This window comes from Orcinus orca, chromosome 14 (assembly GCF_937001465.1).
Source record: "Orcinus orca chromosome 14, mOrcOrc1.1, whole genome shotgun sequence".
NCBI classification, from domain to species: domain Eukaryota; kingdom Metazoa; phylum Chordata; class Mammalia; order Artiodactyla; family Delphinidae; genus Orcinus; species Orcinus orca.
Genome location: NC_064572.1, coordinates 72,197,443 through 72,341,621, shown reverse-complemented (window position 1 = coordinate 72,341,621; position 144,179 = coordinate 72,197,443). Strand labels below are relative to the sequence as shown.

Below are 144,179 nucleotides of genomic sequence, written 5' to 3'. Positions count from 1 at the left end.
ACTCTTTTTTAAAAAACAGTTTTATTGAGAAATAATTCAGATACCATACAATTCACCTATTTAAAGGGTACAATTTGATGGTTTTCGGTATACTCACAGATTTGTACAAGTATCACCTCAGTTAATTTTAGAAAATTGTTATCACGTCAAAAGGAAACACTGTACTCTTTAAATACCACCCCCAATCTAAGCAACAACTAATCTAACTCTATAGATTTCTCAATTCTAGACTTTCCTATGAATTGAATCATATAATATATGGACTTTTGTGACTGGTTTCTTTCACTTAGCATGTTTTGAAGGTTCATTCAAGTTGTAGCATACATCAGTACTTCATTCCCTTTCATTACTGAATAATGTTCCATTATATGGATATTCCACATTTTTTTTATCCATTGGTAGATATTTGAATTGTTTTCACCTTTGGCTATAATGAATAATGCTGCTGTAAACATTCGTGTACAAGTTTTTTTGTGGACATAGGTTTTCATTTCTCTTGGGCATATAACTAGGAGTCGAATCAGTGGGTCCTATGGTCACTATGCATTTAATTATTCAAGGGATCGCTATACTGTTTTCCAAAGCCACTGCCTTATCTTACGTTGCCAGAAGGTTTACTCTTTTTTTTTTTTTTTTGCGGTATGCGGGCCTCTCACTGTGGCCTCTCCCATCGCGGAGCACAGGCCCCGGACGCGCAGGCTCAGCGGCCATGGCCCACGGGCCCAGCTGCTCCGCGGCATGTGGGATCTTCCCGGACCGGGGCACGAACCCGTGTCCCCTGCATCGGCAGGTGGACTCTCAACCACTGCGCCACCAGGGAAGCCCCAGAAGGTTTACTCTTAAAAAGATCTCAGAAGGCATCTTTCTTTCAAAACCTATAAAAAACATATAACCTATAATGTAGCCGAAATATGCTCTGCAACTTAGAATCAGCCAATCCCTGTTTAAATGTTATACCTATGAGGAAAGATAAGTAAGCTGAGACTCAAAGGGTTGAAAACACGGACTTCTGGAATACAACCTGTCTTTAAGAGGACTCCCCGTCTGTGAGTGACTTTTCTAAAAATACCGTCTGAGGAAAGCACTCATGGCTGAAATTAGCTCAGAATATTCCAGAACAAATGAATTTTAGGACATGAACTCCCCATTTCATATGGGCCTTGTGGTGGAGGGTGGGAAGCTAACATCTTTCTCAGAGAAATAAACTTTCAATATGAACTGGGGAAACTTTGGGCAAAATGTTGGCCCCATGCTAAGGTTCCACATCTGCTCAACGTTTTTTGAAGTGTGCTTTGGAAGCATTATTTCTTTTGTGTGTAAAGGAAGTAGTTAAATTTAAAAAGTGTGCAGTGAAAAGAGGGTCTGATACAGAACTGTTCCAGTAGGAGGGAACATTATAGCTCAAACTGAGGCTACAACCCTTTCAAGAATCTATGTTCATTATGTTTGACTGGGATGAGGGTAGTGTCTTACCTTTTCAAGGCACAAAAAAGGGAAGGTTTTGAGATGAGAGGTATTTGTATTGTGCTTGTTTCTCTTTCTATACTTTTTTTTAAAATCACAATAATTTGTTCTAGTATATTTTCAGGTGCTACAAGAAGATAAATTAATTATTCTGTTTTCTTCTGTAAATCACCATCTCCCATGATAAGAAAATTGGTTTCCTTCCTGTTTCATGTTTGGGTTAGAGAAGTAAATGTAATAAATTATTCTAGTCTTTTTTTTTTCTTTTGTGTGAAGAGTCAATTATGCTCCCGATAAATGTCTCTTCACTCTTACTTAAGACTGATTAGAAGTGAAATGCTGCAGGGGAGAGATTTACTCTCATTGCTGTATTAAGTATAATTTCACTATTCTCTAAAGCAATTGTTTCTGTCATATTTCTTCAAGAAGCAAGTTGAAAAATGATGCTGTAAAAAGGATGGAAGCCTTTTCCTATGTCAGAATTTGGATTTCTTCTACCTCGTCTAAAAAGATACATTTTAAAGGGTATATTTTCTTATCGTCTAACACCCTCAAGTCATCCAGTGCAGAAATCTGCATTTTCAGACAATGCTGTACTAAGTCTAAACTCTTTTTTTTTCTTTTTTAATTAAAATATTCAAACCCTGTGGTGCTATGACCAGTGTCCCTGGAGGGGAAGAGGAGTTGATACTGAATTGTCCTTATGCTGCGCTGAGTCAGCAGGATGATTTTAACAGCCGGCATATGAAAACCAGCTGGCGTGCTCTCAGACTTCCCAGGTAGCTGTAAAGCGTTCATTGTTAAACTCACAAACCAGAGGGCAGATTCTGGCTGGTGAGGAAGAAACCAGAATACTTTCACTTTTTCCTACTAACACATACCTTGTAAAAGGGGACTTGCTCAGAAAAGAGCTCTTCTTTCATCCCCATGTGATATTTCTTTTTAAATTTTTTTAAAAATTTATTTACATATTCAATAAATTAATTTGCCTAAGCAGTGAAAAACTAAAGGAATTTGAAGATGACCATTCTCCCTCCCCAGCTCCCATGAACACTCATCCTAGGCTCTGTATTAAGTAGTGCCTGAAGCATATCAAACAACAGGGCTTCTGGCTAAAAGAGTTTATCCCTCATTATATCTTTAGGGACCTTTATAAAATTATACATCAGTGATAATAGTAATTGCTACAATTTGTTTAATTTGTGGTGTCAGTTAAACTCTGTTTATAATCTTATTGAATTCTTAAAGTAGCTCTAAAATATCAATTCTTTATTTCCCCCAATTTCTAGATTATGAAACAGATGATTAGAAAGGTTAGAGTACTGTTCAAAGTAACACAGCAGTGAATTACAGCATAAGAATCCTGGATTATCTGACTCTGGAATGCATGATCTCCGTGATTCTAAAATACTATTGTTAGACAGGTAGCTACCAAAGAAACAAATAGTCCAGCTCCTTTATTCTGTCACTAAGTCCAGAGATGTAGTCCAGACTAGAGTCCAGAGATGGCAAGGTTACACAGCTAGTGGGGGGTGGAATTCAGTCCAGAATCAGGTGTTCTGATCCCAAGACTCATGCCCTTCCCGCCCCCAAATCACTTCCTTATCTTTATCCTTTGCTTGGAGGTGCTTGATGTTGATGCTCTCGTTTTAAATCTATAATTAGTGTGGAGAAAACCATGCCAAAACTTTGGGGACCCTTTCTTGTTGAGCAGTCAACTCTTTATTTTTAAAAATTCTCATTGGGTTTAATCAGTGGGATGGTGGTAAATTGATTTCAAGGCCTCCTCAGTACAGTTCTGGGGCAAGTTGAGCCAGCTCATTCCCAGCATGGACACCAAGGTCTGATGATTACTCTCTTCAGGAATCAGAAGGACTGGGACTTCCCTGGTGGCGCAGTGGTTAAGAATCCACCTGCCAATGCAGAGGACTCGGATTCGAGCCCTGGTTGGGAAGATCCCACATGCCACGAAGCAACTAAGCCCGTGCGCCATAACTACTGAGCCCGCATGCCACAACTACTGAAGCCCGTGTGCCTAGAGCCCGTGCTCCGCAACAAGAGAAGCCACCGCAGTGAGAAGCCTGTGCACAACAACGAAGGGTAGGCCCTGCTCGCCGCAACTAGAGGAAGCCTGTGCGCAGCACCGAAGACCCAACACAGACAAAGATAAATAAATAAATAAATTTAAAGAATCAGAAGGACTGTGGCCTCTTCACCCAGATTTCATAATGAAGCAAAAGCCAAGGCAGAGCTGAGTGGCCATAGTTGTTCAAGCCAGAGTTTTCTCAGAATGTAGTGTGAGCATGGGAAACTTGGCTTGAAATAAAAGATTGCATGTGATTCCCCTACAGTCTTTAGACTTCTTAAAACCAGTGCATCTCACCTTTATTAGGGTCACCCTGGTTTTCACAAAGGGCAGTGGAGGAGTTTATGATGTATTAATTAGGAACCTCTCAACTGCACGTGGTGGAAAATGCAATATAAACTCATTTATGCAAAAAGAAATTTGAGGGCCCATTTAGGAGACGCCTTCGAGGATAGGGCTTATTATAGGGCATGACTTGGCAAGTGGCTCATATCATGAGTTTCTTTCTTTCTGCCTTTTTCCTTTACCTTTTGCTGTGTTAATTCCATTCTCAGGGGAAATCTTCACTTGTAACAGTAAGATGATAGTAGCAGCTCAAGTTGAAAAACAATGGGAAAAAGGGGTGTGCTTCCCCAAAAGCAAAAACAAAATCCTGGAATTGAGTCTCATGTGCTTATAATCTGAACCAAATTTCACCATCTGGTCCAGATAGTGAAATGCAGTGAGGAAATAGAGCATTTACTGGAAGGCAACCAGAGTCCTGGACTGGAGTTACTTGATAGTTTTACCATTGTGTGGCCTTGGGTCAGTTAACTTGTCTTTCTAGGCCTAAACTTTGCTCCCTGTAAAATGGGGGACTAAATCACATCTAAGAGATGTTCCAGTTCTCATATGCAATACTTTTGATTTGTGGAAATTCTGTCATTTGGGAGTTAAAGAGAGCCAATTATATAATCCACAAAATAATCTAAGAAGGGTATTAGGTAGAAGTTGCATGTTTTGACCATGGGACCAAAAAGAGGGAAGGGGAGGTGGCAGCTTGACCATACCCAAAGGAACTTTAAATTAGGGAAAGCTATCTGACCAAATTAGAGACTGTGAACAGAAGTTTAGTGAATGAATCCTGGACAGCTTAACAATAGTAAATATTCACTTAAAAAAAAAAAATCAGAGGCCAGTATGCACTAGTGACCATGATTAAAATTGGTATCACACTATTATACATTGTTGTAAAGGAACTGGATTTCCAAAACATTGGGACTTAATGTCATTATTTAACATAAAGTTTCCTTCGGTTAACGGAACAATGATTTTTCATCAAGAATTAACTCATACCCTACCTCTTCTGGGAAGAAAATACTTCTCTTCAACTTTTTTTTTTTTTTTTTTTTTTTTTTTGCAGTACGCGGGCCTCTCACCGCTGTGGCCTCTCCCATTGTGGAGCACAGGCTCCGGACACGCAGGCTCAATGGCCATGGCTCACAGGCCCAGCTGCTCCGCAGCATGTGGGATCCTCCCGGACCGGGGCACAAACCCGTGTCCCCCACATCGGCAGGCGGACTCCCAACCACTGTGCCACTAGGGAAGCCCTTCTCTTCAACTTTTAACTGAATAGCGTTCTGCATTTTTGTCCCTATAGGCACTGCCTATAGTGTCTGATCCTCCTCAAATCATTTCCCCAAAGGCTAGATGTATTTATTTATCAGATTTCTCTACTTGGATCTTTGGTCACCAGTTCATACTCCAAATATCCAAAATTAAATTAATGAATTCTCCCCAAATCGTTGTAACCACACCAACCTGGTTATCTTCATGCAGGCTTTCCTATCTAAGTAAATGCCATCATCACCCAGTCGCCCAAGTGGAAAATCTGGAAGTCATTCTTACTGTTTCTTCCTCTATTACGTCCAATGAGTCAGCAAGTTGTGCGAATTCCACTTCCTGTATTTCTCTTAAAGTTGTGCTTGTCTGCATTCCTACTACCAATATGCGAATCCAAAGCCACCATCTTCTCTCTCCTGTAGCTCTTCAGGAACCTACCCACTTGTTAGCATTCCTCCACGTTAGCACTCCTTCCTATCCCCAACTCCCTCAACTATTCTCTTTCCTGCTTCCAGAAAGAGCTTTCACAAATGCAGGAAGGAAAGTAGACTCTGTCTTGCCCCTGCTTAAAAATGATCAATGACTGCCCATTGTTGTTACTATGAAAAAAATATTCTTAAAATAATCTTGCGTGGTTTCTTTCCCGTCCTCCTCTCTGGCATCATTCACAACACTTTCCTGCTTTCTCTCCAAGCTCTGGTTATCCCAGATATGGGGATCATTTTATAAGAATTGGAAATGCCAAAACAAGCCGGCAGCCAATTTAAACACACCAAAGGAGTTGAGGAAATATTTTTCAATTTTGATCGAAGTTCATAGCACATTTAAAAACCATACTTTAATCAAATTTTATTAAACTATAGCATTTTAAGAGCTATTTTCCTCAAGCCATGATATTATGGCAAGTTACCCTTTTTGACTTGACAATGATTCTCAAAATCTAAGATATGAAAGAATCAACCAGAAAGTTCTTAAAAATAAAAATAAACACAACCCCTAGTATCCAGCCCTATAGATTCTTATTCAGTAGGTCTTAGGTAGGACCTAGGATTATGCATTTTATTAAGCACCCAAAGAAACTCTGATACAGGAGGTGCAAAGATCACAGTCTGAGACAGTTTCAAGAGAACCAATATCGTCCTGCTGCATGCAGGTGGGTGCCCGCTTCCTGACAGTGCAGGGGGTCACTGAAAAAAGACCCCAACAACTTGTGCTTTAAGCTTCTTTTTATCTAACCCTGTCATGTGTGTTTTAACCGATTTTCTCAACCAGGAGTAAATTTTTTACAAGCCTAGCTCTATTCTTGTCTCTTGTTCCAGCGTGATGTTCAGTCAGTACTGGCTGCCCCTGTAAACTGTGGGCTCATACCCTTCACTTGTTTTCTCTTCTCAGGATGAGGGGGGTTTTATAAAATGTATTTATATATGCATATAAAATGCATTACATACATATAATTTGTAATATATTAAATTTTCAAATCACATTCTCAGCATTTTTTGAAATGGGCTTCTCCTCTGTCCTTCCCACTATCTCTTTCCCCCAGTCATTCATTTAGCAACTATTTAACAAGGGACTGCCTCTACTGCTCGCAGCTCTGTGCTGAGCACAGGTAGATCTGACAGTGAATAAGTCAAACTCTGCCCCAGTTTCCACAGAGCTTCTACTCCACTGGCAGAGGAAAGAACAGCATTTCACAACAAATCCTATAATTACAGTTACGGAAGTGCTAGTGAAGAAAAAAATACTGTATTCAATAACAGAAGATGCCAAGGGGCTCCTGCACACAGAAACACACCCACATTCCGCTAGAAGCATCTTCTTCTTCAGTTTCCGTAGCCCTGTAGGGAAAACAGGATCTCTTTGACCTAAACACTGGATGATGTTAGATTTGGCGGTTGATAAGGAATATTGTTAGCTGCATGGGGTTGTCCTGGGTCCTGGATTATCTTTCAGTGTTTAGGGAGAAGTTGAAAATGGTGCTTTTTTTAAAAAATTTTTTATTGAGGTATAGTTGATTTACAATGTTGTGTTAGTTTCAGGTATAAAGCAAGGTGAATCTGTTATACATATAAACACTTTTTTAGATTCTTTTCCCATATAGGCCATTACAGAGTATTGAATAGAGTTCCCTGTGCTATGTAGAGTTCCCTGTTCTTATTAGTTATCTATTTTATATATAGTAGTGTATATGTGTCAATCCCAATCTTCTAATTTATTCTTCCCCCCTTACCCCCCAGTAACCATAAGTTTCTACCTCTGTAACTCTATTTCTGTTTTGTAGATAACTTCATTTGTAGCCTTTTTTTTAGATTCCACATATAAGCGATATCATATGATAGTTTTCTTTCTCTGACTTACTTCACTCAGTATGACAGTCTCGAAGGTCCATCCATGTTGCTGCAAATGGCATTATTTCGTTCTTTTTTATGGCTAATAGAAAATGGTGCTATTTTTTTCACATTCAATTTGAAAGAAATAATGCCCAGTAAAACAACTTCACTGTTAGAAAATTCTGTAAGACTTAAACCCATGTAGGTATGTGTGCCACTTCCTCAGCCTAGAAAAGAACGTTTGTTATCTGCTATGTAATCTACCTCTTCACAGTGTAGAGTTAGAAAAATGACTCAAAACGGTTGATGGAGTGAACGTGTTACACATTTGGGGGGGCGCTGTGGATGGGTGTGATGCTTTTATTCCTTTCGGGTGTCTCAGTTTTCAGGCTTCATGATTCATGATGAGCTCTCCTGGAGCTGACCCTCCTTCCTCTACTCCCCTGGGGGGGGGGAAGTTCTATTTTGGGGGTGGGCGACTTAATAATGTTTGAACCTTTGCAGCCGTACAATAATAATAATGGTGATGATGATAAGGAAAATGCCATCTATTGTGCCTGAGTACTTCTTTTTCTTTTTGGAAGGAGTTTCAGTAATATTTAATGAAAAAAATTTTATTGGAGTATAATTCCTTTACAATGTGTTAGTTTCTGCTGTACAACAAAGTGAATCAGCTATATGTATACATATATCCCCCCTCTCTTGGACCTCCCTCCAACCCCCCTTCCCATCCCACCCATCTAAGTCTTTTCATGAACATTTTTTACTTTGCTGAAGCCTCTGTGCATTCCGTACAGATGTGCTTCCCACTGAGCAATACGGTTCCAGCTGGGGCTGCAGAGAGAGGGCATATCAGCCCCTGTGCTTATGGCCTTGTCCAGACCAATGGCTCTTTCTTGTCAGCTGTCTGGCTGCCAGACTCAACCAGAGGGCGTGCTGATTCCCCAATACAATGCTTTGCTGGGGATGGAATCAAAGCTGTCAGTAGTAAAGAGCTCTTTCATCTTTCTTTTATCTCTTCTTATACATTTAGTGGGGATTCAGCAATGAAAACAGGACCAACAAAAGCCAGAAGCCCTGTACCAGTCTCTACAACTCAGAAAGATGGCTTTCAGGTCTTAATTGTCTGAAAATGGCATGCATTATTGAGTTAAATGTTCGTTTTAGGGCTGCAAATTAGTTACAGTAACATTCTTACCTATCTGTTGAGTCTACTGTTTTCTCCCTCTTCAGGATTACAAGTTCTTAGCTGAAAGACTTGTTTGGGACACAAGAGGAATCCCTGATTTTTCTGTGAAATGTATGAGTAGTTTCTAGAAGTTATGAGTCAGTTGTAACAGTGAGTTATAAAATGCAAAAGCTTTATAAAAAATTAAGCCAGCAGCATTTTGTTGGTCAGGAATCTGTTGGTTGAAAGTGATAGCAGGGATACACAGTTTTCAAGGGCAGGAGCTCACTGTGTCCCCCTCTGCCTGGCAAAACAATAAAGCTATCCTTTTCTATTTCATCCCCCCACCAAAAAAAAAAAAAAAAAAAAAAAAAAAAAAAAGTGATAGCAAGCCAACTAATGTGGCCTAAACCAAGAGATACATTTATTGGAACATGCAGAAGTTGAACTTTCCATCAGGAATGGCTGGATCCAGGAGTCCAGATCACACAATCAGGGCTTAGTCCTTCTTCTCCCATATCTCCACTTGTCTTTGTTCACTGATTTTTTTCATTACTGGACATGTTGTGATTCTAGAAGCTCAGGTCTGCAGATCCTTACAGCTGACAAACGGCAGCTGTAGCTTTCCTGGGCCCTAGGGTTCACTCTGATTAGACTAACTTAGGTGGCATCACCAAACTCTGAACCAATCACTGTGGTCAAGCAGGTGGAATACGCTCATTCTCCAGGCCTGGATCACATGACCACCCTTGAAAATGAATGTGGCTATGAGGTTAGCTGATCACAGCCACCCAAATCACAGAGCCATAGGGTTCAGGAGGGATTATTTCTCAAAGGAAAACAAGGTGGTCATTTTCAAAAGATAGAAAAATGGACCCAGGGCAGACAAAAACAGCCAATGTGCATTGCTTGTATCATAAAACATCCAACGACCCTTCCTTATAGAGCACCCGTCCCGCCCTTGCCCTTGCCAGCTAGGCTTGAGCCACTGTGCCTTCTCGGAGGGACCTTTAATGTGCTAAGCTTCATCTCACCTGAGGTTCTCCTCACTTACACTGCATCGGGCAACACCGTGTTTCCTGAACAAGCGCTCATGTTCACATCTCCAAACTCATACTCTGCTCTTTCCTCTTTCTCGTCCACCTTGGTTGTCATTCTCTTCATCTTTCAAGGCCCAGATCAGTAGTCAACCTCGCTTCCCCCTGCCCCAAACGTGCATACCTCAGTGTTCCCGCCTCTACTTTCTCACAGGCCAATTGGAATTATGGTCAAGTTGTATTCTAGTTAGGTATTTATGCATTGGTTTCCCCAGCTAGTCTGCATGCTCTTTGAGAGTCTGAGCTGTGTCCTGTGCATCTTTATATAATTAACTGGTAAAATCATATCAAAATAGCACTTTGAGAGGTTTTCTTAGGGAGGTAACTATTTTCAATATTACCTTAATAAGCCCACTTGGAATGGGTAAATGGGTGTAGTGTTTTACATACATTATTTCACTTATGCCTCACAAAATCCTCTAAGGCAGGATTTATTATTATACCACCCTACAGAAGAGGAAACTAAGGCTCATAGAAGTTGCGACACTTGCCCATAGTTAACCAGATAATAAGTGGTAAAGCTGGAATTTTAATCCAGATCTGCTTGATTCCAAAGTCTGAGCTATTTACCACTGTGCAAACTGTCTCTTAGCCTTAAACTGTGTTTTCAAATAGGTGACTGCTCAGATATCAATGAATGCCCCCAGAGAGATGCCACTTTCCGCCTCTGTCCCACACCATCCTGTCCCCACTGGCAATAAACTCTGCTTTTGGGATATGGAATTCTCCACAGCAGTAGATTAAGTCTTGAGGTATCTTCTGTGCCAGTTTTTTTAAGCATCTTTATTTCCTACTTTGCAATTGATTCATCCATGAGCACCCTGTCCTAATGGAATGGAATGTCCTTTCTTTAATAAAAGTGTGCACTGTAGTTGACGATATTTTTCAAAATGCATGCCATTAGTGGAGATCATGTTTGCTCTTTCTTATGTAAACAAGGCAGTCTGACTTGTATCCAGCAGGTGTCACTAGACTTTCCTCTCCTGGCTAGGGCTGAAATTGACTATGGAGTTGCTCTCTTACTAAGCAGCTGCTGAGAGGGACTTAGGAGTTGCTGCATTGCTTCCTAAAAGCTAACTCATCCTGGAAGGAGCAGGGTTCTTCCTCAACTTACACTCACCTTTCTCAGTGCCATGGTCATATAGATCAAATACCAGTACTTGGGTGCACAAGAGGAATGTGCCACCAGTACGGCAGTTTCCATAGACCACTCCCCCAGCTGCTGGTTCTCTGGCACTGTGAGTTGCTTAGAGCTGATGATGGGGAGGTGAAGCTGCAAGTGCATTTCAAGACAGTAGGAGGACAAATACCTCAGCCTCAGAAAATTCTGGATTGGAGAGGTAAGCTGTGCTGGGAAATGTTTTTCTCTGCATAGCAAGGGCAGCAGAATGCTTTGATTAGAGACAGTATCTAGCCATTCAACCACCATTTCCTAAATCTCTTCGAAGAACCTGAATGATTGTAGAAACTAAACAGGGTATAAATGTGGAAACAGCATGGTTCCTATATTCCAGGAGTTTAGCAGCCACTAATACCCACTGATTCAGCCAGTACTGATTGGGCACTTCTGAGGAACTGTGAATAGAGTTCTAGACTACGCAGGTGTGATTCCTGCCGTGATGGAGCCTACAGCCTAGGAAAGAATACAGACATTATACAAGGAATGACACAGCACTAGCATGTACTAGTATAAGAGTAAATTAACACACGTTATGGGAACATATAGCAAGGAAGTCTGGGGGATAGTGTGTCAGGCAAGGCCTCCTAGGTGAGATTATTTCAAGGTGGGGGGAAATCCAAAAGTGAGTTGGAGTTAAATGGGAAGAATGGAGAAACGGAAGAAGGAAGAGAATCATGTGAGACAGAGGGAAGACTCTATATGAAGGTCCAAAGGCAGGATGGATGAAGTTCCTTCAAAGACCTGAAAGACAATCTTTCAGGGGCTGGAGCTAAGGAGAAAAGTGGCAGAAGATAGAGCTGAGAAGATTGATGGGCAGGGCCAGATGACCCGGGACCTTGTGTAACACTTTAAGGAATTTTAAATGTATTCAAGAGCCATGGGAGCCACTGATGGATTTTTAAGAGTGTTATGATATGTGTGCATTCGTTTATTCAGCAATATTTGTTGCAACCTATATATGCCAGTGTTCCAGGTGCTGGAAACTAATAGAGATATAAACCACAATGAAAAATAAAAAATTCTGGTTCAGGAAAGGAGATGGGAAAGTCATCTCAGAATGAACAAATCTATTCTTGAAACAAAAAGTTATTGGGCACCCTGGCCTGTCTTAAGATCTGTTCTAAGCCCTGGAGGTTCGATAGTGAATCAGACTCAGTCATCATCATAAGGAATATTCATAATGTGCATTGAAGGTCAGGGCAGAGGATATAGCAAATCAGAGACGAGAAAAAAAATCTGCAGTCAACGGAAAGACACGTTCCAGTAGACACTGAGAGTATGCCATAGTAGAAGCAAATATCAACAAGGATCCATGGACTTTCATGCTTACAGTTTTACATTCATGATCCCATTTTGTGAAAACTGACTGTACTCCATTAAAAGGAACCAGAACTCCATGGAAGAATGGCCAATACCAGGTCTGAGGCAAGAAGGGTACAAGATGAGCCTGGGCCATTTTTTTCATACCTGATAGCAAAGAAGCAATCCAATACTAATGGAGCCACAACAAAAGGTCATAGGAACCAGCTTAAAGGGTCTCTTGCTGACCAAAGATGAAACAATTTGAACATCAAACAAACTTCTGTTGATAAAAACCCAAGTAAATTTACAAAAATCTACAGGTTTGTAATAATAGTTTTAAAAATGTATAGCCCTTCCCCACCAAAAAATCCAAAAAGCCTCATTAGTCAACTTTGAAGTAACTCCTCATTCTGAAAATCGGCAAATAAGGGGAAATAATTAAGCTTTTATTCTGCTTTCCTGGATAAGCAGTATTTCAGTGTCATCAAGTAGCCCTAGTTGAACAAGATAAGTACTTCTTTATAGAAGAATTCCAGCTAATAAATGTGGAAGGTTTGAAGAAATGACAGAATTAAGAAATGAACATTTTAAAAGTTCTAATGAAATGATTGATTTACATAAAGATTATCAGTAAGTAAAAACATTGTTTAAGCTATATAGGGGATTTTGCGACGGAGGGATCAGGCTTTTGCCACCGGAACCCATGATCAATATGAGCATTACTCCTAGTGGCAAAACAAGAAATTTTTACCACCTGAGGCAAGATGAAATACATAGCACTACCCATGAGTTATTAGTAGAAATAAAAGGTCAAACCTGAATATAATTGAACCCTTATAGCCTAATTTTTGTTTACAAAAATATGGGGTTTAGAGAAACAAATTAAATGCCACCACAAAGAAACAGGCAGAAAAATTGACAATGTGAAATTTCCTAAATCATTTTCTTCAGTAACACAACAGAATTAAAAAATAAAATGATGGCGGGGCACTGCTCTGGATTAAAAGATTCTGAGAGACATAACCAAATGCAATGTGGAGATCTTACTCAGCTATTGTTTCGAACAATTCAACGTCAAAAGACATTTTTGATATAATCATGAAATATGAATACAATGGATGATAAAAGAAGTCAAAGAATTCTTGTTAATTTTGTTAGGACTGTTAATGGCATTGAAGTTATATAAGAAAATGTCTATATTTTTAGAAACGCATATTGAAGTGTAAAGGGGTGAAATGACATGAGCTCTGAGATTTGCTTTTAAAAAAGGAGCTAAAAAAGGAGGGCTTGGTATATAAAGCTAGGGTGGCAAAATCTAAGAAATTGTTGAATCTGGGTGTAGTTTATGGGTGTTTGATACACTGTTGTCTCTCTTATATACGTCTGAAATTATTCACGAAAAAACACGACCGTGGCCTTGTCAGGTAGGTAAGACAGATCCTCAACACCCAGATGACAGAATTCAAGTATTGGTTTGAGGTCATGTAGCTAATAAGGAACAGAGCTATAATTAGAACGCTAACTCCAAATCTAATGTTCTTTCCGTAATATCTCCCACTGTGTTTTTCTAGAATCTGTTCAAAGGCCACTGACTTTGGTTGAGGAATTTACTCTAGTGTTGGAAGCAAACAGCCACCATGTGGTTTATGAATCTTGCCTATTTCCTTAGAACTGGGAAAGAAAGCTGTGGTTTAACAGTTGATACCTGGAGGGAGATGGTTTCCAAATGCTGAGTGAATGAATGATCAGGCATTATTAGTAAGGGATTTGGCTAAAAGTATACAAGGCACTGGTTTCTGGCCTTCCTCAAGCCACAGCCAAATCTCAGAGATGCTCATCAGATGCAAAGATGTTTCTAGCTGCTCTCAGTTCTGCTCTGAACAACAGCTACCCTGTCTCCAGTGTGAGAATATGAAATTCTTTAATGTGGGTTACGAGAAACTCACCTAATCAGTCACGTATGAGCAAATCTGTGGGGAAAAATTCACCTTTAGATGGTGTCTGTAATTTTCTTTCCCTGCATAATTTGGAGCGGTTTCCTCTGGATCGGCAAAGAGGTGGGCATGCTAACACCGCTGAAACATAACTAGCTCTATTTTCAGTAAAAATGACACTAACTGGCATTACTGCCTACTGCATGGCAGGCACCGTGTGAGTGGCTTTCCAAAAGGTAACTCACTCAATTTAACCTAAGTTTTAGTGAAAAACAAAGCAGTCAGTCTGGAGAAATGATTTTAGAAAATTCAAGGCCTAAGAGAACATTGAAAGTCTACCGTTTACTTTTTCTTCTCCAGAAACTCCAGGAGAACGGCTGTAGAAACACCATGTACTTGTGATTCTGTAACAATACATTAAATTCCTGGGCTGGCATCCATGGAGTTTGAATGTTACAGAGGAGACATAGGGAGAAATTTCTGTCTGTACTGGATAAAGGTGTCTTTGCATAACTTGTGAGGAAATTTGTTACGATGTAGTTTTATAGGCAGTGGATGACCAAGAAGAAAATATGTTCACAGGATGAGTTAGTTGAAGATGTTAAGAAATTATCACTGTACTGTAAGCTCCATGAGAAACCACGTCTAGCTTGCTTATCATTGTATTACGAGCACCTAACACAGTTTCTGGCCCAGAGTAGATACTCAGCAAGTATTGATTGAATGCATGAATGAGTGAATGAAAGAAAATTTTTCTCTCCTTCAAATGTGGCCAAAACACTTGTTTATTCCTTGCCAAGTAGACCACAGTCAGGCAAGCAGTGATATGGAATTTTGTTGTTTATAAATCATAAATCATAGAAAAACATAGATTCTTCCATTGCTATAAATGCATTGGTCTTTCCCAAATCTCGGCAAAGTCATTTGTGTGTCATTTTTGAGCCAAAGCTTAAGCTACAAAAAGCCTCGGGCATGATCATAATTGGTTTAAAAACAGAATGCTCAATATTAGAAATATCTGATGACTTTAATTTTTCAGACAGCCTTTTACTTTTGTTTCACAAGGACTCAGAGAGACCTGACACTTCTGTAATTCATAGAAAGGCTATCCTACCAGAGCAGCAATTGAGTCCAGTGATTTGAGGAACCAACTATGGCGTTAGACTTGGTTTCAGATCATGGCTCGTGACTTTGAGTACATTATTCAGTGTCTTTGAAATTGGATTTTCTTATCTGAAAGTGGGAATAATAATGCCTAACTCATTGGACTGTTATGAGAATTGAATAAGAGACATGGTATAAAGTGTCTGGCATGATGCTCAGTACGTAAGACATAATATAAATTGGGTGATGTAAAAAAAGTCAACATTTATTGAGAATTTACTGTGTAATCAACACTCTGCTAATCTCCTTACTTACATTATCTAATTTCATTCTTATAGTATATCCCTATGAGGTAAGGTAAGGTATATGTTATATTCTTATAGTATATCCGTATTAATTCCATTTTACAGGATAGATTTGAGCCCAGTATTGTTTACCACTCTATTGTGCTACCTCTCAACTGCACATTGCAGTAAAGTCCTAGAGGACTGCGTGATGTTTGGACTCCATGTGAGGGGAAATATCTGCACTTGTTATTGATCAAATATTCTTTCCACGCCTTTCTCTCTCCTCTCCTCTGGGTCTCCCTATTATGTATAAGGTGGTACACTTGATGGTGTCCTGGAGATCTCTGAGGCTCTGTTAAATTTTTTAAAACATTCCCTTTTTATTTTTCAGACTGGATAATCTCAAGGGACCTATCTTCAAGTTTGCCAAATTTTAATCATGGCTGCTCAAATTTGCTGTTGAATCTGTCCAGCAGTTGTTAAATTTCAGTTGTTATACTTTTCAACTCCAGAATTTCTGTTTGATTTTCTTCTTATAATTTCTATCACTTTACTTGTGGTAGGCAGAATGCCTCCTCCCGCCAAAGATGTCCATGTCCTAATATATGTTGCTTTATATGGCAAAAGAGACTTTGCAGGTGTGATGGAGGATTTTGCAATAGGGAGACTATCCTGGATTATCCAAGTGGGCCCAATGTAATCACAGAGTCCTTATCAGGAGGAGGTAGGAGGTCATAGTCAGAGATGGAGATGTGACAGTAGAAAGAAAGGTCAGCTGATAGATACAGGGCCACGAGCCAAAGAATGGGGGCGGCCTTTAGAAGCTGGAAAAGACAAGGATTCTCCCCTACAGGCTTCAGAAGTTCTGTTGACCAGTTTTAGATTTCTGACTTCCAGAGCTATAAGCTAATAAGCTTGTCTTGTTTTAAGCCACTAAGTTTATGGTAATTTGTTACAGAAGCAGTGGGAAACAAATACATTATTGATATTCTCTATTTGGTTAGACATCATTCTTATACTTTTCTTTGATTCGTAGATACGTCTTCCTTTTGTGCTATGAACATATTTACAATAGGTGATTTAAAGTCTCTGTTTTGTAAGTACAACATCTGGTCTTCCTTAAGGGTAGTTTCCATTGACTGCTTTTGTCCTTGTGTCGGGCCATACTTTTCTTTGCATATCTCATAATAATTTTGTTGAAAACTTGGCATTTTAAATAATATAATGTGCAACCCTAGAAATTATATTTTCCCCCATCTCGTTGTTGTTGTTCCTGCTGATGTTTGTTTGTTTGCTTGTTTAGTAACATCCTTGGACTAATTCTGTGAAGTCTATTTTCCTTATCATGTGTGGCCACTGAAGTCTCTGCTTGGTTAGTTTAGGGGCCAGCTAATGACTGGACAGAGACTTCCTTAAAAGCCTTTAACCAAAAAGTCTGCCATCTGCCACCCTCTTTTGAGAAGTTGTATGTCTGTGTGTTGAGATGTGTCTTCACCACTCTGGCAGCTTACAACTCTTCCTTAGCCTTTACTTCTGCTTACATAGGGACTCAAGGTCAGCCAGAAGTGAGAGAGTACATCTTTCTCAGGTCTTCCCTGGGCATGCACACAGCCCTGTCCATGTGCGTGGCCTTCAAGATCCCTAGGAATACGTCAGAGCTTTTCAAATCCCCCTTAGGGACATCTCATTCCCCAGATATTCCTTTTAAGTTTTTTCATCACCTCTTGTTTACCCCAAGCTGATATTCCGCCTCAGGGAGATTCAGTGGTAAACAGTTGAGGCTGATCGTTTCTGACACCCTGAGACTAAAAGGCTTTCCTCACTAAGTGACCTCTGAGTCAAGTCAAATAAAAATTAGCCCAGGGCAATGGGACTTTCCTGAGAAGCTGCCAGACAGGTCAAATAGTGACAATGCTGTGAGGATGGGACTTTCTGAGGGGCCCTAACCTGATCTGTCCCCTCCTATGGTTACAAGGCCGTTGGTTTTCAAGAATAAAAAGGAACTGGGGAGAGAGAGGTGGAAATAGGGTAAGGCAAAATGTCACAAAGCTCACTGTTCTTAATGAGATCCAGTCATTTTTCTTGTATAAACATTCCCTGTCTTTTGGAAAATCCTTTAATTTCCAGAGTTCTGAAAAATTTGATTTTGATCACTTTTGCCAGTGTTCTTATTGCTTTATAAAAGAGCAGATTTTTGGAGTTCTTTACTCTACCATTCCAAAAGTGCTCTAAACATATGTAGTTTTATATATCTAATGAGGCAGTTCTTGCAATGAAATTAAAGGGCCTGGATAAAGGAAGCCCTCCCCACTGATGAGAGTTGAATCCAAGCCCTTTATTCATTAGAAGAAATGCCTCATTAGATATATAAAACTGCATATGTTTAGGGATAATCTATTCCCCATCCAAGTCAAATTTTTTTATTCTCTGCAGAAGAGTGCTGTATGTGTTTGATCACCAAAGGGAGGTGATTTGAAGAAACCACAGATGACGTTCCATCCCCAAAAGCAGTCTATCACTGGGACCTGAAATTCTGTTCGCACTTAATTTATTTTGGTTAAGCATTGTTGAATCTTGCCCTCAATCTAATATAGAAGTAAAAATCTCCCTGAAAAAGAGACCATATTTAAAACAACAGATTTGTGGGAATGATCCCTGAGCTGTAAGAAGATACAAATTGGAACTGCAGATGAACAAAGTGGTTGGAAGAACTTAACAGAGGCTGAAGGAACAGAGATCAATGTACTTACTTCACAAATTTGCTTGGGTACCCACTTTGCAATTTTATCTGGGACCACAGATCTAATAGAAAATAGGGTTTAGATCCACTTTTTTTCTCTCCTCTGTTTCCATTTCAGTTCAAGGCCTGATTCTCTCTCTTTTGGGCAACTCAACTTAAGTTTTAATAAAAAACAAAATGGTCTGTAGCACTACTTTTAGAAAACTCAAGGTCTAAAGGGCATTGAAAGTCTACCACTCACTTTTCCTTACTCAGAAACCTGCATTTTTCTCAGAAATTCAGAGAAAATGATTATAGAAATGCCAGGTACTTCAGATTCTTTAACTGTTGATGAAACCCCAGGCTGATACCTTTAGAGTTTCCTATTATCTCTCATTTTCCTCCCTGCCCTCCCAAACCCTCATCCAGCTTCCCCACCTCCATTTAACAACTCAATCAACACACAGCTGTTATCGTAGGCTTCATAAAGAGCAGTGCCAACTGTGCAGTCCTCTGCTCCAAAGTCTTCAGTGACTCTTCATTCATTACACCTTGGGCTATAAACTCCTCCCATTCATGGCTTCAATGATCTGGCGCCACCATATCCTTCTCACCATATTTTTTCTTCTTACCTAATAAACACTTACCTAATAAACACTGCTTTTTTACTTAGTATATCACTGGTTTCCAGACACACTCGCCTACTTCCAGAATGCTATTCTTCTTCCTCTCTGCCTATTTAATTGCTACATATCCTTCACGACCCTCCTCTTTTAGGAAGCTTCCCCCAGGCTGCCCAAGCCCAGAGGAATCTCAGTTACCTCCAAATTGCCTCGTGCTTGTTAACGATATCTCTTTCTTTGCAAATCCATGTATCCATTATAAGTGGCAATTAACTGAGGTATTGATTTGTATGGTCATTTAACTGATAACGTTCTTAAATCCTTTATATCCAAGTTAATGGAGTCTGAGACATTGTCTTACAGTACCATATCCATCACAGACTTGTGTACATGGAGGGGGCTTAATAAGATTAACAGATAAAAAGTGACTTCTGGGTTGTTGATCACAATTCATGAACAGTGGGAAGGCCCTTGTGAAAACTGCCATCAGTATGTCATTCAACTCCAGGTCTAGACCAAGTCACGCAGGATAGAAGCTTCCCAGACTGCCACAACTTATGAATATCTTGGACCTGTGGACCAAATAGGCATGATGGACTCCAGTCTCTCTTCTATTATTTTCCCCCTCACTCCCTCTGTTCCAGGCACACTCACCATCATAAATAATCAAACATTCTTAACTCTTCATATAAAACTGCTTCTGGGATGTTGCTATTCCTTCTGCCCGGAATGCTCTTCCCCACTTCCTTCAAGTCTTTGATCAAATTTCACCTTCCCCGTGGGGCCCTCCCTGACTGTCCAATTAAAATGGTAAGCCTTTGTCTTCCCCTTACCAGCATTCCCAAGCTCTATTTTTGGTCCTCCCAGCTCTATTTTTTTCCTATCACTTTTATTAACTTCTAACATATTATATAATTTATATATTTAATATATTTGTTTTCTTTCTTGCCCCACTAGAGTGTAAACAGCAGCCGCACAAGCATTTTGTTTAACAGTTTTATTCACTGACGTAGCCTCCATAATTAAACTGTGCTTGCCACGTAGTAGGTACTCGGTCAGTTTCCGTTGCATGAAGAAATATATGACTGAGGACTCTGTGATGGTTAATTTTGTGTCAACTTGACTGACCCACAAGGTATCAGGACATTTGCTGAAACATTATTCTGGTTGTACCCTTGAGAGTGTTTCTGGATGAGGTTCACGTTTGAATCAGTAGAATGAGTAGACTTCCCTCCCTAATGTGAGTCAGCCCCATCCAATCAGCTGAAGGCCTACGTAGCCCAAATGGACTAAGACATTCCTTAATTTCCTTTTGTCTCAAATTCCTCATCTGTAAAATGGAGACAATGAAATTATAGCACCAACTTTTAGGATGTTGTGAAGATCAGAGTTACTGTAGTATTAAATGATGTATTATTATATGTGGAATGTTTAGAGTAGGACCAGGAACATAAGAAGCCCCTCATTTTAGCTTTTACTGTTCCTGTCTCAGAGCCTCAGTTTCCTGGACCCTGCAACGGGGAGGTGGCACTAGATGAGCTCTGGGTATCCCTCCCACCTTGAACGCTCTAGGATTCAAAGGGTCCATTTTTCCTTGGTACATCTCCCATGGAATTGGGTGGTACGTGGAGCATGGGCTTCAGTAGTCACGTGGCCTCGTCTCCCTAGAAAGCTGTCTGTCTACACCCAGGCAGGCATCCTTTCGAGCCCTCTGCTCTCACTTGCTTCTCCTTCCCAGGTGCTGACTCACTGCATTAATTAAACAGTCTGCCACAGCTCAGTCCTTCCCTAGGACTGGATGTCCTAGTGGAAGGCATCCACGTACCTTTGTTCTCTTGGGCTACAAGCTCCCCTTTCTCTCTTTTCCCCGAGAGAGATTTTAATATAAAGTATAATGTGTGTTGTTTATGCTTTCATTGATGCATGCATTTATTCCAAGACGATGCTTCCTTTGGTTAACTGTTAAAGAAACGTGATTTTATAGGAGGTTATTTTTTGACTGTGCCTACTTAAAGGAACAGAAAAGCAACTCTCTATAATTACTTTCAAATTCAGAAGACAAGTCTACCTTATGAGAAGCTGAAAGAAGTGAGTGCCTTTATTTATGTCCACCTGGCTTTGAATGGGCTTCTTAAAAATTGTATTGGTTCATGCTCAGAACCAGTAGAGGGACATGAAAAAAAAAAAAAAGGAACAGAATGGTTCCTCGTAGGCTTCCTATTTCTCTCTCACTGTTCTTTGGGGTTTTTTTTTTGTTTTTTTTTTTTAAGAACATGAAATACAGTTCTGCCTTTGGATATACTCCCTTTGTTCAGCATTATTGCCTTTGCCACCTGCCTTGAAATGGCCCTTCAAGGGTTTTGATAAATCAGTTGCAAAGGTGTCTGATTTCACTGTAACATCTATAAGTGCCTTTTCTGAAAGGCTCTTTTTATGCCACCTAGAGAAATTCACCTCAGTGAATCTTAGGAGAGCCCTAGAATCAGCTATAACATATCAGAATGGGAGAGGGAATGATTTTTCTCTCCTATCTATACTTCGGAAAGACACTGAGGGCATTTCAGAGGAAGGAAAGCAAGTAATGAAAGGAAAATGATCCTTTTGAAAGAGACTTCTGCAAATGCCTTTTTCTTTTTTGCTTTCTTTTGATAACATGATGCTAAGGCATTTAAATGTGACCTTGGGGACCTCACCCAGCATTCTTCATCAGTCATTCACCTCTGCTGAGGCGCTTTCCCTTTTCACTTCAGCCAGGTGAGTGAGTAGATGCTGCAGGGACTTACAGACACTGATCCCCCAAACCCATCAACTGATGCTGGCATTTCTCCCTGTGTGAGCTCACCTCTAGGAACACAGGACAGAGCTGCAGGATAGAAGGCCCCTGGCAAGGCTGAAAGGAGTGAGGGGCACCATCTTATTCTCCAGGGTTCTTGGGGCATAATGGTATGTATATGCCCACAGATCATTCAGATCAGCTTACAGATCACTGGTGTACAGCAGAGATCCACAGAGCTTTAACCAAGGGACTGGTTTACACCAAATTATCTAGACATTGAGAAATCAACCAATCCTGGCTGGTCTGTGATTTTCCAATTGATGAGTCTGTGAGGGTAACACTGTCCAAATAGGTGGAGATGGAATTTTCCCGTGAAGGAAATAGAGATCAACTATACTAAAAAGGTAGTAATTTGGGGCCAGGGAATTAGGTAATCCATAGGACTGGAAGATGGAGAGACTTTCTTCTTTCTCAGACCAGGCTTCTGAGGTGGGAGAAAGCTTGGCCGCAGAGGCACGCCACAGCCTTCTTGCTCTTAGTAAAGCTAGGCGGCACCTCAGCACTAAGCTTGGTGGCCATTTCAGAGTAAAATCACCAAAAAAAAAAAAAAAAAAAAAACCACACAAAAATGCATGTCACTAAATAGATCGCAAAAAAGGCACTTGTTTACAGTTTAAGAGCTAAAGCATGACAAAGAGCATCATTATGTTTGACCTCAGCTAGGGACGGATGCGTCAGATGACTCAAACATCTCGCCACTCCCTACATGTCTATGAGCTACCATGAAAGTGCCGTGAGTGTTGATTTGGGGGTTACAACTAAATTTTCCTGAGTAGACAGACTTTCAAATAGTCACTCTATGCATAATGCGGATCAGCTCTACCTCATCCTGTATTTCAAAGGCTCCAATAACAAGCTCACTTGTTCTCTCTCCAGTATTGTATCCCATTATGTCCCTATACTTCACTCCTGCTGAAGTACTTAATCTTTCTGATTTCACTTCCTGTTTTCTTCCTGATTTCACTTCCTGTTTTCTTCCTTCCATATCTCTCCCTGTTAGTTTTATCAATTAAGAATCCTTTGGATGCAAGCAATATAAACGGACTTGGACTGACTTAAGAAAAATAAAGGGGGAGTAGAGGGTAAGAAAAATAAAGGGGGAGTAGAGGGTAAGAAAAATAAAGGGGGAGTAGAGGGTATTGCCTGGAAGGGTAGCTCACAGACTCAAAGAAAGAACTTGACAGCCAAGAATTGGGAAGGCTGTGAACCAAGGCAGCTCAAAGATCCAAGCAAAAGGAGCCCATGAACCTTCTAAAAGGCTGTCTTTAAGATGACTCCACACCAATGTACCGCCATAACCCTCTCTATCTTATGTCTCCAAGTTTCTAATTCTTACGAGAGACATTCTGATTGGCCTAGCTTGAATAAGATGTCCCTTACCCACAAGGTGTCTTAATCCCAGTGGCTAAAGTAAGGTAGAATAATAACTGGCCTCACCTGACTCATTTGCCTACCACTTGAACCAATGTGGCAGAGTCTGTTACCAATGTAAGACTGGTATTGACGCTGCCCAGATAAAGACAATAATTGCTACATTTATTTTTCTTCCCCGTCTCCATAGCCTGTAACTCTATTCATCCTTCAGTTCTCATCTAAACATCATCCCTTCTATAGGGTCTTTACTGATTCACCCAGCTGAATGTGGTTTTCCTTTTCCCCGCTTTGAACCCAGATAGAACTTGGCATTCATCTTCTGGCTTTCATATTCAGCCCTATCTTATGGCTATATGTGAGCCTATCTTATCATTCGTTTACTTATTGTTCAGTGAGTAATTCAGGCATTAGGTACTTACTGTGTACAAGGATTATGCTAAGCGTACTCTGGGCCTGTAGTGGGCAGGGACCACGGCCTGCTCATGTTTGAAGTACCTGTAAAGACTAATAATGGGCCCAACAGATTCCACATGGAAATCACCCACACCTAAGGAGGCTGAGTTTATCCAGGAATGAGTCCTCTCATGAGGGCCATCTAGCTTGGTGTAGTTGACTTCGTGGCCAACATTATAATCAATGCTATGAATAAATTTATTGATGTTAATTTACCCAGAAAAACCCTGCTAGAAGGATTAGATACAACACACTAGATAGCAGAATAAAAATTTACACACAAACACACATGTATACATAATTTTTAATGACACCAAAAGAAAAATTCTCATAGACCTTCATAAAACATAGCACAAAAGAGAGCATAGGATTCAATTCTCCACTTGTGTTAGGTTCCATTCATGAATTAGTCAAAAGCTAATCTATTTGTCAGGAATTAGCACACAGCAGCAATGAAGTAAAGGAATAAAATGGTTATACACACAAACATATCTATCAGATTATAATCTGAAAAAATAAATACTTAATCTCAATTTTAACAGTAAATAATTCTAATGAAAAGAGGGAATAGATATAACCTAGCCCTTGAGTTAAAGCCACAAACACAAATTAGAACACAATGGATAAGAACGTATAAAAAGGCAAAACTATAGATATACTATGTAGGTTTGACTTAATTGTGATAGGAGTTGTAAAATCAGGCGAACATCACCAGGAAATGCTCTCCCCCAATAGAACGTCACACTCTCCTTTACATCTGCCCACACTCTGCATTTCTTCACGGGCCAGGGGATCAAAATTGGGACTCACCACAGAGAATATGTTCAAGTTCTTGAGAATAATCAAAGCTCTTGTCCAAGAAAAAGATATAATCTTTGTCCAGCAAGTCTGCGCTGAAATAAGTTGGTCTCTGGACAAGACAACAATTCCGCAGCTTAACCTCCTACCCCAGTGGGCCGGCTCAGCCTCTTTCACGACTGGCCATTCAGAGCACATTTCGGCTAATAGTCTTGACTGTCTGCATTCCCTGAGGTTTGTACTTTCCCAAATGGACTGCACGTCAGTGCCTACCAACAGCTTGCTTGAAGCAGCTGTAATTTGCTAGAAAGGGTCTAATGGACATAAGAAATGTCTTCTTTCTTCTAGGTCCTTTAAGTGACTACCTTATCATAAAGCAAAGTACACGGACCACAATACCTCAAGCTTCCTACAAAAATGACTTTGTGGATTTATACAACTCTTAACTTTTATAGACAGCTGGCCCAAGAAACATTTTTAAAACTGCATTTCTATCTTTCCTTCAAAATTTTTATCGAATGCCTTGTCCATTCGATAACCAATGTCCCTTATACAAATGTCTACAGGATAAAGTCTTCTTTCAGTGGAGAAGTTTGTCTCTATAGAGTGATTAGGATATTTTCTTGTTATCAGACAATAAGCATCATGCAACCCACCATTTCCCTTCTTTCCTCAGTTTCCAGAAAATTCAGGGGCAGAATTCAGTCATTGAGTTTATCTGTTGTAAAGTCATTTCCTTCTGAGGGATAAAGAGATTTGTATCCTCTTTTCCCCTCCCTTTATTGCCTTATTTTGTGCAGTATTTAATTTTTGAAGTGGTCTCAAATGGCTTTGTACTAGGTGGAGGATGAACTTTAAACCAACGCAGATCTAATTTCTGATCCTTCTTGCATTAATTCAAACTCCTGTAAAGATACAAAGTCAGGAACGATATCTCCTTGAGTGCTTATTCACTCACTATTCAGCGTTGGGAAAAAGAAAAAAGATAAACTGTGTTTTACTTTCTTAGAGATGCAGCCAGTAAGACCATTTGTCTGAGCATCAATAATAATTAGATCTTAATGGTAAGGATACGCTCCAAGAAACATTCTGCTCCCAGAGGAGCAGGTTTGGGTAATCTGAGCCTCAGATTCATTTTGTCGTTTGCCATGAAAGTCATGCTGAAGTGAATACGAATGTTCAAAGTGATGTGGTAAAGGTACAGATCCTGAACTTGCGTCAAACCTTTGAGGGCTCTTCTCATTAATTAAAACCAGACCTATAGAACAGAAACGTTATGTGCTTCCTGTTTTATTGTATTTATTGTATTGTCATTACACATAATTATGTGTAATCCATAATTATACAATAATAATTTTGTAAATAAGGCTAGTCAGTAACTCACACAATTTCAGACCCTTTGCTAGCCTCTCTTGGCACTGAGAATAAAGTCTGAACTCCCTATCATGGCCAATAAGCCCGGCGTGATCTAACCCCTGCCTAGCTCTCCAATCTCATTTCTTCCCACTACCTCTGACCCACACTGCTCATTCATACCGCAGTCCTTTTCTACTCCTTTAACTTCATGATGTCTTTCCCATCGCAGGTCCTTATGTGTTTACTGTTCCCTAGCCTTTCCCTTTTTCTCATATCTGTCTCTTCCAATCTCAGCTAAAACAACATTGCTGCTTCTAAAAAGATGCCTGACCATCATCTATCATCACTCTGTCTTACTTCCTTCCCAGCTCTCACTGCATCTGTTATTTATCATCTCTCACCCCCAGTAGAGAGAAAGCTCCAGGAAGGCAGTGCCTTATACACACTTATATCCTTGCACCAAGCTCAGACCTTGTTCTTCTCCTTTGATTATTTTGTGGATTGATACAATTTGATCTCCACAACTCTCGAAGACAGAACAAGCCACAAATCAGAAGTCACTGCATATTAGAACTGGAACATCACTTAGAGGTAATCAGGTCCCTCATTTCACAAGGAGAGAAATTTAGGCCTCGGGAGGTGAAGTCACAATGGTGAAACTAGACCAGGGCTCTACTTACATTTCAGTAACTGATCTGTTTCCTCACTACGTGTCACCATTGGTCTCTCAACAGATGAAACTTGGCCCACTTAGGGTGATCCACTTGTGCCAGTTGCCCAGGACTTTCCTGGTTTTAGCTCTGAAAGCCCCATGTCTCAGGAAACCCCACAGTCCTGGACAAATAACATGGTTGGCCACCCTAAACAGGCCAGGGTGTGTGTTGATACATCCTCTGTCCACCCAGTGTATGTGTTACTATAAGTAATAAAGAGCAGGGGCCAGCCACACATGCTCAAATTGACTGAGATGGTATATCCTCAGAAGCTATCACTAGCAACTGATTATTGACAGAAAATCAACATGCCCAATGTCAGAAGGCAAGCTTTGAATTCAAAAACATTCCCTTTCTTATCAGAAATCTGGTTTCCAACAGTACATTCTCCTAGGACAAGTATGTCTTAGTCTGCTTAGGCTTCCGTAACAAAATATCATAGACTGTGTGACTTAACAGAAATTAATCTCCTACAGTTTTGGAGGCCAAAAGTCCAAGATCAAGGTTCAGTGTGGTCAGGTTCCGGTGAGGACTCTATTCCTGGCTTGAAGACAGCTGCCTTCTCACTGAGTCCTCACATGCCTTACCTCAGTGCACATGTGTAGAGAGATCCATCTCTCTCTTCCTCTTCTTATAAGGCCGCCAATCCTATCGGTTTAGGACCCCACCCCTATGACTTCATTTAACCTTAATTACCTCCTTAAAGATCCTATCTCCAAATACAGTTACAGGGGGGTTAGGGCTTCAACATATGAATTAGCGGGGGTGGGGGTGGGGGACAATTTAGTCCATAGCAAAATGCTACCATATTTCGAAGTGTTGATCATATCAAGTCTGCAACTTATGAATTTACTTGGCTGTGTTAGCTTGTGGCTTCAGGTTCCCCAGCACTGAGAATGGTCCCCCAATAGCAGTGACAACTTGTTTGATATTGGGTTTTAAACACAGGCTGGGTGCAGCAACAGGTTGGCACCCACCTCTTGCAGGCAAGTGAAGCCTGAAGAAGAGGGTTGGAAGGGAGAACAGAGAACTCCATGGAGCCTGCCCCAGTTAGCTGCCCAGAGTGGTATATTTCTGACAACAGCAGCAGTGGCAGCCCAGGGAACCCTTGCCTCCTACAGTCTAGATGCACTATTTACAACTTCAGTGGGTACGTCTGCTGTTGCTAGTGAAGGCTGGCCTGGTGAGGGGTGGGTCTGTGACAACCTCACACCTGTTTCCGTTTCCGTTCTCTGTATCCTTTCCCCTTGGCTTTGTTATTCATGAGGGAAATGAAGGCCTCAAGTGTAGGCTCAAGCCCTGGCAGAATGTTTTAGCCCCCTTTCAACATCCACCTGGCTGAGCAAAGCTTTTTGTGAAGTGCATCTCAAAATTCCATGGGCATGGAAACTACTTGGGGGTCTTGTTGAAATGCAGCTTCTGATGCTGTGGATCTGGAGGTCTGCCTTTCTGATGAGCTCCCGGGTTTGCCGATGCTGCTGGTCTGAGACCCCACTGTGACTCGCAAGGCTTCCAAAGATGTGAACACACTGCCTCAGAAACTCTCCTTAGATTGGTTTCTGGAGATGGAAGTAGCTCAGTAATTGCTCATGTAGATCTCTCTTCACTAGAGCTGCAAGCCTTGCTGCTGTTCTCTCCTTTGCTTCCTCTTGAGATAACCTCTACCTGCAAACCCAACTTCTCTTCCCCAGATAGCCCGTGATCCTTGTCCTTTCTCCCCCTCCCTCCCTGATTCTCCAGGGAAAAGCATATTTGGAGTTCAATTGTGACTCACAGGACTTGGGCAGGACTCTGGGAAAAATGTGAAACAGTTAATCCCAAGCAGATCCTAAATTGCTGCTCAGACTCCAGGAGGACCCAAGGGCATTGCCAACTGCAGAATATCAATTTACTTCTTAAAACTGTTTTACCCAAAAGCAATCACACAGCAGCTCGCAAGATCCCAACCTGGAATGGCATACCTGAGCACTTTGGGCTTATTTGAACTTCATTTTAACTTCTTCAATAAAACAATACACTCATAATTATACCAACACAGAATTCTTGTTCCCCAGTGAGTCAAGGGCTTCAAGGAAATGCATCCAAATTAGACTGTTGTAATAATTTCCTAAGCACAATGGTCTAGAGAAAGAGACATATCCAAAAAATAGCTTGCTGAGCAGCTTCCATATATGGTATTGGATATTTTCTGAAAAATCAGATTTAAAGAGGAAAAAAATCTTTCACCAAGACTTCAGCCAGCAAAGTCTGAAAACTTGGAAAATGTTATCTTCAGTTCCCTCAGCTCCCTCCCCCTGCCATACACCTCTTCGGAATGCTTTCTTTGACGAATACCCAGTTTCCTCATTCTGTTTTCCTCCCCACTGCTTACAACTTGCTCTCAAGAAAATCATGTATATCTGCATGTGGATTTGAACTATTGCTCCTTTTTTCTCCCACGGGTGTGTGTTTAAGCCTCACCTCTGACTATAGAAACAATCTGGTTGCTTTAGTAAATAATTTCAGGGAGGTAAGTAGGTAGCTCATAGCGTGTAACGTCTTGCCCCTGTCTTTGAAAGCAGCAATAAGCATTGATTCTTATTGGACGTATTGTGCTGGTACCTTGGATTAGTGTTCTAGGGCTGCTATAACAAAATACCACAGACCAGCCGGCTTGAACACAGAAACTTATTTTCTCACAATTCTGGAGGCTGAAAGTCCCAGACCAAGGTGTGGGCAGGTTTGTTTCTCCCGAGGCATCCCTCCTTGGCTTGCAGATGGCCGCCTTCTTACTGTGTCCTCACATGGCCTTTTTTCTGTGTACAGGCATCCCAGGTACCTCTTCCTCTTCTTATAAAAACACCAGACATTCTGGATTAGGCCCCTACATTTATGAACTCTCATGGGGCGTTAGGGTCTCAACATGTAAATGCTGGGAGACACAACTCAGCCATGATATGCCTCTAGTTTTGCCCTCATCACTTATGACTGGTTAGTGTTTCCTTTTGGAAAATACCTGCGTCTAATGCCTGTTGTGTCCCGTACTTCTGAACTTGTTGGCTGATGGATTCCTGGATGAGCTGGCTGGTAATTCCACCCCAGTAAAGTCATCAAATGATAAGTGCCAGCTTGTTTCTACTGCCTTGGCTCAAATCTCTTCTTCTCTTTAGGACAAACAGAAGGAACCCTAAAAACATCAGTGTGAAGTTATCACTCGCCTTAGAGAGTCTGCCTCCCAGTTGCCTCTGTTTGTTAGGACCTGCTGAGGTGGCAGTCACAAAGCCAAAGAAGTTGGTAAAACCAAGATAATTGTGTAGGTCAGTGCCCATCTGCCCTCAAATCCATTCTCTGTCCTTCATCTGCTCTGCTCTGTGTTTTGGAGAACACTATTTCCCAGGATCCCTTGCTCTCTGGCTCCTAGGTAGGTCTAGTCAATGGGATGCACTGGTGGAAGGCTGGATGGTGGGAGCTGGAGAGATGCCAAAGTATCCTCTCACTTCTCTCTCTCCACTTCCTGTCGGGTCTCTGGAAGTAGCAGCATCTCTTCCAGAGCTCCAGCTTCATAGGGCAGGCTTCCTCTCAGAGGGCCCGACTTTTGAACTCAGGGACACCACCTCTTCCTTGTGCCTTCAGCCCATAGAGTAGAAGCTTCCTGCTGTCGCTAATTTTTGAGTTGCCTCACTGGCCCCTTTTTACTTTCTCAGCTCTCCCACTCTGATACAACCAATTTCCCCAAACTTCTTATGCTCAAAGTCTTAAAGTGGTTCCTGTTTCCTAGCTGATACAATAATCATTGTACCTACTTTGCACTGTAAGAATCAAATGAGAGAGAGAGAGAGCTCAGCATATAATAAGTGCTTAAAACATAGAAACTGCTAAAAGAAATTGCAGAGCCGTTAATGAATTTTGTCATTTTACAGTAATTTTAAAAAGAATGAATTTCATCTATAAAATATTATTCAGAAATGGAATATAATTATAAAAAATATAATATATAATTAAATATAATTCTATGTATAATTCACCAATAATTTAAACCACCTCTGAAACCCAGTTTCACAGTTCTGACTTTGGTCTTTCCTAGAAAGAGAAGGATGTAGTAGAAAAGGCCCTGGACTTGGAGTCTGAAGGTGTGGCTTTCCACCAGCTACCTGTGTGATCTTGAGTTTCTCATTTTCCTTAATGGGCCTCGGTCTTTACATCCGTAAACTCAGGTGGTTCAGTGTGACAATTTTTAAAGCCCCTGTAGCTCTAACTTCTTATGACTCTGTAACTGGCATAAGTTACTATTCATCTCTGGGGAGAGTGGGGAGTGAAATAACATTCTTCCTTTAAAAATAAAATGGCAGTGACGCTGAGGACTCACATGACTAGCCTGGTAAGAAATCCAGTTTTCTTCCTGGGGTTTTACTCATCAGATATTTCTAAGGATGACCCCCATTCTCTAGCAATGTTGGCTCAACTGGTCCATGCATTAATCCAGAATAGCAAAAGATGGGAATTGGCAGAGAGTCAAGGATGGGCGAGTGGAGGAGAGGCATACCCAGAGAGTAAATGTGCAGTGAGGTGGATGAGAAATCAGTATATCTCCTTCAGATGGGAGGAGCTCAGCCTGTTAGGCCAAATGATGTATGAGGGAAAGGGAAGGAGTCATGTTTGAACAGGCAGTAAAGAATATTAATTCAGGCGTTTAAAGACAAGCAAACCTAGACTGAAATGTTGGCTCTGTTCTTTATCAGCAAAGGACCTTGGGGCTAGTAATTAACTTCTCTAAACCTCAGTCTGTAAAATCTGTCTCATGCAATGGTGCTCAACTGGGTGTGATAATGAAGCCCATCCTCTCTGGGGACAATGTCTGAAAACATTTTTGATTGTCAGAACTGAGGGTAGAGGAGGGAGACTACTGGCATCTCTGGGATGCTGCTAGCCATTCTACAATGCATAAGACAGCTGTTCACAATGAAGAATTATCTAGCCCCAAAATGTCAATAGTACTAAGGTTAAGAAACCTTGGTCTAATGGTAGTACCCACTTCTTTTTTTAATTGCAGTATTGTTGATGTACAATATTATGTTTCAGGTGTACAACATACTGGTTTGACATTTATATACATTACGAATTGATCACCACAATAAGCCTAGTAACTATCTGTCACCGTACAAAGTTATTACAATATTACTGACTACATTCCCTATGCTATACATTACATCCTCATGACTTATTTATTTTATAACTAGATTTTTGTACCTCTTATTCTCCTTCACCTATTTTTCCCAACCCTGCACTCCCCTGCCCTCTGGCAACCACCAGTTTGTTTTCTGTATCTATGAGTCTCTTTCTGTTTTGTTTTGTTTTTTAGATCCCACATGTAAGTGAAATCATATGGTATTTGTCTTTCTCTGTCTGACTTATTTCAATTAGCATAATACCCTTTAGGTCCATCCATGTTGCCATAAATGGCAAGGTTTTCTTCTTTTATGGCTGAATAATATTCCATTGTGTATGTATACCACATCTTCTTTATCCATTCAACTATCAGTGGACACTTACGTTGCTTCCATATCTTGGCTTTTGTAAATAATATGCAGTGAACATAGGGGTGCACATATCTTTTTGAATTAGTGTTTTCATATTCCTTGCATAAACACCCAGAATGGGAATTGCTGGATTATATGGAAGTTCTAGTTTTATTTAAAATGGACCCTCCATACTGTTTTCCATAGTGGCTGTGTCAGTTTACATTCCCACCAACACTGCACAATGGTTCCCTTTTCTCTGCATCCTTGCCAACCCTTGTTATTGGTGATCTTTTTGATAACAGCCATTCTGACAGGTGTGAGATGATACCTCATTGTGGTTTGGATTTGCATTTCTCTGGTGATTAGTGGTGCTGAGCATCTTTTCATGTGTCTGTTGGTCATCTGTACGTCTTCCTTGGAAAAATGTCTATTCAGGTCCTCTTCCCATTTTTTACATTGAATTGTTTCTTTAATATTAAGTTGTATGAGTCCTTTATATATATTTTAGATATTAACCCCTTATCGGATATATTATTTGAAAATATATTCTCCCATTCAGTAGATTGCCTTTTCATTCTGTTAATCGTTTTCTTTACTATGTCAGAGCTTTTCAGTTTGATGTAGTCCAGTTTGTTTATTTTTGCTTTTGTTGCCCTTGACTTTGGAGACAGATCCAAAGAAAAATATTGCTAAGACCAATGTCAAAGGACAATAGTACCTACTATTTCATGTAATAGGATTAAATTAGATAATGGATGTAAGTATCAGTGTGCTCTATGACCAGAAAACAATTCATAAGATGGCATTGTTAAGTCCTTACCTGACAATAATTACTCTAAATGGATTATAATTTCCAGTCAAAAGACACAGAGTGAATGGATGGGTAAAAAAACAAGAACCAACTATATGCTGCCTACAAGAGACTCACTTCATCTTTAAAAACACACATAGGCTCAAAATGAAGGAATGGAAAAAGGTATTCTATGCAAATGGAAACCAAAAGAAAGCAGTGGTAGCTATACTTACATCAGACAAAAGAGACTTTAAGCCAAAAAATGGTAACAAGAAACAAAGAAAGTCATTATGTGATGACAAAGGGGTCAGTTCATCAAGAAGATGTAACAATCGTAAATATATACACACCCACCATCACGGCACCTGAATATATTTAGCCAAACTAATACATCTGAGGAAAGAGGTATACACAAATAATGGGAGGAGACTTCAGCACCCCATTTTCAACAATGGATAGATCATCCGGACAGAAAGCCAACAGGAAATGTTGGTCTTGAGCCATACTTTGGACCTAACAGACATATATAGAACATTCTATCCAACAGTACCAGAATATACGTTCTTTGCAATTGCACACATAACATTCTCCAGGATAGATCACATGAGAGTTAATAAAACATGTCTTAGCAACTTTAAGATTGAAATCATACCAAGTATCAAAAGGAAAATCAATAAATAAAACAAATGAAATTGAAAGCACAACATACCAAAACCTATGGGATGCTGCAAAACAGTTCTAAAAGGGAAGTTTATAGCAGTAAATGCCTACATTAAGAAAGAAAGATCTCAAATAAACAGGCGACAAAATGACCCCTACCTTGGAAAAATTGGAGAAAGTGTGTGGATCAGAATTGCTTGTGATCACAGTGTTAATTCAAGCAAGAGATACAGCAAGAATCCATGCGCCCCCTCACCCCACCCCCTTTGAGTACTGAGGAACACTTAGGTCTCTTTCCTATGGAGAAAGACTCCTGAAAGCACTGATATTTGATTGAAAACCCCAGAAAAGCCAGAGTGGGACTCTTTCACCAGTCTCCAGTGTGTTCCCCAAGTTTTAAGCCAAGGATTTACAGAGAAGGACTACACATACCTTGCTACTATAATACATTTCAAGTCAATCATCTTCTCTCCTTTCAGGATGTTTCAAATGACAGTGACAATGTAATGTAAAAAGCAATCATTACAGTTCATGTCACAACATTAAAAATATGAGCATAATAGGAAATGATCTCTATTAACTAGAGATTGATCTCCATTTTTACTTATGCAGATACAAAAGGATATTTGGATTAGTAATTATGTTTTTGGCATTTCTTGAGGTTTCAAATTACTTACTGGAAACAGCCTGCTGAATTCAAATACTGGATTCTAAATTTCTTATTCATCTATAAGCCATTGCTCAACATGGATAATGGAAACGCTGTACCAGTAAGTAATGACTTGGAAGGGAAGCAGATCATTGGAATTCAGAGTGGATTTTTGGGATTTTGGTAACAGCTTCTTAAGAAAACTTAAGTGGACTTTCTCTGTAACTGAGATGGACTTGGAAGTTTTAGTTTATTTTCTTTCTTTCTAACTTCTGTTATTATGAAACTGTTTATTTCTGGGGAAAATAATCTAGCATTTTTTTCAAGTTTTGCCAAGGATATGTTTGCTTTATATAACTTACTGCAGTATGCCTCAGTTCCGTTTTCAAGTTTCATTGTGCATATTAACCACGTATAGCTCTATGTGTGTGCAGAGAAAGAGACAGTTTCAAAATTGCCTCAAGAAGATACTTAATGTCCAGCCAGATATAAGGTATGAGAGCCAATTTCTTAACAGGGAAATAGATAATTATGAGCACAGCTACAGCACTTTGGGGTTCCCTTCTCTCAAATCCCCTGGAAACATATTGTTCTCAGAGCCCGGAGGGAGATTTTTGTCACCCCCACTCAGCATGCCCTCTACTAACAGGCCGACTCTGAGATAAGGAAAAGAATCCATTCCTCAAGCAATCTTCTCTCTACCTTCCGCTAATGATAATGGCGGCTTGTGTGTGTGTGCGTGCGCTGCGCGCACGATACCATCCTCTGCCCAGAAACAGACGAAAAGATGCAATGCTACTCTTTTCCTCCCGTTACAACTGGTTTCATGTTCCTGGGTGGGAGAGTGAGGCTTTTTTATCATTGGAGGGTCAGCTCTAGGCAAAATATTAATATCGTTGCGTTTTAATTTTTGTCCCTTCTTTCTTCCACTTTCCCTTTCCCAATGTTCTGATCACACACTCTCTTTCCTGATCACAAACACCACTCTCCCTCCTTTCCTCCATCACTAGTGGCCGGGAGGGGGTCTATTCAGGTACCCCTTCCTGTCATAGGGCTGACTGGTTGACTCAAAGCAATGGTACTCCATCTTTTTCCCACACAACACACCTGACGGGTGGCATTCACATATTAGACACACCCTGTTGAGGGTATGAAGGGTTATGAATAATTCCCAGCCCACTAGGTAGCTGTAACTCCTCCCTTTTCTCTCACAAGCATAAAAGAAAATCTAAATGCAAGTGAATAAGAGAAAACTATTGCAGGGATAATATTGAATCTCTTTAATTTACAAAAGAAAGTAATTTGCAAGCTGTTTTGTGATCAGAGACAATACTTCTGTCCCGCGGTACCACTGTAAGCCCTTGTGCTGACCATCTCCATCTGCCTTTCCAGATCCTCTCCCCACCCTTCCCCATCCTGCTTTATGCCCTGGGAGGGGACACTTTTGGACTATTTCACCCACATAACTTTGTCCACTGGCCAATGGAGACAACATCAGGATACTGGAGGGCAGGAGGAAAAAGAGGTTGGTGTATTCGTTGTCATTCTTTCTCTGCTGCTTGAGGTCCTCTTCCCAAGGCCGCCCAACTTCTGGTAGGCAGCCCTCTTCCATATCTGCAGCCTGAGTTGCAGCTATAGGTGTCTCAGGGATCCAGGAATGGTTTCCTGCCCCTCATCCCAGGGGAGCAAAGGGAGGAGGTGGGAAGGAGACCTCCCTGTTACAATTGCCAGGGGTATTTAGCCAGCCCTTATTGGTTCCTCTTAACTTTGCTCACAACTGTGTAGTAATTCCCAGCTGCGTGTGCCACCATACCATCTCCCTCTGGTCGGGATTCCAACTAATCTTGTGGATGAGAACTTGTTAAATAAGTTTATTACTACTCCAGTTCTGAGGCCTCATAGGACACTCTTGTTGTTGACAGCATCAAGACTGAAAAACCCTTGGTGGCCAAATGGAATAGCTATCAAATGGAGGGCTTGTCAGCTTTTGACAACTAAAGGTGAGCTATTTGGGTGCAAGATATGTATTCTTCACTAATACTGCCTATATAGCACACCTCTTCCTAAACTCTTAGGACACTCCAGGAAACACATACATACACAAACACATAACTATTATAATTTAGAACGATTATAATTTATAACGATTATAATTTTCACATTCTAAAAATATAACTATCACTATTTGCCAGACTTTGGACAATGACTTTGCTCTTGTCCTGACTTTGTGTCTTGTGTAAACTAATATCATTACCCAGTACTTAAAAGCGCGATACTGACCTTAAAGTCAGACGGACTTGGTTGGAGGCTTAGATCCACCACTAGCTACTGTATACGTATACACTAGTATATAACTTTTCCATACCTTAGTTTCCTGAAAGTACCGTGGTGATAACAATGTTCTCATAGGATGGTTGTAAAAATTAAGTGGGATACTTGTCCTGCTTTTTAAGCATAGTGCCTGTTGCATAGTTACTGCTAAATCAATATTAGCTAAACAAACATACAAAAAACAGACTGCATGGATTCCATTAAGCCCCTTGAAGGTAACAGCCTGTCTTCACATCTTTGTGTTTTCCTCAGTATAAGTCCACTACATACTGAGACGAATGAATGATGAGTGGATGGATGGATGGGTAGGTGGATGATGGATTGATGATGGATGGGTGGATGAGACTGGCCTCAAATAAAAATTTCTTCAGGCTACTTAGACATTATTAAGATTTCCAGTTAGTCCTTCGGTTCTCTGGATATGAGGTTATTTTCTGCTTAATCATTCAAATCATGTCTGTGCATTCCTGTGTTTACAGGTTATTTTTTCATTTTTCTTTCAGCGAGGAATTTAAATTCCCTCCACCGTGTTGTGAAATCCTCATTTCAGTTCTTTGGGAGCTTCACACAGGTATTTGTCCCCCTTGAAGATTATTTTTGTGTTCCTTTAAGCAGAAAGGGCACAGTTTCTGCCAAAGCTAACAGCCGGGGATGGAGGAGATCCTTAGCTGACTAAATATTTCCACAACAAAAGTTGGGAAATTTAACCCTGAGGGTATTGGTCTTTCTAACCATTCCGCTATGGATCAACAATTAGGCCAAGTTCACCTATCAGTTATGAAACAGCCCAGAAAGAATTTCGGCTTTCATTTTTGCCAAGCAGCAAAATAAACAGAAAAATATCAAAAATACCACAGAAAAGCCCGGATTATTTATTCCTACATCTATTACTGTTTTCCCTCTTAACCAGTCAGAAATTACTTAATCCAATTAAATACATGTTTTCGTTACCTACCACGTGATGGGCACTCTGTATATCTGTTAAAATAATTCTTTTGCAACAAAATTTGGTTTAATTAAAACAATCCCTATGATTCATTTGCATTATTTGACATAAGTAAATTTTTTTCTTTTTTTGGAATGATCCCATCTGGTTGAATGCACCCGTGACAATGGCTTAAGTTTTTCCAAAAAGTTGGGAGAGTAGACAGTACATGGATTTGGAGTCACTTTTTAATCTTAGCTTCTCTACTCTATGCTTGAGCAAGTTGTCTTGTCTGTGTGAGTTTCTTTCTTCCACTGAGAAATGGGTGTAATAGTATCTGCCTCACTACCAGGAGCTGAGGAATGAGTGCAACAGCATGAGTTTTCCAAAATATGTCAGTTTCCCCGATCACTTTGTACTCTTAACACATCTTGCATGGCATCTAGGACAGGCTGGAACAAAAGCAAGCACTATATAGATTTGACCTGATTTATTTTGTGAATCTTCAAGTCCTACGAAAGAAATAACTTGGGCTTTGAAATGAGATTACTAGAACTTTTGATGGCAGGAAGAAAAGTGCTTGTTGGGATCTTATATGCATATTTATTTTGGATTAGTGGATTATTAAAAATAGAGTAATGGCCAATGTAACCCCTTAGTGCCAAGAGGTTATTAATATATGAAGTTCGAAGGATTTTTGTCTTTTTCTTCCAGTTGAATAGAAACTCTGACAGCCCCTCTTGGGAGAATGTGCTTTGAGCAGGGATAGCTATATGCACCACAGCCCAGGCCTCCCTGGTAGACATTGAGAAGTACATCACTCAGGATACTCTGGTGGCAACTCTGGAAACCAAATCAGGCTACCTGAAATCGCACAAGGATTTCCTAGAAAAACTATTAGATAGCTCACAACATTGAGGGCCTGGAGAGCTGAGCTCAGAAAATGGGCGGAAACCAAGGGAGGCTGGGCACCATTAAAATCCTGTGACAGGAACAGTCTTTCTGGACTGCTGCCACCAGCCTTGACACTGCTGGCTAGGCTCCTGCACAGCTACCATGTTTAATCTCGGACCTCACCTGTATATATGTCACATTCTTGACAGAGTCCTGGGTGGGAGCATCTGATTGGCCAGTTTAGGTCATATGACCATGTGCTAGAAGAGGGACCAAGTTCTGTAATGGAGATGGAGGGAGGAGGGACTCTGATATCATGATTCTTAAAAAGTATCTACTACAGAAAGTTCACCTCATTTTTCCCCTGCTTTGCTGTTTCTCTTTACTACAGTGGCTGGTCCTGGCTGTTTGGGGGCATGGTCCTCTCAAGAACAGACATACAGGGGGGTGCTGGGAAGATGGCGGAAGAGTAAGATGCAGAGATCACCTTCCTCCCCACAGATACACCAGAAATACATCTACACGTGGAACAACTCCTACATGAATGCTGGCAGAAGACCTCAGACCTCCCAAAAGGCAAGAAACCCCACACGTACCTGGGTAGGGCAAAAGAAAAAAAAGAAAAAACAGACAAAAGAATAGGGACGGCACCTGCACCAGTGGAAGGGAGCTGTGAAGGAGGAAAGGTTTCCACACACTAGGAAGCCCCTTCGTGGGCGGAGACTGCGGGAGGCGGAGGGGGGGAGCTTCGGAGCTGCAGAGGAGAGCGCAGCAACAGGGGTGGGGAGGGCAAAGCGGGGAGATTCCCGCACAGAGGATCGGTGCCGACCGGCACTCACCAGCCCAAGAGGCTTGTCTGCTCACCCGCCGGGGCGGGCGGGGCTGCGAGCTGAGGCTTGGGCTTCGGTCGGAGCGCAGGGAGAGGACTGGGGTTGGCGGCTTGAACACAGCCTGAAGGGGTTAATGCACCACGGCTAGCCGGGAGGGAGTCCGGGGAAAAGTCTGCACTTGCCGAAGAGGCAAGAGACTTTTTCTTCCCTCTTTGTTTCCTGGTGCGCGAAGAGAGGGGTTTAAGAACATGGCTTAAAGGAGCTCCAGAGACGGGCGCGAGCCGCGGCTAAAAGCGTGGACCCCAGAGACAGGTGCGAGCCGCGGCTAAAAGCGCGGACCCCAGAGACGGGCATGAGACGCTAAGGCTGCTGCTGCTGCCAAGAAGCCTGTGTACAAGCACAGGTCACTATCCACACCCGCCTTCCGGGGAGCCTGTGCAGCTCGCCACTGCCAGGTTCCCAGGATCCAGGGACAACTTCCCCGGGAGAACGCACGCCGCGCCTCAGGCTGCTGCAATGTCACGCTGGCCTCTGCTGCCGCAGGCGTACCCCGCCCTCCCCCCCGCCTGAGTGAGCCAGAGCCCCCGAATCAGCGGCTCCTTTAACCCCGTCCTGTCTAAGCAAAAAACAGACGCCCTCCAGCAACCTACCCGCAGAGGCGGGGCCAAATCCAAAGCTGAGCCCCTGTGAGCTGTGAGAACAAAGAAGAGAAAGGGAAATCTCTCCCAGCAGCCTCAGAAACAGCGGATTAAAGCTCCACAATCAACTTGATGTACCCTGCGTCTGTGGAATACGTGAATAGACAAGGAGTCATCCCAAATTGAGGAGGTGGACTTCGAGAGCAAGATCTATGATTTTTTCCCCTTTTCCCCTTTTTGTGAATGTGTATGCTTCTGTGTGAGATCTTGTCTATAAACCTTTGCTTCCACCATTTGTCCTAGGGTTCTATCCGTCCATTGTTGTTTTTTTAAATTTTTTTCTTAATAATTAACTTTATTATACTTTACCTTCTTTCTTTCTTTCCTTCCTTCCCTCCTTTAGACAACGAATCATCCCAAATTGAGGAGGTGGACTTTGAGAGCAAGATTTATGATTTTTTCCCCTTTACCTCTTTTTGTGAGTGTGTATGAGTATGCTTCTGTGTAAGATTTTGTCTGTATAGCTTTGCTTCCACCATTTGTCCTAAGGTTCTATCCGTCCCTTTTTTTTTTTCTAAATAATTATTTTTTAATTCAATAACTATTACACTTTATTTTATTTTACTGTATCTTCTTTCTTTCTTTTTTCCTTCCTTCCCTCCTTCCTCCCTCCCTCCTTTCTTTCTTTCTTCCTACTTCTACTAATTCTCTCTACCTTTTCTCCCTTTTATTCTGAGCCGTGTGGATGAAAGGCTCTTGGTGCTCCAGCCAGGAGTCAGGGCTCTGCCTCTGAGGTGGGAGAGCCAACTTCAGGACACTGGTCCACAAGCGACCTCCCAGCTCCACATAATATCAAACAGCGAAAATCTCCCAGAGACCTCCATCTTAACACCAGCACCCAGCTTCACTCAACAACCAGGAAGCCACAGTGCTGGACAATCTATGCCAAACAACTAGCAAAACAGGAACACAACCCCACCCATTAGCAGAGAAGCTGCCTAAAATCATAATAAGTCCATAGACACCCCAAAACACACCACCAGACGTGGACCTGCCCACCAGAGAGACAAGATCCAGCCTCATCCACCAGAACACAGGCACTAGTCCCCTCCACCAGGAAGCCTACACAACCCACTGAACCAACCTTAGCCACTAGAGACAGACATCAAAAACAACGGGAACTACGAGCCTGCAGCCTGCAAAAAGGAGACGCCAAACACAGTAAGATAAGCAAAATGAGAAGACAGAAAAACACACAGCAGATGAAGGAGCAAGATAAAAACGCACCAGACCTAACAAATGAAGAGGAAATAGGCAGTCTACCTGAAAAAGAATTCAGAATAATGATAGTAAAGATGATCCAAAATCTTGGAAATAGAATGGACAAAATGCAAGAAACATTTAACAAGGACCTAGAAGAAATACAGATGAAACAAGCAACGATGAACAACACAATAAATGAAATTAAAGATACTCTAGATGGGATCAATAGCAAAATAACTGAGGCAGAAGAACGGATAAGTGACCTGGAAGATAAAATAGTGGAAATAACTACTGCAGAGCAGAATAAGGAAAAAAGAATGAAAAGAACTGAGGACAGTCTCAGAGACCTCTGGGACAATATTAAACGCACCAACATCCGAATTATAGGGGTTCCAGAAGAAGAAGAGAAAAAGAAAGGGACTGAGAAGATATTTGAAGAGATTATAGTTGAAAACTTCCCTAATATGGGAAAGGAAATAGTTAATCAAGTCCAGGAAGCACAGAGAGTCCCATACAGGATAAATCCAAGGAGAAATAGGCCAAGACACATATTAATCAAACTGTCAAAAATTAAATACAAAGAAAGCATATTAAAAGCAGCAAGGGAAAAACAACAAATAACACACAAGGGAATCCCCATAAGGTAAACAGCTGATCTCTCAGCAGAAACTCTGCAAGCCAGAAGGGAGTGGCAGGACATGTTTAAAGTGATGAAGGAGAAAAACCTGCAACCAAGATTACTCTACCCAGCAAGGATCTCATTCAGATTTGATGGAGAAATTAAAACCTTTACAGACAAGCAAAAGCTGAGAGAGTTCAGCTCCACCAAACCAGCTTTACCACAAATGCTAAAGGAACTTCTCTAGACAAGAAACACAAGAGAAGGAAAAAAACTATAATAACAAACCCAAAACAACTTAGAAAATAGGAATAGGAACATACATATCGATAATTACCTTAAAGGTAAATGGACTAAATGCTCCCACCAAAAGACACAGATTGGCTGAATGGATACAAAAACAAGACCCTTATATATGCTGTCTACAAGAGACCCACTTCAGACCTAGAGACACATACAGACTGAAAGTAAGGGGATGGAAAAAGATATTCCATGCAAATGGAAACCAAAAGAAAGCTGGAGTAGCAATTCTCATATCAGACAAAATAGACTTTAAAATAAAGACTATTAGAAGAGACAAAGAAGGACACTACATAATGATCAAGGGATCGATCCAAGAAGAAGATATAACAATTGTAAATATTTATGCACCCAACATAGGAGCACCTCAATACATAAGGCAAAAACTAACAGCCATAAAAGGGGAAATCGACAGTAACACATTTATAGTAGGGGACTTTAACACCCCACTTTCACCCATGGACAGATCATCCAAAATGAAAATAAATAAGGAAACACAAGCTTTAAATGATACATTAAACAACATGGACTTAATTGATATTTATAGGACACTCCATCCAAAAACAACAGAATACACATTTTTCTCAAGTGCTCATGGAACATTCTCCAGGATAGATCGTATCTTGGGTCACAAATCAAGCCTTGGTAAATTTAAGAAAATTGAAATTGTATCAAGTATCTTTTCTGACCACAATGCCATGAGACTAGATATTACAGGAAAAGATCTGTAAAAAATACAAACACATGGAGGCTAAACAATACACTACTTAATAACGAAGTGATCACTGAAGAAATCAAAGAGGAAATTAAAAAATACCTAGAAACAAATGACAATGGAGACACAACGACCCAAAACCTATGGGATGCAGCAAAAGCAGTTCTAAGGGGGAACTTTATAGCAATACAAGCCCACCTTAAACAGCAGGAAACATCTCGAATAAACAAACTAACCTTGCACCTCAAGCAATTAGAGAAAGAAGAACAAAAAACCCCAAAGTTAGCAGAAGGAAAGAAATCATAAAAATCAGATCAGAAATAAATGAAAAAGAAATGAAGGAAACAATAGCAAAGATCAATAAAACTAAAAGCTGGTTCTTTGAGAAGATAAACAAAATAGATAAACCACTAGCCACACTCATCAAGAAATAAAGGGAGGGCTTCCCTGGTGGCGCAGTGGTTGAGAATCCGCCTGCCGATGCAGGGGACGCAGGTTCGTGCCCCAGTCTGGGAAGGTCCCACATGCCGCGGAGCGTCTGGGCCCGTGAGCCATGGCCACTGAGCCTGCGCGTCCGGAGCCTGTGCTCCGCAGTGGGAGAGGCCACAGCAGTGAGAGGCCCGCGTACCACAAAAAAAAAAAAAAAAAAGAAAAAAAATAAAGGGAGAAGACTCAAATCAACAGAATTAGAAATGAAAAAGGAGAAGTAACAACTGTCACTGCAGAAATAAAAAACATCATGAGAGATTACTACAAGCAACTCTATGCCAATAAAATGGACAATCTGGAAGAAATGGACAAATTCTTAGAAATGCACAACCTACCAAGACTGAATCAGGAAGAAACAGAAAATATGAACAGACCAATCACAAGCACTGAAATTGAAACTGTGATTAAAAATCTTCCAACAAACAAAAGCCCAGGACCAGATGGCTTCACAGGCGAATTCTATCAAACGTTTAGAGAAGAGCTAACACCTATCCTTCTCAAACTCTTCCAAAATATAGCAGAGGGAGGAACACTCCCAAATTCCTTCTACGAGGCCACCATCACCTTGATACCAAAACCAGACAAGGATGTCACAAAGAAAGAAAACTACAGCCAATATCACTGATGAACATAGATGCAAAAATCCTCAACAAAATACTAGCAAACAGAATCCAACAGCACATTAAAAGGATCATACACCATGATCAAGTGGGGTTTATTCCAGGAATGCAAGGATTCTTCAATATATGCAAATCTATCAATGTGATAAACCATATTAACAAATTGAAGGAGAAAAACCATATGATCATCTCAATAGATGCAGGGAAAGCTTTTGACAAAATTCAACACCCATTTATGATAAAAACCCCGCAGAAAGTAGGCATAGAGGGAACTTTCCTCAACATAATAAAGGCCATATATGACAAGCCCACAGCCAACATCATCCTCATTGGTGAAAAACTGAAAGCATTTCCACTAAGATCAGGAACAAGACAAGGTTGCCCACTCTCACCACTCTTATTCAACATAGTTTTGGAAGTTTTAGCCACAGCAATCAGAGAAGAAAAGGAAATAAAAGGAATCCAAATTGGAAAAGAAGAAGTAAAGCTGTCACTATTTGCAGATGATATGATACTATACATAGAGAATCCTAAAGATGCTACCAGAAAGCTACTAGAGCTAATCAATGAATTTGGTAAAGTGGCAGGATACAAAATTAATGCACAGAAATCTCTGGCATTCCTATATACTAGTGATGAAAAATCTGAAAGTGAAATCAAGAAAACACTCCCATTTACCACTGCAACAAAAAGAATAAAATATCTAGGAATAAACCTACCTAAGGAGACAAAAGACGTGTGTGCAGAAAATTATAAGACACTGATGAAAAAATTAAAGATGATACAAAAAGATGGAGAGTTATACCATGTTCTTGGATTGGAAGAATCAACATTGTGAAAATGACTCTACTACCCAAAGCAATCTATAGATTCAAGGCAATCCCTATCAAACTACCACTGGTATTTTTCACAGAACTGGAACAAAAAATTTCACAATTTGTATGGAAACACAAAAGACCCCGAATAGCCAAAGCAATCTTGAGAAAGAAAGAACTGGAGGAATCAGGCTCCCTGACTTCAGACTATACTACAAAGCTACAGTAATCAAGACAGTATGGTACTGGCACAAAAACAGAAAGATCAATGGAACAGGATAGAAAGCCCAGAGATAAACCCACGCACATATGGACACCTTATCTTTGATAAAGGTGGCAGGAATGTACAGTGGAGAAAGGACAGCCTCTTCAATAAGTGGTGCTGGGAAAACTGGAGAGGTACATGTAAAAGTATGAGATTAGATCACTCCCTAACACCATACACAAGCTCAAAATGGATTAAAGACCTAAATGTGAGTCCAGAAACTATCAAACTCTTAGAGGAAAACATAGGCAGAACACTCTATGACATAAATCACAGCCAGATCCTTTTTGACCCACCTCCTAGAGAAATGGAAATAAAAACAAAAATAAACGGGACCTAATAAAACTTCAAAGCTTTTGCACAGCAAAGGAAACCATAAACAAGACCAAAGACAACCGTCAGAATGGGAGAAAATATTTGCAAATGAAGCAACTGACAAAGGATTAATCTCCAAAATTTACAAGCAGCTCATGCAGCTCAATAACAAAAAAACAAACAACCCAATCCAAAAATGGGCAGAAGACCTAAACAGACATTTCTCCAAAGAAGATATACAGAATGCCAACAAACACATGAAAGAATGCTCAACATCATTAATCATTAGAGAAATGCAAATCAAAACTACAATGAGATATCATCTCACACCAGTCAGAATGGCCATGGTCAAAAAATCTGGAAACAATAAATGCTGGAGAGCGTGTGGAGAAAAGGGAACACTCTTGCACTGCTGGTGGGAATGTGAATTGGTACAGCCACTATGGAGAACAGTATGGAGGTTCCTTAAAAAACTACAAATAGAACTACCATATGACCCAGCAATCCCACTACTGGGCATATACCGTGAGAAAACCGAAATTCAAAAAGAGTCATGTACGAAAATGTGCATTGCAGCTCTATTTACAATAGCCCAGAGATGGAAACAACCTAAGTGTCCATCATCGGATGAATGGATAAGGAAGATGTGGCACATATATACAATGGAATATTACTCAGCCATAAAAAGAAACGAAATTGAGCTGTTTGTAATGAGGTGGATAGACCTAGAGTCTGTCATAGAGAGTGAAGTAAGTCAGAAAGAGAAAGACAAATACCGTATGCTAACACATATATATGGAATTTAAGAAAAAAAATGTCATGAAGAACCTAGGGTAAGACAGGAATAAAGACAGAGACCTACTGGAGAACGGACTTGAGGATACGCGGAGGGGGAAGGGTGAGCTGTGACAGGGCGATAGAGAGGCATGGACATATATACACTGACAAACGTAAGGTAGATAGCTAGTGGGAAGCAGTCACATGGCACAGGGGTATCATGTCGGTGCTTTGTGACCGCCTGGAGGGGTGGGATGGGGAGGGTAGGAGGGAGGGAGATGCAAGAGGGAAGAGATATGGGAACATATGTGTATGTATAACTGATTCACTTTGTTGTAAAGCAGAAACTAGCACACCATTGTAAAGCACTTATACCCCAATAAAGATGTTTAAAAAAAAACAAAAGTACAGACATACGGATATGTACTTTGCAAAAGCTAAGAATGGACATAAACTTTGTAGAATGACCTGCCTCTGCATCCTGCTTTTAGCTGAGTCTGACCTCTGAATTCCTGTCATGTGCAGAGAGAAGAGTTCTCTGGAACCCAGCAAGATTACCAGTGAGCACATGCCCAGATCACAGTGAGAACCCCATGATGGAGATATTGCCTGCTGACTTGCCCCAAAACGAAAAATGGGATATGAGCTGCTGAAGTACTCAAGGACAGCATGTGAAAAGCTTCTTGTTTGATTCTAGGCACCAAATAATGTTTATCTGTTTCCTTCATTCAGGCCACAGAGGATCAGTTTTGCCAAAGGAGAAGAAGCGGCTAGAGGCAAAAGAGCAGCCAAGTGAAAAGTCCTTTGAAGAGGAGTGGATAGAACCACTCCTTGCATTGGGAGTCAGTCAGGCCTGGCTGCAAGCCCCCAAACACTTCCTAGGACTACAGTCTTCAAACTCCCCAATCCTCAGTATCTTATCTATAAGATAGGGGCTTCCCTGGTGGCACAGTGGTTGAGAGTCCGCCTGCCGATGCAGGGGACACGGGTTCGTGCCCCGGTCCGGGAAGATCCCACATGCCGCAGAGCAGCTGGGCCCATGAGCTATGGCCGCTGAGCCTGCGTGTCCAGAGCCTGCGCTCTGCAGCGGGAGAGGCCACAACAGTGAGAGGCCCGCGTACCTCAAAAAAAAAAAAAAGATAGGGATAGAGGAGATCGGATCAAGATGGCAGAGGAGTAGGACATGGAGCTCACCTTCTCCAACAAGTAGACCAAAACTACATCTACATGTGAAACGATTCTCACAGAACATCTACTGAACACTGGCAGAAGACCTCAGACTTCCAAAAGGGTAAGAAAATCTCCATGTTACTGGGTAGGACAAGAGACAAAAAAAGAAAGTAATCAGGATGGGACCTGTACCCCTGGGAGGGAGCCATGAAGGAATAAAGGTTTCCACACCCTGGGAAGTCCCCTCACAGGCAGGGAGATCAGCCAGAGGGGGAACTTCAGAGCCTTGGAGGAGAGCACAGCAACCCGTCTGCAGAGAGCAAAACGGAGAGAGACCTGCACAGATGGTCAGTGCTACCCAGCACTCCTCAGCCTGAGACCCTCCTCTGCCGGGGCGGGGTGGGGGCTGGGTGCTGAGGCTCAGGCTTCAGAGGTCAGACCCGGGGAGAGGACTGGGTTTGGCTGCATGGAGACAGTCTGAGGGGGCTAGGGTGTGGTGCGCACACCCAACAGAGTACGTGAAGAAGCCTGGGCCCACCAGAGAGGGAAGGCGCCATTGTTGGGGGGCACACAAGGAGAGGGGCATGCCCACCATAGGAAGGTCTTTCTCTGCTTGCACGCTCTCAGGTGGCAGGGCACTGCCTACACGAGCTTCGGGGGTGGGTGCAAACTACTGCTGCCATCTCAGATTCCAGAGGTGGGCGCGGGCCGCTACTGCCACCAAGAGTCCCACGACTGGGTGCCAACCACTTCCCCTGCCTCCCTGGGAGTATGTGCGGGCCACGCACCTGCACACCCCCATCAAGCAGATAACAGCCAGCACACGCGACGAAGGAGGTGGCAAGCATCCAAACCAAAAACAGCCCTCACGCCAACATTAAACCCACACACGCTACGCAGGGATGCTCCTGCATATCAATAGCCCTCCAAGACTACAGTAGATAGTTACTTCTCCTAAACTCACAGAGTAAGAGGAATATAAGCAAAATGAAGAAGCAGAGGAACCACTCCCAGTTAAAGGACCAAGAGTATTCCTCTGAAGGAACAAACAGTGAAACAGACCTCTTCAGTCTAATAGACACTGAGCTCAAAAACGAGGTAATGAAAATACTGAAAGACTTAAGAAAATCTATGGACAGAAATGCAGATTACTGTAAAAAGAAACCAGAAACTATAAGGAGGAGCCAAGAAAAATTAGAAGATTCATTTCCTGAGACAAAAGCTGAGCTAAAAGCAATGAATAGCAGAATGAATAATGCAGAAGGGAGAATAAGTGCTCTGGAAAATAGAATAATGGAAATTACCCAATCAGGACAGCAGACAGAAAGCCAATTAAAAAACAAATGAAAGCAATATAGGAGACCTATGGGATAATATAAAGCATGCCAATCTATGCATAATAGGGATTCCAGAAGGAGAAGAAAGAGAAAAGGGGATTGAAAATGGATTTGAAGAAATTATAGCTAAAAACTTCCCAAACCTAAAAAAGGAAACATTATCCAGAGACAGGAAGCACAAAGGGTCCCAAATAAGATGAACCCAAAAGACCTACACCAAGACATAATAAAAGTGGCAAAAGTTAGAGGGTTCTAAAGGAAGCAAGAGAAAAACAAAGAGTTCACTATAAGGGAACCCCCATAAAGCTATCAGCTGCTTTCTCTACAGAAACGCTGCAGGCCAGAGGGAGTGGCAAAATATATTCAGAGTCTTGAAAGGGAAATCTGCAACCCAGAATACTCTACCCAGCAAGATTTTCACTTAGAATAGTGGGAGAAATAAAGAATTTCTCAGACAAGCAAAAATTCAAAGAATACCATAATACTAAACCTACCCTAAGAGAAATATTGAAAGGTCTTCTCTAATTAGAAAAGAAGAAAGAAGATCTAGGAAGGAGGAAATCACAGTTGGAAAGTAAATCACTTAAATTAGCCAACAAATTTGACCTAGAAGAAATGGACAACTTTCTAGAAACATAGAACCTACCAAAATTGAATCAAGAAGAAATGGATAATTTGACAGACGAATCACTAGAAGTGAAATAGAATCTGTAATAATAATAAAAAAAACCTCCCTACAATCAAAAGTCCAGGACCAGATGGCTTCACAGAAGAATTCTACCAAACATACAAAGAAGAACTTATACTGGTCCTTCTCAAACTCTTTCAAAAAACTGAAGAGGAGGGAACACTCCCAAAGATGTTCTATGAAGCCACCAGATACCAAAACCAAAGATACCACCAAAAAAGAAAATTACAGGCCAACATCTTTGATTAATACAGATGCAAAAGTTCTCAACAAAATATTAGCAAACCAAACCCAACAACACATAGAAAAGATCACACACCACGATCAAGTTGGATTCACCCCAGGCTCACAAGGATGGTTCAACATACACAAATCAATCAATATAACACACTACGAAAAGAAAAATCGAAAACCACATGATCATCTCAATACATGCAGATAAAGCATCTGACAAAACTCGACATCAATCCTTCATAAGAACTCATACAAAAGTGGGTATAGAGGCAACATATCTCAACATAATGAAAGACATTTATGACAAACCCACAGCCACTATAATACTCAATGGTGAAAAGCCGAAAGTCTTCCCACTAAAATCTGGAACAAGACAAGAATGTCCACTCTCACCACCTCTATTCAACACAGTATTGGAAGTCCTAGTCACAGCAATCAGACAGGAAAAGAAATAAAAGTTATCCAAATTGGAAGGGAAGACGTAAAAATTTCACTATCTGCAGATGACATAATAGAAAACCCTAAGAACTACACACAAAAACTACTAGATCTAATAAATGAATTCAGCAAAGTAGCAGGATACAATACAATACAATATTTGCAAATGACACAACCGACAAGGGCTTAATCTCCAAAACATACAAACAGCTCATACAACTCAAAAAGCAAACAGCCCAATAAAGAAATGGGCAGAACACCTTAACAGACATTTCTCCAAAGAAAACATACAGATAGCCAGTCGGCACATGAAAAGACGCTCAACATCACTAATTATTAGAGAAATGCAAATCAAAACTACAATGAGGTACCACCTCACACTGGTCAGAAAAAATCTACAAACAACAAATGCTGGAGAGGGTGTGGAGAAAAGGGAACCCTCCTACACTGTTGGTGGGAATGTAAGTTGGTGCAGCCACTATGGAAAACAGTATGGAGGTTCCTCAGAAAACTAAAAATAGAGTTGCCACATGATCCAGCAATTCCCACTCCTGGGCATATATCTGGAGAAAACTATAATTCAAAAAGATACATGCACCCCTATGTTCATAGCAGCACTATTCACAATAGCCAAGACATGGAAACAACCTAATTGTTCATCGACAGATGAATGGATAAAGAAGATGTGATATACTTATACAATGGAATACTACTCAGCCATAAAAAAGAATGAAATAACGCCATTTGCAGCAACATGGATGGACCTGGAGATTATCATACTAAGTGAAGTAAGTCAGAAAGAGAAAGACAGATACCATATGATTTCACTTATATGTGGAATCTAAAATACGGCACAAATGAACCCATCTACAAAACAGAAACAGACTCACAGACATAGAGATCAGACTTGTGGTTGCCAAGGAGGAGGGGGGAGGGAGAGGGATGGACTGGAAGTTTGGCTTGGTAGATGCAAACTATTACATTTAGAATGGATAAACAACAAGGTCTTACTGTATAGCACAGGGAACTATATCCAGTCTCCTGGGATAAACCATAATGGAAAAGAATATTTTAAAAGAGAATGTATATATATGTGTATAACTGAGTCACTTTGCTGTATAGTAGAAATTAGCACAACGTTGTAAATCAACTATTCTTCAATTAAAAAACAACAGCTACTGTACATCCATACAGTGGATTTCTATTCAAGAATAAAAAGAACTACATACCTGCTCCAACACGGATGAACATCAGCACATTCTTCTAAGCGGAAGAAGTCAGGTGCAAAATTCCATTTATGTGACATTTTTAAAGTGACACAATTACAAAGGCAGAGATTAGATCAGAGGTTGCCAAGGGCTACGAATCAAAGGAGAGGATAAAGGATTGACCACAAAGGTGCACATGGAAATATTTTGGGGGGATGGTAGTTACATAAGTGATTCTTTGTCCAACTTGTCTGATGGCCCATGAGTGATGTTGCACAAGCAGATGACGGGTTCCTCAGCGAAGGCAGAATCAGACTGATAGGCAGCTTCTGGAACTATGCTGTTAAGTACAATGCCTGGTACAATAATTATTCATTGAATAAATTAATACACTTATCCTTCAAGAAAAAAAAAGTGCTTGTCAAAACTTATGTAACTGTCCACCCAAAATTTTGATTTTTGCCTTTATAAATTTCACTTCAATAAACTTGACTTTGGGGGAAACAAAATAAAATAAAATAAAAATAAAATAGGGATAACGTATGCCTAAAAATGGGTGGTTGTGAGGATTAGAAATCATCTATTGAAAGCATTCAGCCAATGCTTGGTCCTCTCTGCTCTTCCTCACAGAAGAAAATAGAGAAGTCAGCATAGTTACTCAACTGTAAAGCACGAAGTTTCAAGAAGCAGTTTAAGTAAAGTCAAAGGTTAGATTTCAATGGTGAAATAAAACACCAGTGTCAAGAAGAAAGGGCACTGAGGAGGGAGGCAGGGCTGTGGTATCAGCATAACTTCTGTACCAATACTAAAGCTATTTAGCACTGGAGTCACCCGGCAAAGGCGAGACTAGGAGAGGAATCAAAGACAAGAGAAGTCATTTTTACAGTGCACATACGGTGCTTTAAGCTTTACCCACATTATCATACTAAACTACACCCCAGGAAGTAGGTCCCTTATTACCCCCACTGTGTGGATAGTGAAACTGAGGCACAGAGAGGCAGTGAGTAGGTTTCTTCTAACCTTTGTTTTCCCGTTGAGGTGGCAGATTACTGCATCCATCAGCTCCAGTGTTTATATCTCTTCCCCTCAAGAAAGCAACCAGCCTGGGGTAGGAACCACTTAGTCCCATTTCAGTTTTGGAGAGTGGGTCAGGTGCCAACCGTGGTCTAGACAACACAGATGAGGACAGGCAGGAGGAGTATGGGGTCCACCTGAACAAGCATAAGGGCTCTGGTGTATCCACGCAGATGGCCGGGGTGGGTGGGAACACTGCATCAGCAAGTCCAGGAGGCCCCGTTCACATTTTAATGCTGTTAAGAAAATGAGCCAAAAATTAGAGACAAAGCAATAGGATACCTGCATGTGCCCTCAATGTCACCCTTAGCCATTGTTTAACTGGCTCATCAAGTATTATTTAATCATCTAGGACAGGAGTTGGCAAAACTGTGAGCCTCGGCCATATGCGTTTGTTTTGTATTTTTTTTTTTTTTTTGCGGTACGCGGGCCTCTCACTGTTGTGGCGTCTCCCGTTGCGGAGCACAGACTCTGGACGCGCAGGCTCAGCGGCCATGGCTCACTGGCCCAGCCGCTCCGCGGCATATGAGATCTTCTCGGACCGGGGAACGAACCCGTGTCCCTGCATCGGCAGGCGGACTCTCAACCACTGCGCCACCAAGGAAGCCCTCGGCCACATGTGTTTGTAAATGAAGGCTTATTGGAACAGCCACGTCCATTTGTTTATGTATTAGCTACGGTTTTTGTGTTACACTGTCAGAGTTCAAAAGAGATCATATGATCTCGAAAGCCAAAAATATTTCCTACCTAAAACATTTGCTGCATCCCTGACCTGGGAGAATGTGCCTGTATTTGAATTTGCTATTTACTAGTATTTGATTAGAGCCCAGATACTCTGAAGCTATATGTCCGCTGACTGGTCAATTTCTGTAAGGTAGAAAACATAACCAGAAGTCTACAGCTTTATTGCTCTGTAAGACATTAAGCAGTTTTATAATCTATTAACAAATTCATTTCAGTATCCCTTTGACTGACTGACCCTATAAATTCCCTTCCTCTGATTCTCCTTTGAACCAGATTTGCCAGCCTAATGATCTCCTCATGAATTGATAAAGTGAATTTTTTTTTTTTTTTTGCAGTACGCGGGCCTCTCACTGTTGTGGCCTCTCTTGTTGTGGAGCACAGGCTCTGGACGCGCAGGCTCAGCGGCCATGGCTCACGGGCCCAGCCGCTCCGCGGCATGTGGGATCTTCCCGGACCGGGGCACGAACCCGTGTCCCCTGCATCGGCAGGCGGACTCTCAACCACTGCACCACCAGGGAAGCCCGTGAATAGATTTTTGATTCATGTTCATTCTATTTCATATGAGTCATGTTTTTACCTTTGGGAACATTATACTTTGACAACTCCAAGGGATGGCATGGAATACAACATGAATGGTGATAATTCTTAAAATAGGAATGGCAGTACTGGATAGCCAACCCTGTTGGTACCCACTACTATACTGTAGCTCATTTAATCCACGCAACAGTCCTATAAAGTATGTTAACTTACAAAATGAAGAAATTAAGGTAATAGCAAAAGCTACCTCATAGGGTGATTTTGGCGGTCAAAAAAGTGCAAGTGTTTAGCAAAATACTTAGTGCCTAATACTTATTCATTAAATGCTAGCTATGATTATTAGTATTAATGGTATTATCCTTTGTATGAGTTGTTTCTTTGGTTGAAAGTAACAGGTGTTTGACTCCTACCAGCTTTAGCAAATAACAAGAAGAAGAAAATAATTGGAACAAACATCTTGAATGCACAGAATCAAAGGAAGGGCTAAGCAGCTGATCCGCAGGGCTCTCTTCTCTCCACAAGGACTGAGACTCTGAGAGACAAAGAGCCTGCCATGTCTAAAGATTCAAGTGACTTGGTTTGGTAGGACTGTAAACCCTGATCAGGTAGGGAGTTGGCCTCATTTCTTCTACCCTGTAAAGTGAAGCAAAGACTATAATGTCCTCGCCTTTGTGTCCCCGTGTTGCTCAGCACAGTACCTGCCCCGTGGTACATGCTCGATAAGAGTTTATGGAGCTAAATGACCAGCAGGTAGACAGGGATGATAAGGATGATAAGCAGATACGATGGCAAAAAGAGTCGAGATCATCTACAGAAAGAGTAATATATCTGATCTGGTAGTGCAGAGGGAGGCCAGGTTAGGGTGGAAGGGGGCTTAAGTGGTAGCCTAAGGCTACATTTCCTCTTCACAACTATACAATGAAATGAAGGTAATATTCCCAGCCCCGTTTGAGCATGCAGAATTCACTTCTGTGTTCTCGCTTTGTCATTGGAATCCTCCTCTGCTTTTGGGAGGAGCTGGGAGATAAGACCTGCTCCCCTTAACCCCTCAGGGCACCAAGCCGGCCAGTTTTATTGCATTAGAGCTGTCTACGTCAACTGCACTGACAAGACATGCCAGGCCTTTGCACACATTCTGATCCTTCTAATCCCTTTAGCTCCATCACCTGGACATGTTATTTGAAATTGATTTTTAAATGTCTGAGTAATTGAGGTTTATGTGTAGTTGCCTCTCAGCCACAGAGGTAAGCTGAGGCTGTTTATATCCTCATTAAACGCTGATTAAAAGTGATTGCATTACTGGAGGCCCCAATTGATGCCATTCCTCAGGGCTCCCATGCGAGAGAACAGCTTCCATACTTGGCAGATGTGAGCGTCTGGAGAGCAGAAATAGTACAGAGTTGGGCTTTGCATCCCCTGAGTGTCTTTGGCAGATGACCAGCTCTAACAGGAGGCAATCTTCCAGGCCGCCCATGGGTTCCATCTCTGGGACGTGTATAAACCATCAGGTTCTGGTGAAGGCAAAATACCCACTTTTTTCCCCAGAAACATGGGACTCTCACTGGAGTCAATCTTATGACCAAAGTTTTGAGGTAGGAAGTCTAATGTCCTTTGGTGCTGATCTTTCAACCTTAGGCAAGTCCCAGAGCCTCTCTTTCCCTCTTTCCTCTTTTTATTTTTTTCTGCCCAGTGTCCCACTCACCGTGTGTGTGTGTGTGTGTGTGTGTGTGTGTGTGTGCGTGCGCGTGCGTGTGTGTGTGTGTGTGTGTGTGTGTGTGACCCTGGGCTCGTTCTTTACCAAATTGCCTTCAGCTTTGGCACAGACCAGGGAACAAAAGAGACTAATAGGAAGGGTTGTGATCTTAAAAATATCCTCTTGTCTTCCATGCTCTTGAGAGGAGCTTTGCCACCGCCCATTCCAGGAGAAACAGAGTTCTGGGGTTGGAAGTGATGTGGAGAGACAAGCTCTGATGCTGACGTCAGAAAGACCCGGGTTTGAATCATGGCTCAACCGTTAAAAGCTGCATAGTGACTGGCACAATCCTGAATGTCTCTTGGTTCATTCTCTTCATCTGTGAAATGGGGACAGCAAAGCCTACTTCATAGGGTGAGTGTGAAGACATAATGAAATAAGGTGTATAAGGGACTGGGCATAAAAAAAGAGGTCACTCAATGTGAGTTTGTTTTTCCCTGAAGGGATTGTAGAGGTCATCAGAATAATAATGATAGTACCCCCACCGCCTGGCCCTTGCAGGTCTTTTTTTTCAAGTCTTGCATTCTCCACTATAGATCATGTCCTCTAAGTTCTATGAAAGAACGTTAACAAAATTCTGAAGAAAAAAGGAAGACTGAAAAGGCAGGACTGAGATCTCCAACCTTCGTTAGAACATACACTACCTGCAGCAGCTCACTTTTTATCTATTTATATATTGAGACCCTATGTAATTTTTACATCGAAAAATTTACACTACTTTGAAAAGAATTGACTACCGTTAGAAAATTCATAGAGTCCACAAGGTAAAGTTAAAGCTCCCATTTCCCATCACACTGTAATGCCCTCTCACCACACCAGGTGGCAGAAGCTCCTTGGCATGTATGTGAGGAAATCTCACAACCTGTCTGGACTAGTGTATCACTAAAGCTTTTGCAACAGAGAAAGGAAGATGCACACAGGTCCAGATAATAAGGGTTACGTCTCTAGGACTTAAAGTTCCTCTCTTTCTTTTAAGCCAGACCTAAAGCAGCAGAGGTCTCATTGCGTTTGGGCTTTTCAAAGTTGTCCCTAAAACACTGTTAGTCTCTATTCCAGCACTTTGCACAGAGCTAGGCATTTGGTAGGAATTCAGCTTGTGTTAGTCAACAGAAGAGTCTCCATGCCAAGTAGATCAGACCTCTCTGTCCTCGTGGCCTGTGCTGCTCTGTCCTGAAAGACCCAGCAAGTGTATGTTTTGCACTGAATGTATGCCAACAGAACTAAGTAAGGAGAAGCTGCCAGAGGCGGGAGGTAGCAGGGAGGACCTCACAGAGGGGGCGAGAGTGAAATGGGCCCTGCCAGAGGGTTAGGACCTGGAAGGGCAGAGAGAAGGCAAACGATTCTTGGTAGGACGCAGAGTCAGAGCAAAAGTGAGAAGCAGGACTGAGCAGAGTCTGTGAGTAAGAAAAAGATGACTAGGCTTTGAGTGCATGGGATTCAAGAGAAATGGAAACATGTGGCTCCCGGGATGACGCTAGAAAATGTTGGGTCCCTGTCCTCAATTTTGATCAGAGACTTCACAGTTAACATTAAGCAGTGCAAATAGAGATCTTCTCTCCCGTTCTTTTTTTTTTTTTTTTTTTTATGCGGTATGCGGGCCTCTCACTGCTGTGGCCCCTCCCGTTGCGGGGCACAGGCTCTGGACGCACAGGCTCAGCGGCCATGGCTCACGGTCCCAGCCGCTCCGCGGCATGTGGGATCCTCCCGGACCCGGGCACGAACCCGTGTCCCCTGCATCGGCAGGCGGACTCTCAACCACTGCGCCACCAGGGAAGCCCTCTTCCAGTATTTAACCAGAATCTGTGCCACTTCCGCAACTGAAATGAGTTAAGTAGGGGCAAAAGGTTAGTCCAGTAAATTTACTGGATCTTTTTATGCAGACACTTAAAAAAAAGTGGGCTCATTTAACCCAAAGAGCAACCCTATTTACACATTCATTATTCATTCAACATAAATGTATTCAGTGTTAAATTGTTCTGGGCTCCGGGCATACAGCAGTATATAAAACACCCCAAGTCCCCGTCCTTGTGGAGCTTATATTTACAGGGGAGAAAAGAACAATAAATAAATAACATGTGGTAGCATTAAGAAATATGATGTCGGCGTGCTTATCCTTCCCTTGGAGAGAGGAGACTGAGGCACAGAGCGCTTACACAAAACGCCCAGGGTCACCACCCCCGTCCACCTGGGCCCACAGCACGCCCAGACATAGATGTCTTTCAATTCTGTCTTTTTAACCACATGGCTGTTCTTCTTATCCTCTGCACATGACTGGAAAATTTCTAGCCTTTTCCCTTGAAATGCTTTCATCCTTTAAGCCAAAGGAACTAGCCAACATCCACCGAACGCCTTCGAGAAACAGGTCAGGCCCGTGCCTGCCCCCAGGATGATTTTGAGTCTACAGAGCTAACTTCTTTCGGGAGCCCTGAACACTACTTCATTTTCCCTCTTTAGATCAGATCACATCATCGCTTTTAACCCATCTCAGCTCAGCTCGAGGTATTCATTTACAGGTTGCCCTGATTTCACAGTTTTTCTGGTTCAGTCACTTATTAGAGCCTTTGTGTGTTCTGCCCCTCGCCCACTTCTTAAAGGAATATGCTCATAGATCAAAGCAGACGTAAACACTTTAGAGTTGGAATCTATACAACTAGGGACAAAGGGTTCCCCCCTGCAGGCTCTGTCCTGGGAGTCAGCTTCCCAGTCCAGCATCTTTAATGAGGGTTCAATCTGAGACCAAGGCAGGATTTCCTATGAAAGTGAAAAGCCTCCAACCCCAGAACAGAGCAAGTGGTATATAATGTTTCTCAAAATGCTTTCAAATTACTTACGTATTATTTACATATGCATCTCTCTCTTTCTCTCAACATAAACAAATGTCACTGAGAGAAAACAATTTGGGGTCAGCCAGATGGTAAGTACAATGGGAGTGTGTGGGATCCTATGTCCGCTGGGGAACAAGAAGAGGTTTGCAGTTCCCCCTCATTTGTAATTTTCCTTTGTTCATGGAAGCATGGCAGGCACATTAAAGGGGTCCCCTTCCGGAAGAGAAATCTTTAAAATAAACAAGAGAGAAAAACCCTCCCTTCTCTTTAGCATTCTTTTTTACGGAAAAAAAAAACCATGCTGAGACACGCAATATTTTTAGAGAACAAACCTTGTGTTAGACCTAACATAGAACATTCAAAAATCTTGTCTCTGTCTACAAAGACTGGTCTCCTAGCAGACCTGCGAATTCTATAGAAAATATCAAGGAAGAGAGTCGAGTACAGAAACTGAAAGCAAAGAGAATGTCCACAGCATCTCCCAGCTACTGTACACACTTGTCTTCGCGTAACTGTAAGCGGTCCCAAAGAGGACACAGACCCATTGAGAGCGACCCCATCGAGCCCCACCCAGGCACAGCCTCAGAGCCACCAAAGCGGCCAACCCTGTCCCCTTCAATGGTCTCAACTGCAGAGGGAATCGAGGGAATAAAAGCTCAGCTCCTCCTTCCAACCTTTAAAGCTTCCAAGGTTGAAATCCTACCTCCCTTCCTCCTTTCTGGACTTCCCCTTCCTGAAATGCACCCTCAGTCTGTCCTGTAACTCAGGCTTTAACCACCCCCAAGGATATCACTGTCTTGCAGATTCTTTGTATATTTTCCTACCTCTGTACTCCTCCCATTATTCCCACTCCTGAAGTATCTTCCCTCTTCAACTGTCCCCCCTTTCCACCTATCAAGTTCACATCGCATTCACCATGATCCAACATTCAAACCTGCCAGAACTTTCCATGAAATCTCTTATTCTACCCTGTCTGACTCTATAGTGAGGTGCCGCTGCAGCATTTAGCAAATTCTGCTCTCTGTGACTCTGTCTCCACAGTGTGAACTCGCAAAGGACAGGCACATTTCTTACACAGCCTGGCATCTCTCATAGTACCTAGCACATTTCTCACTACATGAAAACCTAAAAGATATTAGCTTAACTGAATTCGGGAGGTCAAGGACAAGCTCAGAAGGATAGCTGTATTTATGACAGTAATATTATTGACCCAAATGTCCATCAGTGGAAGAATGGATGAATAAACATCCTATAACCACTCAATGAAATATAATACAGCAGTGAAAAGACGTACAGTTGCAAGCAGTAATCTGGATGGATCATAGGAATGTAATATTAATAAAAAGAAGGCCCCAGATTACAATGTGACACACTTTATATAAACTTAAAAACAAACTAAATAAAATACATGCTTTTATGCATGCATAAGGATTTAACAGGACCACATAGAAAGGAAAGCAAAAGAAAGATGAACATAAAATTTGGACTGAAGTTGGCCTGGCATGAACCAATGATGAGAGTGTGTTGTGAGTTCCAATGAATCCAATGCACCTGAGATCTGTTTAAACAGCAACAACGAAAGAAAGATAAACTCTTGGCACTTAGCCACCCATGACCCTTTGGAAAAGAGACTTTCCTATCCACCTGTGGAACATCTTCTTATTTTGTTATCAGGAGAAAGAGGAAGAAGAGATGTGGTTTTTCTCAGATTTTCTTCCAAAATGATCTTGACTAATCCTCACATGGCACACACGTAACATCCCTCCATCTACTTCAGATTCTCGCACATTCTTAAGACATGTGGGCACAAGATTCTCAATAAGAGCAAAGAAATTGAGTCACACAGGACTACACTCACGCATTTTTCATTCAACAAATATTTATGTATCAGGCACAGAGCTACACACTGCAAGAGAATGGGCTTCAGAATCGGTATGAACCCTCTCCTCCTAGAACTTAGAGACTAACGGAGAAGACAGGTGATGCACACAGAAACGCATGAATGGACGACATAATCACAGGCTGAAGAGTTCAGTGAAGAAGAAGGGGACCAAGAGAGAACAACAAGAGAAGAAGGGGACCAAGAGAGAACAAGGGGACCAAGAGAGAACAACAAGAGCTTTGTCTTTTTTGTTGTTTGAAACAGTGTTTTTAAGAAAGGATAAAGAGAAAGTGATGCTGCTGGCGTGGCCTGCAGCTGAGCATCTGTGCCCCTGCCTGAACACACACATCTGTCAATGTAAAGCATTGAAGCATCATGATGGGCTTATGAAGTTCTCTCACCACCCTTGCCAATGTGGCTAATGTTCCTGATCTCCAACATTCAGATCCTGCTCAGTGTAGCTGGGGAGGAGAAAGGTAGGATACCAGGACACAAAGGTAGGTCAGAGTAATGAACCTGGATTTATTATGCTTTTTTTTTTTTTTGCGGTACGCGGGCCTCTCACTGTTGTGGCCTCTCCCGCTGCAGAGCACAGGCTCCGGACGCGCAGGCTCAGCAGCCATGGCTCACGGGCCCAGCCGCTCCACGGCTTGTGGGATCTTCCCAGACCGGGGCACGAACCCATGTCCCCTGCATCGGCAGGCGGACTCTCAACCACTGCGCCACCAGGGAAGCCCCTGGATTTATTATGGATTTGATGGAGGAGCCATTTGGTGGGTGGGGGGGGCGGCTTAAGCAAGAAAGTGACCTGTTCTCATTTATATTCTTAAGTTTTTACCCTGGCTGTTGTAGGAAAGATGAAGTGACTAGGGGAAGAGGTAGAAGCAGGAAATCCAGTTGGGAGTGCAGAAATAAATCTGGAGAAGAAACGCAGTGCCAGCAGCTAGGATGGTATCTGTGGTGATGGAAAAAAGAGGGCAGGATTGGGGTATGCTTTGGAGATAGAGTCAATAAATCTTACTAAAGGATGGAAAGTGAGAGTTAAGGGAAAAAAGAGAAACCAAAGATGATTCCTAATTTGGGGCTTAAGAAATTGGATATTTTATGGTAGTATTTACTGAAATTTGAAAGAACTGGGTAAAAGGAGGATTTGGGGGGAGAGGACACTGAAAAGTTGTATTCTGCTTTTGATAAGTTAAATTTTGAGATACTCATTAAACATTTAAATGTAAATTCAGGTAGGAGGGTGAAATTTTAACTCAGGAATTTTGAAGAAATCAGGGCTAAAAGACATAGATTTGGGAGTTAACTCTATAGATGGTATATTTAAAGCCACGGGCTAGAGATTAGCTAAGCGCAGAGGGCAAAAGAAAAGAAGAGACCCAGGATGAAGCTCTAAATACTGACCACTCCAGTATTTAGAGGTCAGTCATAGCAGAAGTCAGAAAAGAGACTGAGGAAGAGCTATGCCTGAAATGAGAGGAAATATAGGACAGTATGGATCCCAGAAACCAAGAGAAGAGAGGGTTTCAGGAAGTAGAGATGGTCAGCTGTCAAATGATGCTGAGACATCAGGTGAGGAAAGCGACATGCCTATTGGTTGTGTTAATATGTACCTCATGGAGCTGTCTTCTTGGAATGTGGGAGCAGGAAACCCAATGAGGGAGTTCAACAGAAAAGAGCAGATGAGGGAGTAGAGTTCTCTTAGGAATTACACTACATGGGGCATTTTACAAGACAACCAATCTATATCATTCACAAGTGCATGGCATAGAGAAAATATATATATATGTTCTAGACTGAACTCTATTTAAGACTGAATTCTATTTAAAAGATAAAAATCAAATGCAATGTAGGAACCTTGTTTGGATTGTTATTCAACTAAACCAACAGAACAAGATATTTTGGGAATAATTGAGGAAATACACATCTAAAGTGGGTATTAGTTGATAGTAAGGAATTTTTGTTAATTGTGTTAGGTATGATCATGTAATCATGGTTATGTAGGGAAATGCACTTAAGAGATGCACTGAAATATCTACAAATGAAATGTCATAAGGTCTGATACTTGCTTTAGAGTGTCAAAGCAAAAGCTAATGAAGGAAATACGACCAAAAGCTAATAATTCTTAAATCTGTATGGAGAGTACATAGGGGTTCATTTTATAGTTCTACTTTTATTTATATTTGAAATTTTTCATAATACAAGGTACAAAACAGTTGTACTGTGAAGGAAAACAAAGAACTAGGACAGTAGCTAGAGGAGAACGTAGGTGGAGGAAGTTTTAGATTTTTTTAAATGACTTTTTTTTTTTAAGAGCAGTTTTTGGCTCACAATAAAATGGAGAGGAAGATACAGAGATTTCCCAAATACCCCTGCCCCTCACACACACAGCCTCCCCCATTATCAACATCCCCCACCAGGTCCCTTAGTTACGACTGATAAACATACAGCGACACATCATAATTGCCCAAAGTCTGTAGTTTACCTTTGACGGTGTACGTTCTATAGGTTTGGACAAGTATAGAATGACACGTCCATCACTATATCATACAGAATATTTTCACTGCCCTAAAAGTCCTATGTGCTCTGCCTATCGGTCCTTCTCCCCCCACTGCCCCTGCCCAACCTGTGGCAACCACGGATCTTTTTACAGCCTCCATAGTTCTGCTTTTTCAGAGTGTCATATAGTTGGAATCATATTGTATGCAGCCTTTTCAGGTTGGCTTCTTTCACTGAGTAATATGTATTGAAGATCCCTCCATACCTTTTCATGGTTTGATAAGCTCATTTCTTTTTAGTGCTAAAAACGTTTCATTGAATGGATGCCCAATTTATCCATTCACCTACCGTCGGACATTTTGGTTACTTCCACTCTTTGTCAATTATGAATAAAGCTACTATAAACATCCATGTGCAGGTTTTTTGTGTGGACATATATTTTCAACCTTTCTGGGTAAGGAGCACAGTTGCTGGATCATATGGTATAAGTGTGTTTAGTTTTCTAAGAAACCACAAACGATCTAAAGAGGCTGGACTATTTTGCCTTTCCACCAGCAATGAATGAGAGTTCGTGCTGATCCACACCCTTGTCAGCATTCGGTGTGTCAATATTTGGATTTGGGCCATTCTAAGAGGTATGTAGTGATATCTCATTGTTGTTTCTTTTCTTGTCTTGTCTTGTCTAATTGCATTAGCAAGGACTTCCAGTATGATTTAGGGGACAAGCTTGCCTTGTACAACATCTTAGTGGGAAATCTTCAAGTTCCTCGCCATTAAGTATGGTGTTAGCTGTAGGGTTTTTGTAGATAATCTTTATCAAGTTGAAGAAGTTCATTTCTATTCCTAATTTACTGCAAGTCTTTTTTTAATATTTTAATTTTATTAGCGTATAGTTGATCTGAAAGTTTTTATCATGAATCAGTGTTGGATTTTGTCAAATGCTTTTTCTGCACCTATTGATATGATCCTGTGATTCGTTGTCTTTAGCCTGTTGATATGACTGGATACATTACCTGACTCTTGAAAAGTTGAAACAGCCTTGTATACCTGGGATAAATTCCACTTGGTCATGGTGTATAATTCTTTTTACACAATGTTGGATGTGATTTGCTAATATTTTGTTGAGGATTTTTGCATCTATGCTCTTGAGAGATATTAGTCTGTAGTTTTCTTTTTTGTAATGTCTTTTTCCAGTTTTGATATTAGGGTAATGTTGGCCTCCTACAATGAGTTAGGAAGTGTTCCCCGCCCTCCTATCTTCTGAAAGAGAGTGTAGAGAATTGATATAATTCCTTCCTTTAATATTTGGTAGAGGTCACCAGGAAACCCATCTGGGACTTTGAGGGAAGTTTTTAAACTGTTCTTTAAAGAAGAAACACTAGACCATTTCCATGATGACTATGATCCAGGAGAGAGAAGCTGATGATATAGGAAAGACAGGGAACCATTACAGTCCCAAGTGCCTAAGGAGACCAGAGTGGGGTCAAATCAAGCTGAAGAGCCAAAGTTGGCCTCTGAATCCTGAGAACAGAAAAGAGAGTGTAAGTACAGAAGCAAGTGAAGCAGTGGATTTGGTAGTGGAAAAGAAGATGCAGTTCCCTCAGGTGGAGGGAACGTTCACAGTGATCCAAGAAGTGAGGTCACCAGCCAAGGAACAGTCCATGGTAGCAATGGAAGGTGAGAGGAGAAAGGAGCACGTATGACATAGATAATTTGCAAACAGGAAAGTGCAGTTAGATTGCCAAGTGGTGTTAAGGATTCATTAGAGAGGTTGGGTCATGAATTGCAGTTGAATAGAGTCAGCACTCTTGGTTTCCACCAGCAATCCAGCTTGTTCAAGTGAAGTCATAAAGTAAGTTGGTAGTTGGTTCTAACCAGCTTGGGACTTTGCTACATATATATTAGGAATAATAGAATGAGGGAATTAAGATGTTTGGAAACAACCAATTATAAAGATGGACAATGGGATTTACACTATTTAAGGAGGAAAGTACCATGCAGGAGGGAGGTTACGGGGAGTGAGAAGTATCCGTGAGCTCCATGGATTGGAGAGTTTGATGTGGCCTCCACGTTTATTGAGCAAATGCCACATGCCTGGCACTGTTGGAAGCATTCTGCATGGATTAACGTACTGAATCATTACAGTAACCCTGAGAGGTAGTTATTATTGTTTACTATTAAAAGTGAGTAAAGTGAAGGAAAGAAAGGTTAAGGAACATGTATACACACCCACCGCTGTTCAGTGCTGGAATCTGAAGCCTAACAGACCAGGTCCAAAGCCCACACGGTACCACTAATAACACAGCCTCATTTACAATTTCTGGAGTCAGTGTTATGAAGTAGGCAAGCTGGAAGGCTAGGAGGTGATGGTCAGAGAATGACATGCTTGAAATAGGGAGTTAAGGAGTTTAAACATGAGAAAATGAGGCAGAGTAGAAAAAAAGACCACTAGAGATTTGAAGGTTAAGAAAATAAGAGGGACTTTTCTGGTGACGCAGTGGTTCAGAATCCGCCTGCCAATGCAGGGGACACAGGTTCGATCCCTGGTCCGGGAAGATCCCACATGCCATGGAGCAACTAAGCCCATGTATGCCACAACTACTGAGCCTGCGCTCTAGAGCCCGCGAGCCACAACTACTGAGCCCACATACCACAACTTCTGAAGCCCACGTGCCTAGAGCCCGTGCTCCACAACAAGAGAAGCCTCCGCAATGAGAAGCCCGTGCACCGCAACGAAGAGTAGCCCCCACTCGCCGCAACTAGAGAAAGCCCGTGCGCAGCAACGAAGACCCAACACAGCCAAAGATTTAAAAAAAAAAAAGGAAAGAAACTAAAGAGCCCAGGTATTAGGTGAAAGATGATCACAGATATTGGGGCCTTCAGGAAGGGTGACAAGAAGGAAGGGAACAGATTTCTCTACCGTTGGACTTCTGAAAGAGAGCCTTATGTGCCAACTTATTTTATGACAGGCCAAAAAAGAGAAGTTTGGAGCTTGTTTCTCATATTTATTCACCATGATATCCTTTCTCTCAAAACACATACTAATATATTCATAGGAACTGGATCCAAGAAACAATGCAGAGAAACAAGCTCCAGGGCAAAGCCCAGATCATATCCCCACACACCTAACGCTTATCCCCCTGAAAATTAACCAAGAAACGAACAGCTATGAAAATATTCATACCCCACTGAGGGGCAAACAGGTGCCTCTGAAGAATTATTCATTACAAGACTCTGACATTTTTTATCTTCCTTCAACTGAGCAACCTCTCTGTCCACACTGAGCTTTAGTCCAAATGGTCAAATGAACTGCAGTGCTGATTGCCAGAAACATGTCAGCTGCGAGCCATTCTTCCAAAGCAATCCTGGCCTGCTTTCCAGGCTTCAGAGTTTGAGATGAGGCAAATAATCTGCAGAGTCAGCATCTGACCTTCTCCCTCACCAAAGCCAACCTGAATACTTGCTTTTTGAGATTCACTCAGCCATTTACAACTATAGAACTCTGTACTGCCCTGAACTTGGAGACCTGAGCAAATATTTCAAATAATAAACAAAAAGCAACCCGCTTTTTCCTCCCATTTCCTCTCTTAACGGAAACCTTTTAAACCGAGCTTTTTATTGGTTGTTACTGTCATTTGCCATTGTCTGTTCCCAAGATGATGGATCCGTCACTAAATCCACTTCTCCCTAAGCCTTGGTGGGAATTGAATTGACATTCAAGTGCAAACAGCCCAGCCACTGACCACAGGACAATTCCAGCCACCATGATTAATTTCAATCATTTGGAAACAAAAGGTGAGTGGTAAAATTAAAGTCGGTGAACGAAGAGGATAATATAGACATTACCAGGAGTCAATAACTCCCTCAAGCCACTCCCAACCTGCCCCCCACCCCATTACATATCACTTCACCAACTAGAACACATTTTGCCTCCATAGTTTCTTGTGGTATCAAATTAGCTTACGAGGGCCATTTTTCATATTGCTGTGGGCTATGTTACAATCACAGTATAACTCTATGCTATGACTACATTTTTATTGGAATTTCTAGAATACAATTATCTCTCCTTTCTGCTTCCACCAAAGAGAAGCCATAGAAAACATCTAATAAAAAGTATTAAACTGCATTTCACAGCACTGGGTCAACATAAATGCTTATCAATAATTTCTAGCAAATAAACACAGTGCCACTGGGTTCTCCACAGTATTTTGTTTTTCTAACTGCGAACCACTGTAAATCTGTCTATCTATTATTTTGTTAACAGTCATCGACAGTGTGTTGGGAAAACTACACTGAACACGGAATTCAGCTCAATGATCTCAATGAATTCTGGTGTCAATATAGGATGGACTTAGAAGTGTCAAAAAGCTTTGTGGAAAGAAAATCCGCTTATATTCCTCCACAGGGAACTTTCTAAATCAGCTTTTTAAAATCAACATTACTGAGATGCAATTTACAACAATAAAAAGCCTATATTTGAAATATACAATTCGGTGAGCTTTGACAAATATATACATCTATGCAACCACAAGCAAAATCAGAATACAAAATATCTCCACATCATCTCAGAAAACGTCCTGGTGTCCTTTTCTGGTCAATGCCTACTACCGCCATAGGCAACTGCTATTCTAAATTGTCTCCATTGAATGTTTAGCCTGTTGTTTTGCCTGTCACTCATTTTATATAAATGAAGCAATATAATATGTCCTGTCTTATGTCATGATTCATCATACTTTTGAACTTTATTTTGTTGTTTAGCTTTTACATTTAAGTCCATGTGCCATTCTTTTTCTTTTTTTAAGATTTTTTTTTGATGTGGACCATTTTTAAAGTCTTTACTGAATTTGTTACAATATTGCTTCTGTTTTATGTTTTGGTTTTTTGGCCTCTAGGCATGTGGGATCTTAGCTCCCCAACCAGGGATCGAACCCACACCCCCTGCATTGGAAGATGAAGTCTTAACTACTGGACCGCCAGGGAAGTCCCCATGTTCCATTCTGAATGAATCTTTTTATATGGTGTGAGGGCATGTTTGAGGTTCATTTTCTTCCCATAGGAATAAAAAGTTTTCTTTCTGTGTAGAATGATGTTAGCGCTTTTGTTGAAAATCAACTAACCATATGTTTGGATCTATTTCTAGAATATCTGTTATGTTCCACTGATCTGTGTATTTTGTTTGTTTGTTTGTAGATCGTTGCAATAATGATTTTATTGAGTCTCATAATACAAACCATGCTTTTATAGTTTGTTCTGTTTTTAAAGCACTAAAATCACAACGGAATTGTTTTCCTTCTTCCCTGTCCATTGGTCACTCCTAACTGGTCTTTGCTTCTTCCCAACCCAAAAAGAGCAATCTTACATTCCAAAGATTTAATGTATGGAATGCAAAGCCTACATTGTCAGAATTCACAAATTCTAAATTTGTTCATGATTTATATTAGAGAAAGGAACTAATTTTCTAGATTTCTACATGTATCTCATGAGCTGTTTACCTATTCTTTTTTTATTTTTACTAATTACTTTTTTTTTTTTTTACTAAATGTGTATGTTTACCCAGTATTACACTGCCTTGATTACTGTAGATCTGTAGTGAGTCTTAAAATCAGATAACGTAGGCACTCCAATTCCTTCTTCCTTCTCAAGGTCGTTTTAGCTATTCTAGCTCTTTTGCATTGCTATATAAATTTTGGAATTATCTTGTCAATTAAAAAAAAGGCTGGTAGAATTATGATTGTGATTTTGTTGAATCTACACAACAATATGTAGAGAATTGACAATACTGTGTTGTCTAATCCGTGAGTATATTTCTCTATTTATTTTACTCTTAATTTCTCTCAGCAATGTATTGCATTCTTTAGAGTTTTTGTACATACTTGGATATTTTTATGGTACAATTTTTAATTGTTTAAAATTTTAAATTGTTTATTGTGAATATATAGAAATACAGTTGATTTTTTTATTATGACTGTGTCCTTTGACATCATTAAATTCATTCATTCATTCGCATAGCCATTTTTTAAGATTATTCAGGAAGATGATGGAATGACAGCCTGAAGAATATCTTTCAGGTCTGGTGATGACTAATTTTCTCAGCTTTTATTTTTATGAAAATATCTATATTTCACCTTTGTTTATGAAGGATTTTTTTCTCTGTATATAGAATATGTGATGTCAGGTTTTTTTCTTTCAGCCTTTAAAAAATGTCATTCCTTTATCTTCCTACTTCTCTTGTTTCTAATAAGGTCAGCTTTCACTCTTACCATTCTCTTGCATGTATCTTGCTTTATCTGCTTTCAAAATGTTCTGTTTCTTTAATTTTTAATTTCTGTTTGAGTCTGAGTGCCTAAGTGTGACTTTCTCTGTATTCTTCTTGTTGTGGGTCCCCCAAGCATCATGGATCTGTAAGCCAATGTTTTTCAACAAATATAGGAAATCTTTGGCCACTAATCTTCAAAGTTTCTTTGCTGCTGAGACTCTAACTACGTTTCATAAAATGTCCAATATTATTCCAAAAGTTCCTAATGTGCTACTAATTTTGTTTTAGTCTTTTATTTTAGATTCAGTTAAGGCAGATCTAGAGTGAGGCTTATTTTAAAATATGGCCCTTTTTTTAAAAAATTTTATTTTTGGCTGCAATGGGTCTTCGTTGCTGCACGCAGGCTTTCTCTAGTTGCGGCGAGCTGGGGCTACTCTTCATTGCAGTGCGCGGGCTTCTCATTGCAGTGGCTTCTCTTGTTGCAAAGCACAGGCTTCAGTAGTTGCAGCACACAGGCTCAGTAGTTGTGGCTCACGGGCTCTAGAGCACAGGCTCAGTAGTTGTGGCGCACAGGCTTAGTTGCTCTGCAGCATGTGGTATCTTCCCGGACCAGGGCTCAAACCCGTGTCCCCTGCATTGGCAGGTGGATTCTTAACCACTGAGCCACCAGGGAAGTCCCAGCCATTACTTTTAAGGTAAGACTTTCCTGATGTCTTAACTGGATGCTGGAGTGTTAACGAGGTTTCTCCATTCTAACTGGGCTGAACCTCCAATGTTTCTCAGCACTGGCTGATAACTAGAATCTCCGGTCTCTTCTCAACGCCATTAACAGACACTTTAACATAGCCTCCATGTAATCTCACTCTGCACGCATGCAGCCTAGTCTTCAACCAAGGATTCACAAGGAGCCCCTGTGCAAACAAATTTTTACCACCACCACCCCCAATGTGCAGCTTTCTCCTCTATGACATCTTACCCTATAGAATACAGCTTTTTAGCTGCCCTGAATTCTCACCTTGTAAGTTTTCTCTTTTTCAGGGATTGCGGTTTTCCATGCCTGTTATCCACTACCTGAAAACAACTGCCTTGTATATGTCATTCAATTTTTTGTTTGTGTATCTGTGTGTTTCGGTTGTTTATAATAGGAGGACTAATTTGGTACCAATTACACCATCATGAACCTCCAAGTGGAAGTTTCATTCTGTGTGTGTGTGTGTGTGTGTGTGTGTGTGTGTGTTGTTTTAAAGCAAACTGTGTCTAGAGAAGAGATTCCAAACCAAAATCATTATTCACTTGCTATCTACTCCTTCATTTTCATATAAGCTCTACAAAAGCCTAAGATAAGATGATCAAAGCCTTCTTATCATGAGAAGAGAAAGGGAAAATTGAGAAATGTTTTTAGCTTGTACCCTCAAAATGACTATGTTTCTATACGTATACTCCATCCCCTGGGTCAGAACAGTCTGTAAGTTTTCTATAGAGTGACTCACTTTTTGTCTTCTGTTGTCAGTCTTCTCTGGAAATTCTAAGAGTCCATCAGTCTATGCAGGACAGATTTACTATTTTTGTATCTTCTTCTAGATTTTCAATAGCATTTTCCCTTTTTGATAGTTCTGGGTCCTCTTCCTTGAAACATCAGTGCTTCTTCCTAAACCTTAAATCCAGAATGTTGTAGGAGAAGGAATGAGTGGCTATTTCTTTGAGCATTTTGTTTGAATAGAAAATGCCAATATTCTTGAAGTATCTTTTCAAACTATAAGAATAAGGCCAACATTCTTGACCAGGTGGAGTCTCTTCTGTTGTGGTGCTTTGTTTTATTTCGACTGCCAGGGTATCGTTGGATATGTATTAGGACATTTCTTTTAAGCAGGTGTCAAGCAGGAGCTAATTATGCTGACAGCCACCTACTCATCAGTAGACAGTGGAGGGAAAGCCAGCAGAAGACAAGGGACATTGAGTATCTTCATCAGGCCAGATGGTCAAACCAGAAGGTTGAGCCACCTGAACACACTGTATTTGTTTTATTGCCCATTAAGCAAAGTGAAATTTTGCAGTAGTATTTAACAATGTGGGTTTTTTCTCCCTCATTGAAAACCACCAGGCCTAAAATGTGTCAAATGAAATTTCAACTCAGAGCGCAGTCTGTGTTCCAGGAAATGTCACTAAGAGTTTTGAAGCAGCTGTCACTGTCATTGCAGCTTTACAAAAGCAAGATTATAGAACTCATCAAGGAGTCCCTGCCTGAGCAGATGAGATAGAAATATGGGAAATCTCCAGTGTTGACTTTATTTTTACTTCAGCTCCAAGAAGGAGACCATGGAAGTTCCCCCTAAAGTCATCCTTACTAGAAAGTGATGTAAACAGAAATTCTAAGCCTTCATATCACCTGGGATTGAAATAGAACCCAAACTGCAGCCATTTCCTTTGAGCTGCTCTCTGCCTGCACCAGAATGACAATCGTGGGATTTATGTTACGTAGGCCACACCTCCCAAAAGTCTCTGTCCTTCTCCAGCACAGAGAACACTTGTATTCTTTTCATGTTGATGTTCTCAAAAGGACTGTTCCCAAGAGGATGCTCAAATTGGCTTCAGAACTGCTGTGAAATGTCGAGAGGGTTCCTAGGATCGGAGTATCACTGTTTCCTGCTGCTCTCCCTGCCACGTGTTTTGATCTTTCTTGTAGAGCTGCTGTTTCCCAGCTGCCCTTTTCCCTCTTTCTGGGACTGCAGGGTCCTTCACCAGCTCGTCCTCTCAGTCACTTTTATCTTCAGAGTGAATCCTTAGTCATCTTTAAGCTGCTTCGGATACTAACTTTAGGTAAATGTCTAATGTGTATGAAAGAGTGGAAAGTTTTCTTTCTTTACACTTCCAGGTTTTTGAGTTGGAAATTTAAATTTCTATCCAAAGACCAAGAGGCTCCAAGTGTCAAATAGTGAAACAAAAAACCTTTTTCTGAAGTTTCGGCCAATTCTCCTGCTCAGAAAATGTAGACGGACTCCGTATTCCTGAGTGTGGAGTCTGGCTACGATCCTACCTGGGCAGCTCATTCTCAGAGGCTATTTACTCTCCTACCTCATCCTCGTCAGTGGAATTCCAGGTTGAAGAGAGAATAAGAAAGTGAATACCTAACTATGAATTTTATGTGCCATGTTAAAATGCAGAACCTGATTATTCATGCTGAACCCATCTTCACTGACCACTTTCAAGTTTCTGCTGCAATTTAAATAAACATTCTAGCACCAGCCAGTGTGAGACTCGTGCTAGGGACACCAAGATGAATGAGATGGTGCCCTTGCCTGCAGGATGTCCACACAGAATTTATCCGTCCCCTAGCTGACAATAAATCCTTAAACTTTTTAATAAGTCTATTTGAGTCTACAAGAGATAGGAATCTCCAGAAAGGAAAGCCCTCTGCTGGACCACATTATTTTTATACTGCCAGATGCTTGATGCCTCCCTGCCTCCATCCCAGGAGCTCCAAGGCTCAAATATGATTTGCCACATTTGTCCTAGCTCAGTTTTCAGGTGAAATTGCACTCATCTTTGCCATCTAGTGCTCCACCAGCATCGTACTACCCAACCACCCTGCTCCAGAGCAGGAAATTGCTTCTGATTTCTTAGAAAATAGAGACCAACAAGGGATGCTCTGAAATCATCTTAGGATTTCATAGACTGTATGAGTAAGGAAAGCAATGCAACTTAAATATCTGTGCAATGCCCTTGCCTGGTTAGCAAGACACTGGTGCTAGGCACTAGAACAGATGCAGGCATGAATTTCCCATGAAGCTCATGAGGCTTACACCTCAACTCCCCTCACCTGCATGGTCTTGGGAGAAGTCCTAATAACGTCTCATGGTCACTCTGTATTTTTCTCTCTAAAAAAGGGCTACCAGGGCTTCCCTGGTGGCGCAGTGGTTGAAAATCCACCTGCCAATGCAGGGGACACGGGTTCGAGCCCTGGTCCGGGAAGATCCCACATGCCGCGGAGCAACTAAGCCTATGTGCCACAACTACTGAGCCTGCACTCTAGAACCCACGAGCCGCAACTACTGAAGCCCGCACGCCTAGAGCCCGTGCTCCGCAACAAGAGAAGCCACTGCAATGAAAAGCCCGCACACCGCAACGAAGAGTAGCCCCCGCTCGCCGCAACTAGAGAAAGCCTGCGAGCAGCAGCGAAGACCCAACGCAGCCAAAAATAAATTAATTAATTTTAAAAAATGAATCATTGCAGTGAATAAAACTCCAATCTGCATAAGTCTTAAAAAACTTAAAAAATGAAATAAAATTTAAAAAGGCTACCAAAGTTGAATACGTTTCTGTTCCCACAAAACCTGTATCTGTGTTTGGGTATGTATAAAAACAAATCAGTAAGAGATAGTCTCCATCCTTAAGGAGCTTAATTTTAGCAAGTGAAAACTGAAAACCTGAATGCAACAAAATAAGGGGGCCCCAAATATAGGGCGATGCTTCCATTTTCCCACTGACAACTTTTTTGGTGAATTTTAATCATTAAGTACTTAGAGAGATGGTTGAAATGACCAGTATTTCATTTTTAATTTTACTTACAATAGTTATTTAAATTCATGTTACCTAATATAGTGATCCAGAAATAGTACTTTTTCTACACTCAAATTTCATGGGACAATTTTGTTCAAACTTTTCCTATGCAACTTTGATGTCAGCGTCTTAATCATCACTAGTTTCCCTTTTTGAACCATCTAACAAAGTTTTCTTGCACCGTATTCACTGCTAAGTTGCTTCAACTATAGCACTTTTTGATTCCGTGCATAATTCTGCCACTGAAAATTTTATCCTATGCCACCAGAACCAACTAGCATAATATAAGAATGTGGTTTTCATTCACCCTGTGGACATATATTTGAGATTCCTACAACTTATAATGATGATGTATCTTTTCAAAATAACTTTTTTTAAGTTTGGGGGTTTTTAAAAATAATGATAGCCACCATTTGCAATTGTGGAGACTTTCCCCTCAGGAATACTCACTAAACCTGTGTTGAATCCCTGCTTCCATCAGATGACTTTTATAAAAATCAAGTGCGAGCACTAAGGTTGTTCCAGGTTAACAGTGATTTTCAGACGTAACTATAAATTGGAATCACCCAAAGAGCATTTAAAAAAACACTAATGCCTGAACCCACTTCCACAGATTCTGATTTAACGCTTTGGGATGCAGCCTGGACACTGGAAGTTTTGAAAGTTCTCTGTGTGATCTGAATATGCAGCCAAGGTTAAGATGCCCTGTCTTCCCCAAGCAGTCGTTTGTTATTCAAAATAAAATAACCGGGAGAAGGACAAACATTTTAACATAGAGACTTCATAAGGACTCAAATATGACATAACTGCCTCTTTTCTAAGTGATAATTCAAAGGAATATAAATGTCATGTATATAAAGACATATATGTTTTATATATATACATAAATATATATACATATATAAATACATTATGCATATCTATGTATATAAATACATTAAGTATATATGTATAATATATATACATATAAACATATTTGCATAATGTTTTTATATATCTATATACACACACAGGAACTTTTTTGTTTTTTGCGGTACGCGGGCCTCTCACTGTTGTGGCCTCTCCCGTTTCGGAGCACAGGCTCCGGACGCGCAGGCTCAGCGACCATGGCTCACGGGCCCAGCCGCTCCGCGGCATGTGGGATCTTCCCGGACCGGGGCACGAACACGTGTCCCCTGCATCGGCAGGCGGACTCTCAACCACTGCGCCACCAGGGAAGCCCAGGAACTTTTTTATATGACAGATTTTTAATATTTTATAAGTTACATTTATTCTAAACAAAGTTTGGAAACAGACTGTCTCAGTTGAGGATTCAAAGATGAAGTAAACTATAATTTCAGTCAGGAGAAGGTGACATCAGTAGATTCACCTGGATAAAGAGTGAGGATTCATGTAAGCAGAGCTATTAAGAGGAGGCAGGGGTACCAGGCAAAAGAAATGAAAATATAATACTCAAAGTCCCCCAAACTGTGGTATCTTTGAGGTGGCCATGAGAATTCCTTTAAAGAATAAAAACATATGTTTTTTTGATGAGCAAAGCTATATGCCTGGCTTCTAGAGACGACAAGCACTTCAAGATGACTTATTTGGTAGCTCTGACCAGGGAAGGATAGAATAACACTACATCTGGAAATGATCGTCCAATCACTGAGTGTGCTATCTACTGCTTTACCCATGACATAAATGCAATTTCCTGCCTGGACAGGTCTGAGTTCATGGGTAATGTCTTCCTTTGGCCATTGGGGCATTGGAAATTTGTCTCCTTTTCTGCCTCTTTGTTTTGGTTTGTAAGACCAGTTGACAGCAAATGATACAAAAAGCAATAGTTGATCAGGCTAAATATCTAAACTGAGAAAGTCACACCAAGCTTAGTAACTCCTAATATGACAGCAGGTGTGTCTAGTTGAAATTCATTTAGGAAGAAGAAGAAAATGAAACCAAATGCTGTGGGACAGCTATATATTGATTTTCTTTGTAAAGGGTAGAGACAAGGAAAAAGGATGGAAGTGGGTGTGATTCATGATGAATCTTGGTATCCAATTCAACCGGCTTCATCCACAAAAAGAAGAAGTAAAAGGGGCAGAGTTCAAGCTTTGAAGAGGTAAAAACTTGAAACAGAAAGGTAATGTACGTTTGTAAAGCTTTATATTTTTCAAAGTCTTTACTGAATCTTGAATGATGTTCTTGTTATTTTATGAGATGATCTGTCAAGAATTGTTATTCCCATTTCCAGGAAGAAGTAGAGGTCAAAGAAGTTGAGTGACTTTTCCAAGGTCACAGAGCAGGAGAAGACCCAAATCCCCCAACTCTCAGTTCTGTGCCTTTCCTACCACCCATAATAATAGATCCCTACAGTTTATGTTTTTCTTCTACCAGTAGAACTAATTTAATGAATACCCATTAAGGTCACCTGTCCAAAGGATGAGAAAATGTAGGAACTGATTATTTTCAAAAAACTAAGGGGTTTGTCTTTATTTTTAAAATTGTGTATACTTATTAAAGAAATATTAACGGACTGGGAGAAAACATTTACTAATGATGCAACTGACAAGGGCCTAATTTCCAAAATATACAAACAGCTCCTATAATTCAATAACAAACAAACAGCCCAATCAAAAAATTGACAGAAGACCGAAATAGACATTTCTCCAAAGAAGACATACAGATGACCTACATGAAAAGATGCTCATCATCACTAACTATTAGAGAAATGCAAATCAAAACTACAATGAGGTATCACTTCACATCAGTCCGAATGGCCATTATCAAAAAGTCCACAAACAATAAATGCTGGAGAGATTGTGGAGAAAAGGGAGCCCTCCTACACTGTTGGTGGGAATGTACGTTGGTGCAGCCACTATGGAAAACAGTATGGAGGTTCCTCAAAAAACTAAAAATAGAGTTGCCATATGATCCAGTAATCCCACTCCTGGGCATATACCCAGACAAAACTATAATTTGAAAAGATACATGCACCCCTATGTTCATAGCAGCACTGTTTACAAAAGCCAAGACATGGAAACAACCTAAATGTTCATCATACAGATGAATAGATAAAGAAGATGTGGTACATATATGCAATGGAAAATTACTCAGCCATTAAAAAGAATGAAATAATGCCATTTGCAGCAAATGGATGGACCTAGAAATTATCATACTAAGCGAAGTCAGACAGAGAAATACAAATACCATATGATATCACTTATATGTGGAACCTAAAATACTACACAAATGAACGTATCTACGAAACAAAAACAGACTCACAGATGTAGAAAACAGACTTGTGGTTCCTGGGGGCAGTTGTGGGGGGTGTGTGAGGAAGCGAAGGACTGGGAATGTGGGATCAGCAGATGCAAACTATTATGTATAGGATGGGTAAACAACAACATCCTACCATATAGCACAGGGAACTATATCCAATTTCCTGTGATAAACCATAATGGAAAAAAATATGAAAAAGAATATAGATATGTATAACTGAGTCACTTTGTTGTACAGCAGAACTTAAACACAACATTGTAAATCAACTATACTTCAATAAAATTTTTAAAAATTGAATATAACAAATCACTATAGTTCTATTGATAATAAATTTTCACTTGTCACATTTTTTGCATATCCTTCAGTCCTTTTATTCTATTTACAATTGTTATTTTTTAATGTGAAATGCAACACTGTTTCACTTTTATCATAGCATAAGCATTTCTCCTTGCTTTTATCCAAATTTCATGAATATTAATGGCATTATAATAGTAGCTCTCACTTATGAAATGTCCACCATATTCCAGGCACAATGCTACAGCCACTCTTAGAAACCACAATGACCTAATTAGGCAAGAGTTGTATGATTAAAGAAACGAGAGCAACCTCCCTGCAGGAGGAGATGTTGTGGAATTCAGCCCCCAGGGTTCTGTTAACCCCACTCTCCTACACAATTTATAATCAGGTGGATATTCTCTGATTTATTCAAACATTCCCACAGAGTTGAACATTCAGATTATTTCTAATATTGCTTATTACAAGTGATACTGAAATAAATATTTTAGGACTGGTAATACTTTCTCAATACTAATACTAACCAAACATTTCCATAGAATAAATCATAGAAACATAATTCTATGGAGATTAAAGAACATAAACAATTTAATGTGATTTAATTGTCATTTTCCCTCCAAAGCATTAAAATAATACCCATTTACGTTCTCAGCTGGGAGTCAGAATGTCCATTTCACAGGATTTGTACTTCCATCAAAGTTTAGGTTAATATTTCCTTACTATTTCCTGTCTGTAAAATTACTGGTAAAAAATAGTAACTATTTTTTATAGTTTTAATGAGGTATAATAGATATTAAAAAACTGCACATATTTAATGCATAGAGACAAATGAGTTGAACATATGCATAACCCCATGATACCATCACTAAAATCAAAGTGATCAACATATACATCACCTCCAAAAATTTCCTTGCATACCTTTTCTTTTGTATGTGTGTGGTAAAAACACTTACCGTAAGATCTACTCTCTTAAAGTTTTAAATGCACAACACCATATTGTTAGCTAGAGGCAAGATGTTGTACAGCAAATCTCTAGAACTTTATTCATCTTGTGAAACTATAACTTTATACCCACAGAACAACAGTTCCCTATTTCCTGCTCCCTCCATCCCCTGGTAACCACCATTCTATTTTCTTGCTTCTATGAGCTTGAGTATTTTTACTTCATATAAGTGGAATCATGCAGTTTTTGTCTTTCTGTGACTGACTTATTTCACTTAGCATACTATCTCCCAGGTCTAGTCATGCTGTCACAAAACGGTAGATTTCCTTCTTTTTTAAGGCTGAATAATATTCTGTTGTATGTATATACCGTGTTTTATTTATCTATTCAACTGTCAAAGGAAAAAGAAAATGCAGTATATACATATAATAGAATATTACTTGGATTGTTTCCATATCTTGGTTATTGTAAAAAAAAATGTCGTAATGAAGCTTGGAGTGCAGGTATCTCTTCGAGATCCTGACTTTGACTCTTTTGACTACATACCCAGAAGAAGATAACCACAAGCAAGACGATGAAATTAGAACCCTATCTTACACCACACACAAAAATCAGCTCACAATGGATTAAAGACTTAAACATAAGACCCCAATATATAAAATTCCTGGAGGAGAACATGGGGGGAAATCTTCATGACATTGGTCTTGGCAATAATTTCATGAGAATGACCCCAAAACCACAGGCAACAAAAGTGAAGATAGGTAAGTAGGACAACAACTTTCTGCACAGCAAAGGAAACAATTAGTAGAGTGAAAAGGCAACCGTAGCATGGGAGAAAATATTTGCAAACCATTCTCTGATAAGGAGTTAATTTCCAAGATATATAAGTAACTCCTACGACTCAATAGCAAAAAAATCACATAACCTTATTTTAAAATGCGCAAAGGACTTGAGTAGACATTTCTCTAAAGAAGACATGCAAATGTCCAACAGACATATAAAGAGGTGCTCAACATCACAAATCATCAGGAAAATGCAAATCAAAACCACAATGAGATATCACCTCATACTTGTTAGGATGGCTATTGTAGGGGAGGAAAAATGTCTTTTTCCTCTACCCTTCTAAGTTCTTTACTGGAACCCCTGTAACAAAAGGCAGACTAACAAGAGAAAAGCATACAAATTTATATTAAATAAGTTTTATGTGATATGGGAACCTTCACAAGGAAACAAAGACCTAAAGAAATGGTTAAACCGGAGTGTTTTTCTGCTTAGGTTTGGTGAACAGCTGTGGAAACATATCACAAAGGACAAAGGTGAGCTAAGTATAGTAACCTGGGAAAAATTTAGTAAAGACCCGTTCACTCAGATTCCTCTCTGTGTCCCTTTATCTTCGAAGATAAGGATGCTGCTTCTCTGAGTATAGGAGGGCACCTGTCACATGAGGATTTTATAGCATGCTTCAAGGGAAGGTCAAAAATCCTTCCTACCCATGCCATTTCTCAAATTCTTTCAGCCTGAAATATTGAATATGCCAAGATAGCATATGTTGGGGTAGTGTGTCCTGAACTCCATCACTATGATAAACAAAAACAAAAGGTAACAAGTGTTGGTGAGGATGTGGAGAAAAGGGAAACTTTTGCACTGCTGGTGGGAATGCAAATTGGTGCAGCCACTAAAGAAAACAATATTGAGGTTCTTCAAAAATTAAAAATAGAATGACCATATGATCCAGCAACCCCACTTCTGTGTATTGCTATTTATTAAAAAATATATATATTGTGACCTAAGTTGTCAGCATCAGCGCTTGCCTTTTCCTCCCACACATATTTTTATCTCTTTTACTTAGGATTTTTCTCTCTACTTTTATCATCATGAACAAAAATAGTTCGTAATCCACTATTTGCAAGGCTTTATGTTTGATGCAATTTGGGGACAGTTAGATATACAGTACAGCCACCAGTCTGGAAGAGCTTAATGTTTAGTTGACACATAGGAAGAAAACTGGGAAAACATCGCCCAGAGAACTCCTAGTGTTTCTCACTCCTTCTCTCCCTCTCTTCTCTTCTGACAAGGGCAAATTTCCTCCCCTCATCCAACCTCCTTCCAAACTGCTGAGTCATGTTCCTGAATAATTATGAAACAGACGCCAAATTCCAGGAGATACATATGGATACATATGACTATGTGGTTTTTTTTAATTGGGAGGGGGTGAGTGTGAGAAGGGTGCCTGGAAGGTCTGCTCATCATAGAGGTAAAGATTCTGGAAAACTCCTTAGTATAATAGATGCTATTCATGAGGATATTAGAATAAATTCAGAAGCTTTCCCTAGTGAAGTGTAGCCCTTAATAAGTGCAGGACTTAGTATTTAGAAGATGGTTCCAGGAAGGCATGGGAGGAAGTGGAGCAGCAAGATGGGGAAGGAAAACCAGTAGGGTATGCAACTGAGCAGGTGACCACTGCGGGTAACAGGTTCAATGCTACTGGAGACCTTCTGAGAGACTGTGTGGGACACGTTTGAAGAGTATCCCACTGCAGGGTGAGCAAATGCAGTATTTGTCAATTCCTATCCCCCGCTTTTTGAGGGTAGCTCCTGGGATGTTAATTTCCCAACACTCTGACTCACACTGCACGTGGACCAGAGATGCACCCAGGTCTTAAAAAGTTAACACCAGAACTGCTGAACAACCATCGACAGGAAGACACTGGAACTCACCAAAAAAGATACCCCACATCCAAAGACAAAGCAGAAGCCACAATGAGACAGTAGGAGGGGCACAATCACAATAAAATCAAATCCCATAACTGCTGGGTGGGTGACTCACAAACTGGAGAACACTTATACCACAAAAGTCCACCCACTGAAGTGGAGGTTCTGAGCCTCACGTCAGGCTTCCCAATCTGGGAGTCCGGCAACAGGAGGAGGAATTCCTAGAGAATCACACTTTGTAGGCCAGCAGGATTTGATTGCAGGACTTCGACAGGACTGGGGGAAACAGAGACTCCACTCTTGGAGGGCACACACAAAGTAGTGTGCACACTGGGACCCAGGGGAAGGAGTAGTGACCCCACAGAAGACTGAAGCAGACCTACCTGCTAGTGTTGGAGGGTCTCCTGTAGAGGCAGGGGTGGCTGTGTCTCACCATGAGGACAAGGACACTGGCAGCAGAAGTTCTGGGAAGTACTCCTTGGCGTGAGCCCTCCCAGAGTCCGCCATTGGCCCCACCAAAGAGCCTAGGTAGGCTCTAGTGTTGGGTTGCCTCAGGCCAAACAACCAACAGGGAGGGAACCCAGCCCCACCCATCAGCAGACAAGTGGATTAAAGTTTTACTGAGCTCTGCCCACCAGAGCAACAGCCAGCTCTACCCACCACCAGTCCCTCCCATCAGGAAACCTGCACAAGCCTCTTAGATAGCCTCATTCACCAGAGGGCAGACAGCAGAAGCAAGAAGAACTACAATCCTGCAGCCTGTGGAACAAAAACCACATTCACAGAAAGATAGACAAGATGAAAAGGCAGAGGGCTATGTACCAGATGAAGAAACAAGATAAAACATGAGAGAAACAACTAAATGAAGTGGAGATAGGCAACCTTCCAGAAAAAGAATTCAGAATAATGATAGTGATGATGATCCAGGACCTCAGAAAAAGAATGGAGGCAAAGATCAAGATGATGCAAGAAATGTTTAACAAAGATCTAGAAGAATTAAAGAACAAACAAACAGAGATGAACAATACAATAACTGAAATGAAAACTACACTAGAAGGAATCAATAGCAGAATAACTGAGGCAGAAGAATGGATAAGTGACCTGGAAGACAGAATGGTGGAATTCACTGCTGCAGAACAGAATTTAAAAAAAAGAATGAAAAGAAATGAAGTCAGCCAAAGAGACCTCTGGGACAACATTAAACGCAACAACATTCGCATTATAGGGGTTGCAGAAGGAGAAGAGAGAGAGAAAGGACCCGAGAAAATATTTGAAGAGATTATAGTCAAAAACTTCCCTAACATGGGAAAGGAAATAGCCACCCAAGTCCAGGAAGTGCAGAGAGTCCCATACAGGATAAACCCAAGGAGAAACACACCGAGACACATAGTAATCAAATTGACAAAAATTAAAGACAAAGAAAAATTATTGAAAGCAGCAAGGAAAAAACGACAAATAACATACAAGGGAACTCCCATAAGGTTAACAGATGATTTCTCAGCAGAAACTCTATGAGCCAGAAGGAAGTGGCATGATATACTTAAAGTGATGAAAGGGAGGAACTTATATTCAAGATTACGCTACCCAGCAATGATATCATTCACATTCGATGGAGAAATCAAAAGCTTTACAGACAAGCGAAAGCTAAGAGAATTCAGCACCACCAAACCAGCTCTACAACAAATACTAAAGGAACTTCTCTAAGTGGGAAACACAAGAGAAGAAAAGGACCTACAAAAACAAACCCATTACAATTAAGAAAATGGTAATAGGCACATTCATATCGATAATTACCTTAAACGTGAATGGATTAAATGCTCCAAATAAGACACAGGCTTGCTGAATGGATACAAAAACAAGACCCATATATATGCTGTCTACAAGAGACCCACTTCAGACCTAGGGACACATTCAGACTGAAAGTGAGGGGATGGAAAAAGATATTCCATGCAAATGGAAATCAAAAGAAAGCTGGAGCAGCAATATTCTCATCAGACAAAATAGACTTTAAAATAAAGAATGTTACAAGAGACAAGGAAGGACGCTACGTAATAATCAAGGGATCAATCCAAGAAGAAGATATAACAAGTATAAATATATACGAACTCAACATAAGAGCACCTCAATACATAGGCAACTGCTAACAGCTATAAAAGAGGAGATTGACAGTAACACAGTAGTAGTGGGGGAATTTAACACCTCACTTACACCAATGGACAGATCATCCAAAGAGTAAATTAATAAGGAAACACAAGCTTTAAATGACACAATAGACCAGATAGATTTAATTGATATTTACAGGACATTCCATCCAAAAACAGCAGATTACACTTTCTTATCATTTGAGCACGGAACATTCTCCAGGACAGATCACACCTTGGGTCACAAATCAAGCCTCAGTAAATTTAAGAAAATTGAAATCATATCAAGCATCTTTTCTGACCACAACACTATGAGATTAGAAATGAATTACAGGGGAAAAAATGTAAAAAACACAAACACATGGAGGCTAAACAATACACTACTAAATAACCAAGAGATCACTGAAGAAATCAAAGAGGAAATCAAAAAATACCTAGAGACAAATGACAATGAAAACATAACGATCCAAAACCTATGGGATGCAGCAAAAGCAGTTCTAAGAGGGAAGTTTATAGCTATATAAGCCTGCCTCAAGAAACAAGAAAAATCTCAAGTAAATAATTTAATCTTACACCTAAAGGAACTAGAGAAAGAAGAATAAACAAAACCCAAAGTTAGCAGAAGGAAAGAAATCATAAAGATCAGAACAGAAATAAATGCAACAGAAACAAAGAAAACAATAGCAAAGATCAATAAAACTAAAAGCTGGTTCTTTGAGAAGATAAACAAAATTGATACACCATTAGCCAGACTCATCAAGAGCGAGAGGACTCAAATCAATAAAATTAGAAATGAAACAGGAGAAGTTACAACAGACACCACAGAAATACAAAGCAACCTAAGAGACTACTATAAACAACTCTATGCCAATAAAATGGACAACCTGGAAGAAATGGACAAATTCTTAGAAAGGTTTAACCTTCTAAGACTGAACCAGGAAGAAACAGAAAATATGAACAGACCAATCACAAGTAATGAAATTGAAACTGTCATTAAAAATCTTCCAAGAAACAAAAGCCCAGGACCAGATGGCTTCACAGGTGAATTCTATCAAACATTTAGAGAAGAGCTAACACCCATCCTTCTCAAACTCTTCCAAAAAATTACAGAGGAGGAACACTCCCAAACTCATTCTATGAAGCCACCATCCCCCTGATACCAAAACCAGACAAAGATACGACAAGAAAAGAAAATTACAGACCAATATCACTGATGAATATAGATGCAAAAATCCTCACCAAAATACTAGCAAACAGAATGCAACAACACATTAAAAGGATCAAACACCATGATCAAGTGGGATTTATCCCAGGGATGAAAGGATTCTTCAATATACGCAAATCAATCAAGGTGATACACCACATTAACAAACTGAAGAAGAAAAAGCATATGATCATCTCAATAGATGCAGAAAAAGCTTTTGACAAAATTCAACACCCATTTATGATAAAATCTCTCCAGAAAGTGAGAATAGAGGGGACCTACCTCAACATAATAAAGGCCATATACGACAAACCCACAGCAAGCATCACTCTCAATGGGAAAAACTGAAAGCATTTCCTCTAAGATCAGGAACAAGACAAGGATGTCCACTCTCACCACTATTATTCAACATAGTTTTGGAAGTTCTAGCCACAGCAATCAGAGAAGAAAAAGAAATAAAAGGAATCCAAATCAGAAAAGAAGAAGTAAAACTGTCACTGTTTGCAGATGACATGAAACTATACATAGAGAATCCTAAAGACGCCACCAGAACACTACTAGAGCTAATCAGTGAATTTGGTAAAGTTGCAGGATACAAAATTAATGCACAGAAATCTCTTGTATTCCTATATAGTAATGATGAAAAATCTGAAAGACAAATTAAGGAAACACTCCCATTTACCATTGCAACAAAAAGAATAAAATACCTAGGAATAAACCTACCTAAGGAGACAAAAGACCTGTATGCAGAAAACTGTAAGACACTGTTGAAAGAAATTAAAGATGATACCAACAGATGGAGAGATATACCATGTTCTTGGATTGGAAGAATCAATATTGTGAAAATGACGATACTACCCAAAGCAATCTACAGATTCAATGCAATCCCTATCAAATTACCAATGGCATTTTTTACAGAACTAGAACAAAAAGTCTTAAAATTTGTATGGAGACACAAAAGACCCCAAATAGCCAAAGCAGTCTTGAGGGAAAAAAACGGAGCTGGAGGAATCAGACTCCCTGACTTCAGCCTATACTACAAAGCAACAGTAATCAAGACAATATGGTACTGGCACAAAAACAGAAATACAGATCAATGGTACAAGATAGAAAGCCGAGAGATAAACCCATGCACCTATGGTCAACTGATCTATGACAAAGGAGACAAGGATACACAATGGAGAAAAGACAGTCTCTTCAATAAGTGGTGCTGGGAAAACTGGACAGCTACATGTAAAAGAATGAAATTAGAACACTCCCTAACACCATACAAAAAAATTACCTCAAAATGGATTAGAGACCTAAATGTAAGACCGGACACTATAAAACTCTTAGAGGAAAACATAGGAAGAACACTCTTTGACATAAACCACAGGAAGATATTTTTTGATCCACCTCCTAGAGTAATGGAAATAAAAACAAAAACAAACAAATGGGACCTAATGAAACTTAAAGCCTTTTGCAAAGCAAAGGAATCTACAAACAAGACGAAAAGAAAACCCTCAGAATGGGAGAAAATATTTACAAACCAATCAACAGACATAGGATTAATCTCCAAAATATATAAACAGCTCATGCAGCTCAATAATAAAAAAACAAACAACCCAATCCAAAAATGGGCAGAAGACCTAAATAGACATTTCTCCAAAGAGGACATACAGATGGCCAAGAAGCACATGAAAAGCTGCTCAACATCACTAATTATTAGAGAAATGCAAGTCGAAACTACAATGCAGTATCACCTCACACCAATCAGAATGGCCATCATCAAAAATCTACAAACAACAAATACTGGAGTGGGTGTGGAGAAAAGTACCCTCTTGCATTGTTGGTGGGAATGTAAATTGATACAGCCACTTTGGAGAACAGTATGGAGGTTCCTTAAAGAACTAAAAACAGAATTACCATATGATCCAGCAATCCTACTACAGGGCATATACCCAGAGAAAACCATAATTCAAAAAGACACATGCACCCCAATGTTCACTGTAGCACTATTTACAATAGCCCAAACATGGAAGCAACCTAAATGCCCATCGACAGACGAATGCATAAAGAAGATGTGGTACATATATACAATGGAATGTTACTCAGCCATAAAAAGGAACAAAATTGAGTCATTTGTAGAGACGTAGATGAATCTAGAGACTCTCATACAGAGTGAAGTAAGTCAGAAAGAGAAAAACAAATACCGCATATTAACACATGTATGTGGAACCTAGAAAAATGGTACAGATGATCCGGTTTGCAGGGCAGAAATTGAGACACAGATGTAGAGCACAAATGTATGGACACCAAGGGGGGGAAGCAGTGGCGGGTTGGGGGTGGTGGTGTGATGAATTAGGCGACTGGGATTGACATGTAGCCACTGATGTGTATAAAATAGATGACTAATAAGAACCTGCTGTATAAAAACATAAATAAAATTCCAAAATTCCAAAAAAAAAAAAAGGTGCAGATTTATGCCAAATTCAACTGCAAATGGGACAGTGTCTATTAGGCCACAGGAGAAACAAGGTTGCTGGTGGGGAAGGGGAAGGTTTTCCTGACTGTCGTCATTACTGAAAGCAAGGACAGTAAGTAGGGCTACTTTGATGATTTAGCGTCCCAGAGCAGCCTCCAGAAGATAAGCACCCTGGCTTTTACAAGGGCATGGATTAGTACACAAGAATCAGCACCTGAAAAAGAAATTACCTAAACGTGGGGTGATGTCAGTTATTTTGCTGTCATTTGAATGGTGATGAGGTGGGAAAGGAGGAGCGAGTCACTTAGAAGAGGGGAGAGGGAGAAGACAGTCCAGGGTCTGTTGCTGTACTGGACAAGTGAGGGAGCATCTGGGGAATGGGGCTTAGGAGTCAGGGATAATGGCCAGAGGCAAAGGAAAGAGACAGACAGGCTGGGAAGAGATGGAGATGGGGACACAAGCCTTTGTGAGGGCGAGAACCCCCGGGACCCATCACAGTGCTTGGTACAAGGTCATGCCCGCCACAATCCCTCTACCCCTCATTCCTTGGTTTAGAAACTTTTACTCATCTTTCAAGTATCTGGTTGCATGTCTTAAATCTCTCTTCCTCAAAGAAGCCTGTCTTGACCCCCGAGGGGACAGATTTGCTACTCGTCTTAAGCTCCTCCTAGGATGCTCTATGTCCAGTACCATCCCAGCATATTTCACACAATATATTCATGCTTTCATTGTCTTTCATCCTCTCTAGATTGTGAACTCATCCCCAGGGCCTGACACATAAGGACTTAAGAAATACTTGTTGAATAAGTCGAGTGGTTTATGCAACTCAGTAATTCCCTCTATGATCCATCTTTGTGATCATGAGGGTGTGAGCAGCCCAAGGGGAAGGCCTTGTGGGACTCATATTCACAACCAAGTTCCTAGTATTCTGCCTGGGACCCAGCAGGTGCTCAACGATATGGCTGAACAAACTGAACCTGTGGAAGCACAAGGATGTGACTGGGCAAACTCAGGCAGTTGACTCTACCTACTTTCCTTTTTCTTTTAAAATTCAAAACCCAGATTTTCGAAAGACTACAAAAGCAAAGTCCTACAGACAGTTTGTGCCTGGTTTGCCAGTTCTGGTGAAGCCCACAGAAAGGGAATTAGGAGGTGTTTTAGAATAGACAGCCATACAAAAATACCCTTTCCCTCAGATAAGCTTTGCCATTATTGATTGTTCATAACTTTTCTATTTTGCAGAGAAAATGTAATGCTGAGCAAAAATAGTTTTCAGGTGTGCTCATTCTGGCCTATTTGTTTGATTGTTTAATTAAAAGCCCAATTATTTTCCATCATTTATGGCTAAACGCTAGATTCTATTCAGTGATGTGATCAATATTATATAGAGAGCTCAGGATGTTAAAAATCTGGGAAAAGCTAGTGTGGGACAGTAAATTCAAATCCCTGAAGAGCTGAAGTTGTTAGCAATTTTAAAAGATTTAAAAATCTTTAAAAAGATTTTTAAATCTTTTTTTTTTTTTAAAGAGCCCTCCTATAGCTTCATAAAATTGAATACAAGTCAGACCTGCGTTAATGAACTACACATTAGCCAAGGTCTGGATGTTAGATGCAACATCTGTTATCCCTTAAGGTAACTGTATACTTAGAAATGTACCTAATTAGCTAATGGATCCGTCTTCGGCATTGACATTTCCAAGGATAAATCCTAAAAGGGGAATAAATAAGATGTTTGCTGGAAAGGAGGAATGCACAATTATATAATGTAAGGAAAACACCTAGATCGAGCTCTTTGTAGGCATAAGCCATAATCCTGTACACTTGTGTGCTTGGATTTTTGTTTGTTTTATTTTTTGATTATTATTGTTAATCATACAATTAGTCAATTCATACATTCTTACGAAAATTCAAACAAATAAAAAACTCTGCAAAAAGGTCATCTTTGCTACACCAATCTCACAGTTTTCTCCAGAAATAATTTTATGTACGTTGGTATATGTATGTCCAGATATTGTTCTATACATTCATATGTATGTAGGCTTCAATTTAGAATTAGATATTTTTTGTTTTGCTTTTTTTTACATAAAGGGCATTCAATTGTAAATTGTTTTATAAATTGCTTTTTATTTCAAACGAGTATATGTCTGACGGTATATACAGATATCTCATTCTTTTTCATTACTGCACAATACTTTATAGAATGTATGTGGTATATTTCATTTAACTGTACCTTACTGATGGGACATTTAGTCGTATTCAGTTTGTCACTATAATAAACAATATTGCAATATATACATCGCATTGTGTACTCATGGAAACATTTTTCTAGGAAAATCCTTATTTTTACAATTGCCAAATAAGAGGATATACATATTAAATTTTATAAACATTGTCAACTTTTTCTCCAAAAGAGGCTGTGTCAATCAATGTCAGCACCAACAACAGTGTATAGAAAAATCTTCATGATCTTCTTACCCAGCCTCCTACTTTTTTTCCTCGTTTTCCAAATTTATGGCAAAAAAAAACCCCTCGATATTCCATTGTTGTTTAATTTGTATTGCTCTAATGATAAGTTTTATGTCTTTTCATATATTTCTGGCCATTTGCATTTTTTCCTGTGTATTACCTGCTTATATTTCTTTGCCTCTTTATCTTTTGTTCTTATTGATTAATAGAAACACTTTATATATTTTAAGTATTTACCTGCTACACTGAAAGAAAATATTTGCAACATATATGGTATTGAGTTTTAACTTAATGTCTTGTTAATTTGTATAGAGTCAAATTCGTCAACCTCTGTGTCTAACTTAAGCTTTTCCATGCCCCAATATTTACTTTTAATTCTTTTCTACATTTTCTTATTTATAATGATATTTTTACATTTTTATCTTTAATTTATCTGGAATGAATTTTGCACACTTTTAGATATGGATCTAATTTTCTTTTTTCTCAGATGGCTGGCCAATGGCCCCCAAAGCCTTTTCTCAGTTATGCAGAGCATTATCTCTAGGATATATTTATCTCTGGTTTATCTCTGGATTCTTTTGTATTCCACTGAACTTTTTAAAAAATCTATTTCCATTCCAATACAGTATCTTGTTTACTATACTTTTATAGTATATTCTGATGTCTAACAAGACATATCCCCATCATTGTTTTCCTTTTAAAAAAATTGATTTACTTATACATTTCCTATTCTACAAGGACTTTAGAATTAATTAGTTGAGTTCAATAGAAATTTGATTGGTAATGCACTAAATGTTTAGATTAATTTATGAGAATTTATTTAGTCTTCCTAAACACAAACATGGCATATTTCTATTTCATCAAGTTCTCTTTTCCATCCCTCAGTAAGTTTTATAGTTTTCTTCATGTTCATATTAGAAAAGTTCATATTAGAAAAGTATACTTTCTAACTATCACTAATGTACAGAAATAGATATTTAGATAGATGATAGATGGATAGTATCCATTGAACTTGCTGAAGTTTCTTGAGTTCTAGTAGAAGATTCAAAATATCTGACAACTACTTAGGTTTTCATATCAGTTCCAAATATCAGTTGTATCTTTTTAGTAGTTATTGCTTATTTTCCATTATTGTATTGTCTAGAACTTCCAATATAACGTTGAATAGTAGCAATCTGAATAGCCATACTTCTCTTATTCCTGATTTTAATAAGAATGCTTCTAATATTTCAACATTAAGTGATATGTGTGCTAAGGTTACAGTCTAAGGTTATTAGTCTTTGTATAGTTTGTATCCCACAAATGAAGGCAACCATGTGTGTGTGTGGAGGGGTGGCTTTAGTCTCACAGGCAGTATTGGAAAATAATTTTGGAAAGTTTCCCAATCGTTAGTCACATCCTTTATAGAGCCCCCCAAAAGCACTTTGTGAAGAGAGCCCCAATTAACATATTCTACCACTTCTTAATGTTCCAAATTGTTTTCCCATTAACCCACGGATAAATAAACATCACTCCCCTTTGATTAAAATCACCAGAATTGACCCCATTTGTGTTGTTTCTCTCTACATTTCAAATCTGTCAGCACTTCAACTTTATGCAGCTTTAAAGCACCCCGATGTCATCACTGCGTGAACCCCTCCAGGCACCATTCCCAATCCCCTAAGAATCGTTCTTCCACCATTGTTATGACTCTTGAATTTTTTTAAGAACTCCCCTGAGCTATGTCCAGATAGATCTGACAGTTACCTCCCTGACCCCAGAGCACCTCTGCTCTCCACACCTCACCATTCTAGGCAGCTAGCTTTGATGTGTATATGACCTATTGTTTCATAAGTTGTCTATCTGGGTGATTTATTCTGCACCCACATAGTATCACTCATTGCAGACCTGGCACTATACTAGAATATTTAGTGGATAACAAAGGCATAAAAGACATTGCCCTTTTTCTACAATTGCTTATACTTTAACTGCTTTAAAAAATGCAAGCAAGATCTGTTCTGTGGCTAGAAAATTCTTCTTGGAAGGGGGGCATTCTTGAATTAGGTCTTAAAGAGCTTAGCAGACATAGATCAGGTAAAGAAGGTCTGGAAATGTGTTTATTTTTTAACTAATTTATCTTCATTAGTGTGTCTGTCTTAGCTGCAATCTGATTGGGACACACATTACTACATGTCTCTCCATATCGAAGCCCTCTCTGTAAATCACTTCCACATAATCAGACACTTAGTCATGTACTCTTATCTCCTTCTCTCTCATATTCTGACAGGTGCCAAGCCTGCCTAGGGTATCTCCATAGAAAGTTCATTTCTATAATCACATTTGTCCCCACCTGAAGTATTGTAATCTACATCGAAGTGGCCTCCCCACCTCCAATTTCTCATCTCTCCAAGCCATCAAATACACAGCTACCATCTCAATCTTAGAGAGAAGCTACAAGCATGCCAATCCACTCCTCAGAACCTTAATGGCTCCCCGTTGTCCACAATATCACACTATTTAAAATCTTGGGTGACCTTTCCTACCTCCTTACTAAGAGCTGGTTTTCTATAATCCAACCACATATAACTGTTCAACTAAGTCCTATCTGCTGAAATAGCCTCCTCTCTTATTATTCTAATACCTAATCCAGTACCAAAACATTTTCTGCATTATTTCCATCTCTCCTTAATTCCACCTTTCACTGGATTTTACAGCCCATTTATACTATGTATGGCAATTAAATTATTAACTGCATCATTGTTATATTTTCTTAGGATGATCACAGTGCCTAGAACACAGGAGGGCCTTTGTAAATTCCTTCTGAATTGAATTGATCATGCTAAATAATAACTGAAACGATCAGAGGTCATAAGTCTTCCTTGGACTGGAGAAATTTCCATTCATAATATTTTGTGTTCGTGCTCCAGAAGAGTATGTATAAGCCAGTTCTAGGCACTGAGTAATTCAAAATAAGAATTGTCTGCTTTTCCTACAATGTGCCTAGACCTATCCTTGTTTATTTTTTTCCTTTATTTTTCCTAGATTATCTACAACATTGCCCTTCCCTTGTCTTTAGGGAATGCCACAGCTTCTTTCATTAGTATTCTAATTTTAATTAAAAAAACAACTATTCATTTGGAGAATCAGTTACATTTCTTTTCTTTTCAAATTTTAATAATACTCAGTATAATACACAGTTCCCAAAACAAGATAAACATCCTAAACCTACAAGGAGTCAAAGAGAACACCTTGCACCTATTTAAATGTTAATCTAGGTGTTATTCAGAGATGTCGTACAGAGAATGGACCCTGCCAGACCATGCCAAGGACACTGGCTTTTACCCTTTTCCTTCTAACTGTGCCTCAATCCCAGAGAATCCCCCAGCCACACATTTGTGTTGTTAAATACCAATGAGAAGGAAATGGTTAAGAGGGACTTCTGAGTTCATTGCTTTTCTTCGAGTATTTATGAACAAAAAGTTGAAAAAAATTTCACAGCATAAGTGCATTTAGAGAAGGCTAAGAGCAGCAGAAAACCAGATGACACATTCTGGAATGGTAGCAATCAAGGTTCTATTCAATCCTTCCCACCCACCCCATGCATGAGAATATCTTCCCCTTTGAAACTTCTTGCGCGGTTGCATAGGTGTATTGAATTCACACTGATCCACCAAAAGAAGGCAAGAAAATTGTTCATGTGTCAACAACATCTAGAAATTTCAGCAAATTTTTTAAGATGCAAAGATTAAAAATAATCCACTAAGGATTATTTCCTACTATCTGAACAATGGTGATGCTTTCAGCTGTGAATAATCTGTTAATCTAACCATAAAGTATTTGTTGAGAAAAAAAGTGTGGCTACCTCTTCACCAGGTACTGGGAAGGTATATGGGTAGGCCAGGAGTCAGCAAACTTTCTATAAAAGGCTAAGCAGTAAATATTACAGGCTTGGCAAGATATACAATCACTGTTGCAATACACAACTCTGCCTTGTAGCTCAAAAGCAGCCATAGACACTAGTAAACAAATGGGCATCTCTGTGTTCCAAGACTTTATTAGTAAAACAGCCAGCCAGCCTACAGCCATAGTTTGCCTTGGGTTAGACTGTATATCCTTTAACTATAGTGATCATATCTTTCTTAGTAACCGTCGCCTCTCCAGTGTCCAGATTAGTGTCTGACACATAGCAGGTGCCAAATACTTGTAAATACAAAAATTAACTAATTAGTTTTTAGAAACACATTTCTTGTCCTCAAAGAGCTTACCATCTAGTTCTTCATGGAGGACAAAAGCAAGAAAATGTAGAGTAAGAAGAAAAAGTTCAATGATTGTAGATGCAAGGTTAGCTTCTTGACTCACCATCAACTCACTCTACCAACTATAATGAGGGTTTATATTTTAACTGATCGTGTCTTCATATCTTGAGGACTCAGTTTTCTTAACTACCGAGATTGGGGTTAGGGTTAGGGTTAGGTTATAAAGCCACTGTACTTAATGGCTTTTCAGGTTGCTTTTGTGAAGCTCAGCTCATGTCAAGAACCCAAAAGAAGCCCCATGAAATTCATAAGATAAAAGAGCCTGAGGTTGACCAGATGACCAAGTCCCCCACTCTATTCACTTCTACCTGTCATTTCTGATATCATGTTCTTCTCCCACAGCATGGAAGATAAATCAGACCCCATTCCGATCATCAACAAAGCTCTAGCCAGCTTCCTAAGAGGGCTAAACAAGGAAGATATAGCGAGAATGGAGGTACATTCAGAAAGACGAGTGTTATTTTATATGGAATTTTCTTCCTAACCAACACAGGTCATCACCTGGGGGACTGTAGCTGGATCTTGGTTTGACACAAGGTGATGACCAGTATATCAGTTAGAGTCCCAAAATAACGTAGATGGTACACTCAGGATAATTCCAAGGATAGTTCATTTACAAAGGGAGTATTTACAAAGACACGGACAGGCTATAAGAAAACCACAAAGGATGGTACAACATCCCAAGGTTAATAAGAAAAGAGAGTCACCACCCTTAAGAAGTCCAAAGGGACAAGGGGAGGAAGAGTTACGTTAGTCCTGAAGGAGAGAGTCATCTAGGAAAGGTCACCATGTAAGGAGCCGGGGCTCCTGAATGGTTGAACTGAACCATAAGCCAAAGGGCAAGGAAGCCTGTTGGTGTGGTCCACACAGGTCAGCCTCCAGGGGCAGAGAGTTGGGTAGGGACGATGGAGAGCAGATCTGAAGGGACAAAGAAAGATGTCCAGCACTAATGGAGCCCAAAGGAGCTGAAAGCATTACACTAAGGCTGTCCTCTACAAGGACTAACAATATCAGGGGAGCATCAGATCGATCGCCCACACACTCCCATTTTTCTCCTGAATGAGATTTTCACCACTGTCTACAAGAAAATGAATTGAGCAATCTTCTGTTCCCTGCAGTGTAAAGAGAATCTCTTGCCAACCACTCTCATTTAGCAGATGGTAGGTGATACCGTGAGGCCTGTTTGGGTCCTTGTAAGGCAAACAGCCAGAGAGAGAGCATTAGAGACGGGAGTCCCAGTTCCCCACGCTGGCTCTGCTCCTAAGTGGCCAAGCAACCATGGGGAGGTCACTTCTCTTGGGGTTTAGCCACATTTTCCTAATCTAAAAAAATAAAGTCATTGTATCTAATGATCTGTACTCGGGCTTCTTAACCTAGAGTTCTCCTGAAATTATTTAAAACCTTTGAAAAACTTGTGCACTTAAGCATTTTCCATCAGAATAATAATGGCTTCCTCTACTCAAATACTTACTACCAACTAGGCACTTAGGCATTGTGCTTAGCTTGTTCTCTCTTTCTCCCCTTCTCTCTCTGGAAAAATCTCATTCAATCCTCACAACAACTTAAGAAGCTCATGAGTCTTTTTCTATTGTACCATTGAGTGACTTGCCCAAGACACAGTGTTAGGAGGTGGCACGGCCAGGATTCTCACCATGCTCTGTACCACCAAGGTCATGCTCCACCTACTCCCCCAAGGTCAAACACACAAGCCTAAGGATGCCAGCGTGCATTAACTGCTCCTGCAGGACCAGCCTCAGGGAATCATGGTAGGGCTTTTCCCTGGAGTGAGAAGGCCTGGGAGTTTAGGTGCTGAGGTCCTCACCGGTGCCTCATAGTGGGGGAGAGGTTGGGGAAGGGCAATCCTGGACTGAGGGAGTCAAGCCCTGTTAAGCAGAGCTCTGGGAGTAAGGGAGACACCACAGACAGCAGACCCGAAGGTCAAGGAGGCCTTGAAGCTGAGCAGGAGTGCTTCCTCTCTCACTGACGATGACTTTCCCTGGATCGTCTGATGAAGTAAGTATCACCATCCTCTCTACAGCTGCCTCAGAAGGCTCCAGAGGAGAAGCTTCTCTGGAGAAGCTCCTCCATCCTACAGGGAGGACTCATCCAGACTTTCCAGAGAGCAGAGGCAACAGAAGGCTGGAGTTCTTGGTGCTCTGTGATCTGGCGTATCCAAGCTGCTTGAGCCACCAAGCCCCATGCTGGGGTTCCTGCTGGCTGCTTTGCCACCATCTGGAGAACCTCTCCACCAGGCTTTGGCTGTCTTTTGAAAGCCAAGCTGTTCTGTTGTTGCTTATTCCAAACGAGGCAAATGCTTAAAGAGCAACTGTGAGGCCAAGATATCCCATCTGTGATGCTCCCAAGATACTCTGAGATCAAGAAGGGCTTTTCTGACCTATCCTCTAAGCTCCGAAGTGGGAAGACATCCCTCTGAGCCAACACGCAGTCTTCTTGCTAGCCTGGTCAGTGGATGTCACCTACGGTGAGACACCAGGGACACAGCTTCCCTGAAGAAGTCCCATTCCAGGGATGAAAGGATTTGCTGGCCTCTCTGAAAGGGCAACGAAGACTTTAGAGTTTATCAGCCCTAAACCTCAGGATGGGATACTCCACTGGGCTCAGGCAGCCAGCAAGCCAGGCTCATTTCCTCTGTGTGGCACAGCCAGGGCAACAGCAAACTCTGGCAGCCCTGTCTGACCTGGATCACAGATGTAAAATGCTCGGCATGACCTGGCGAGGTCTCCAGATCCCACTTTGTTCTGCCAGAGGCCTTCTTTGCACAGCCCGTCAATCCCTGTAATCCCTTCCTTATTGCCTGGCTGCACAGATGGCTTCGTTGCCTCTGAGCTGCCTGAAGCCTGCAGTCTGCTGCCACTGCTGGTGCCAGAAACCCCAGTCTAGTACCCAGGGCGTGAGGGACTCTGAGCCTCTCCCTCTGGGTGTCAGGATGGAAAAGGGATTCCTGGCGTTGCCCTTCTTGACCTAGAGAAATATGAAGATCTTTTTGAGCAGCCCAACAGTAAGGAATCAGTTGATGTATGTAGACCTGCTCCTGATCTAGCCCGGTGACCTATGCTGACATATCAGCAAGAAATAGGTTTTCCTTCAGCTGTTTTTCTTATTCCCACAGCTTCCTACCAACGATAGTGACTTTGAGATACTTGGGAACTTCATTTTGTCTTTAAACTATTTGAATTATAGTTGACCCTTGAGCAACACAGATTTGAACTGCACGGATCCACCTATCTCTGTCCTTTAAACCAACTTTGACCATCCTCCCTGTGAGAGGCAGCAATAAGGACCCAAAGGAAGAGGCCCCATCCTCTAGAAATTTTCAAGTAGATGAAAAACAACCCCGAATTTCCACTCCTGCAAGAACTCTTACATGTGGAATCAGGAGACAGTTTCAAAAATGGCCAATGCAGCATGAAAGTGATGTTTTTTAATGAAATAACCCAAATATGTATCAACAATAGAATGTACACATTCAGTGTGGGAAAGCAATACATGGTACACTACCCAGCAGTGACAACTGAGTCAACTACAGCCCCAGGTATCAGTGAAGATCAACTCCAAAGCATAACGTAGAGTGAAAGAAGTCACAGGAAAAATGCATATAATACATCCATAAGACACTGAGACATGCAAAACTGAATTAAAGTAGGATTGAGTGTTCAATATGTAGGTGGTAAAACTGTAAGGTAAAGCATGGGCATGATTAACATACTAACCAGGATGATTGGTCCCTCTGGGCTTGGGGGAACTAGAGCAGGGTGTGACTGAGAAGGGACACGTAGGTCCTTCTAGGGGAAAAACATTCTACGTCTTCACTTGAAGGGCAGGTGCCAAGTGGTCTGTCTTATTCTCTCTCTCTCTCTCTCTCTTTTTATTGAAGTATAGTTGCTTTATAGTATTATGTTAGTTTCAGGTATACAGAATAGTGATTCAGTATGTTTACAGATTATTCTCCACTAAAAGTTATTATAAGATAATGGATATAATTCCCTGTGCTGTACAATATATTCTTGTTGCTTATTCATTTTATGTATAGTAGTTTCTATCTCTTAATCCTCTACCCCTAATTTGCCCCTCCCCTCTGCCCTCTGGTAACCACTAGTTTGTTCTCTATATCTGTGAGTCTGTTTCCCTATACACATTCATTTGTATTATTTTTTAGATTCCGCATACAAGTGAGATCACACAGTATTTATATTTCTCTGTCTGACTTATTTCACTAAACATAATAATCTCTAGGTCCATCCACGTTGCTGCAAATGGCATTATTTCATTCTTTTTTATGGCTGAGTAATATTCCACTGAATATATATACCAATCTTTATCCATTTGTTTGTTGATGGACACGTGGGTTGCTTCCATATCCTGGCTATTATAAATAGTGCTATTATGAATACTGAAGTGCATGTATCTTTTCAAATTAGTGGCCTGCCTTATTCTTATTCTTTAAACTGTACACCTATTTTGCAGACACTTTTATATGTGTGTGCCTGTGTCTATCTCATCCCCTATAACAAGTACCATGAAGGTAGGGCTTTACCTGTTTTGTTTATTGCCAGATCATCAGCATATGGAAGTGTGCATATACAGCTGATATTCAATACATATTTTTGAATAAATGAACAAATTCATTACTTAATGAATATTTTCAGAATATAAATTCTGATGTTTAAAATAGTAAAAGCAATAGACAAGAGCACTTTTGCCATAAGTTCCACACATAGTGATGAGAGACACAAAGAGAATGGAATGAAGTGAGGGGAGAGGTGTTCACTGTGACCAGTGTCATCCAGGGAAGACAAGCCAGACAGGGAGGATGGTAAGGAGAGAGGGGAGGGGAGGGGGCATTCTAAGCCGAAGGACCAACACAGTAATTACTACTATTAACTGAATTTTTACATTGCTCCAGATCTTATCTGATATTCATTACAAGCCATTAAGGTAAATGACATTATTACCTTCATTTCACAGATGAGCTCATGACTTTCAAAGATCTAGGAAGTGGACTTGTGGCCTCATCTGTCTGACTCTAGTACAGACACAAGCAGAGGTGGGAACACACGTGGAGAACTTGGCTTGTGGACAGGGAGTGGCTCCTCCTAGGCTGGGCTTTCCAAGTTCAGCTCTGACCCCACTGAGCTCACTCCCTGGCCCGGCCCCATCATGGGGCAGGACTATGTGCGAGGTGCCCAGCTCCTCTTCGGTGAAAGTGAGTGAGTAGCCGATGACTAGGGGTGAGTCACCTGCTTCTCATCCGGTGGCAGCAAAGGCACCATTATCTCAGCAGAGATCCTTTTCCTGCAAAAGGCAGATGCAGACTGAGGAACTGGGGTTTTGCATCTCAGGTTTCCAGGGATGCATGAGCACCAGCTGAGGTAAATGGGATCGCAAGCCAAGTCCATACTTAGAAACAGTCATGGAAACTTCCACTCTTCAAAGAGAAATCCTCTTATGTGTTCCAGGGAAAATTAATAATAATAAAAGTAATAATGGTGGCATTTACCCAGTACCAGGCTCTGTGGTAAGCGCTTTATATGCTCAAAAGAACAGTGTGAGGTATTTAGTGTCTCCATTTTACCAATGACTTGCTCAAGGTGATACAAACTGTAATCTATGTATGCAGGACTCAAATCCAGATTGACAGGCTACAGAACCCGAGTTTTTAACCACATCCCTCTAATGCCTCTTGGGCGTGACAATGCAGTGAAAGGGTTAGGAGATACCTGGGAAATTGTCAAGTTAAGGAGGGATGGTATTGCCCGTTATGTTGATGACCCTGGATAGGGATTTAGTTGGGTGTCCTTGGGTCACTTCACCAAGAACTCTCTCTCTACCTTCATGCCCTCCATCTGCTCCCACCTGCTTCCCAGACCTCCAGACAACGTGTCTCTGAAAGTTTACCAGGTCCCTTAAGGCAAGGACCAGCCTTAAGGTTGTGCCTCTCCTTGCAAGGCTAACAAGGATGTGTTAAATTCCCCCTGGGAGCGTGTTGTGTTTCCCTCTTGCATTAAGTTAAAATTCAGACACATTTGCATCTTTATTTTACCTTGAGCTTCCGTTGGCAGTGGTTCCCACTGCCTTAGCTTTCAGTTTCTCTGTTCTTTCCTCCACATCACCCAAACTCCTGCAAGACTTGAGCGGAAAGTTAATGCTGAGACAGACAGGCAAGGCACCCAAGAGAGCTCACAACTTTAAAAGAGGCTTTTTAAAATCTAGACTAAAATGAAGAAGCAAATCAACACTTCTTGATTTTACCTTATTTGTAAGTTTGGATTTTCTTAAATCAGGACCTCTTCTTTCTAAATCAGATCACATTTGTGTTATGAGAAAAATATGATAGGAAAAAGAAAACCTATAGAGAAAAAGGATATTCAAGGCTTATAACGCAAAAATCCGAGCCCCTTTCCTGACTGTATCTTTTAAACCTGAAATGCTAAATTTTATTAAATTGCTTCCAATTTATACGTTGCAAACAGAGCCCAGACAGGCTCAATTATAGTCCTTTCCAAATCAGGCTTCATCTAGTCTCCACCCTGGGCTCAGACCAAATTAGGTCTCTTAGCCCTGCCCTCCCTCACGCACACAGCAATCGCACCAGTTCTCTGGTGGGCTTCACGGGTGTGGTCGGAGAGCTGAGGGCCCAGGTAGCTGCCCCAGTTCCAGCAATTATCTCCGTGCAGTTCACCCCATGCCCTGTCATTGCTGAAATGAGAAACATACGTGAAAAGAAAACAGACTGAACTGGCCTCATCCTGCCTCTCCCCAATGCCACAGAGGCTTGCAAAGATGTTTTTGGCATCACGGAGCAAGAAAATTGCCAAGAAGAGACCTTCAGAAGAGTCTCTGAGAGACTTAACACTGTGATCCGTGGGAAAGCTATAAAAACGGAAGAAGAAAATCAGAAGAGAAGGTCAGACAGTACAAGCAGGGGAGTCTCAAGGTGGTATTAGGTGAAAATTTAAAATACTTGAAGATGGCTGGTTCAAAAAAAGAGGCATCATTTTAAGAATAGACAACACTGAAAATAGGTACCATGGACTGCAGTGCAAAGAGAATTCTTGTAATATCTAAATGCTTATAATACTTGGCGACTGGTTGACAGGTGCAGGATTTTGTAATGAAGTTTCCACTTTCTCCACCTCTTCCTATGCATCACGTTCCCATATATATATGAAACAAAAAGAGAGAGATTTGACCTTGTCCACTAAGATTCATACCTTCCCTTTGCTGTCTCCAGCGTTTCCGTTTTAGTCAGTTGATTCCCAGATACCTAGTGGTGTGCAATTAGGAGTTAGATGATGTTACTTCTACTACTACTGCTAGTAATAATAACAAAAGCAGCTAAGATTACTGAATGTTTACTGTGTACCAGGCACTGTTTGTTTTTGTTTTATTGAAGTATAGTTGGTTTACAGTGTTGTGTTAGTTTCTGGTGTCAGCAAAGTGATTCAGTTATATATATATATACATTTTTTTAGATTCTTTTCCATTATAGGTTACTACAAGATATTGAATATAGTTCCCTGTGCTATACAGTAGGACCTTGTTGTTTATCTATTTTATATGTAGTAGTGCGTATCTGTTAATCCCAAACTCCTAATTTATGCCCCCCTCCCTTTTCCCCTTTGGTAACCGTAAGTTTGTTCTCTATGTCTGTGAGTCTGTTTCTGTTCACTTCGTATAGTAATCTCTAGGTCTATCCATGTTGCTGCAAATGGCAATATTTCATTCTTTCTTATGGCTGAATAATATTCCATTGTATATATATGTCCCACATCCTCTTTATCCATTCACCTGCCTTGGACACTTAGATTGTTTCCATGTCTTGGCTATTGTAAATAGTGCTGCAATGAACATTGGGGTGCATGTATCTTTTCAAATTAGAGTTTTCTCCAGATATATGCCCAAGGGTGGGATTGCTGGATCATATGGTAGCTCTATTTTTAGTTTTTTAAGGAACTTCCATACTGTTCTCCATAGTGGCTACACCAATCTACATTCCCACTGACAGTGTAGGAGGGTTCCCTTTTCTCCACACCCTCTTCAGCATTTATGATTTGTAGACTTTTTGATGATGGCTATTCTGACTACAATGAGGTGATACCTCATTGTACTTTTGATTTCGCTAATGATTAGCAATGTTGAGCATCTTTTCATGTCTAGGCACTGTTTTAAGTATTTTATAAGTTTGAACTCAGTAATCAGCATAGTACTTTCCTCACAGGATTAAATGTCCACCTTATATACAAGAAAGCGGATGCATGAACAGTCTCTTGCATTCCTGGTGTTACACAGCTTGTACGTGATAGAGAAGCTAGAGGAAAGACCAGAAGATTTAGGCAACTGGGTTCAGACAGTCCACATAATAGAGCCCTGGGAGGGGTGAAGGAGGAAGAAAAGAGAAAAGCCAAATGGGCTGGACATGAAGAGAGACTTTGGGGTTACCAGAGCAACAGCAAGTGGGAAAGACTTAAGAAAGAAAGACAAGACACTTTTCAGAAACATTGCTATAGATTAGGAATTGGATCAACTTTAATGTTCTTCAAGGGACACAAGTAAAAATTGTACTTGTGTACAATTTTACTTGTACACAAATAGAGTATCTTATAATACTCTATGTGTTGGACTGGGTTCTCAGATCACAGCTCCATAGAGCATGGGCCGTATAAGGACCCTTTTATGAGGATTACACATCTAAAGTGCTTTATGGTTTCACATATATGATCTCACCAGTTAAGCACAATAATCTCACGAGGATACAGTGTAGTGATGAGGTGTATTTGCAGGAAGAGAATAGGGAGGAGTGAGGTCCCTCCTAATAGCTTAGAAACAAGATGGCTTCCCTATAATTAAGCTATGAAGTCAACAAACAACGGATTCATCCACTGAACAAATACTTATGGAGAACCTACTGTGTAGCAGGAACTGTTCTACACAGTGGGATATAGTGCTGAACCCAATGAACATTTTCTGGAGCTTACATCCTAATAAGGAAAGAGAGAAAAGAACCAAATGAATGAATACACAATAATGTCAGTTAGTAGCTGACCCAGTGGTTCTGATCAAAGATCTGCAAAGTCATCCTAAGAAGCCTGGATACCTACCAGCTCTGCAAGCTCCCATTTTCACCTATAGGACTGAATGTGTCACCCAACACGAGGGTAGGAGGTTGGGTAGCTATAGAAGAATGGAAAAGGAAGAGTTTGGGAGCCCGATATCAGCAGAGCCCACAAAGAAACCGTAGGAAAGACGTATTTCAAATCAAGCTCTACCCCTTCCCAGTTGTGTGACTTTGGGCCAGTTACCTACCCTCTCTGTACCTCAGTTGCCTCCACTGTAATAATACTGCCTATATCTTAGGATTTGGGTATGCATTAAACAAGGCATCATCTATAAAGTATTTACCATAGTGCACTCAAAAAATGTTGCTTGCTATCCATATTATTGCAGTACCCCTACTGATGAAGCTGCTGGCTCTAGGAGAACTGGGGAAACTCATTAAGTTGATGGCAAAGACTAAAATTTATGACAGGAGTCCAGCTTGGTGACAGTCCTTACTGCTGATCACAAGGCCCAAACACTTAGGTTGAGGGCTAGTGCAGAGCTCAGCATTGATAGAAAATGCCCTCCGGAGATACCTGAATTGGGTTGTCTGTACATTTCTCTATCTTCAAAATTCTTCTTATTTAATGTTCTTATTAACCAAAAGAAGCATCAGCAGTCATTATCAAGCACTAACTGGGTCCTGGCACTAGCCCCACGTTCTAGAGAATACAAGGACAACACTAACTTGAGGCCAAACTTAGTTTCCTGCCTCAAGCAGCGCACCGCCTAGCTAGGAAGTAAGATCTACGTGAACTCTGAACGGAAAGAAACCCAACGCAGCACAAAGTCAGGGCAACGCTCGGGCAGCCCCACAAAGCACCACCGAGGAGAATAAGGAGGCTGAGCCATAGCGGGAGGAAGAGAGGACACTTTCGCAGAGGGCCTTCTAGAGCCAGCCCCCAAAACACACGTTGTCGTTTACCCCTCCCACATGCCCCCACCGGGATACATGCTTAAGTCCATTTTATAGATGAGAAAACTAAGTTTCAGAGAAGCTGAATGACTTGATCAGAGTCATCAGATACTCAGAGAGTGCCCCAGGATACAAATTCAGGTCTGACCTCTAACTTTTTCTTATTTTCCTGGTTTTTGTTATCTCCTGTTATTACAGGAGGCGATATCGGGCAACGTTAAGAGTGTGGTGGGATCCGGGGACAGAGCTGGGATTTGAATTGATCTAATTGTGTGATGTGGGCAAATTATTTTGTCTCCTTGTGCCTGTTCTCTCAGATTTCAAAAGATGTCTCATGACAACATCCCTCTCATGACGTTTTTGAGAATTAAACGACATGATCCTTGCTTAGCACACAGGTGGCGCTCAGTAAGTGTTGGCGGCGAGATCAGATACGATGATGCCACTGCGTCCTCCTAAATCCACTCTTCCCCAGTCCTGCCGCCCTAAGACAGCTCTAAAGACCTGAGAACTAGAACCCTGGGGCAGAACTGGTACCTTGAGAAGAAGGGAAAGTAGCCATCGGGGGAAGACTGGGCCAAAAGCTTGGATGAACACTTCCCAGGGCAGGCAGATCCCACTCACCAGCTACCTGGTTTCCTTCAGGAGCTGTGCTGCTCAGGATGGACTCTTTTGGAAACAGCTGTCCTTACAGCCGAGGCTGTCACTGTTCCACTCACGCCCCCTGAGCTCACCATGTTCAGCCCCGTCATGCTCTACCTCAGGGATCACTCTGGCCAGAGGAGCAGCGGAGGCTCCTACACAGAACAGCCTGAAGTAGGTAGATGTCGCCCCCAGCTTCCTTGCTTCCTGGAGCAGGGAGAGTCTGAAGCACAGTCTCCACCACGCGCCACAGTTCCCTGCAGGATTGAACTACAGTTGCCCACACAGTAATCTACTCATTAACACGTCCTTTTTTATTCCCTTTCCTCTCTCACATCCCCACTTCCCTACTTGTGCTTCCTGAGATCACCCGAATCCCAGTTTCAGGGTCTGCTTCAGGGGGAACCCAGCTCACTAGCTCAGCACTAGTCTCTCTTCCCACTGGGACTTATAATGACAGCCCTTCGGCTTTTGAATAGGGTTTATTATCAAAACACCCAGTCTGCTTAAAACAGGGACTGGAACTAAATGAGTGTCACCAGCCAGTTACCAGTTTTTCAGTATTTACCTTGTTCTCCACTGCCCCCAGCTCCACCACCAACCTGAACACCTGCTCAGGATGGGGTCCTTACACCCCTGGTTACCTTGATGCTCTTCTCAGGGAAAAGACTGGAGGAAGCAGTCAATTTCTGTGATATCTCTGAACTAAGGAATGTTTAATCTGAGGACTTAAAAAGAAAACAGGTTTCCCGAATCAGCAAAGATTTATGCTAAACAACCTTCTTATGAAATGACCCACTGAGAAAGAGACTCGCTGTAGCAGTTTAAGAGATTTCTTGGGAGAGGAGAGAGGAGTCATATTCCTTCTCACTAGCTGACTCTAAGTACTAAGTGTCCCATGCTGCCAACTGGACTCTTAGCAAAGTGCAAAACAGCTCTTTGTAAAGCCCTATCAGATATCATTGATCCATTTAGAAAATATTTATTGAGCACCTGCCATGTGCCTGTGTAGGCTCTGAACTAGGTAGTGGGGATAGAGTACTGAAAAAACAACAACAGCAGCAAAACCGCAAGGTCTCTGTTGCTCCATAACAAGTAGCACCAAAACTTAATGGCTTAAAGCAATAACCATTTTCTTTAAATTCTGCAGGTTAGCAATTTGGGTCAGGCTCAGCTGGGCTGTTCTGCTTGTCTCATCTGGGGTCACTCATGCGACTGTAGTCATTTCGTACCTCAACTAGGACAGGATAGTCTGAGATGGCTTGACTCCCATCTGGAAGGGAGTGCTAGCTACCAGCTGCTTGGTCTAGAGGGTTTCTGTCTGCTCTTCCTCTAGCAGGTTACCCTCGGAAGTTCCACGGCGTCATGTGTGTAACATTCTGTGGGTCAAAGGCAGTCACAAGGCCTGCCCAGTTGTAAGGGATACTCCATGTCTGGATGGAAGATGCTTCAAAGATACATTGCAAATGGCGTGGTTACAGTTTGGGGAAGTAGTTGTGGCCATTTCTACTGCAATCTACTGTGTACTGGAATAGTTGAGACAAACAGCAAATATATATATAACAATGCTTATCACAAGAAAAAAAATTGTAACCATGCATGGTGACACACACTACTAGACATATTGTGATGATTCTACAATGTATATAAATATCAAAACATTATGTTGTATACCTGAAGCTAATATGTCAATTATATCTCAAAATCAAAAACAAACGGAAACCAGAAACAGTGCTTAGAAGTTCTCAACCCCGTTTCCACATAAGAATTACCTGGAGAGCTTTGCAAAAATCTACCAGACCCTCCACCACAGACCAATAAAATCAAGGACTGAAGCCTGGGAATCCACATGATTAACCAGCTTCCCAAATGGTTCTAATGTGCTTTGAGAATCACAGGTTCAAGTGCACTGAAGGAAAAATAAAGCAGCGTAGGGGAATCTAGAGCACTGAGAGAACTGATAAGACGTGGACATCGAGGAAGGACTCTCTAAAAAGGAAACGTTTGAGCTAAGACCCAACTGAACCAAGAGAGCCGGATAACCTTGGTGCCACTGGAAGAGGAGAGGGAAGCAAGTGAAAATACTGAGGCCAGGGGTAGGGAGGAGGCCCAGGCGGCAGGAGTGGACATAGAGGAAGACACACTGGAGGAATGGTGCAGACCACGCAGGAAGTGCCTTGAAAGAATGTTCTGCTCACTTTGCCGGAGTCAAGGTCTTACGGTTGATCCGGTTTCTCTGTCACCTCACTTGGTTTTTGTAAAGAGGGGAAGCAATAAAGAACTGACTAAATACCCTGTCTGCGGAAGGGCACACGACTTTTCAAGAGTTATTTTTTTAAAAGAACTCACTAATTCAACGGCAGTCTCTGGGAAACAGGAAACAAAGGTGGATGGGTGGAGCATGTGGGATGAGAAAACAAGCCAACAGCAAAAAGCACCGAGAACACACGTGTGGGGCATAAAGGAACTCAACGCTGAGCGCTCCCCGGGCGCGGGTTCTTCACTTTGCAGGAGCAAATGCAAGGCATGGTCCCTCGTCCCACAGCTAATTAGCCGCTGAGAGAGGATAAGGACGCCGGGATTCAGCTCCTGCTTCTCTCCCACCCTTCTTTGCCACCTCCGCCCCGCCGCTCAGCCTGTCCTTGCCGGAGCACATTCAGGCACCACCAGAGGGATCTTCAGCATCTTAGCCTCGACCGCCTTCACCCGCTTCTCCAACAAGGCGTCTAACTAGCTGTGAGCTTCCCTGGGAGAAGCCGGCTCAGCGTGGAGCTGTCACTTTACACACCTCCATCTGTGGCCGCAGCGGGAGGCAGCTGCATCCGACCACGCCCCCGCCCCGTGAAGTCGCTTTAGAAGGTAAGGGGGATGTGGTGTGGCCCAATTCCCAGAGACAGTGTCTCTGCAAGAAGGCACGGTCCCAGAGAAGAAGAGAAAACTAAGGCGCAGAGAATTCTAAACCCACCGAGTGAAAAGTGGTCGGTGTACCCTCCCCAGACACTACGTGGCTGGAGATTCCACCAGCCCCTTTCCTGCTCCTATGGGACCCAAGTCAGTCACTGCGCTGAGAGCTCCCAGACCACAGCCTTCCCCCGGGCCAGGCCCTCCCTAAGGCCCTGAAGGCCCCGCATGAGACTTAAGCAGGAGGAGGATTGCTGTTCAATAGGCAGAATCCCAGGGCCCTCTCCAAACCCACTGAATCAGAATCTATGGAGTTGGGAACCTGGGACTGCTCATTGTACACAAGCTCCCCAGCTAATGCTGTTGCAGGTTGATAGTCCCAAGCTTAAATGAAAACTTAAAAGTAATTCCCAACCCCCAGCAACCAAGAGAATTTCTCTTTCATTAGCCTGATAGGAAACCCCTGACCCTAAACCCTTTTCCAAAACATACCACTAGACAGGAGGCCCCGGAGTGAGGCCCAGCTCCGGCAGAAAGAGGATATTTCCCCAAGGAACTGCTTTCAGTAAGCTTGGAAAACAATTGGCTCTGCAGCCCACACAGTCTGCAGCAGCCTCCTAGCTCTCCACGGATTACAGGGATCTTGCTAAACTCGAATGAGGAGACCCTCATGACCAGGGCTCTTAGCTGGCTTGAGCCCACTGCGCCAGTTTGGACATTGGCATTGTTGATGGAAACCCCAGCACACAGTTCTGGGAGAGGAGAGAAGCAGGGCCCTGGCTTGCCACATTTCTCGGAGGTGAAAAGGTTTGGCCCAAACTAGTTCTGTTGGAGACGCAGACTTTAATTAAATGGGGGTGTGATGATGAAGGTAAGAAGGGGTGAAGGAGAAAGCCACTGAGACGGGCAGGGCCTGCAGGGAAGCCCCGCATCACCTCCTGGGCAACCAAGTTCTTTTTATTCTTTCTCTCTCCCCATTTCTCCCTCCTCTTTCTCTCCTTTTCCTTTGCTCTCTTCCTTTTTTCTTGTCTCTTCTTGTCTCTCTCTCCCCTTCCCACATCCTCTTTCATTTTCTCATTCTCTCTTCCTCTCTGTCTCCCCTTTTCTTCCTTTTCTTTATCTCCTTCCCTCCTCCCCTCCCCTTTCTCTTCAGTTTGCAGCAAACATTTACCAAGTGTCCGCTCTGTGCCCAGCCCTGTGGATAGCCCTGAAGAGAGAGAAGCACACCATCAGTGGTCTCTAAACGCTCCCAACTCACAGGGAAGATCCAAGGAATAGGCAATTGCAATTCAGTTACAAGTGGTAAGTGGGGACATCTCATCCAGGCCGCAGCTCAAGGAGGCGATGTCTGAGCAGACGCTTGAGAGGTGAATGTGTAGCAGGCCAGGAGGAGGGGTAGAGAGTGCTCCAGGCTGGTATAAGTTCCTAATTCAAGAGAAACACGACACCTCTGAGGGACTGTGAGGGTCCAGGGCTGCCATGCATGGTTGTGCAGGTTGCATCCTGCACAAGACACTGGGTCCTAGAGCCATCCTGGGGGAAGGACCTTCCTTCACACAGTGAGCCTCCTGTGTTTGGCTCCTATGTCGACAGGAATGTCATGCCAGATTCTTCTACTGTTACGCTTCTTCATGGTACGTTGGCAAAAGATTGGGACGAGAACAGTAAAGTAGGAGATTAAGGAGAAGCATCTTTCTCTGCTCGTTCAGGGAAGTGGCATGATATTCTCAGCCTCTACCCAGTCTGAGGCTCACCAGGTCTAACCAAATCTGGAATTTCTTCCCCAGCACTTTATCCTTACTAGGTATATTTGGTACCCCCGTCTTCAGATTAGTGTCTCTTCTCTGAAGACATCCATGCCCTTGGATCGGACTGCATGGAAATGTTCTGTTTCCCAATAATTCCAGCCAGCATTTACCTAGTGATGCCTCATTACCATTTAGATAACACCTTCATGATGTATATGAGAAATCATCACTTATTCTCCCCTTCAGGAAGAAGAGGTGTTTGATATATTGCATTCTTTTTCAGAGTTTGGTTCCATCTCTGATCAAAGGCTCTTTGAACAGTTAGATGCACTTAAGAAACATGTGCATTCTTTCCTAGTAATTAAAGCTCATTTAACTGGTCAGGAAGTTGATTCTCAGCTGTGACAAACATGGCCTCAAGACACCAGCAATAAACTCCTTCACCTTCAGAACTGAAACCCCAAGGAAAACTAAGGGTTGCCTCTGAACATCTTTTTCCTCTGCAGTCGAACCCCAAAATAGACTTTACTCTGATTGAAGTAGTATTGACTCAACCTTGCCCATTAGAGTTCTTTGAAGGAAGGGTTACTTGGCAGTAACCTTCAGAATCCTACTCAGAAATAGGATTCTGAAATATTTAGGAAAAGGAATATATATTGTTATCTTTGGGGAAGATGTTTCAAAATGAGTAGACTTCATCTTCTTTGTATAGAAGAACCTATTTATTTGCAAAAAGAGTAAATGGGGGAAGAGGCTCCTCTAGCCTTTAAAATTTGCACTATCAGAAAAGGGAAAAAAGGAAAGGGGTTTTTGCCCTCCGATGGGAATGACTGGTGAGAGACTTGCATACTCATGCAGTAGCCTGTCCCCAAGCATAGAGACATGGCTAGAAGACATCACAGTCCCAAAGGCATAGCTGAATGCCATAGACAGAGACTAAAAGACCTGGAGGGCTGTCCTGCTCAACCCTTCATTCTAGAGATGAGAAAACTGGGGCTCAGTGAAGCCAAGTCACATGCAACTCAGTGGCAGTGCTGAGATGAGTCCCCCAATCTTCTGCGAAGAACTTTCTCAGCACCATGATGCTCCCTGATTTATTGTCTTTTATTTCATTAATTCATGAGGGCTCAGCTCTGTGGGGATCCAGAGAAAGTAAATGACGTGGTCTCCACCCACAAAGAGCTTTTGATTCTTCTAATCATCCTAAAATAATGTTACTAGTGTTTTTGAGCTAGCCCACTGACCTGGAAAATGCTTTAGATTGTATTTAACACAACACCTTTCTTGTCTACAAAGAAATAAGGCTAACTCACAACTACTGTTCCCTGAGCATTTACTGGAATCAGTGGGAGACAGTGGCTTCAAGCATGGAGAACAGAAGCTGACAGAGAAGGGGGGTGCTTTCTTCTCTATATAATAGACCAGAAACAGGAGGTAGTAAATTGTGTGTGCAGAAGTGTGTGTGTGTGATTTTAAGCTGAAATGACACATATCTAACACATGCATGGATTTTAATATCTGACAGATTGGGCTCAAATACTGACTCTGATCAAATTTACTGTGTGATCTTGGTCAAAGGAGATAACCTCTCTCAGCAGCAGTTTCTTCACGTCCAAAGTGGGAATAACCGAATCAGAGCTGACATGGAACCTTGGTGTGAAGATCGAACAAGGCAGAGGATGTTAAGTTCCTGCCTCCCAGGGATACAGGAGAGGCCAGTTCCTCTTTTGGGGGGTAATTATGATTAGAGAGAGTGGAGAAATGAGGTCTCTACTTTCTATTTTCCCGTATTCTTTCAATTCTCCAGGATTAAGATGTTTTCAACTGTGAAACAGAAGGGAGAAGACAGGAAGGAGACTTTATTAAGGATGAAAAATGGCTACGATTTTGCAAGCAGTCTTGTTGACAGAATGTGAGTAGGAATGAGGAAATTAATAGCTACTGATACAACTGCCTTCCAAATGGCAACCTCGAGGCTGACACACAGTGAGGCCTCAGTTTCTCAGATTCACTGAGGCACCTTGAGAAATGAGGTCAGGGAAGGCCTCTGTTGATAAGCTGCTCACTGCCTTGGGAGACTGAGGACGGGGATCTGTCCATCAAAACAATCTCTTCCAAAGAGGGGAATGAATATTGTTAAGCCCCTACCACGTGCTCAGCCTGTACTAGCTGCCTTTGCATGCACAAATTTAAATATTTTGTCAATCTTATAGATTAGGTATAATTAACTCGCTTTTACAGATGAGGTCATTGAGGGCAGAGAACTTAACTTGCCCGAGGACACGTGTTTGGAAATTGACAGTCATTTAGAACCCACGCCTGCCTAACTCCAAAGTTTATGCTTCTCCCTCTCTATAAGACCACCTTCCATGAAGTGTGCAGTGGATATGAAGGGAGATAGTCTTAGGACAGTGGGTGCTGGGGTCACTTTATTGATGATTATTTCACTTGTGCTAGCATTTAGATCCATCATTGAGTAGCTGGGTGAATTTGGCAAGTTACTTAATATGTCTAATTTGTACCCCAATTTCCACATCTGTAACTATTTTGTGATTTTGAAGACATCATTTCCATCCTACGGGGGTGCTGAGAGATTTAGAACCTTTAGACCCTATAGAACCACCTACCCTCACTCAGAATGCCGCCAGAGCCTAACTTCACTGAGTAAAGAATGAGCAGAGATGTTTCTAGGACTGCGTATCTGTGAGGGAATAGAGAATATAAACTCAAGTTCCATATTATTTCTTTTCCTGAGTCAGCTCAGTCCTTATCACTAACCTGGGGCTGAACCATTCTCATGTTTCTCAACCTTCTTTTCCTAAATTTTCTAGAGTCTCCTGACTGCAGGAGACCAGGAGAGCTGAATACATGGCTGAGTTAGTTAATCCACACGATCCAGGATTTGATGGACACTAGAGAACTTGAAGAAAGATACAACCTTGAGTCCAGTCCCTGTGGAAGCCACAGGGAGAAGCCCTAAATGTCAGAGGACTGCCCGTTCTAACTAGTGGATGAAAACTTATAGCAGCTATGGTATGCTATAAGGTATGGAATGAGAACAGCGTGGACTTTGGAGACTCCGAGCTCAAATCTCAACTTCAAGATTACTGGCTGTATGGCCTTAGGCAAGGATTCTTCTAATGGGCAACCTTGCTCAGGGACTCCTCATGGGTCTGGCCAGAACTTCACTGTCTAACACTCTTTTGTCTTAATCCTCCTTTCTCCCCTCTCCTTTCTCAGATGTCAGCCCTGTATCATGGTCTGAAGGCTTAATCTGCCCTCTGCTGCTCCTTTCTTCTTTATTCTTCACAGTTGTTACTTCCAGCAAATCTTATCCCCAAGAAAGCTTGCGGACGGGCACATTCACTACCCAGCTTGTAATGAGGATATCATCCTGAGTGGGACATGAGATATGAATAGCCCCTGGCACAAGGTGGTGACCTAACTGCAGAAGAGTCACCGAGGCAACCTGAGAAAACATCGTGATGGAGAAGGATGCCCTTGCCAGTGTGATAATTCAGGCACTTCAAAGATATGGGGGAAACCACTGCGTACAAGGACAGCAGAGTTGGCTAGACACCAATAAGTTGTACTGATGCCCTGCAGGGGATGAAGAGAAACTAAAAGTGGTCAAAAAAATAGCTAATGACTGAGTGTGAGAGCCAGAGGGCCTTTTTGGTAGTTTAAAGGAAGTTCTTATCTTCTGCAGAGGAATGACAGACAATGATACTCATTTACAGTTTTGCCCTAAGCCTATATTAACTCTCTTTCCCTCTGTAATAATACAGTCCAAAGAGATCTGGACTTTGGGGATATCCTACAGAATGTCACATTGATCTATTACACTGATGTCATCATGTTGATTGAGCAGTACAGGTGAGAAGTGGTACCAGTGTTAGAGGCAATGGTAAGATACATTGCTAGGGATGATGGGAGATAAACCCTATGAATTTCAGGGATCTTCCCTTTCAGAAATGTTTCTGGGTGTCTACTGGTCAGGAGTATACTAGGATATCCCCTCAAAGTAAAACACAAATGGCTTCATCTTATATCACCTACCACAAAGAAGCACAGCATCCAATAGGCCTCTTTGATTTCTGGGGGAAATACATTCCGTACCCAGGCACATTGCTCCAGCTGTATACTGGATGACACGGAAAGATGCCAGCTTTAAGTGGAGCCACAGCAGGAAAGAGCCCTGCAGCACATCCAGGCTGCAATACAAACATTCCTGTAAATTGAGCCATGCGGCTTCACAGACCCTGTGGGATCAGATGCATCTACAGCAGGGGAAATGATCCTGTGTGGATTTATAGAAGGCACCAGTGGGAAAACCACAATTCAAGCCCCTGGGGTTTGGGAACATGGCCATGACATCTGCAGTGAAACTTATATACATTAGGAGAAACTTCTCCTCTCATGTTATTGGGTCCTGGTAGAGAAGGAATGGTTGACCATGGGGCATCAAATGACCATGTGTCCATAACTGTCCACTCTGAGCTAGATTATGCTAGATGCAACAAGTCATAGACTCGGATGCAGTAGAGGTCCATCTATAATATAGGAACGATACATCTGGGTTTGAGTCAGACAGAACAGGACAAGGGGTACAAACAATCTTCACAGCCAGGTAGTCCAAAGCCCCATGTTACCCACCACAGTCGGATGAGTGGCCCCTTGAGCTGCACTTATGGCCACAGAGAAGGACCTATACAGCCAGCTAAAACCCAAGTTTAGAATACAGGTGGGTCAGCTTGGTACGTGGGTGCATGCAAATAATGGGCAATGGCTACACTGCAGGAGTGGCCTTGAAAGAGAGTGAAGTGTGAAAATGTCACTGGGTGAAACTGTGATCAGTGTACCTGGTTATCTACTTTGTGTGGAAAAAGAAGTAGCTCAAGGTGAGAATATATTTCTTGGATGGCTGCTCAGAAGCATGGAAGGAAAAAATCTGAAAGATTGATAATAAGGATGTCCGAGAGACGTGGATTAACATAGAGACTGTCATACAAAGTGAAGTAAGTCAGAAAGAGAAAAACAAATATCATATATTAACGCATATATGTGGAATCTAGAAAAATGGTACGGATGAACCGGTTTGCAAGGCAGAAATAGAGACACAGATGTAGAGAACAAATGTATGAACAGCAAGGGGGGAAAGCGGGGGGGAAGGGGGGGCGATGAACTGGGAGATTGTGATTGACATATATACACTAATATGTATAAAACAGATAACTAATAAGAACCTGCTGTATTAAAAATATAAAATAAAATTCAAAAAAATAGCATTAAAAATAAAATATATTTTCTTATGTCATTGTAACACACACAAAAAAAAGGATGGGGCTTCGCTGGTGGCACAGTGGTTAAGAATCTGCCTGCCAATGCAGGAGACACCAGCTCGAGCCCTGGTCCGGGAAGATCCCACATGCCCTGGAGCAACTAAGCCTGCACGCCACAACTACTGAGCCTGCGCTCTGGAGCCCACGTGCCTAGAGTCCGGGCTCCACAACAAGAGAAGCCACCGCAATGAGAAGCCCATGCACCACAACGAAGAGTAGCCCTCGCTCGCTGCAACTAGAGAAAGCCCGCGCACAGCAACGAAGACCCAACGCAGCCAAAAATTAATTAATTTTTTGAAAAAAATAAGGATGCTCATAGTAGAGATATGTGGATGGACCTATTGGTGTGGACCCAAAGAAATCTGCATTTCACATTAAAGCCAACCAGAAAGCATACACCACAGAAGGGGCCCCGAGCATCCAAGTAGACTAAGTGACTCAGCTACTGACATCAGCCACACTTCTACTTCAACCACCCCTGAACTGGGATGACGGGCACATGAACAGTGGCCATGGGAGCAGAGACGGAGGTCACAGATGGGCCCAACATGACAGTCTCCCATTAATGCACCCCTTTTAATTCACTCTCATGACACTTCATATTTCTCTTGTGCTGCACTTACTACAGTTGTAACTAAACCTCACCCCTTTCCCCAAATGGAGACTGAGTGGGGGAAAAAGACCTCTTTCTGGATTAGGCATTTCACAGTTTTTCTTTGTGTAACTGAGAGCGCCTTTAGGAAGGGGCATTTGCTGTCTTTCCGATTCCAGCAGGCCCCAAAGGTTTCAATCTGGAAGGAGGAAAGAATAATAATTGGATTTACTAACTTTACGGGAAAGGAAAAGCTATGCAGCTTACAGGTACTGGAGAAGTTACTTTCTTCCTTCCATGGCTTGAGAATGTACTGTCCTTGAGAACTAATGATGTCCTCAGAGATGCAGGTATGCGCATGGATCAACACGTACTAAGTTAATTAAGCAGATGTATCTGCAAAACATCCCGTCAGAAAAACCGTGCAGGTGTACCTGCAAAACATCCCGTCAGGAAAACCATGCAGAAGGATATTATCTACCTCCACCCAAGCCTGTGAGACCTAGAGCCTCCAATTTCCTTCCCCATACTGGAATGTCAACAGGTATCTATCTCCATTTGTCCTGCCAAATTTCTAGGACACCATTCCTGACACAAGGACTCAGCCTTCGGATATTGTATGATGAGAATAAGACAGAGGGAACTGGGTTGCAAATCACCTCACGTTAAGAGGGGTGGAGTTCCTCACAGGGGAAGATAAGAGAAAGAGTAGGAATGCAAGGGCAGAGAAACTGACGAAAGAACCGGAACCCCTTTAGGAAGGGGTTGCCTCGAAAGCTACTTCTCCACTGAGTTTTGAAAAAATTGTATTCAGCACATAACTTTATGTTTTCCTTTTGTGTGTTGTCTTTGCCTTTTTAAAAAATACACATTTTAGGGCTTCCCTGGTGGCGCAGTGGTTGAGCGTCCGCCTGCCAATGCAGGGGACACGGGTTCGTGCTCCGGTCCGGGAAGATCCCACATGCCGCAGAGCGGCTGGGCCTGTGAGCCATGGCCACTGAACCTGCGCGTCTGGAGCCTGTGCTCTGCAACGGGAGAGGCCACAACAGTGAGAGGCCCGCGTACCGCAAAAAAACAACAACAACAAAAAAAACACATTTTATTGGAAATATAATATACATGGCAGAACATATTTACCTAAGTATACAACTCAATGATTTTTATTAAAATGAATATACCTCTGTAACTTCAACTCCCAGGTTAAGTCAGAGACTATTTGCATATCCCCTACCAGTCACAACCCATTCCTTCCTTAAAGGAAACCACTGACCTGGCCTCCTGAAAGGATAGAAAAATTCATACAAACCATCATTCCCCATGGAAAATAAGAAAACCTTGATAGGCTAGTTGCAAAAGCCATGCATTTAAAGGCATCAGAGTGCTGCAGAAAGGAAGAGGACTGGAAGGACTGAGATTCCAAGGGGTAAAACAGCACAGGTGAGCTAGGCTTTGCAGCTGCCCCTGAAGACATTTGCGAATTCTGGGTATGGGCCAGAGGCTGCTAATTTGTACTTGGCCTGGGAAGAGCACTGATGCTGAGACAAGTGCAGAAGAACCGGTGGGACAGAGCTTCTGGCAGACACAGGAAGGGAGTGACAAAGATGGAACACTGAGGGGCTTCAAACACATGACATTATTCTCTTAAGACATTTGCTGAATCTTGAAGCTGCATAGAGCAAGAGTAGAAAGGCCTGAGCCCCAAATCAGAAAAGTACAGTGGAATTTCCCATAGCCTGTCACTGCCTAAGAGACAAAAAGTCATTATGAGGAAGGGTCCTGAGAACTATGGACAGGAGTAGAAAGTCCTTGTTATGAGCTGAACTATGTCCCCGTAAAATTCATATATTCAAGTCCTAGCCTCCAGTACCATAGAATGTGACTGTATTTGGATATAGGGTCTTTAAATAGGTAATTAAGTTAAAATGAGGCCATTAGGGGGCCCCTAAGCCAATGTGACTGGTGTTTTTATAAGAAGAGGAAATTAGGGGCTTCCCTGGTGGTGCAGTGGTTGAGAGTCCGCCTGCCGATACAGGGGACACGGGTTCGTGCCCCGGTCTGGGAAGATCCCACATGCAGTGGAGCGGCTGGGCCCGTGAGCCATGGCCGCTGAGCCTGCACGTCCGGAGCCTGTGCTCCCCAATGGGAGAGGCCCACAAACCACAAAAAAAAAAAAAGAGGAGGAAATTAGGACACAGACATGTTCAGAGGGAAGACCATGTGGAGACACAGTGAGAAGGCGGCCGTCTACACACCAAGGAGAGCGGCCTCAGAAGAAGCAAACACTGCTGACACCTTCATCTGAGGCAGAGCTTCATCTGAGGCTACAGCCTCCAGAACTGTGATAAAGAAGATTTATGTTATTTAAGCCACCCAGTCTGTGGTACTTTGTTATGGCAGCCCTGGTGAGGCAACACTGATTACCTGCAGCTGCTTTTCCCAGGGCACCTGCTGACCTGGGCACCTCTAAAGTCTGCAAATCCAGGCTTAGCCTCTGGCAGAGGGCCACTTCTGTGGGACAGATAAAGTAGCACAGCAAGTCCTGGCAGTTTTATTAGGCTGAAGTGACAAAATTTAAGACTTGAGGAGCCTCGAACATACTACCAGTCTCCTTGTCAGTATATTTGCCAAATTCTGAAGCTTCAAAGGTGGGGAATCAAAATGCCAAGCCACAGGGCTTCCCTGGTGGCGCAGTGGTTGAGAGTCCGCCTGCTGATGCAGGGGACACGGGTTCGTGCCCCGGTCCGGGAAGATCCCACATGCCGCTGGAGCGGCTGGGCCCGTGAGCCATGGCCGCTGAGCCTGCACGTCCAGAGCCTGTGCTCCGCAACAGGAGAGGCCACAACAGTGAGAGGCCCACGTACCACAAAAAAAAAAAAAAAAGAAAAAGAAAGAAAAAAAAAAAGCCAAGCCACAAATCTCCAGAGATTGGAGCAAAATTTTCTGCTGTTACTGAGTTGAAGGAAAGTCAGGCTCTCAAATGAAATTCCTGATGGTCACAACAAGAAGGAATCAGACTGAAACTTTTACTTAACAAAACTGTGACCCAGTTTAACCATGCACCTATGACTGGATTAAGGAGATTACCACCACCACCCCGTTTTGTTTGTTTGTTTGTTTAGCTGTGTCAGGTCTTCGTTGCTGCGTGCACCCTTTCTCTAGTTGCAGCGAGCAGGCGCTACTCTTCATTGCGGTGCGTGGGCTTCTCATTGCAGTGGCTTCTCTTGTTGTAGAGCATGGACTCTAGGTGTGCAGTCTTCAGTAGTTGCAGCACGAGAGCTCAGTAGTTGCAGCTCACAAGCTCTAGAGTGTGAGCTCAGTAGTTGCAGCTCACGGGCTCTAGAGTGCGAGCTCAGTAGTTGTGGCACACGGACTTAGTTGCTCTGCGGCATGTGGGATTTTCCTGGGCCAGGGATCGAACCCATGTCCCCTGCAATGGCAGGAGGATTCCTAACCACTGTGCCACCAGGGAAGTCCAGATTAGCCCCTTTGATAGGCACTATTTGCCTATCAAAGGATAGGGTGAATTTACCTGTGGAAGATAACATCATCTGGAACTCTACAGTATTTTAAGGTATTTAATTAAAATTTACTGTGCATGTAGAAACAGAACCATGTAACATAGCCAAGGGAAAAAACAAATGATAAAAGGAGATCCACGGATGATTCAGAAACAATCAATTCTCATTATGTGTAGTAGTTCTGTTCCATAAAGTTACCATGAACACTGAGTACTGAATACTGAACTGTTTCTCCAAGTGAAAATATGCAGATAGGTTCCTTTCCAGCCTCTGGTAATTTTTTTCAATCAAAATGCCATTTGCATTATATAGGTTTGATGGACAATAGCCTTATAAAACAAGCCAGCCTCACTGGCATTGAAAACCTGCTCTTCCATGTAACTCTTTTCCTATATAACAATTAGCAAGTGTCTTAAAATTCTTCCACAGCCTCCTTATCTGCAGAACCTGCCTTGCCCACAAGTTTGACATTTTTCATGCCATATAGCCTTTTGAAATGTGTGAGCCACCGGGAGTAGCTATTTCACATTTTCCTGACCCTGAGTAATGTGACAGTAAATTTCATTGGTATTCAGTGTCACAATAGTGCTTCTCACTATACTTTTGAGTCCACAATTTTAGCTTCTTTTCCATAGCTTCATCATGTACTATCAATGTTATTTAGCACTTTCTGGAGTGGCTTCACATATGGATTACCAAATTTCCTCTTTCTTTTCCCAGATGTATCATGTTGTTGATTGATTAACACTGAACTCACAACCTGTAGCACTATAACTCGTGCCCAAAGTTTGTATCACATACCCATTTTCTCCATGAGGTACATCACAGCCTTCTTGAACTTAGAAACACTTAACAGCACCTTAACATTATGCTTGGGGGGCATTTGAAATAGGTAAGTCGCCAAATAAACCACAAAAATGCAAAAAACATAGCAAATAAACCACAAAAAGCACACTTGTTTACAGTATGAGAGGTGAAACAAGAAGGCAGAGCATTGCCTTCTTCTACTTTAGCTGGGAATGTGTGCACCAAGTGAATCAAACTTTTCACCCTCTGCACCTATCCACAAATGACCATGAAAGTGCTGTGAGTATTGATTTGGGGGTTACAGATAAATTTTAGAAAGTAAGCAGATTCACAAAAGAAATCCACAAATGAGGATCTACTCTATGAGTGTGAGCAAAGACTTCAAAATAACTATCATTAATATATTCAAAAGTATAAAGAAAAACTGAAAAAAGGTAGATAATTTCATCAGAGAATTGGAATCTATTAAAAAAGAATCAAATGGCCATAAAATTGGAAACTTGATGAATAGACTTAAAAGAATACTGGATCTAGAAAAGACAGGGTTATTTAACTGGAAGAAAGGAAAAACAGGACAAACTAAGGATTATTTTTTAAAAAACAGAACAGCATAGTGGACAGGTGAGGAACATCAAAGTCAAATTGTCAAAAATGAAAAACAGAGAAAATCTTAAAAGTAGAAAGAGAAAAAAGCATTAACTCCAAAGGAGTATTAAATTTTACAGCCGCCTATGTAATGGAAACTATGGAAATCATGATTCAATTGAATCATATCTTTAGAGTTCTAAAACATGATAATTATCCTAACTTCTACTACCACAGATTAATTTTTTTTCTGTTTTTGAACACTGTATAAGTGAAACTATCGTTTTCTTTTGGGTCAGGTTTCCTTTGTTGAACATTTTATTTGTGAGATTCATCTATGTTGTTGCCTGTAGCAATAGTTCATTCATTCTAACTACTGTGTAGAATACCATTGTAGCAATGAGCACAAATAATTTAATGGCACTACTATTTATGCACTATTTGGTTGTTTCCAACTTGTAACTAATATGAAAACTACTGCTATGAACATACTTAAGTGCATGAGTGTTTTGGTGCCACATTTCTACTGGGTACGTTTGAGGAGTGGAATTGCTAACTCACGAAATATGCAGATGCTGTGAACTAAATTGTGTCCTCCTCAAATTCATGGGTTGAAGCTATAACCCCCATGTGAGTGTATTGGAGATACAGCCTTAAAGAGGTAGTTAAGCTTAAATGAGGTTATAAGATGTGTTCTGATAGAACTAGTGCCCTTATATGAAGAGGAAGAGATACCCAAGTTCTCTCTCCACCATGGGAGGACACAGCAAGAAGTCAGCCATCTGCAAGCCAGGAAGAGAATTATCACCAGAATCCGACCATGCTGGCACCTTTTCATACTGCCTTCTTTCACTTAGCAGTGCGCATTTTAGGTGGCTTGCTAGCTCATTTATTTTTATTGCTAAATAATATTCTATTGAATGGATGTACCACACTTTATTTACCTACTGAATAGATTGTTTTTATCAGTCTAACATCTTGGTCACTTCCAGTTTGGGGCAATTATGAATAAAGCTGCTATTCATGTGCAGATATGAGTTTTCAACTCATTTAGGTAAATATCTAGGAGCACAACTTCTGAAATGTATAAGACTATGTTTAACTTTTTAAAAATAGCATTCTTTTCATTCTCACCATCAATGAATGAGAATTTCTGTTGCTCCACATCCTCCCTGGCATTTGGTGGTGTCAGTGCTTTGGATTTTAGCTATTCTAACAGGTATGTAGTAGTGTCTCATTGTTTTAATTTCTGATTCCCTTATGACATATGATGTTAAGCATCTTTTCATATGCTTATTTGCCATCTGTATATCTAGTTTGGTAAAGTGTCTGTTTAGATATTTTGCTCATTTTTTAAAAATTGGATTTTTTTCTTCTTATTGTTGAATTTTAAGAGGTATTTGTATATAGCTGATCCTTAAGGAACACAGGGGTTAGTGGTCCCAACCTTCCATGCAATTGAAAACATGACCTTTATCCATGGCTTTGTTTCCACAGATTCAACGAACCACAGATTGTGTAGTACTGTAGTACAGATTTAGTACTGTAGTACAGATCTAGTACTGTAGTACAGATTTAGACCAGATTATTCTGGTCCCAGTAAGGCAGGAAAGACAGGGCTAGACCCAAGGACAGCCTCCTCATACACAGACGTTAGGCAAAAGGCAAAGCCACCCCCTTGTTTTGCACTTAATGTGATCATGAACATGGAGGAATGGCGTCAGCAACAGGAACATAAATTAAACTTTGAGACACCTGAATAGGGAACTCTGGCCATAAAACCGGCAGAACATGGCCGAGCATGCCCAATAGAACTTCCCAGGCTGCAATGACTGCTCTAAGACCTTCCACGTGTGACGTTTGACTAGTAAAGGAAAAGTTAAGGGAAAACAGCTTTTCGAGTGCAAGTGCAATGGCTTCAGGAGCCCAGCGCTCAAGAAAGGAAGCTGATATAAACTGGTGAAATCATACCCCTGCCTCCACCTTCTCATTAATGAATATTCCACCCCTAATCCAAGAAACCTCCACCCGGTCAAGGAATTAAAATGAATTAAAAAGGGGGTCAGAAAACCCCTAGAGGTGCTCCCCACTGGCAAGGTTGCCCATACTCTTCTCTGAGCGCATACTTTCACTTTGGCCCTTTAATAAATTGCTTTTTTGCTTCTCTCTATGCCTCAGTCTCTGTATGTTACTCCTTTGCATTCCCTGTCCAAATTCATTTAGACAGGTAGAACAAGAACCCGGACCTTTAATTTGGCCTGTCCAGCAGCACCGGGTCCCTCAGGCAGCCACCCCTGTGGGCACACACCCAGGTGCTGCTCATGTCCCGTGCTCCCTCCCTCCGCCTTTCACTTCCCAGCTGCCAAGATCCTGGAAGATTTGAAGCTCAGCAAAGAAGGGAAATCCATTGAGAACAGTCTGTAAAGTGTCAAGCAACATCCAGATATTACCTGTGAAACAAGAGGGAAGATGGAAGCAGGGCACAACCTTTAAAAGAATGATACCGCATTGAGGATACGACGTAACTGGTTAGAACCAATTAGGCCCAAGATGGCAGAAGACTCAGCTTCCAGTAGACCTTGAGTCTCATTATACGCTCATTGGAATACATTAGTATGCTAAACGACACATCCACAGGTGCCCTGACAGTTCCAAGGCTAACCATAAAAGGCCAAAAAGTGGGCAGTGGCCAATTCCTGGAAACCCTTGCCCCTTCCCTGAAACAGTCGGAATAATCCTCCCACTCATTAGCCTATGAAATTACCCAGCCCACAAAAACGAATCACCCTGTATTTTGGGGCCTCTTGCCTTCTGAGATGGCCCACACTCTGTGGAGTGTGTTCCTCCCAAAGCCGTTCTCACCTATGAGCCGCATTCTGTCTCTGGAATGTGTATCTCTCTAAATAAATCCATTCCTTACTTATCACTTTGTTTCTTACTGACTTGTTTCTGCAACAAGACATAAAGAACCTGAGCTTCATTAAGTCCTGAGATCAGGTGTGTAATTTCAATTAACAGACAGTGGGTTCAAGTCCCAATCTGAGTTGCGTGGTTTCACCTGCTCTATTCCTTGCTCCTGTGCCCAAACCTCAGATTCTTCCACTGGGACAAGATGGGGCAGGGTAGAAGGCTTGAGCTCACCTCTCACGAGCGCACCAAAGTCACAGCTGCTGAACCACCAACGATTAAAAAGACTGGAACCTACCAGAAAAGATACTCTACATCCAAAGACATAAAGAAGAAACCCAATGAGACGGCAGGAGGAGTGCACTCACAATAAAATCAAACCCCATCCCCCCAGGTGGGCGACCGCAACCTAGAGAACAATTATTTGCAAAAGTTCTCCCACAAGAGAGTTCTGAGCCCCACATCAGGTTCCCCAGCCTGGGGGTCTGGCCTCAGGAGGAGGAGCCCCCAGAGCATTCGGCTTTGAAGGCCAACGGGGCCTGAGCACAGGAGCACCCCAGGACTGGGGGAAACAGAGACTCCACTCTTGGAGGGCGCACACAAGTTCTCGGGCACACTGAGACCCACGGCAAAAGCACTGACCGCATATAAACCTGGGCCAGACCTACCTGCTGGTCTTGGAGGGTCTTCTGGAGAGGCAGGGGTCTCCTGGGGCTCACTGTGGGGACAAAGACACTGGCGGCAGAGGTACTGGGTAATAATCATCAGCATGAGCTTCCCTGGAGGCCGCCACTTGGGGGCCAGAACCCGGCCCCAGCCAACGCCCGCTGTAGGCTCCAGTGCTGGGAAGCCTCAGGTCAAACAACCAAAAGGGTGGGAACACGTCCGCACCCATCGGCAGACAGGATGCCTAAAGACTTCCCGAGACAGCCCTCTAGACACGCCCCTTGACACGGCCCTCCACGCCAGAGAGCCAAGATGCAGCTCCACCCACCAGTGGGCAGGCACTGGCCGCTCCCACCAGGAAGCCTGCACGGTCTTCCAGCTTTCCCCACCAGGGGGCAGAAACCAGAAGGAAGAAAACTATTCAGTACAATCCGGCAGCCGGAGGAACCGGGTCCACAAACGCAGACCAGAACCTACCCTGGGACCAGCTGGATCCTGGCCCTTGGGTGATGAGAGGGAGTGTACTGCTGGGACACATAGGGGCCACACACAGAGGGGCCACACACAGAGGGCCACTTCTCCACCGTGAAGAAACATGACTAACCTTCCACATACATAAAAATACAAATAGAAATTTAGAAAAAAGTGAGACAGAAGAAAAATATGTTCCAGACAAAAGAACAAGATGAAACTATTCTGTTTTGGGGGGCTTCCATTGTTTCAGTAGAGACCTTAGCTGTCATGCATTGTTGATCCTAAAAGGTGATTTGTTTTCCCAATCACATTTAATATTTTGTTTCATTTAGTCTTCAGCAGTTTTTCACTGTCTTGTATCTATAATATGTGCTTTCATTTAATTTTATCCTGCTTGGGGTTAGCAGAGATTCTTGAAACTATGGCTTGATGTCTTTAATCAACTTTGATAAATTCTCTGTCATTCTCTCTTTAAATATTGTTTCTGCCCCCATTTTCTCCTTTCTGCCCTTTTGTGCATTGAATTACATGAATGTTAGACTACATGCCATGCCCTATATGTCTCTTATTCCACTTTTATGCTTTATGCTTTATTTTTCTATGCTCTGAATGGATGCTTTCTATTAAAATTCCTTCCAGTTCACTAATTGCGAATATATTCACCCTATCCTCTTGGCAGGTAGCTAGAGCAGGGGCATAATACCTCAATCCAGTGAGGGGATTTACTTCTGTGAGGATCAGTTTTAGACTTTGTAAGGCTTGGTCTAGCTTTGATTCAGTGCTACTTTTATCTTGTAGTTCTTGAAGAGTCCTTGGGTATTTTCCATGATTCCTCACCCTTAAAGGGTCTTGAACTTCAATTTGTTATCTCTTTTGTAATGTTAGATTGCTGAAAGTGCCACTTAGCTTTTCAGCTACATTCTGCTATGTTCCTTAAGCCCTCTCTCTATCCCCACCCCCCAACAAGCTTTTAAAAAAATGGTAAATGGCTCAAGGGAATAAATATGTCAGACTCACATTCCTGCATCTTGACCTCTCAAGTCCTTGTAACCTTAGAATCTCCCCAGTGTTTTCAAATAGATTATATTTTAAAATTTTATCCAACTTTTCCTACCATTCTTGGTGAGAGTATTGAGCTGTCACAAGCCATCTAGATAGCCATAATACCGTATTTTTTTATCATCTAAAAAATAGATGTTCACGAAAATCTTCAGGAAAAAAATCCATACCAATGTAAACTGGAAGAATGAAAAGACTCAGCAAAGTGAAAGGATAATCTGGTCTCTAATGTATATCGAGACGGCATAGCCTCCTATGAATGAGACATTTCTCCCAGTTCCAAAGGAACAGCTGTAAATTGAGCAGGGTCCCACAGTAGACCTGGGAGAAACCAAGCAGAATATCATATGTTAAAAGACAACTTCAAAGTGTCCCGCATAGAAGAGATGTGAGATCTCTGGGAATTCCCTGGAGGTCCAGTGGTTAGGACTCCGCACTTTCATTGCCAAGGGCGTGGGTTCGATCCCTGGTCAGGGAACTAAGATCCCGCAAGACACGTGGCACGGCCAGAAAAAAAAAGAAAGACCTCTCTTTGGTTACCGTATCACACACACACACACACACACACACACTATATACTGAGGCTCTGACCTCTGAAGGAGTGGAAAAAGTAGATGTTTGGCATAAATAATTAATTAATTAAATGTGTGATTCTTTCTTGATGTCTGACTTGTCTCGCAAGAGTATGATCTCCCTGAGGGCCGGGAAGAGGTTGCCTTTTGCACCCTTCTAATCTGATTATTTCAGTGCTTAGCATACAGCATGCATTCAGTAAATTTTAGCTATTTTTTTGGAAACAAAGGAAAGAAGAGAAGAGGCACCTTTAAGAGAAAGTGTCCCTTAGAGAAGCAGCAATAAAAACAAATCACAATTATCAAAGATTCTTGAAGCTGAATGTGCTTGTGTGTCACTGTCAGAGTGCCCTGGAGTAGGAATCAAGCATTTCTGAAACTTAGCAGTTTGTTCATTCTCTGTTCTCCACCTTCCATATTCCTCTGTCCCAGTGGAAAGAGGAAGGTTAATCTTCTCATATTAGAGGCTCCTGGCCTCATTGAGTTTCATGTGGTATTGAGTGGGTTGTTAAAAGAAAAATCCAAAGAGAGACCAAGGTAATGGTTTATGTGAAGTAACTGTAATATTCAAATTAAAGCTATAAGTCAACTATGCAAATAAGCCTATGCCCAGGGCAGAAATGCAATCAAACAGCCTGCAGAAGGAAACTTAATAAGCACTGCATCTTCTTCTATTACCTCGTGAGTAAGTTTCCTGAGAGTTCAGGTCTTGTGGGGACACTGAGAGTGTAGCTTCAGGCATTCCGGTAGTTCTCACAGCAACTGTACTGGGACCTGGCAGCATTCTAAAGCTCCAGGAAGGGTTGAGCAGTTTGCATCTGTGTCTCCATCAGAAGGCATTAAATATGCATCTGATCAAGAGAGTAGTTAGGAATAGGAAGCGCCTATGGGGGAAATTGCTTGAAATGATAGCTATATGTACATGCTTTCCCTCGGAAATGGCTTTGGGACTAAAATTCTCACAGGAGAGTTGGTTAGAGAATGGGAGATTATCCAAAGGAGACTGGTTGTCGACAGTTTTGGGGAGGGGTAGACCAAAAGTCATGGTTAGTCACCAAAGATAGGACCCAGTCTTACCCATGGAATTTAATTTGTGCCATTTGCTGGTGGCCATAGAATCATAGAAGCCAAGTGACCATCCAGCCAAGTTTGCCCAAGAGAGTTCCATTTTAAAACTATTGTTCCAGCATAATTGTTACTATTACCCCCTTTAACTCTTAAGCATGTCCTGGTTAGAATGATAAATTATATGATCAACCTACAAAGCAAGGATCTTCAAAATCATTCACCTTTCAGATAAGTGCTCAGTCCAATAGCATAGGAAGTCACACATCTCATAGCCCAGATTTACGTTCATTAGTGATGAGGCTGGTAAATTTTCTGTCTCTAGAATTTTTCAGGCACAAGCTAGATAAGGAGATGAGGTAAAGGAGATTCAGATGGCAAAAAGGAGGCTGAGACAATGACTACGGTGTTCTCTCTTTCCCTGAGATTCAGCAAGAATCAGAGGTTCAGCAAGAAACAGATCCAAAGGGGAAATAGTTTCTCAAGTTTCTGCAAGGAGATGGCAGCTGAGGAAGGGTTCTGAGTCCAAGTTCCTCACTTTCTTTATTAGATCCCGATCAGGGGAGAAGAAGTGAGACAGAGGTAAAAAATGTCAGGGTGGTTATAGGTACTACATGCCCCACCCTGCCCCCCAACTGAAACCTGGACTCAGGCTCTAGTTTGGATTCAAGGACAGCAAATTCTTGCTAGATGTGTCAGCACCTAGGCGTTTTTCTCAGCCAGGATAGGGTAGCTTTTGCTGGAGTATGAAAATTTTAGTGGCTTAAAACAATAAAGTTATTTTTCTCTGCCACACTTTCCATCATGTGTTGGCTGGGTGCTCTCACTCAAGTCATAGTTACTCTAGAACTCCATATTCCCCTGGTCACTGAAGCAGGGAAAAGGGGAGGTAGCGACTCACCCCCTAGCTCTGAACGTTTCTGCCTCTTCTGACACTCATTACTTCTACCCACATTTCATTGGCCACAGAAAATCACGTTCACATGGCTACACCTAATTTCTTACGGATACACCTAATTTCTTATCTTGTTCATGGAAGGCAGGGAAGAGGAACTATTTGGAGAATAGCACCAAGAGCACAGGATTATGGGAGAGAGTCCATAGCCAGCATGTCCAAGTGCCTGGTACACAGCAGAAGCCACGCATACGCCAGCTCCCTCCCGAGAAACATCGCCATCCTTTGGAACCCTTCCCTCCCAGCTCCTCTCTTTTCGAGGAGACACCAGCATTGGAGACTGTTTAGCCTGGGGACTCAGGAGGGGAAGAAACCTGGACAGTACTCCTCAAGCAGGCGAAGAGTTACTACATGAATCATAGGCAAGGACTTACTTGCTATATTCTGGCCCCGGCACATCCAAACTTCAGCAGTGGCAGAAGCGGCAGCAGCAACAGAACCAGTATTTATTGACATGGCGCTTTCTATGCGCCAGGCGCTGTTTAAAGGGCTTCACTATGCATTTACGCCTCACAACATTTATCTGAGATAGTTACAATCAGTGTTCTCTTTTCACAGATGAGAAAACTGAGGCAAATGAGGCAAAGTAACATCTCCAAGGTCAATGGTTATTAAGTGTCTAAGCTGGGATAGAAGACCAGGCAGAGTGCTCCAGATCCCGTGATCCTTTACCTGTGGGCTAGACTGGCTGCTTGGCAAATCAATGTCTCTCTTTTTGTTTTTTTTTATGTTTACCAGTTTATTAAAAAATATGATAAAGGATACAGATGAACAGCCGAATAAAGAGATACACAAAGCAAGGTCTGGGAGAGTCCCGAGGGCAGGACCTTCTGTCTCCGTAGAGTTGGGGTATGTCACTCTCTTGGAAGACACCTCTCTTGATGTCATTAGATGCTACTGGATAACCATAGATGCTATCAGGTAACAATAGCATCTAATGGCATGGCATGTACTAAAATGGTGTTTCCCAGGCAATGGAACTCCTGGGGGCACATGAAATGATTTATCGATACCTTAAGAGCATTAAATCGCACTGAATCACATGGTGATAAGTGCATTTCCTTTTCACTGCTTTGTTCTTTGTTTCCCAATCCTTCTAATTATGTCAAAAAGCAAACTTAGATGTCAAGGACGTACTGGCACTAACCATCACTTATTAATCTCACTTTGGAGGAAAACAACGAAGGCCTCCCTCAGGCGCAGTCTTTTGCCGGCAACAGTGTCTGCCTAGGATTAAAAAACATTGTTTTGTTTGCATGGTATGTATTGTTATTGTTACTTTCTATTATTGGAAAGTGATGCTAGATTTCCACTGTTTCATTTTAAAATACATTTGTTCAAGTAAAAAAAGTGAGTTGATATGGTAAAGTAGAAAATAAATAGCATGGGTGGTAATCAGACGGGCCCCAGATGGTGCAAGCGGCGGGTCAAAGACTAGAATTTGGGAAACAATATTCTGTACAGAGAGGTTTTCAGGGTAGCAAGTTGGACTTATGTAGATGATAAATTCTTTTCCTTAAAGAATTAAGGGGGACACATGGCCTGAGATGGTAGCTAGCTGTGTGACCCCGGGCAAATTTCCTACCATCGCAGAACCCCCAGGCTACCATCTACAAACTGGGAGAAATAAAACTTAGCTCTCAGGGTTCTTGAGATTATTAAGGCATATCATGGGGAAAATATTGCCTGGCTCACCTTGCTAGGTGTTGTGAAGATAAAGCATTTATTCCATTTTAAGAAACCTACCGCATGCTGGGCAGTTAGAAGACAACCTCAGCTTTTGCCCTTGCAGAGCTGGGTCCTGTGGGAATTTACACAAAGAATAGCAACCAGAGAAACAAAACCATGGAACTGCCATTTATCAAGGATTCACCAGAGGCCAGGTGTTGAGCTAAGTGTCACATGTGTATTTTCCTATTTCATCCTAACAGTTCTGCGAGGAAGAAGGTAATTGTCATCATTCCCATTATAGATGGGAATCCGGAGACTCAGAGGGATAAGGAGCTTACAAAAGGTTATGAAACCGGTGAATGGTAGAGCCAGGATTCAAACTCACAAGTGTTTTCTTCTTAAAAGAGATGTCATCCAGGAAACTAGAGGTGGGATGGATTTTAGCAAGGAAGATGGAGCTGCAATAAAAGCACGTAGCAGTCAGTCCAGCATGCACCCAAGCGCTTTGTGGATTGTACAGCATTAACACAGGAAACGTGTTGGTACTCATTATTCCTACTGAATTATTTTTAGAGTCAAATCTTCCCCAAGGGACATTTGAAGTTCTCCAAGTGCCTGGGGAAGTGTGGAGGGGACTTCCTTTATTAGAGCATTGTTCCTCCATGCTTCCCAAGATTTCTCGCACACAGGAATCACCACAGGGATCTTATTAAATGCAAATTCTAAGCCTGGCAACCCAATCCAAAAATGGGCAGAAGACCTAAATAGACATTTCTCCAAAGAAGATATACAGATTGCCAACAAACACATGAAAGGATGCTCAACATCACTAATCATTAGAGAAATGCCAATCAAAACTACAATGAGATATCATCTCACACCAGTCAGAATGGCCATCATCAAAAAATCTAGAAACAATAAATGCTGGAGAGGGTGTGGAGAAAAGGAACACTCTTGTACTGCTGGTGGGAATGTGAATTGGTACAGCCACTATGGAGAACAGTATGGAGGTTCCTTAAAAAACTACAAATAGAACTACCATATGACCCAGCAATCCCACTACTGGGCATATATCCTGAGAAAACCATAATTCAAAAAGAGTCATGTACCAAAATGTTCATTGCAGCTCTATTTACAATAGCCAGGACATGGAAGCAACCTAAGTGTCCATCATCGGATGAATAGATAAAGAAGATGTGGCGCATATACACAATGGAATATTACTCGGCCATAAAAAGAAACGAAATTGAGTTATTTGTAATGAGGTGGATGGACCTAGAGTCTGTCATACAGAGTGAAGTAAGTCAGAAAGAGAAAGACAAATACCGTATGCTAACACATATATATGGAATTTAAGACAAAAAAATGTCATGAAGAACCTAGGGGTAAGACAGGAATAAAGACACAGACCTACTAGAGAATGGACTTGAGGATATGGGGAGGGGGAAGGGTAAGCTGTGACAAAGCGAGAGAGAGGCATGGACATATATACACTACCAAACGTAAGGTAGATAGCTAGTGGGAAGCAGCCGCATAGCACAGGGAGATCAGCTCGGTGCTTTGTGACCACCTAGAGGGGTGGGATAGGGAGGGTGGGAGGGAGGGAGATGCAAGAGGGAAGAGATATGGGAACATATGTATATGTATAATTGATTTACTTTGTTATAAAGCAGAAACTTTATATTATATAGAGCAATTATACTCCAATAAAGATGTAAAAAAAAAAAAAATTCTAAGCCTGGAGTGGGACCTTAGTTTCTGCATTTCTAATAAGCCCCCATGGTCTACAGACCACAGTTTTTCTAGCAAGGTATTAAAGCCCTCAGAGCCCACGGGGTGGTGATCTTTCCCCCACCCTCCCTTGCAAAGTGCCCTCCTAGGCTCTAAATCAAGGTGTAGCCCATGCAACAGGGTGGGCAGTCTCCCTGCCTCAGTGGAAATGGGCAGGACCAAGTAGGGTTGGATGCACAGCGTGGCAGCTTCAGCTCCGCTTGGAAAGGCAGGTGGGGGCCTGCTGGCTCATCAATCCCCACCAGCAATTAGCCAGAGGGAAGCTGGCCCGAGGAGCCGTTCGCATTTACAGGTCGCTCCAATAGCCCCGCCCACACTCACTCAAGGGCACCACAAAGTGTGTATTATTGAGGGTAATGAAAAAGCCTATAAAATGAGCAGTTAAATGGCTCTTACTCAGGGAGTGGGAGCTCATCTGGGGACGGGAGTCTCCCTTTCGCATGGGAGTGGCCTTTTGGCATTAGTTCTTCGGTTGTTTTCCTGTCTAGCTGTCCGGGTGCTGGGCTGGTGCATATTGAGCAGGTAAGGGGCATCGGACTCTTCTTGGGGGTCACCTACTTTCATCCTCACTCCTACCCAGATGGATAGATGAGGCTGCTGAACCTCAGACAAGTTAAGCAAGTGATAACTCAGATTCAACCACAGACCTGCGGACTCCAAATTCCAGTCTGGAAATGGCCTGGGGAGTTGGGGGAGGGGAGATATCTGTGACCTACCTGAAATTGTATGCAAAGCTGTGTGTGGGTGTGTGCATACAGCCTTTTTGTGTGTGGAGAGAATAGCTATATTTCATCAGATTCTCAAAGGCACCTGTGATTCTCCCAGAAGGTAACAGCTCCCCGTCTAGATGGTTCACCTGAAAAAGAAGTCTGGTACAGTGGTTCTCAGTCTTTTTTAGCAAGAGGGCCTGGGTTTTAATGTCGGAATTTTCAACCACCTTCGGGAGATAGTTGGGATTTCAGAGTCTATTACTTGAAAAACACACAACAAAAGGAGCTCTGAATTCAGGCCTGTTTTCAAGTGAATCTGTATTTTAATCATTATACAGTCTTCCCTCAGTATCCATGGGGGACTGATTCCAGGACCCAGCTCAGATACCAAAATCCGCCCATGCTCAAGTCCCTTATATAAAATGGTCCAGCATTTGCGTAGAACCTATCCTATACTTTATCTCTTGATTCCTTATAATAACGAATACAATGGAAATGCTAGGTAAACAATTGTAAATACAATGTAAATACTATGTAAATAGTTGCCAATGTGCGGTAAATTCAAGTTTAGCTTTTTGGAACTTTCTGGACTTTTGTTAGTTAATATTTTCAATCCACAGTTGATTGAATCCGTGGATTCGGAACCCTGCGGATATGGAAGGCCAGCTGTACCAGCATCAGCATACAGTCAGTAAACAGGAGTCAGTGAATGTGACAAATATTCTTTCCTTCACCCTCTATTCCCAACCAGTATGTGGCAGGAATGAGTCTAAATGACAGAGATCCCTCCCCCTAATCCAACTTATGCCACAGTGTCATATACCTACAACAAGCACAAGAGGACAGTCCCTGTCTTCATCACAAGAAGCAGTTCAGGACAGTCATTAAGAGCCCCAGCTGTGTTTGGAGGCAAAATGCAGTTGTAATACAATTGGCCAGTCACCCCAGTTTACCAATCTATGGAATGGGGATAAGAATAATATCTACCTCATAAGGAGTATTGTAAGGATTAAAGAGATGTTGTACATAAAGCATTGCTACCATTAATTTAGCACTTGCAAGGTGCTGGCCACCTTACGTTATCTCATTTAATGGTGAGGTTTTGAATGTTGAAGTAGCTTGTTCAAAGTCCCCGGAAGTGCTGTGATTTGAATTAGGTCTGTCCAGAATCTAAATCCACAGGCGATATGCTTTCTACTCTCTCAACCGTCTCTCTATGCCCTGAATGCCATCACAGAGCCAGGCACACATAGGCACTTAATAGATATTTGTTCATTTAAGTGGGTCTAGGTTCTAACCCAATATACACGTTTGAAAATGAAACACCAAGAATCAGCTGGAGGGCTTCTCTGAACATTGGCTTGAGGTACACACACCGTGGGCTGCTGAGAAACAGTGTACTGTTTTTAAAACAAGGTGTTGACAGGAGTTGTAGAAAAGAGTCTGGGGATGGCATTCGATAACGCGACCCTAGACTTGACTGGATGACATGGCCATGATTTCACCTCTCTGAGCTCAGCTGCAGTATGAGAGTATCAACAGCTGCCTTGCCTGCCTTCTGGAGCTGGTTATAAGGAGTGAGTGAGATCACTTACATGCAATTGTCTGACACTGTAGGCAAGGTTTTCTCATTACAGGCATTACAACCATAGTGACAGGTAGAAAAGTCCCAAGAGAACTCCAACATAATTCTGCTTGGAGGAAATATTACATTGAAGAGCAGGGGGCAAGAAGGAGCCAGGGCTATGGAAAGACTTTCTTGTCTTCAATGGAAACCTAAAAGCAACTGATTTTGGGTCTTAAGGCTACTATGGAAGAAAAAAAAAGTGGCTGAAATTCATGGCCTTTCCAAATTCATCTTGTAGAAAGAGTTAAAAGTGATTTAAATAAGATATTTACCAACAATCAACTTTACCAACAGACTGACCTAGTTTTCCTTAAAACATTGGTAGCCTAGCAGCTGGGGGACAGGAGGAATTTCATTACATAAACACAGAAGGCTGGTCAAAGGATCTGTAAATGCCAGGAAGCCTCTATTCAAAAAGCTCTGAATTGGATTTGTACAGTTCAAGAGGTGGCAGAGATCAGGAAATGATTTCCAACAGAAAACAGCACAGAGTCTGCCTTTCAAGCTGACGGAGCAAAGCTCTCCAGAAATGTCCGTGACAGCTGGGCAGTTGTTCCCAGAGAGAAGGAGCAAGGAGGCTGAACCCAGGCCAGGGTCAGCCTCCCGGCACACCCACGTGTGCCCCCAGGTTTGGCCGGGCCACCAGCTTTAGTAATCAGGCTGCAAAGACTGCAAGCAGACCCTCCCTTGGGAAGCTTCCCCAGCAGTTACAAAGCAGTGTCCTATGAGGAGCTGATGGAATAAACCACTGACTTTACTGGTAATTCCTTTTTCAAGCCATGCTTAGGTATCAGAGCAAGCAGATCTGTATCCGATTCATCCTCCTGTTTTCCAAGCGGAGCTCTCGTTGGAATTAAAGAAGCTACAATTAAAGTACCTTATTTGGGCATGCTGTAATTAGTCGCCAATTCAGCATGCCATCAAATGTAATCCGAATATAAACACCAAGGCTGCAGGTGCCAATCTCCTGGTGAGTTCTGGAAACTAGTGAGCTCAACCTGCCTTTCTCGTAAGACCTTATCACCCCCCCTCACCTGGGTTGGGGGGGACCAGTGAGAATGAGCCCCCAGGCAGTCTGTCTTTCTAAACATTTCTAAGACCTGTGAGTTGGACTTCCAGGGAGCAGAGTTATCTCATTACCACGTAGAGAAGCTTGGGTTGAAGGCAGTTGTTCAATCTACACTTCAAAGGGAACGGTGTGGCTTTGTGATCAAACACAAGCTTTGGGGCCACTATTTATCCATTCAACAAATATTTACTGAGTCCCTGCTGTGTGCAAGACCTCGGGGATTCAATAAGGAATAAGACAGGATGATCTGCTGGAAACTCCGTGAGAGCAAAACCATGCACTGAGGCTGTGACCTTGGCTAAATGAGTTGACCTCTCTGAGGCTTAGTTTGCTTATTAATGAAGTGGGGATAATAACATTCATCTCACAGTGTTGTAGTGAAGACTGAAAGTGAGAAAAGATGTAAACATCTAGTACTTTGCCCAGCACAGAGCCGAGCTGGGACTGGAAGGTCAGTCTCCGGGTGAGTCCAGCCCCTGACTCTAATGCGCTTCCACTAGCTGCTCCGCTGCACCTCTGAGCAGGGCTCAGATGGAAGGAGGACCTGGAAGTATGAGCCAGAGTCATGTGACTGCTTTCCTCCACTTGGAGCTTGGGTTTTCCTATCGCCACTAGAAGGGTGTGAGTTAGCCATACAGGTTCAGAGATTGTCTGCTTTGCACTGGGAAAGCCTCCACCTAACATTATTTATGTACATGGCTATGTTCTGCTGGATCCTTAGCTCCAGAAACCCCCCTCCCCCTCCTGCTTCTCATTAATCAGGTCATCTCCCAGTTCCCCATAGAATTTTGCCTAATGTCCTGGGCTGTAGGGAACGGAGCCTGGCCACAGTAATAAGTGGGCATATTCAGCCAGCCTGAGGCAGGCGCCTCTACATGTATTCTCATGGCACCTGGGTAGCTTTTCCTTTCAGGTGTGTCTGGTCTCCTCCCTGCCCCTGATACTCAGCCCACTCACTCAGTCATCCACATGGAGATTAACTGCGGCTCAGGACTGCTTTCACATACATTATTTCCTCAACGCATGGCATCAATTGTCAATTGTTTAAACTAAAAAACTCAGATTTCATCCTTGATCTCTCTGCTTTCAACCATCACATCCAATCCATCAGCATGTCCTGGGCACTTGATCTTCCAAACGTGATCTGTCCATTTTTTTCCATCTTCACAACCACAACCAAGTCACCACCATGCAATCACCTTCCTCTGCTGCTTATGATCTGTTCTTCACATAGTGGCCAGAGAGATCTTTTTAAAAATGCAAATCAGATCAGGTTACGCTCCTAGTCAAGACACTGCAACAGCTACCATCACACTTAGAATCTAGTCCAAACCCCTTGCTCTGACCTCATGCCCCAAAGCCCTGCCCTGCCCTCCTGCTGCACCCTGCCGCCCCCTAAGGCTTCGGCAGCCCCAGGGTCTTTGCATTAGCTGTTGACTGCCTAGCACTTACTCCACAGACCTTGACCTGGATGGAAGCTTTCTTAATGTTGACTCTTCAGAAAAGCCTTTCTTGACCTCCCAGCCATTCGCTATCACATCAGCCTTTTAATTTTTGTATCCCACCAATGCCTGATAACTTCCTGTTTTTCTTTAGTCTGTCTCTCCTGCCTAGAATGTAAGCTCTCTGAAGGAGGTATCTTCTCTTTGTATTTCGCTTCATCGAACAGAGCCTGGCATATAGTAGACACTCAGTGTACTTGTTGAGTGAATGAATACTCATAACAATTATCTGTAAAATGAGGATAAACCCACCTGCGAAAGGTCAGGTGACTTGTATGACGCAGCCAATATGCTGCAGAGCCTCAACTCAAACCTAAGTCTCTGTTACTCTAAAGCTAATGTTTTTTTCTACCGTCATAGGCTTCTGATTCGTTTCTCTTTTCCTCCCTCTGCCCACAGCAGCTAATGCAGTGTTACCTGACATTTCATATTTGTGATAAATGCCTGAACATGACCTCAAGTCTTTGCCTCTTTTTTCTGCATTGGCCTATGGCTCACACCCCAAATGTTTGCATTTTTAGCCCGTGCTGCTTTTCTAAATCAACAGTGAACACTTATTCAAAGCAGACCCAGCCAGCATCCTTTACTTTTTACAAGAGATGCCCACCACTCATCAAGCATCTGGCATTTCCGTCCACCATCCCTGCAGAAAAGAGGTGTCCACCACACTGCAGATCAGAACGGGGATGGGGAGTTTCTCTCCATGAGGAAGATTCAACCAAGATTGCCACCCTGCGGCCGGTTGACCAAGCTTTCCAGAATGGAGGTACCATAAGAGCTTCAAAATCCAAGACTGGGGCTGGGGGCAGGAAAAGGGGAGTGATTTGGGGTGAGAGCGTGGTGCCACTTGCACAGAGAACTCGTAAAGGGGGGAAGGGCACGCTTGTGGGGAGTGCCGGGTGGTTCTGTAGTGCAGGCATGAGTGTGTGATTTGGGACAATCGGCCCCTGTCCACGTACCTGTAATCACCTTTTTGAAGTAGAAATGAACAGCACTGAACTGGGAGTTAGAACACTTACCTTTGAGCACTGTCTGTGATCTGCGTACTGCAAGGCCTTGGGCAAGTCTCGTGACTTTCCTGTCCCTCAGAATCCTCATCTCGTGTGGTTATGGGTCAGCACCCCACCCCGGCTCACCCCAGAGCTTTTGTGGGGACCACACAGATGATCGATGGAACAGGATCTGTGCAAGAGAAAGCAGTTATCATTGTGGTTCTTAGAATAAAGGATCCCATACATTGCAATTCAACCCACAGGATATAGAGTAGGGGCAGGCAGGGGTAGGGGACTTCGGATTTTCAACCCCATTTCGCTATCTACGAATCACTGATCCCACCCCTTCTAAAGGGCCGGGGTCCCACCTTCTGCCCCACCCACTCCACAGACTTCCCTCAGACTCTTCATTCATCCAAATCTGGCCAAGAACAGCACTGCTGCCCTGGGGAGAAGACCTCCTTAGGTTGCTGAAATCACAGTGGCCCCAGAGGGAAAGAAATCCAGCCACCGACTCAATCCAATAGGGAAGCAAAGAAAATGGCTCTTCTGCAAAAAGGGGTTTACCCAGAAAGGCCACACCAAATCAAGGAGATTCTCCTCAGTGACCAAAAAGCTAACCCATCCCACATGAGACCAAGGCTGACATCTGTGGAGGCAAATGGGAAAGGGCTACAATCATCACAGATCTCATCGCCTTAGGAGTTGGGCTAATGATGGACATAAATCCAGCCTCACATCTGGGTGATTTTCTCGGCACCATACTTCGCAGCCCTAAAATCATTTGGTTGAGAAAGGGCAGGGGATTACATTATTCACATGTGTATAAAACTGGTAAGAGTACCACTTCTGCCCTAACATGTTTAAACTTCTGTGGGAGGTCTGGGCATCCAGCCCTTTGGACCACCTGCATCTGAGTTTGTGAAGTCATTTGAGCAACTGGTCTTCACGGGGACAACACCATATTCTCTGCAAAGAAATACCCAGCCCCTCTGCAAAGAAAACACCTAGTGAAGGGCTGTTGAAGCACTGTTTTATGTCAGTCTCAGCCTATTGATAGTGATGCTATTGGCTAGAAATGACTGTGGGCACTCACCTGGGCCCCATACTACCTGTGGGAGCCCCCAAAGGCACTTCCCCAACCAGAGCCAGTGTTGTGGCTGGACCAACCCTTGTGGCTCTTACTATGATAGCAAGATACACCTCAGCAACAACCAGCAGGAAGCTTTGAAAAGACAAGGTTAACTACTCACAAGTCCTGGAAGGTACAGGACACACCCAAGGCCACACAGTGAGGTCGTGGGTAGAGAGAAAAAGAGTGTGGACCCTGGGTCCTGCCTTTATTGGGGTCGAGGCTGGGGTGATTAAGGTTTCGCGGGTTCACTATTTATTGGTGAATTTAAAACATAAGATTGGGAATTGAAGCACAGGAAGAGAAAAGCAGGCTGTCAGAAGGTCACTTATCTAGGTCAGCCAGGTCTCTCTAAAAGGAGAACTTCACAGACAGGGAGGCTTGGCTTTTTATCTAGTTGTGTAGGCGGCAATGTGTTTTTTTCCAAACAGATGTCTTTGAAGTGGTTGCTTGGCAATCAAAAGCTTGATATCATGTGCTCATATTACAATCAAAAAAGCTAATTGTCAGGTGTTTACACTACAAGCGCACTATATTCGATGCAATTCAAATTGTATTTATTGAGCACCTGGTAAATGCAGGCTTGATGCTGGGAGGATGTCTTACAGATCTAAGGTCAAGCCTTGGTTCTGTTGCTTATTACCATGGGATCATGATAACGTGTGTGACTTAACTTCTCCAAGCCTCAGTTTCTTCATCTGTAAACTGAAGAAAATGATAAAGTTTAATTCATAGGGTTTAGATGGTGTTCCAAGAAAAATGCATATGAGTGATTTTAAATTAAAAGTGCTATTAGTTTGTTAAATAACCCTATAGATGTCATCAGCAGGAGCAGGAAGTGTTTATTAATGGGGAGAAGACAGTCTCTTCCTCGGCTGGCTGGAATGAAAGAGTGTCTTGAGAAACCTCCATGATTTTAGTAAAATGAAATGCTTCCAATTTCATTCTTTTACATGTAGCTGTCCAGTTTTCCCAGCACCACTTATTGAAGAGACTGTCTTTTTTCCACTGTCTATTCTTGCCTCCTTTGTCATAGATTATTTCTGAGCTATTCTGTTCCATTTATCTATGTGTCTGTTTTAGTGCCAGCATCATATTGTTTTGATTACTGTAGCTTTGTAGTGTAATCTGAAGTCAGGAGCCTGATTCCTCCAGCTCTGTTTTTCTTCCTCAAGATTGTTTTGGCTATTTGGGGTCTTCTGTGTTTCCATACAAATTCTAAAATTATTTGTTCTAGTTCTGTGAAAAATGCCATGGTATTTTGATAGGAATTGCATTGAATCTATAAATTGCCTTGGGTAATATGGTCATTTTAACAATATTAATTCTTCCAATCCAAGAATACAGTATAATTTTCCATCTGTTTGTGTCATCTTCAATTTCTTTCATCAGCGTCTTACAGTTTTCCAAGTATAGGTCTTTTACCTCCTTAGGCAGGTTAATTCCTAAAACATTTTCTAACACCATATTCAAAAATAAATTCAAAATGGATTAAAGACCTAAATCTAAGCCCCCAAACCATAAAACCTCTAGAAGAAAACACAGGCAGAACACTCTTTGACATAAATCGTAGCAATATTTTTTTTTTGGATCTGTCTCCTAAGGCAAAGGAAACAAAAGCAAAAATAAGCAAATGGGACCTAATTAAACTTAAAAGCTTTTGCACAGCAAAGAAAACCACTGACAAAACAAAAAGACCACCTACTGAATGGGAGAAAATATTTGCTAATGATATGACTGATAAGGCGTTAATATCCAAAATATATAAACAGCTCATACAACTCAACATCCAAAAAACGAACAACCAGATTAAAAAATGGACAGAAGACCTGAATAGACTTTTTTCTGAAGAAGACATACAAATGACATACAGGCATAGAAAAAAGTTCAACATCCCTAATCATCAGAGAAATGCAAATCAAAAACACAATGAGATATCACCTCACATCTGTCAGAATGGCTATCATCAAAAAGATCACAAATGTTGGTGAGAATGTGAAGGAAAAGGAACACTTGTACATTGTTGGCTTCAGTAGTTGTGGTGTGCGGGCTCTAGAGTGCAGGCTCAGTAGTTGTGGGCATGGGCTTAGTTGCTCCGCGGCATGTGGTATCTTCCTGGACGAAGGCTCGAACCCATGTCCCCTGAATTAGCAGGTGGATTCTTAACCACTGCGCCACTGTAGAAAACAGTATGGAGGGTCCTCAAAAAACTAAAAATAGAACCACCAAAAGATCTAGCAATACCACTCCTGGGTATATATCCAAAGAAAATGAAAACACTATTTTAAAAGATACATGCACCCTGATATTCATAGGAGCATTATTTACAATAGCCAAGATATGGAAGTGTCCAGCAGCAGACGAATGGATAAAGAAGATGTGATATATATATATGGACTTTAAGGGTATTATGATTAGTGAAATAAGTCAGAAATAGAAAGACAAATATTGTATGATATCATTTATATATGGAATCTAAAAAATAAAAAAAGTAGTGAATATAACAAAAAGGAATCAGACTCACAAATACAGAGTACAAACTAGTGGTTACCAGTGGGAGAGAGGAGAAGGGAGGGGCAGGATGCGGACGGCAGATTAAGAAGTACAAACTATTATGTATAAAATAAACAAGTTAAAGGCTATATTGTACAGCACAGGAAATATAGCCAATATTTTATAATAACTATACATAGAGTTTAATGTTTAAAAATTGTGAATCACTATGTTGTACACCTAAAACTTATATAATATTGTAAATCAACTATACTAATTTTTAAAAGAAGAGTAGCATTATAGCTAAATTGTCACAGAAAGAAAGAAAGGAAGGAAGGAAAGGGAGAGAGAGAGAGAAAGAAAGAGAGAGAAAGAAAGAAAGAGAAAGAGAGAAAGAAAGAGAGAAAGAAAGAAAGAAAGAAAGAAAGAAAGAAAGAAAGAAAGAAAGAAAGAAAGAAAGAAAGAAAGAAGGAAAGAGAGAGAGAAAGAGAGAAAGAAAGAAAGAAAAGGAATGCTTCCAATGGTGGACTTACTAAAGTGACCTTGGGTGAGTTAGTTACCCTGTCTGTTCATCAGTTTTCTTATCTGTCAAACAGTGCTGTGAAGATTAACTAAGGTAATAATATGTGAAGTACCTGGAGCAGTGCCTGACATAAGCAAGTTCTGTATGTGCATTTGCTATTTGTTATTATCGCGTAGATTTAAAAGGCAGGCTCCTCACAACTTGAAAAGGTCTTGGACTAGAGACCTTCCCTGACCATCCTATTTCACGTTGCACTCACGCAACTACCCACTGGGTTGGCAAATAAAATACAAGATGCTCAGTTAAATTTGAATTTCAGATAAATAATGAATATTTTTAGTGCAAGCATATCCCATGCAACATTTGAGACATACTTACACTGAATAAAGAGTATTTGCTGTTTATCTGAAATTCAAATTTATCTGGGTTTCCTATATTTTTATTTGCTAAATCTAACAAGCCTACCTATCCCTTATCCTGTTAAATAACTCCAGGCAGTGAAAAGTGTTATAAAAGTGTCATTTTTAACTTGTTTATCCTAATGTCTTCCTCAAGGATGTAAACTCCAGGAGAGCAGGATCTTGTCTCTGTTCTATCTACCTGTATTCCCAGGGCTCAGCAGCATACCTGGCCCATGGTAGGAACACAACACAAAGGTGTTTTTATAATGACTGAATAAAGGATCTTTGCAGGGCAAGGGAGACTCCCTTGGTAGCATCCAACATTCTGCTTTTCTGGTCTTTCTCAAACGCTACTTTAAAAAATCTTTCCAAGCAACATTCCGGTCCACGTACCTCGGTCTGAGCACTCCGTGCTCACAGCCTGGGGACCCCGATCCTTCTCAGAGCTTGGACTTCCATTTGGGCTTTGGCGTGGGGTTACGAAACACGGTCTATTTTTTCTTTCAACTGTGAAGAGTCAATTCTCTGCATTCCAATTCTGTCACAGTCCTGGGCTCCACAGACTACAACAAATGGACTTGCCTTATGCTAATGGCATTTCATTTATCATTATAGTGCCGAATGAGGGGAGACCATTAAGTTGAGCATGATGTTTTATTAGTGTGTTTCTCTGAGGTCTATGACTCTGCATAACACAATGAATAAAAATGACCTAAATTGCGCTTCGTGAGGCATTTCCAGTCTACACTTGCTCAGCCGCCCAAGCCTGGTGGTGCCTTTGGTAAACAGCATCAGACTTCCAGACTTCCCTTTTAAAGCATCGTTGTAGGTGCGGCTGGAATTTCATTTCATTTGATTTTTTTTGCATTTTGTAATAACTCTTGTTTCCCATAAAAATGAAAATCACTCAATTATTTTTGACTTTTAGTTTAAAACAATACAGACTTTAGGGACTTACGACCTTGGGCCTGAAATTGGCAACATTTGCCACATTGTTAAAAAGGGTGTTTCTGAATGTGGTTGAAATTGTTCCTAGGCCTTTCTGATTCGGAGTGTCATATTTGCAGTGTCTGATGTACTACATTTAAACAGAAATGGCTCTCTCTTTGCTTTGGAATTGAGTGGGTGCTTATTCAAGCAGCACTATTATAGGAAAACACGGGTTTGTAAGGGACTGACATGGTGGAGGGCAGTTGCTCTGTCTTGCCTCCTGGATTTGGCATTATAAGGACCTAATTATCTAAAAGTTAGTTACTCTGCCCTCAAACTCCTGTAACACAGCGTTTAAAAGAGAAAAGAGGAACGCGAAAATAAATGGGCTTGCCCAAGTGCCACTGGACAGTTTTCAAAAGGTCTCTTCAAAAGGGACAGCTGTTGAGAACTGGGTCTCAAGCCTTCCTTTCTAGCTGGAAACCGAAGGGAACTCTGCAGCTTACACAAAACCATATTTCAAGGATGTAAATATTGTTTCACAGACTCCAGCAGTCAGTTTCAGAATACATGAGGGCTTTTTTTCCCCTTTGAGTCAATAACTCGTCAGGGAAAAAAAAAGCAGTATGCATAAAGATGTTAGTTAACAACATCATCAATACCAGCAAGAAGAAATTGGAAGCAATCTCTATGTGCAGCATTCTGGAATTGTTAAGTAAATTATGGTGTGTGAACTATGATGAAAGATAATGCATTCATTGAAAGGATAATTAGAAAGATTCAAATACATGGAAAATGTTTAAGCTAAAGTATCAAGTGAGAGAAAAATTACCAAATAATATGGGAATTGTGATTGCAACCATATCAGTATAACTATGTAGATGAATACGAATTGAAAGAGGAGGCAAAAATGAAAATAATAGTTGCATAGAATTAGTTGGATCAAAGGTAATTAATTACCATTTTAAAGAATAATTTTGAAAAGCTAAAAATTATTTTTTAAATAATGGTTTTAAAAAAAAAGCAATGGCAGAAATGTGCAATCAGTTTAAATCTTTGAATGCAGAGTCTACTTCTTAGTTCACGAGACCACAGAGCTAATTAGTGGCAGGACCTGGTTTAAAACCAGGTTTGTCCAACTGTAAAGCCCGTATTCTTTTTTTTTTTTTTTGCGGTACGCGGGCCTCTCACCGCTGTGGCCTCTCCCGTTGCAGAGCACAGGCTCCGGACGCGCAGGCCCAGCGGCCATGGCTCACGGGCCCAGCCGCTCCATGGCATGTGGGATCTTCCCGGACCGGGGCACGAACCCGTGTCCCCTGTATCGGCAGGCGGACTCTCAACCACTGCGCCACCAGGGAAGCCCTAAAGCCCGTATTCTTAACCAGTATTCTGTAACACCTCTTTTGCTATCAAAGACCCAATCCTGCCATACATTATTGAAAAATGTGTCAATTACACTAAATGTCTGTTTAATTCAGCATGACAAAAATTTGCTCTTTTTTTTTTTATTACATGGGGTTTTCTTGTTCTTTTGTTTTGTTTTATTTGATTTCCTCTGCTTTACCTCGTTATCTTGAAATAGAGCATGGGTGCATTGTGTATGCGGCTGGGCAGGGGTGGCGATGGAGGGGAGTGGGGTGTTGTTCCAGATCATAGAAGGCCCTGGTTATTTAGATCTTCTGTGGCTGATGACAGCTACAGATTCTCTAATCAGGATTCCTGGGCCCGGGGAGCCTGTGGCTTCCCGCCTCCTTTGAGGAAATGTTTGGTATTAAATAATCTTTGCAAGCCTGTATGACACGGTTGTCTTGCCCTAGTGGGACATAACCATGATGACCATAAACTCTTCTTCCCCTAGGCCTGTTCATATGAATTGCCATCCCTCTATATCACATTTAGAGCCCGTCAGTCATTCTGGATTCAGACTTAGAGATCTTATTAACGTGAATTGTATTTTAAGAACTGCAGCAGAGGAAAATAACATATGCTTGCATTAACGAGAGAAAACAGTAGCAATTGCTTCTGCATATTACGGTTGGGTCTCAGATTCGATGAACTCTGAAATGAGATGGAAAATATAATAAGCATGATTCTGAAAATTGAATAATCAGCATTCCACAGGGATCCAATTGTAATGGATGGAAAGACATAAGTAAAATAAAAGGATTGTTTGCTCTTAAACTTTTCTGAGACTGTCACCATAGAAGTGGACTTATCTCTCCAATTGCCAGCCGAGATGTGGAATAAGGACCACAACTCCCAAATCTGAAGTATCGCATTTTAAGTCAAGTTTTGAAAAAAACAAATCCAGACTTTTCAATTTATAAGATTAATCTTCTATCTTTCCTCTAATAACAAGTAAATTGAATCTGCAAAATTATGTCCAGTGTATGATTTTCAACTGTGTAATTATTGTTTAAAGATACATGTCTTCAATTTCTTCTGTTTCCTTTTGAAATTCAAGTCCATTTCAAATCTTTTGTTAATAAGCAATTTAGTTCTCAGAGAATAGTTTCTTTGTGTTGGTAATTGTTATATTTACACAAAGGAAATAGTGAAATACAATCTCTTCCAAAAAGAACATTCTAAAACATTCCACTGAGTGCAAAAGCATGACCCTGCACAGTGTCAGAATTTCTCCTGGTGATGCCAACAAAAACTCCTTG

The 144,179-nt window shown here is 41.6% G+C and overlaps 1 long non-coding RNA gene across 1 annotated transcript; it reads right to left on the bottom strand.

Annotated features, from left to right (window-relative positions):
- Positions 1-50,600: 50,600 nt before the first annotated feature.
- Positions 50,601-122,759, bottom strand: LOC125961015 (uncharacterized). Its single transcript, XR_007471311.1, has 3 exons — positions 122,550-122,759; positions 51,918-52,207; positions 50,601-51,253 (listed from the first exon to the last, which is right to left on the bottom strand). It is a non-coding gene; the product is annotated as an uncharacterized LOC125961015 (long non-coding RNA).
- Positions 122,760-144,179: the final 21,420 nt, after the last annotated feature.